Raw genomic sequence first — 121,209 nt, 5'->3', positions numbered from 1 at the left:
GCAGCTCATTCCATAAACCTACCACCCTTTGTTTAAAAAAGTTGCCCCTCAGGTTCCCAGTAAATCTTCCCCCCCACCCCCCCCATCACAAAGAAGGGGCACCAGTACCTTGAGTTTGTTAGAAATGTAGAGATCTGGCATGTGTCAAATACTCTAACAAACTCCCGCAGGTGTACTGCAGCAAGTGTCCTCACCAACCTCTCCCCACACACCTGGGAAGTTTCTCAGTGTCTGCTCTGTCCAAATGCCGCAGCTGTTAGAGGTGTAACGTGGTTGTGGGATGGGTACGGACAGGATCAGCAGTCTGGGAGAAGCTCCTCCCTGGGTCTGGAATATGGGAAGTGGAGCCAGCATTTTGCCATAAATGCTATGCGCCTTTTCTGATGATTTCACCAGGATAACGCTTATTTCATGATTGACTGCCTAAATCAACTAAAAGATTGTGCTATTTACTCTAGTTGCACCGTGATTACAATGACGTTTACAATGTTAACACGTTAATATTAATGTTATTATTAACGTGTTAACATAGTATAACTTACAAGAAAACTTCCAGCACTGGGGGCGCCACTATCGGTCGTTCATTCCTTCGTGCTGCTGCCCGCTGGTTTAGTTTCCCCCAAGATCTATTTAAGAAAGAACTGCAGATGCTGGAAAAATCGAAGGTAGACAAAAATGCTGGAGAAACTCAGCGGGTGAAGCAGCATCTATGGAGAGAAGAAATAGGCGACGTTTCGGGTCGAGACCCTTCTTCAGACTGATGTGGTGGGGGGGGGGCGGGAAAAGAAAAAGACGAGGCGCGGACAGTAGGACTGGAAGGAGAGCTGGGAAGGGGGAGCAGGAGCAGGGAGAATACAAGGGCTATCTAAAATTAGAGGTCAATTTTGATACCGCTGGGGTGTAGACTACCCAAGCGAAATACCCAAGCTTGTCTCCTCACTACATTTACTGCTGGATCCAGTCGCAAATTTGAGTTTGAGTGATTTGTGCATGGCATTCATTGATGCTGTAATTCCACAGTAGAAATTGGAAAACAAATCTCTGAGGTTTTTTAGAGAAATACACAGAGGAACATATACCAAGCAAGTCATCATTATGGAAAAATTATGTTGACAGCAACTTCAACATTGTTATGCAGAAAACTAGAGATGAAGTTGCATGCAACAAAATATGCATCTCAATGTGTGCAGTTGCTTAAGGAAATGGCACACAAGATTCCGCTACCTCCTCAGCCCTTTTTGACTAGGTGGAGTACATGGCTCTCTGCTGTACTATACTATGCTGCAAATTTTGAAAAGATAAAATAAATTGTCAACTGTTTTGAAGAAGAATCTGCTGCAGTCAGGATCGTCAGTGAAATCATGTAGAAAAAGTCCCCCCACCGCGATCTTGTGTTTATTGCTTCTAATTTTGCAAACTTCCTGCAAGCTATCACTTCCCTTGAGAAACGTGGCGAAACATTAGTGAATAACTTGCAGGTTTTCAACAAAGTAACTGAAGATATTTGTAAGGTTTCTGGCAATGAAGGTAACGACATACAAGGAAAACGTGAGAGTGGTTTTAGCTAACAAAGATCTTGAAGATACAAAACATAACTAAAGTTATCAAAGGTAGTTCTAATGCACAAGATATTGATATGAGTAGTCTGTAGCTTGTTTCGGGTATACACCAGTGACCTCAGCTGGGGTAGAAATAAGTTTTTCAGAGCTGAAGCATATTCTGTCTGACAGACGGCATAGTCAGATAATTTGAAAAAAATGATAGTAATTATGTGCAATGAGGTAACGTTGGCCATTTAATGTCGTATACCTTTATATTATCATTTTAAACCATATTTTGGTGCAGGAAATAAATGCCTTTTTTGGCAATAAATGCCTTTTCGTGCCTTTTTTGTAATTTTATTATGCCTTTTTGCCTGCCCACATCAGTTTTTTAGTTCCTAAACATCCTGGCTCTAGTGGAAAGCATTCCCCAATCCTGGGCTCTCACCGCCCCCTGATGGAGGCTCATCACATTGCAGCAGCCCAGAGACTGTGTGTGCGTGTGTGTGTGTGTGTACGTGTGCATGTATATATGTATGTGTGCATGCGTGCAAGTGTGTCTGTGTCCAAGTGCATGCATATCTTGTCTAAATGCATGCGTGTATGTCTGTGTAAATGTGTCTGTATATACGTGTTTGTTGTGTGCGTATACATGTGTGTCTGAGTGTGTGCAAGTATACATGCATGCAGGTGTGTCTGTACGCGCGTTGGTGAGTATCGGTGAGTATAAGACTATGCATTTAAGTCTTGTGTTTATATGAACATTGTGTAAATTGGACAGTTTTGTCCGTGTCTGTGCCACTGTGTCTTCGTACAAGTGTCCGTGTATGTGTGTGTGTAAATGTGAGCATCTAGGTGTCGACATGTGTCTGAGAGTGTGCATGTGTGAGACAATACACGTGTATGTGTTTGGGACAGTGTGTGCCTGAATCTGTGTATTACATGTGTGTGTGTGAGTGCGTGTGTGTGTATGTGTGAGTGTGTGTGCTACATGTGTATGTGTGCGCGCGCAAGTGTGCGCTTTTGAAAATGAAATACCTCACTTATCTACATTGAACTCCATTTGCCATTCCTTTGGCCACTTGCCTTGCTGATAAAGATCCTGTTGTTATTCTTGATAGCCATCTTCACTGTCGACAGTGACGCCTATTTTAGTGCCGAGTCTCTTTAGGAAAGTAGAGGCTCTGTCGCGATGACATCCATGTGCGGGGCCCCGGACAGGTCATCCAAGATGTTAACACTGCTAACTCTGTTATCAGCAAATACCAATGAAAACTGGTGTGAGGTCTCCAGACTTTCTGAAGACAGCCATTAAACACAAAGTGCTGGGTCTGGCATAATCCGTGGAGGAAATAAACAAGCAACGTTGCAGGTCAGGGCCCTTCTTCAGAGTGATGGAGCAGGGGCAGAGAAAGCTTGAAATGCGAGGTGGTTGTAGCTCAGGCCCTCAAGCTCTGGCAACATCCACTTAAATCTTCTTGGCATTCCTTCTAGCTTAATAGCATTACCCTGTAGCATGATGGCTAAAGCTGAACACAATACTCCCAAATGCATCCTCACCAACGTCTTGTGTAACTGTCCTTGATTTAGGACAAGGACCAGGAAGGGCTGTTGGCTGGAGTCAGCAAGATAAAGGAGATAGTGATGGACTTCAGGAAGCAAAGTGGCACACATACCCCAGTAGGCATTGACGGTGCTGGAGTACACATAGTTGAAAGTTTTAAGTTCCTAGGAGTAAATATCACTAGTAACTTAACTGGACGTTACTGGACTTTATCTTGCACTAATCATTATTCCCTTTATCATGCATCTGTACACTGTGGACGGCTCGATTGTAATCATGTATGGTCTTTCCGCTGACTGGATAGCACGCAACAAAAGCTTTCCACCGTACCTCGATAAAGGTGACAATAAACTAAACTATCTCAGCTAGTTAAGCAACTATCTCCACTAGTTAAGGTGGGGGGGGAAAGAAAGCTGGAAAAGAGGGGTGGAGGTGAGACAAAGCCTGGCAAGTGATGGACACAAAATGCCAGAGTAACTCAGCGGGACAGGCAGCAGCAGCTCTGGAGAGAAGGAATGGGTGACGTTTCAGGTCGAGACCCTTCTTCAGACTGGGCAAGGGAAAGGAAAACAAGAGATGTAGAATAAAGGAATGACAGATATGCGAAAAAAGTTATGATGATAAAGGAAACAGGCAGGTGGATACAGGCAGGGAAGGGGAAGAGGGGTTGATTGGCAAATGGGCAGAGTAGGTGACACCGGCTAGAGGTGAAAAGGAGACAAGGGTGTTGGATAAAGAGAGAAGTGGGACAGTGGTGGAAAGGTGCTCTGACTGACCGGGGTGGTGGGGCACAGGAGGGGAAGGGGTGGAGGGGGGCATTACTTAAAATTGGGTTTTAAGCTGCCCAAGCGGATTACGAGCCGCTGTAGATGGGGCATATTGGTCGGTGTGGATAAGTTGGACCAAAGGGCCTGCTTTCACGCTGTATGACCACGACTCGGAAATAGGCCCTTCGGCCCACCGAGACCGTGCCTTGTACACTAGCAATATCCTACACACTGGGGACAATTCACAATTTTTTAACTGAAGTTAACCAACAAATGTGCACATCTTTGGTGTGTGGGAGAAGGCAGGAAGAACATACAAACTCCGTACGTACAGCATCCCCTAGTCACTGTACCACTCAAAAACAAATGTTCGATTAATCAATACAGGGGCTAAATTTTCTCTGGGAGGGCAGCTTTAGATATTCCAAATGGGCCAAGCAACACATGGGCAGGGAGGCAGAGGCCCAGGTTCGAACCAGACTACGGGTGCTGTCTGTACGGAGCTCGTACATTCACTCCAACCACATGGGTTTTCTTCGGCAGCTCCGGTTTCTTTCCACACTCCAAAGTCGTACAGGTTTGTAGGCTAATTGGCTTGGTTTAATTGTAAATTGTCCCGAGTGTGTGTGGGACAGTGTTAGTGTAGGGATCACTGGTCGGCATGGACCCAGTGAGCCGAAGGGCCTGTTTCTGTGCCGCATCGCTAAAATAAACTGAGTACGTTTATGCAGGCTGCACTTGGGTTAAACAAATATTCTTCCTTCAATGTTACCAGGCTGAATCCTTACAATAAAACTCTGCCCTCAGAGACGTTCATGATTTCACAGGGCATTGCTGCTAATCTTGCGTTTAAGAGCCCAAATATTAACAGCCCAGTAAGTCTCTAACTCTCCGAACTCCCCAGAGAATTACTCCAGTGATACCAATCTTATTTGTAGCACCATGCATCAGCAGTCTTTAGGAAAGGTTACCAATAGGCTGCACCTTGTAAATGGGATTGCAACAAATTCAATTTACTTTGAAGTGATCCGGGGGAAGTGTGCGAAAGAGATGGAGAGAGAGAGAGTGCGAGATTGTGAGAGAGAGTGCGCGAGAGATAGGGAGTCAGAGGATGAGAGGGTGTGGGAAAGAGAGTGACAGAGTAGCAGGGAGAGTGTGGGAGAGACTGTGGGAAATAATGAGCAGGAGAGGGCATGGGAAAGAGAGGGAGAGAACATGGGGAAAGAGAGACAGAGTGAGGGGGGGAGAGGGAGAGAGAGGGGTGCAGAGAGAGGGGGAGAGAGAAGGGGAGAGCAAGAGAGAGGGGTATAGGGAGAGTAGATGGGGAGAGAGTGTGGATATGCGAGTTTAGTTTAGTTCAAAGATACAGCACGGAAACAGGCCCTTTGGTTCACCCTGTCTGTTCAAGCCGGCGATCTCCATACACAAACACTATCCTACACCCTACGGACAATTTACATTATTTACTGAAGCCTCACATCTTTGGAGTGGGGGGGGGGGGGCGGAACAGAAGCACCAGAGAAAACCCACGCAGTCACGGGGAGAATGTGCAAACTCCGTACAGACACGGAGTCCTGTAGTCAGGATCGAACCTGGGTCTGTGGTGCTGAGAGGCAGCAACTCTACCGCTGCGCCACTAATCAGCTAAACTTTCCAGTCTCTCTTTGACATGAGAAGCCTCGTGAGGAAGCTGCAAACCGATAAATGTTTACATTCTTCAAACATGCTTGCGAAATAAAACCAATGGCAATAAAAAAAAATTCAAAAAAGTAGCCTTTAATTTACTTCAGGGGGGCAGAGGGAAGATCTCTCTCTCTCTCTCTGGTGCACAGTGAAACACCATCACTTCTCCCTCTTGGTTTCAACAGTTCTCTTTAATCCATCTCTCCCCCTACCCCGTCCTTGCTTTTTGGTACAAATTATGTAAAACGTTTGTGCTAGTTAAGAATTACAAAGGAAAAAAAATGTCATCATTGTCATGGTCTACCAACGGCTCAAATCAATCTCTCCAGAAGCTTCCATACCCCATCGGTACTTGACCCAGAATCTGGGAGAGGAAGAAGGGGAAAGTGGAGTGGGAGGGGAATGGGCTGGGGGGGGGGGGGGGGGGGGGGGGGGGAGGTGGGGTGAGGGTAAACATGCAACAAAAAAAAAATGTCTTGCTCAAATTTTTTTTGTCCTTTTTTGAAATTTTTCTTCCCAAACTTGTTCAGAAGATGTCGTCGACTACAGCTCTTAATATTATGTACATGTTCGTTTTATACAGCGGATTTAACAAAAAAAAGCACAACCAGAACAGAAAGTTCAGTAATCAGTTCGTGGCTTTGGGGGAGGATGGGGTGGCGTTGGTGGGAAAGGGAGGAGGGGGTGGCGTTTTAAGAGCAACCCTTTCCACCCAAGAGTAAATTTCTCCTTCATCGTTTCCCCTCCCCCCCCCTTCCATCTTAGGGAAGATGAGATTAAGGCTGCGGTATCACAAATTCAGAAAGTTATTCCACTGCCCAACTCTGGAAACCAGTGTTTGATGTACGAATAGCTGTGTTTTAAAAAAAAAAGAAAAGAAAAGACAAAAAGTGTATGAAATTTGGTGTCCATGGCATCTTTCTTCATACTGAAAGCAGAGAACAGCTCACCATTTTCTAACGTGTATCGATTTCTAACCGCATTTCCTCCCCACCCAAACCCCTCCGCTTTGCCTGGGGTCGCGGGGAGGAAAAAAATAGAGATAAGCACTTCGAGAAAGAAAAAAAGGGTCAGTTATTGTTAAACTTAAAGATTCAGATCGAGAAGTGTACAAAAAGGCACAAAATCCCAGTGCTTCTGTACGTTGAAGTTCAAACGTGACAAGAGTTCTCATAATCAATTATTTTCTCTCTATAAAACAGCTTCGATTGACCGATCATCCCGCGACGCTCTTTACGCAACTTACACCAAAGCTTTTGACAGGCGGCGGTTAGAATTGACTAGAGAGAGTTAAAGCCTAGGCTTTTGTCCAGTGAGGGTGATGTGCATGTATGGTCTGTCGCACAGATCGGTTTAAAAGAGTCCACGGTCGGCCATGTTTAGTTCCAGGGCAGGGTTGGGGTGGTGGGGTTCGGGGGTTCGTTGGTTGGTTTGCTCATCACTCCTTAGAGATCGCTGCCTCCTCCGTACATGTCTGCCAGCTTCCTAAACCGTGGGCCCCAGTCATTCAGGTAGTCGTAGTCCTGGTCGCCTCCAGAGCTGGTGGAGTTGAGGGAACTCAAGGAGCCTGCCATCGAGCCACTGCCCTCATAGTCGAACACCAGCAGCGAGTCGTAGGGCGGTGCAGTGGGGTCGTTGTCAGCCGCCTTCAGACCCTGCAACGTTTGAACGCAAGGTTAGAACATGGTTCATATATTAGCGACACAACGTTTCGACAGAAGATTGGAACATGGTTCAATAGTTCCCGTATCAGCGCTACAACGTTTGAACAGAAATTCATGTGATAGGAGCCGAATTAGGCCATTCGGCCCGTCAATACTCCGCCATTCAATCACGGCTGTTCTATCCTTCGCTCTCAACCCCATTCTCCTGCCTTCTCCCCATAACCTCTGACACCCGTGCTAATCAAGAATCTATCAATCTCCATCTTAACAATATGCATTGACTGGGCTGGCCCCAACAGCAAATTGTGACAATGAATTCCACAGATTCACCACCATCTGACGAAAGAAATTCCTCCTCATCTCCTTTGTAAAGGATCCCGGGGGTGAGTGGGTTAATATATGAGCAGCGTTTGACGGCGTTGAACTGCTACTCGCTGGAGTTTAGAAGAATGAGGGGGGGGACCACATTGAAACTGAATAGTGAAAGGCCTGGATAGATCGAATGTGGAGAGGCTGTTTCCACTAGTGGGAGAGTCTGCGATCAGAGATCAGAGTCCAGCCTCAGAATTAAAGGACATACCTTTAGAAAGTAGGGACAATTTACAATTTTACCGAAGCCAATTAGCCTACAATCTTGCATGTCTTTTGAGTGTGGGAAGAAACCGGAGAATCGGGAGCAAACCCACGCGGTCACAAGTAGAACATGGAACCCAAAGGCCTAGGGTGGCAAAGTGGCGCAGCGGGTAGAGCTGCTGCCTTACAGTGCTGGAGACCCGGGTTCAATCCTGACTATAGGTGACGTCTGTACAGAGTTTGGACGTTCTCCCATTGACCGTGTGGGCTTTCACTGGGTGCTCCAGTATTCTCCCACACTCAAAAGACGTGTGGGATTGTTTCGGCAAATTGCAAATTGCCCCTAGTGCGTAGGATGGTGTTAATGTACAGGACAATCGCTGGTCAGCACGGACTTGGTGGGCTGAAGGGCATTGTATCTTTAAAGTCCAGAAGTCAGGATCGAACCTGCGTCTCTGGTACTGTGAAGCAGCAGCTCTACCCGCTGCGACACTGTGCCCCCCACCCCCCTGCTAGCTTTATAACAGTATCATTCAATGATTAACACCCACCCTGCACAGACCTCCACTCAATTCTTTCAATCATAATCTCAAAACACACTGCTGACGCGAGGTTACCATCTGTCTAATGTGTTCCCTACAATTTATTTAACTTGACCAAACAAGGAACTGAGTGGATACATCGATATAATATTTGCATTCTTTAAAATAAATCTAATTTTCTCTGGCCTTTGATAATGGGATTAGAGCTGCTGTCTAACGGATCAGACAGCATAATTTATGTGGTTGGCTAATGGATTTAAGAAATAGATATTCATTTGTCTATTAAAAATACATCATGTACATCCCTGCTCGCTCCCCACTCAGTATCCAATATGACTTCCATGAATGAATGAATGCTTTATTATCCCATGTGACAAGTCACAGTGAAATTCTTTGCTTGTGTACCCACGGTATACAAATAGTCGCCACATAAAGGGCGCTGACAATTCACACCAGGATGGATAGGAAAGGTCGAGGAAAAAGTTCATAGGTTCTAGGAGCGGCATTAGGCCATTTGGCCCAAGTGTACTCCGACATTCAACCATAACTGATCTCTTTCCCTTTATACCTCATTCTCCTAACCTTTTCCCCATAACCCCTCTCGCCCTTACTAATCAAGAATCAGCCAATCTCCACCTTAAAAATACCCATTGTCTCGGCCTCCACAACCGTCTGTGGCAATGAATTCCACGGATTCTCCACCCCCTGACTAGAGAAATTCCTCCTTTAAAAAGATAAGTCCTTTTATCCTGAGGCTGTGCCCTCTAGTCCTAGACTCTCCCACTAGTGGAACTCTCCTCTCCACATCCAGTCTATCCAGGCCTCCATATCACTCTTCCAGTGATATTTGTTTCGAGGGAACTGGCCCAATAGTGGGCATTGGAACTAACTTAGATGAGGCATCTTGATCTTATGGATGAGTAGGGCTGAAGGGCCTGTTTCCGTGCTCTATGATTCCATGCTTCACCAAGATTTAACTGAAGCGGTCACAGGGAGAATGTGCAAACACCACCCAGAACAGGCCTCACAGCGCCAGAGACCCAGGTTTGATCCTGACCTCGGTGCTGTCTGTGTGGAGTTTGCACGTTCTCCCTGCGACCGCATGGGTTTCATCCGGATGCTCCGGTTTCTTCACACGTCCCAAAGACGTGCAGGTTTCTGGGTTAATTGGCCCACTGTAAATTGGTCCTAGTGTGCGGGGAGTGGATGAGAAAATTGTATAACAAGGAACTAGTGAGAACAGGTGATCGATGGTCAGCATGGTGGGCCAAAGGGCCCGTTTCCATATTGTATCTCTAATCATAATCTGCTCGTATTACGTCGCCGTTTAGACAATCTTGCTGTCCCAACAGTGTTCAGGGGTGGTGGAGGCAGATACAATAGTGGCATTTAGGAGACTTTTGATTAGGCACATGGATATGCAGGGAATGAATCATGTGCAGGTAGACAGGAATTGGTCTTGACATGATGTTCGGAAGGCTGAAGGGCCTCTTTCCATGCTGTCTCTAGATGCTGCCTGCCTTTTGTGCCTTGCTGAAGATTCCAGCATTTGCTGTTTAGTTTTCATTTTAGTTCAGTTTTAGACATGCAGCATGGAAACATGCCTTTTGGCCCGAGTCCACACCAACTAGCGATCACCCCGTACACTTAGCACTATCCTGTTGAGTTGAGTTTATTGTCATGTGTACCAAGGTACAGTGAAAAGCTTTTGTTGCGTGCTTACCAGTCAGTGGAAAGACAATACATGATTACAATGTGTTGACATCCGCAGTGTCAACACATGATAATGGGAATAATATTTAGTGCACGATAAAGTCCAGTAAAGTCCAATCAAAGATAGTCCAAGGGTCTCCAATGTGTAGATTGGTCTGCACTCTAGTTGTTGGTAGGATGGTTCAGTTGCCTGACAACACTACACACTAGGGACAATTTACAGAGGCCAATTAGCCTACAGGCCTGTACATCTTTGGGATTTGGGAGGAAACTGGAGCACCGGAGAAAGCACACACGGTCACAGTGCCGCCCAGTACCTTGTGTCCCCTGTTGATCCAGTGTTTTGTAACAAAATATAAAATACAGGACCACCACTTATTTTATGCCAACTGGTGGTCCAGCACTTCCTTTAATCCCCCCGGAGGTCCCTGCAAAACCATGGCGCCTAGGCCGGACGACCTGGACCTCATTGGGACTTCCACGGCTGATTGGCCCAGCCCGGCCGGACACTGCAGATCTGTTCCCAGAGCCAACTTTGCATTCCGGTATCTGTTGGTGCGGCAACTCGGATAATCCGGCAAGGCTCCAGAACCAAGAGTGCCGGAAAATCCGTGGTGGACGTGTACTAATACAATAAATTACTGCCCACCTGGGGCCTCTATCACTTGCCCTGCTCCTCCTCTCTGCCCATTAACCTGAAAAAGGGTCCCAACTCTCCACGTTCCCCAGAGATGCTGCCTGACCCGCTGAGTTATCTCGGCACAGTGTCTATCTCCAGTATATTTTGTGCTATTTTATTAACTGCTGAACTCTTTCTCCACGGTTTTACCTGTAATTTACTGGAATTCCAAAGTGAATTGTGTAATTTATATGCGTGATGATTAAATGTAAGCTGTAAAATCAGTAATCAATACCAAATTAATGCAATTAATGACTTCAGTGGCCATGGGAGGTATACGGAGATGTATTACAACACGTTTAGAGATACAGCGGGGAAACAGGCCATTCTGTCCACTGAGTCTGCACCAACCGCCCAGCGATCGATCACCCTGTACACCAGCGCTATCCTACACACGAGGGACAATTTACAGACGCCAATTAACCTACAAACCTATACCTCTTTAGAGTGTGGCAGGAAACCCGGGCACCTGGAGGGAACCCACGCAGGTCACAGGGAGAACGTACAAACTCCACACAGACAGCACCCGTAGTCAGTATAGATCCTGGATCTCTGTCGCTGTGAAGAAGCAGCTCTACCACTGTGCCACCACAAAGTTATTGTCTCCCTCCACCTTGCGCTTGGCATCATGTTCGGCACGGTCACTGCGGGCTGAAAGGCTTGTTGCTGTGCTGTACTGCTCTATGTCTAATCTTCTGGTGCTGTAAGGCAGCAGCTCTCTCATTGCGCCACTGTGTGCCGCCCCACCCCACCCCACAACTCGCCTGTACACTTCCCTCCACAGACGCTGCTCGACCTGCTGACCCCATCCGGCGGTCTGGGTCATTTTTAACACACCGGTGGCAGCGTCTGCGGCCTGTTGTCTCTTCTTGACCTGTACAGGTGTCAGAGGTCAGTGCAGATGTCAGAGGTTACAGGGAGAAGGCAGGAGAATGAGGTTAAGAGGGAGAGATAGATCAGCCACGATTGAATGGCGGAGTAGACTTGATGGGCCGAATGGCCTAATTCTACTCCTATTCCGTATGACCTTCTGAGACGTACCTCGTTGATGAAGTCCCCGATGTCGCCAGGATGGGGGGCAGCCGAGCGTACGGGGTACTGAGGCTCGGCGTGGATGGGTCTCTCGTCCACACGCCTGATGCCCATGGGCTTTATGGAGTCGGGCTCCATCGTGTCGGGCTGCTGGAGTTGGCTGAGGTCGTAATCCTGTGGACACAGAGGTAGGTCGCCATGAGAGGCACATCTTATGCACGGGGTGTGTCAAAAAAAACCCATCTCCATTTAATTTAACAGTACAGGGGACAATTTACACATGAGGGACAATTTACAGAAGCCAATTAACCTACAAACCTGTACCTCCTTGGAATGTGAGTGGAAACTCAGGAGGTCACGGGGAGAAGGTACAAACTCCATACAGACAGCACCCGTAAGCAGGAACAAACCCGGGTGTCTGGCGCTGTGAGGCAGCAACTCTACAGCTATGCCACCATATTCCAATAGCGCTTTTTACAAGAACAGTGTAGATGGGTTCTTATACAGGGCAGCACAATTGCACAGCGTGTGGAGCCGTTGCCTCACAGTGCCAGAGCCCCCGGCTCGATCCAGACAACGCGTGCTCTATGTATGTTTTCCCTGTGACCATGTGGGTTTCCTCCGGGTGCTCCGGTTTCCTCCCACATCCCAAAGACGTGCGGGTTTGTAAGCTAATTATAGGTGTCAGAGGTTATGAAGGCAGGAGAATGGGGTTAGGAGGGAGAGATAGATCAGCCATGATTGAATGGCAGAGCAGATGGTCCGAATGGCCAAATTCTGCTCCCATCACATGATCTTAATTGGCCTTCTGTGAATTGCCCCCAGCGTGTAGGGAGAGGATGAGAATGTGGGATAACAGAACTAGTGTGAACGGGTGACCGATGGTCGACAAACTCCGCACAGGCAGCGGCCGAGGTCGGGATGGAAGCTGGGTCTCTAGCGAGTGGACGGTGCCAGAGTTGATGGCGGGTGTGCATGCTGAGTGGGTGGGACAGTGGGAAGGGTCAACCTCTTGCTCACCTGGTCCTCTTCTCCGCCGCCTTCCTCGTCGTACTTGAGGATGTTATCACGCACGTCGTCCTCTGGGTCGATGAGCAGCTGTTTGGCCTGACGCTCCTTGTCACGGCGCTTCATCCAAATCACAAAGAGCAAGACCAGGACTAGGGAGGAGCAAGGAAGACGAGAGGTTTACCACAATGATCCCAGGAATGAGTGGCTTAACATATGATCAGCGGTTAACGGCACCGGGCCTGTCCTCGCTGGAGTTTAGAAGAATAAGGGGGGGGGGCATCATTAAAACTTACCAAATAGTGAAAGGCTTGGATAGAGTGGACGTGGAGAGGATGTTTCCACTAGTCGGAGAATTTAGGAACAGAGGTCACAGCCTCAGAATAAAAGGACGTTCCTTTAGGAAGGAGATGAATTGGTCAGAGGGTGGTGATTCTATGGAAGTCATTGCCACAGACGGCTGTGGAGGGCAAGTCAGTGGATATTTTTAAGGCAGATAAGATAGATTCTTGATTAGTAAGGGTGTCGGGGATTATGGGGACAAGGCAGGAGAATGGGGTTGAGGGAAAGATCGATCATCCATGATTGAATGGCGGAGTAGTGCTGATCGGCCGAATGGCCTAATTCTGCCCCTAGAACTTATGAACATGAACTCTCTATCATGTGCTCCTATCACCTATGAACTTATGAAGACATTGGCATTAATCAGGAGGTCATGGTGCAGCTTTATAGGTCTTAATTTAGGCCACATTTGGAGTATTGCGTGCAGTTCCGGTCGCCTCATTGCAGGAAGGAAATGGCGGCTTTGGAGTAGGTGCAGAAGAAGTTTACCGGCAAGATAGACATAAAAAGCTGGAGTAATTCAGTGGATCAGGCAGTTTCTCAGGAGAAAAGGAATAGGTGATGTCTCGGGTCACAACCCTTCTTCAGACTGTGTCGGGGAAAGGGAAGCAAGAGACATGAAAAGGTACAAAGAACAAATAAATAAAAGATATGCAAAAGGACAAATCAAAGCCAGCAAGGATGATCAAGGAAAGGTGGAGCCCACAATGGTCCATTGTTGGCTGTGGAGAAGGTGATAACGAGTGGACACAAACAGTGAAACTCAGCAATGACAACAGTTGAGATGAGACAATAGAAGTATATAAAATTAGTAGAGACACAATCAAAGACAAAACTGGGCTAGACATGTCAAACAGCAGAGGGCATAGCTAGAAGGTGAGAGAGGGATGTGCGGGGCAGGTTCCTTTTTTTAATTTATTTTTATAAAGAGGGTGGTGAGGGCGCTGCCAGGGGTTGGTGGTGGAGGCAGATACGATCGTGGCATTAAGAGGCTTTTAGATAGGCACATGGACATGCATGGAATGGAGGGATATGGCAGACGAGACCAGTTTAACGTGGCTCTGTTTTCGACACAAACATTGCCTTCGTTTCAAGATAGTGGTGGTCGGAGGAGAACATCGGTGCGGCCAAGATAACGGGCCTTTAAGGTCAAGATAAGACTGCACTCTTACAAACGCTGAACCTTTGTTGACACCAGAAACGTGACGGCTGTTTGTATGAATTCCACTATTCTTACTCCATAATTGTTGCACTTTTGTACTTATCGTAGAGGGCCCAGGGGGGAACGTAATGAACCCACAGTCCGCCGACCCAGCAATCTTGGTGTGGTCTGCAAACATACCAACCAACCCAATGTTCACGTCCAAGCCATATATATATATAAATATATATATAGTACATCCCTGAGTAACTCCACAGGCCACAGACCACACAGTGAGTGCGTGAACCCAGCAATCTCAGTGCGGGTTGCAAACCTACTATCCTCCCTGTCTATATTTATGTCTAAGTCTTTGGACTTTTACATTAGACTTTAGAGGGAGCGTGGAAACAGGCCCTTCGGGCCCAGCGTGTCCGTGCCGACCAGCGCCGCAAGCACTATCCTACACACTAGGGACAATTTACAATTTTATCAAAAACAATTAACCTACAAACCCGCACGTCATTTGGAGTGTGCGAGGAAACGGGAACACCTGGAGAAAACCCACGCGGTCACGGGAAGAACGTACAAACTCCATTCAGACAGCATCCGTAGTCTGGATTGAACCAGAGTCTGTGGCGCTATTAAGGCAGTAACTCTATTACTGCCTCCCTATAATAGTCATTTTTATAATTTACAAACGGCACAAATCCTCGATGAACTCCACAGGTCACAGACCACACAGTCTGCAACCCAGCAATCTTGGTGCCATCTGCCAATTTACAAACCAGCCAATCTACACTTCATGCTGCCTTGGCAAGGCCACCAGCATAATCAAGGACCAATCTCACCACGGTCACTCCCTCTTCTCCCCTATGCACACTGGGAGAAGAGTGATAAAGCACACCTCCAGATTCAGGGGCAATTTCTTCCCAGCTGTTATCAGGTAACTCAACCCATCCTACCAACAACTAGAGAGCAGTCCTGACCTCCCATCTACCTCATTGGAGACCCTCGGAGTTGCTTTAATCGGAGTTGCTTCACTGGATTTATCTTGCACTAAACGTTATTCCCTTTATCGTGTATCTGTACACTGTGGGTGGCCTAATTGCAATCATGAACAGAAGGCTGTGGAGGCCAAGAGTGGATATTTTTGAGGTGGCGATTGATAGATTCTAGATTAGTATAGGTGTCAGCAGTCATGAGGCAAAGGCAGGAGAATGGGGTTGAGAGGGAAAGATGGATCAGCCATGATTGAGCAGCAAAGTAAACATGATGGGCCGAACGGCCTAATTCTGCTCCTCGACCTTATGAACCTGAAGAAGGTGATCAGAAAATTGCAGCAGGATCCTGATCAGTTGTGCATCTGAGTTGAATGGTTGAAGTTTAATACAGATACGTGCAAGGTGTTGCATTTTGGGAAGTCAAACCAGGGCAGGACTTTCCCAGTGAATGGCAGGGCTCTGGGGAGCATAGTAGACCAGAGGGGTCTATGAAGGCAGGTACATGGTTCCTTGAAAGTGGCGTCACAGATAGATCGGATGGTCAAGAAGGTATTCGGTACGCTGGCCTTCATCAGTCAGAGCATGGAGAATAGAAGTTGGGAGTTCATGAACTTGGTCTTTCCGCTGACTGGATAGCACGCAAGAGAAAAGCGTTTCACTGTACCTCGGTGCACGTGGGGATAATAGACGAATGGGAACTCACTCAGCAAGATAATGATGCACAGCAGGATGGCGATGATGGCTCCAGTACCCAGGCCCGCGGCGATAATCGCCTCCGCTGAAGTGCAGTCCCCGTTTTCGTTGCACGGACAGACTTTGATCAGCAGCACAGAGGTGGCGGAGAGAGGAGGGTTCCCCGAGTCTATTATCGTGATGGGGATGTCATAGATGCCATCGTCCAGCATCCCGATCTTCAGGCTCAGCTGGGCGTAATCTCCTGCATGTTGGAAGAGAGAGCAAGCGTTGAATATAGATTAGTTTAGTTCAGAGATATTGCACGGAAACGATCAAGTCTTTTGCCCAGAGTGGAGGAATCGAGAACCAGAGGACATAGGTTTAAGGTGAGGGGCGAAAGATTTAATAGGGACTCTGCGTGATAACGTTTTTGCACAAAGGGTGGTGGGTGTATGAAACGAGCTGTCGGAGAAGGGAGTTGAGGCAGGTACCATCACAAAGTTTAAGAAACATTTAGACAGGTACATGGATAGGATAGGTTCAGAGGGATATGGGCCAAAAGTAGGCAGATGGGACGGGTGCAGATGGGGCGTGTTGTTTGGTGTGGGCAAGGTGGGCCAAGGGGCCTGTTTCCACGGTACGACTATGAATCGATGAGTTAGGCACCTTCATAACGGTGGGAACTGGTATTCCAGTCAGTGAAATCAGTCAAACAAAGTACAGTCCGGAAAGAACAGGATTAACAGCGGGTCAGGCAGCATCTCTGGAGAACATTGATAGGTGACGTTTCAGGTTGGGACTCTACTTTAGACTTCAGACCATGTTTTTCAGAGATGCTGCCTGACTCGCTGAGTTACTGTACAAACCAGCATCTGCATCCTTGTTTTTGCATAGAACAGCACAAGACAGGAACAGGCACTTCGGCCCACAATGTCTGTGCCCAACATGATGCCAAGACCAACTTTCAGACTTTAGATAAAGCACGGAAACAGGCCCTTCGCCGACCAGCGATCACCCCATCCACTAGCACTATATTACACACTAGGGACAATTTACATGTTTTACCGAAGCCAATTAACCTACAAACCTGTTTGTCTTTGGGGTGTGGGAGGAAACCAGAGCATCCGGAGAAAACCCACCCACAGGGAGAAATTTACTGGACTTTATCTTGCACTAAACGTTATTTCCTTTACCCTGTGTCTGTACACGGTGGACGGCTCGATTGTAATCATGTATAGTCTTTCCGCTGACTGATTAGCTTTTGACTGTACCTCGGTACACGTGACAATAAACCAACTCTGACTAACACTTCTCCGTCTCAAAGAGCTTTGGGACCAGAGTCATTGAGGCGGGAGTTGGACGCGCCGCGCGCCCTCACCGTTGAGACGGGTTATGGTCCAGTTGCGTCGCACGTCCTCGGGCGTGGCGGGCAGCTCGAAGACGAAGGGGCCGGTGTTGGGTTCGATGTCGAGATCGATGGCGGTGATGTTGATGGCGTTGGGCTCGGGCCTCTCGCAGATGGACACCTCCTGTGGAGAGACCTGGGGGGCGTTGTCGTTGTCATCCAGCAGCACAATCTGCAGCGTGCCCGTCCCGCTCGCTGGAGGGATACCTGCGGAGCAGCAGAGAGGGTTAGCTTCATGTTAGAGAGAACTCACCGCAGCGGGGGATGGTCAGAGAGTCATACAGTGCGGAAACAGGCCCTTCAGCCCAACTTGCCCACGCCGAACAACATGTCCCATCTACATCAGTCCCACCTGTCTGCCTTTGGCCCATATCCCTCTAAACCTGTCCCATCCATGTACCCGTCTAAACATTTCTTAAACGTTGTGATAGTCCCTGCCTCAACTACTTCCTTTGGCAGCTCGGTCCACACACCTTTTGCGTGAAAAAGTTACCCCTCAAATCCTATTAAATCTATCCCCCTTCACCTTAAAACTATTGGTTCTCAATTCCCCATCTCCAGGCAAGACTGTGCATCTACCCGATCGATTCCTCTCATTTGTGGGGAGAAACTTTTACGCTGCCATCAAACAAAGGGGAGGTCTAAACGCAAGTGGCTGCAGGTGCTAGTTTATACCAAAAATAGACACAAAGTGCTGGAGTAACTCAGCGGGCCAGGCAGCATCAGTGGAGGAAGTGAAAGGGTGGCGCAGTGGTGCAGCAGCAGAGTTGCTGCCTTACAGCGCCAGAGACCCACATCTCAAAGACATGCGGGTTTGTAAATCAACTAGCCACTGTAAATTGCCCCTAGTGTGTAGGGAGTGGATGTGAAAGTGGGATATCATAGAACTAGTTGTGAACGGGTGATCTCTAGTCTGTGTGGGCTTGTTGGGCTGAAGGACCCGTTTCCATGCTGTATCTTTCTATAACAAAAGTTCACTTAAAAAAAAAATCACTTCAAACAAGTTTGTTATCTCAGGTTAAGTGGTTTTTCGAGCACTCAGCAAGCTAAGGAGGGTTAAGGTATACCAGAAACAAACTGTTCACACAAGCAGCTCACATTGTACAGCAGAGTTGAGAGATACAGTGTGAAAACAGGCCATTTAGCCCACCGTGTCCACACTGACCAGCGATCCCCACACACTAACACAATCCTATACACATTAGGGACAGTTTATAATTATATCAAGCCAAGTAACCTACAAACCAGTACGTCTTTGGGATGTGGGAGGAAACCAGAGATGCCAGAGAAAACCCATGCAGGTCACGGGGAGAAGGTGCGGAATCCGTACAGACAGCAGCCGTAGTCAGGATGTATCACTATCACTCTCTATGTATCTATGTAACCCGGGTCTCTGGCACTGCAAGGCAACAACTCTACCGCTGCGCCATCGTGCCAAAATATTTGAGGGATTATACTTTAGAAGCAAGTCCAGCACAGATCTAGAGGCTGAAGGGCATTAATGGGCAAACTTCCTTTTCAAGGGCGGCAGTGTTGCTGCATCACAGTGCTCGAGATCCGGGTTCGATCCCGACTACGGGTGCTGTCTGTATGGTGTCTGCATGTTCTCCCTGTGACTGTTTTGGTTAATTGGCTTCTGTAAATTGTCCCTAGTGTGTCGGATAGTGCTAGTGTACGGTGTGATCGCTGGTCAGCGTGGACATGGTGGGCCAAAGGGCCTGTTTCTGCGCTGCACCTCTAAACTAAAAACTAAAACTTAAGTGGATTCTTTGGAGAGGAGGTTTACCAGAACGATACTTTGATTAGAGGGTTTCAGCTACGGGGAAAGGTTGGACAGACTTGGATTGTTTTCTCTGGAATGCCAGAGGTTGTGTGGAACCCTGATTGAAGTATATTAAATTATGAGAGGCATTGATATGGTAGACAGTCAGAACCTTTCCCCCCATTATTGAAATATCAAATACTAGAGGGCATAGCTTTAAGATGAGAGGAGCAAAGTTCAAAGGAGATGTGCGGGGCAAGTTTTTTCACACAGAGGGTGGTCAGTGCTGGAACAGGCTGCAGGGGATGGTGGTGGAGGCAGATACGACAGTGGTTTTCAGATAGACGCATGGGTATCCAGGAAATGGAGGGATATGGGTCATGTTCAGCATGGACAGTGTGGGCTGATCGTGTGCCATACATAGTAAAAACACATCCTCGCCCACCCCAGTAAGGCTTTGCTTCCAAGGAGACTGGGTACAGCTCAATAACACAACAAAAGCCACAGCAGAAACTACCCAGCTCTCATTCACACTCACACTGGCGTAAACTGCAACGGAACCAATCTGGAAGGGAATGTAGCCTGTGAATAACCTCTAGTTCATTTCTTCTCAGTTAAACATCACAGCATGGTCTGGGAACAGCTCCATCCAAGAAATTGCAGAGAATTGTGGATGCAGCCCAGACTGTCACGCAAACCAGCCTTCCTTCCATTGACTCCATCTACACCACGCAGCCTCAGCAAGGTCCCCAGCATAAATCAAGGACCAGTCACACCCTCTTCTCCCCTCACCCACCCGGCAAGAGGTACAGAAGTGGGAAAACGCACACCTCCAGATTCAGGGACAGTTTCTTCCCAGCTGTTATCAACTGAACCATCATATCAATAACTAGAGAGTGGTCCTGACCTACCATCTACCTCATTGGAGACCCTCGGACTATTTTTGATCGGACTTTATCTTGCACTGAATGTTATTCATGTTATTTCCTTTATCATGTATCTGTACACTGTGGACGGCTTGATTGTAATCATGTATAATCTTTCCACTGACTGGTTAGCACGCACAAAAAAGCTTTTCACTGTACCTTGGTGCATATGACAATAAACTAAGCTGTATGTTGTCACATGGATTTTAATAATGCATTTGATGACATCACCTATGGCGTGCAGTTCTGGCTGACCCATTACTGCTAAAATTAGGAGGCTTTAGAGAGGGTGCAAAGGAGTTTTACCGGAATGCTGCCTGGATTAGAGGGTTTCAGCTGCAGGGAGAGGATGGAGAGACATGGATTATTGGAGTTTGCACCTTTGCCCTGTGACCACGTGGGTTTTCTCCGGGTGCTCCTGTTTCCTCCCACGCTCTCATGCAAAAACATACTTAATTGTTTTCTGTAAATTGGCCCCAGCGTGTAGGATAGTGCTAGTGTACGGGGTGATCGCTGGTCGGCGCGGACACGGAGGGCCAAAGGACCAGTTTCCCCGCTGTATCTTTAAAGCATATAAAATGATGCAAGGCATCAACAGGGTAGACAGTCAGTATCTTTTTACCAAGGGTGGAAATGTCCAACACTAGAGGATATAGGTTAAGGTGAGGGGAAAAGGTTAAAGGTGGTGTGCAGGGCAAGTTTTTTTTTAACAGAGAGCAGTGGGTGGCTGGAACGCATTGCCAGGGGTTGCGGACGAGGCTGATGTGACAGTAAATACAATATGAATCATGTACAAGCAGGTGATATTAGTTTAACCTGACATCAAGTTCGACATAAACATTGTTGGCCGAAGGGTCTGTTCCTGTGCTATATTGTTCCATGTATGGGATTAACAGTGACTGGGTCTTGTGCATTTGGAATTGGCTTATTGACAGAAGACAGAAGGTTGTGGTGGAAGGACGATATTCAGGCTGGAGGTCTGTGACCAGTGGAGTTCTGCAGGGATCTGTGCTGGGAACTCTGCTGTTGGTGATATACATAAATGACTTGAACGTAAACGTAGGCAGGTTGGTTAGTAAGTTTGCAGATGACACCAAGATTGCTGGGATCGCGGACTGTGAGGAAAGCTGTCAAAGTATACAGTGGGATTCAGGTCAGCTACAGAAATGGGCAGAGGAATGGCAGATGGAGTTTAATCCAAGCAGGTGTGAGGTGTTGCACTTTGGGAGAAAAATATACAATTAATGTCAAGATCCTTAACAGCATTCATGTACAGAGGGATACTGGGGATCATTCCATAATCTAGTCGTTTGACCACAGAGGAAAATCGAAGAAAAATCGATTGATGGATTGAAAGATACAGCATGAAAAGAAGCCGTTCCACCCACTGAGTCCATCCGACCGTGGGACCACCGACCCACTCACACTAGTTCTGTTATCCTAAGTAGACACAAGGAACTGCAGATGTCGGAATCTAAAGCAAAATACTAAGTGTTGGAGTAACTCAGTGGGTCAGCCTGCATTTATGGAAGGAAAGAACATTTGAAGAAGGGTCCTGATCTGAAACATCATCAATTCCTTTTCTCCAGAGATGCTACCAGACCCACTAAATTACTTCAGCTTTTTGTGTGTGTCTTCAGTGTGAACCAGCATCTGCAGTTCCTCCCTACACGTTGAATTAGAGTGGACGGGGTGATCGATGGTCAGCGTGGACTCGGTGGCTGAAGGTCCTGTTTCCAAGCTGCATCTTTAAACACTACACCGGCAGCATTTCGATTACCGCCACACTCATTTCCGAGACGCCATGGAGCGTTAGAATGTACCGTTGTCCGATGCCAGGAAGGTGGCGTTGTACATGTTGTTCCTCACGAACGGCGATTCACGGTCCAGCTCGGCGATTGTCGTGACTTGTCCACGGAGGGGGTCGATTTTGAGCCAGTTGGCTGGATCCGACAGCTTGGAGTATCTGAGGTTCAAGAAAGACGATAGCTTACACCTCAAGGACCAGTCACACCATCGTCCAACCAACCTCCTTTCCATTGATTCCATCTACACTTCATGCTGCCTCGGCAAGGCCACCAACACAATCAAGGACCAGTTTCACCCCGGTCACTCCTTCTTCTCCCTTCTCCCCCCCCCCCCCCCCGGGCCCGATACTGTGCTGTACATTGTTGTGTAAATCTTAGAACATCACAGAACAGCACAGCAAATGGGCCCTTCGGCCCACAATGTCCGTGCCGTACATGATGCCAGAATGATCTCCTCTGCCTGTACATGATCAATATCTCTCTATTCCCTGCACTTCCATGTGCCTATCCAAAAGCCTCTTAAACACCACCATCCCCGGCAGTGCGTTCCACGCCCACACCACTGTCGCCCTCTCACTTAAAGCTATGCCCTCTAGTGTTGGACACTTCCAACCAGTGAGAATGGTTCAGACTGCCTACCCTATCTACGCCTCTCATATATGCTTCTTTATATAGTCCCCTTTATACACTTCTTAACTTATCCCCGTTACATACGTCCCTTTATATATATTTTTATACGACCCCTTTATACACTTCTTTACACACTTCTTTACATGCCCTTTTATTTTTATATATATATATATATATAAAATATATATATATAATATAATAAATATATATATATAATATAATAAATATATATATAAATATATATATATATAAATAAATATATATATATAAATATAATATATTCAATATACTATATATAATCCATATATATAAATATTATATATATAAATATAATATATATAAATATAATATATATATATACCCCTTTATACACCATTATATATGCCCCTTAATGTATATACTTCTTTATACATGCCTGCTTGATACATCTTTACATATGGCCCTTAATATATCTTTATATGCACCCTGTGATATATCTTTATATATACGCCCCGTGATATATCTTTATATATACACCCAGTGATATGTCTTTATATATACGCCCTGTGATATATATGCGCCCCTTGTTACACTTCTATCAAGTCTATCCCTCGACCTCTGACATTGTATGCTGGGCACAATAGTCTCCTGTGGTCCCCACACCACCACACCCCAGAGACGGGGGCTGACGTACCTCATGGTCTGCTGCATGTATCGGTCGGGGTCCTCAGCGGTGAAGAAGGTGACCACCTTGCCCTCGGGCAGACCCTCCTGCTGCCGGATCACCTTGGGGTTGGGCACGAAGCGCGGGCTCTCGTTCACGTCGATGACGGTGATGGAGACGGTGGCGGTGGACTGAGGGGGGAGCTGGATGCCCTTGGTCAGGGACACCTGGTTCTCAGCGATCACCGTCAGTACAAAAGCTCGGTTACTCTCGTAATCTATCGGCTGAGAGAGAGGGAGAGAGAGATAGAGAGAGAGAGAGAGAGAGAGAGAGAGAGAGAGAGAAAGGAGAGAGGGGAGTGAAGAGAGGAGCAAAGGGAGAGGAGGGAAGAGGGATTAAAAAATAGCACGGCCCACAAGAATACAAAAATCAATCAATACAATACACTCCCCAAGCAAAAGAACCAGCACTTGTATCACCACTCCATCACACAGACCAGACTCCCCGCCATCGACCCCATCTGCCTCAGAAAAGCAGCCAACATAATCAAAGACTTGTCCCATCCCCGGTCATTCCTCCTTCTCCCTGCCCCTTCTGGCAGAAGATACAGAAGCTGGAAAGCGGGCACCACTAGACTCAGGAACAGCTTCTTCCCCTCTGTTATCAGGTTTCTGAACGGTCCTTCAATAAGCTAGAGTACTGTCCGATACACCTCTACCCCATTGTGGACATTGGACTTTGTCTCTGGAACTGATGCTGAGACCTATATTCTGCACTCTGTGTCTTTCACTTAGCTTTATCTGTTGTGTTTGAGTTTGACGATTGTATTTATCTCAATTGGAGGGCCCGTTTCCATGTTGTATCTCTACATGGTGGCGCAGCGGTAGATTTGCAGCCTTAAAGTGCCAGAGACCCAGGTTCGATCCTGACTTCAGGTGTTGCCTGTACGGAGTTTGTACGTTCTCCCTGTGACCACATAGGTTTTCTCCCGGTGCTCCGATTTCCTCCTACACTCCAAGGACGTACAGGTTTGTAGGTTAATTGGCTTTGGTAAAATTGTAAATTGTCCCTAGTGTGTAGGATAGTGCTAGTGTACAGAGTGCTATCGTACTGCTAGTCGGCACGGACTCGGTGGGCCGTAGGGGCTGTTTCCACGCTGTAAATCTCTAAAATCTAAACGCTCTGCAGTCTAAACTAAACTATCCAGGTAACTGCCTCAAATATCTTCAAAAAACCCCATCTTAATCGTCACCTATTTCTTCTTTACATAGATACTGCCTGACCTGCTGAGTTACTCCAGTGACCAGCGACCCCCGTACACTAGCACTATGCTACACACTAGGGCCAATTTAACCAAACCTGTACGTCTTTGGAGTGTGTGAAGAAACCGAAGATCCCGGAGAAAACTCACGAGTTCACCGGGCGAACATGCAAACTCCGTACAGACAGCACCCGTACTCAGGATCGAACTCGGGTCTCCGGCGCTGTAAAGCAGCAATGCTACTGCTGCACCACCGTGCCACATTTTTGTATCTACCTTCGGTGTAAACCAGCACCTATAGTTACTTCTTACACAAAGAGAAGCCTCATTTCATTGCATTGTGAAGCAGGTTTGGTAGCCACATGTTTTATTTAACTGGGACTATGGATATGCCTCTGCTCAACTGCTCCCCCTGGTGCTCAATGGCAATATTTATCCATCAACTATCACCATTGACATGTTAAACCAGTTCCCATCACATCAGAGCCTGTGGGGGCTCATTGTGAAATCACCAGCCAATGCATGAGTTCAACCACTATAGCTGCCACATTTCAATGAATATCTCATTTGAGCGGCAGAGTGGCACAGCGGTGGAGTGTCAAAGGTTATGGGGAGAAGGCAGGAAAATGGGATTAGGAGGCAGAGATCAGGCATGATTGAAATGGCTACAAAACCTCTGCTGCCTCAAACGCAAGAAGAAGATTGAATGACGGAGTGGACTCGATGGGCCGAATGGCCTAATTCTACTCCTATAGCTTGTGAATTGCTGCCTCACAGCGCCGGAGACTCGAGTTCGAACTTGACTATGGGTGCTGCCTGTATGGAGTTGTAAATTGTTCCTAGTGTGTAGGATAGTGCTAGTGTACAGGGTGATCGCTGGTTGGTGCGGACTTGGTGGGCCAAAGGGCCTGTTTCCATGCTGTATATCCTGCTATCGAGGTGGTGGTATACTAGCCTAAAATAGGTAATGTTCAGGAACAGTTTCTTCCATACAGCCATCAGGCTATTAAATACTACATTCACCAAATAAGCTCCAAACTACCATCAAAGGGATTTACAGGAGTCGCAGCCTCAAAAAGGCAGCCAGCATCAGAGACCCACACCACCCTGACCATGCCCTCATTTCACTCCTGCCATCGGGAAGAAGGTCCAGGAGCCTGAAAACTGTAACATCCAGGTTCAGGAGATGCTTCTACCCTACAGTCATCAGGCTCTTATACAAAACCTACCTGATCTCCCATTGGCCCAGCACTTTAAGTCCCCCTCTCATTCCAAATCTGTCCTGGGCCTCCTCCATTGTCAGATTGAGGCCCAGCGCAAATTGGAGGAACAGCAACACATATTTTGCTTGGGTAGTTTACAGCCCACCGGTATAAACAGTGACGTCTCTAACTTCAGATAGCCCTTTTGCTTTCTCTCTCCATCCCCTTCCCAGTTCTTCCACTAGTCTTACTGTCTCCGACTATGTTCTATCTTTGTCCCGCCCCCTCCCCTGACATCAGTCTGAAGAAGGGTCTCGACCCGGAAAGTCGCCCATTCTTTCTCTCCACAGATCCTGCCTGTCCCGCTGAGTTACTCCAGCATTTTGTATCTACCAGGCTCTTATACAACCTCCAAATAGCCCCCGAACCACTGGATGGCGCCAGCAATTGCTACCTCGCCAACAGTCTGTCTGTCCCGTCCTGCTTTGTTTTTTTTAATGGACTCTGCTGGAGATCGACTTCGGGAGCTCCAACCGCAGGAGCCTGCAGACTTAACATCGTGGAGCTCGTGGTTCCTGGTTAGAGAACGACTTTGGGAGGGAGCTCCAAGCCGCTGGAGCTTCGACCGCCCCAAATGCGGATGGTTCGGCTGCTCCCACCGCGGGAGAATGGGGAAGAAAATTGGACTTCATTGCCTTCCATCATCGTGAGGTATGTGGGGAATCCGCTGTGGTGGATGCTTATGTTAACTTTTATGAAGTTGTGTGTCTTGTTGCTTTTTTTAGCATGGCTGTATAGTAATTCAAGTTTCACTGTACTTTAATTGGTACGTGACAATTTGACATTTGAAACGTTGAACTATATAACTTGGGGCCATTGCTTTTGTCTTGTATTATTATCATGTGTTTGTTTTTTTATAAACTGAATTTAGTAGATTTTTATTTTGAGTTTTACAGAGTATACTGTGTTTACATATCTGTTGAGCTGCTGCAAGTAAGAATTTCATTGTTCGGTTTCTGACATATGACAATAAAACACCTAAATAACGTACTGAAAAAGTCCACATTGGTCTGTCTGCTTCAGGTTATAAGTTGTAGGAGCAGATTTAGGCCATTCGGCCCATCAAGTCTACTTCACCATTCAATCATGGCTGATCTATCTTTCCCCCTCAACCCCATTGTCCTGCCTTCTCCCCATAACCCTTGACACCCGTACTAATCAAGAACCTATTCAGCTTTAAGTATTTTAAGGATGCAGCATGGACAGGCCCTTCGGCCCACCGAGTCCATGCCGACCATCTATCACCTGTTCACACTAGTTCTATGTTAGAGTTGAGTGATACAAGAGGCTTTCCACACACTTCCACCTGCACTCACCTTGTCCACAGTGACCAGGCCATCGTTATTGATGGGATTAGTGGGGATGATGAAGTGACCCGCCGCATCCCCACCGATGATCCGGTAGGCGGCGTTCCACGCATCCGTCAGGGGCTGGTCTTTGTCCGTCACCGTCAGGTTTGCCACGATGATATCAAACCTGTTCTCCGGCACTTCTCCGTAGAACTACAAGCGAGAGATAAGAAAATGATTGATGAGTTCACATCCTGCAACTACAGATGGATAGGGCCTGGACAGAGTGAATGTGGAGAGGATGTTTCCACTAGAGGGAGTGTCTAGGACCAGAGGGCACAACCGCAGAATAAAAGGACGTATCTTTCGAAAGGAAATGAGGAGGAATTTATTTCGACAGAGGGTGGTGAATCTGTGGAATTCATTGCCACAGACAGCTATGGAGGCCACGTCAATGGATATTTTTATGGCAGAGATTGAGGTTATTGATTAGTACAGGTGTCAGGGGTTATGGGGAGAAGGCAGAAGAATGGGGTTGAGAGGGAAAGATGGATCACCAATGGTAAGGTACTCGATGGACAGAATGGCTAAAATCTGCTCCTATGATATGAATTATGACATAACAGCAGGCCATTTGGCCCTTCAAGGTTGCCCTGCCATTCAGTAACACGTTGACATGTGAAATCCTACACAAGCCTTTCCCCCCATTTGCCCCAAGCGCATACATGCACAGATACACACACTCACACGCAGATGCCCCGTACAAAGCCTCCTTTAGGGTTGCATCACAGATAGACAAAAAGCTGGAGTAACTCAGTGGGACAGGCAGCATTTCTGGAGAGAAGGAATGGGTGATATTTCGGGTCGAGATGTCTGAAGAAGTCTCGACCCGAAACATCACCCATTCCTTCTCTCCAGAGATGCTGCCTGCCCCGCTGAGTTATTCCAGCTTTTTGTGTTTATCTTTGGTTTAAACCAGCATCTGTAGTTCCTTCCTACATATTTCACGTTGCATCACAGCGTGGTTTGGCAAATTTTCTGCTCAAGACCGCAAAGAAATTGCAGAGAGTTGTGGATGTAGCCCAGTCCAGACTCCCCACCACTGACTCCATCTACACTTCACGCTACCTCGGGAAAGCTGGCAACATAATCAAGGACCACTCACACCCTGGTCATTCCCTCTTCTCCCCTATCCCATCGGGCATAAGATAAACAAACTTGAAAACCCGCACTACCAGACTTAGAACCAGCTTCTTGACTATAATAAATCTAAACTATATTCTGTACTCCGTATCTTCCCCTTTGCTCTACTCATTGTACTTTAGTTACTTGATTATATTGATGTACAGTATGATTTAGTTTTAGAGATACAGTGGGGAAACGAGGCCTTCGGCCCTCCGAGTCCGTGCCGACCTGCGATCACCTTATACACTAGCACTATCCTACACACTAGGGACAATCTACAATTTTTACTGAAGCCAATTCACTTAAACCTGCACGTCTTTGTAGTGCGGGAGGAAACCGGAGCACCCTGGTCACAGGGAGAATGTATGAATTCCATACAGACAGCACCCGTGGTCAGGATTGAACCCGGGTCTCTGGTGCTGTAAGGCAGCAACTCTACTGCTGTGCCGTCCCTTGATCTAATTGGATAGCAGCAAAACAAAGCTTATCACTGTACCTCAGTACTAATTTAGGTTTAGTTTTATTAGTCACATGTGCTTGCTATCCTAACATATCTGATATACCTTACTTAGATATAATCAAGTCAAACTCAAGTACAATAGGTAGAGCAAAGGGGAAGATACAGAGTGCAGAATATAGTTCTCAGCATTGTAGCGCAGTAATTCTATTGACAAAGTCCAATGTCCACAATGGGGTGAATCGAACAGTACCCTAGCTTATGGAAGAACCATTCAGAAGCCTGATAACAGAGGGGAAGAAGCTGTTCCCCAGTCTGGCTCGCTTTCAAGCAATAATAAACATGACAATAACTTAAGTAGCCTAAACTTAAACCAGCTGCTTTGTTTTGCTCTCCACCCAAATTTATGTGTAAATTCAGCAGATAGAAACAAGTCAGAAGTGAAATGGTAAAGCCTCTGTAATAACAAAATATGTTTTTTTTTTAAATTTCTCCCCGGAGATGAGCCGTGACAGAGCGAGGAAAATGTGAACCCTGGGTCACGCCAGTGGTGACCAAGATAACAGTGAACGTGAATGTGTTGATGACTACTCTGCTCTGAGCTTTGTCTCAGTTGGACTATGCGGTGTGAATAAAACCAGTGGATCAGCCCATGATTCCCAGTACAAACCAGGAGGCAGCAAAAAGACAGCACGCCATCTTCCAGTCCCCCCCAGTGTACGGAGATTATAAAAAATACCACACAGCTATGACATCTACCATCTGATCCTGCTGTTGAAATCTAAAGCCAGTAAAAGGACATGGACTCAAGATATCCCACTGCACAGTCCGCCTTGGCCTACACAATCTCCCGATTGCTAAACACTTAAGCTCCCCATTCCCACTCTGACCACTCTGTCCTGGGCCGCCTCCACTGTCAGAGTGAGGCCAAACACAAATTGGAGGAACAGCACCTCACATTTTGGTTGGGCAGCTTACAACCCAGCGGCATGAATATTGATTTCTCTAACTTCAAGTAACCCTTGCTTTCCCCCTATCTCTGTCCCTCCCCCACCCTAGTTCTCTAACTAGTTTCGCTGTCCTCCTGAGTAATTTTACTGTTTGTATGCCTCGTTGTCACCTTACCCTCATTCAATAATACACCATTCTACATTTCCTTGAACTTTGTCTGCTTTGATCTGTTCTTTTCAAACCTTACATTCTCTTTGTACCCTTCCATATCTCCAGTTTCCCTCTCCCCTGGCTCCAGAGCTGCCAACTCTCATGCATTGAGCGTGAGACTCACGCATTTTGCCCAATTCTCACGCTCTCACACTGATCACAGAATTTCTCACGCTCTGTCGTGAGAAATTCTGTGACCAACCAGAATTTCAAAACTAATATCAACTGCATGGGCCGCGGGTGTTGGAGAGCCGGGGCGGGGGGAGGGATGGAAGCAGAAGCAGCGCCGGGGCAGATGTGGACGGGGAGTCGGGGCTGGCGAGTGTTTGCCGGGCTGGCGAGTCGCTCGCTGCAGCTCCGGCCATGGAGCAGCCTCAGTGCAAGAGTCCCAGGCCGTCGGAAGCGTTGTGCCGCTGCCATGAGAGTCTCTGTGCCGGATTCGCACTGGTGACCGGCATGGACCAGGCTGCAGCTCGATGCATCCTGGAGGACAACCAGTGGCTGCTGGAAGCAGGTACCAAGCACTGGGTAGAAACGGTGGAAGATAGTGGCCTTCAAATGGGGGTGGTTGGAGAAAGCATCCTGCTTGCCTGCTAGATTTTCACTTTCTGTAACTGCAGGAAAAATGTTCCCGATGTTGGGGGAGTTCAGAACCATGGGTCACAGTTTAAGAATAAAGGGTAGGCCAGTTAGGACTGAGATGAGGACAAACTTTCTTCACCCAGAGAGTTGTGAATCTGTGGAATTCTCTGCCACAGTAGGCAGTGGAAGCCAATTCACTGGATGTTTTCAAGAGAGAGTTACATTTATCTCTTGGGGTTAGTGAAATCAAGGGATATGAGGAAAAAACAGGAAAGAGGTACTGATTTTAGATAAACAGCCATGATCATATTGAATGGCAGTGCTGGCTCCAAGGGCCAAATGGCCTATTCCTGCACCTATTTTCTAGTTTCTTGCGAGTATATGGCAATAAAACTCGACCACTTGATTTTGAAGCATTCAAGCATTGTGGAGGTATAATATAGTCATAGAGTGATACAGTGTGAAAACAGGCCCTTCAGCCCAACTTGCCCACATCCGCCAACATGTCCCAGCTACACTACCTGCTTTTGGTCCATATCCCTCCAAACCTGTCCTATCCATGTATCAGTCTAACTGTTTCTTAAATGTTGGGATAGTTCCTGCCTTGTTCCATACACCCACCACCCTTTGTGTGGAAAAAGATTCCCCATAAAAAGTTATCTCTTAAAAATACTTCAAACAAGAAACATTGAAATCATACTTCTACAATGCACTAAAACATAATTTTAATACATCAAATTTTCATAAAGTCCCAACTGTGGGAGGGGGTCGCCCCCCACGCACACCCTCCCCCCACTCGGTCGTTCCACTGTCTCTTCGGGTATCCCCAAGGCCAGTGATCGCTCAGTCCCCCCACTTTCAAAAACGCTCTGTGGCCCCTGGTTCAGATGGAGAGCACTGCCAGATGTGATCGGGGAACTGAGGCCAGTTGTCCGTGATGTCTGGATCCCAATGCTCAGCGCTTCGTGTTTCGGAGTTGACTAATGTTATTGATTTGTAATTAGCCCGATTTGTAATTAGTTGACAAAATCTTAATTTATTAATCTGGAATATACAGGGGGGTGGGATAAGTGTAATATTGAAATGACATGCAAGGTGTAAGGCTGTCTGTCACAACATACAGCCCTAACCCATTATTTATTTCAGTTAATTATTGGGACGGTAGCACTATTGTCATTTGCTACTCAACTATTGTTTGTTTACCTAACTATTTCTGAATCCCCCCCCCCCCCCCCCAATTCATTTGACAGGTTGAATAGAAATGTCCCCAATATTGTTGTTTTATTAATTGAACACATAGATAAACATCCTCAAGGTGTGTAATCAGATGGAAACTGATTCAGATGCGATGTTTAAGAACTTGTTCAAAGAAGGGACATATTTTAGTGACAGAGATACTTGCAGGGGAATGTGTGAGGAGGTTATTATTTGTCTTTAGTTTTAGCTTGAACCAGGAACCAAAGTTTAATATAGTAATTGTGCTGATACTGACTCCAACCAACCACGTAATGAATATCATCCATTCCGGAGGTTTTATTTTTCTGATGCCATTTAAACTTCACTTGGATTTCAATCACTTCAATGTTAAAGTAATTTGGAATCGGGAGCATTCAAACACAAATTTGCCCTCGGTACATATTAACTGTAATATAATTGTGTAGGCATGTTGGTAGGTGCAATCAAAACAAAGATATTTTTATCATCATTGTGTTATGAATACCAAAGAAAATATTATGTACTCAAGATCACATTAAATAGAATATTATTGCTTAAATATATATTGTTATTCGACATTGCATTTCAGAAAAGTCCTAGCTGAGGGAGACAGCAAAATACTGAAAATATTGGGGGTGAAAATGACTTCAGGACAGCTTATTTGGAAAATGAAGGAAATGGTAACAGAATACTTATACAGCTGAGTGGGTATAATTTTATGGATGAGAAATTGTGTTCAACCAATTGATGACTTCTTTGACAAAGTAACTAGCATGTTAGATAACAAGGAAGCCAATGGATGTAGCAAATTTTGTTATACAAAATTATACAATTATACAAAATTTGTTTCATGAAGTGCCCCATAAAAGATTACCGCATTAGATAAGCACCTGTGGACTTGAACGTAAAAAGGTTAAGTCCAGGGGGTCAGATATGGGGCTTTGTGTGAGGGCCAGATATATTGTCAGTGCAGAGGGCCTAGGAGCAAGGCCAAGTGTGCATCCAGATTCAAGGTCTGGAATAGTACTAGGTGTGCAGTCAAAGCTGGGACAATAGGAGTGTTCAACACTGGGAAACTAAGCAGGTAAGCAGCTATGATCAGGGTAGAATAGGGGGCCAGGTGTAAGGCTGGACTCAGGGTCAGGAATGAGAGAAGGTATGCAACTGGAGTCAGGGTCAGGAATAGTACCAGGTGTGCAGTGAGACCCAGGTTGGTCAACATGGGCCAAGTGTTTGATTATAATCTGATTTCCATACATGAATATACTAAGTTCATGTGCTGCACCTGTTGATCAGAGTCTGACTCTACTGTGGGATGTAATTAGGAATGTAATTTAGCCTAACCTTATTCATAGCTAATCCAATTTAAACGATAAATGTTGCATTCAAGTGTTAGTTAAAAGACTCTCTACAGTATGTACTAGATTGCACAAATTCAAGCTGAAAAATGCAAACGCTTCGTACCGTGGGAGGGGGACCCCCCCCCCCCCCCTCTCGGTCACTACGCTCCCTCGGGCTTGGTCTCTCACAATATCTCACTCCCAACTCTCACCCAATGTTATCAGCCCTGCCTGCCTCTCAGTCTGACGGGCCTCGACTGAAAACGTCACCCATTCATTCTCTCCAGAGATACTGCCTGTCCCGCTGAGTTACTCCAGCATTTTGTCTCTTTGTTGAACTTAACAATTATCTCTGTATTTCAGTAAAGGCTTTGGAGATTAAGAGGACAAGAGGCTATGGTTTTAAGAATGAAACAGTGCTTTGTTATCAAGTTCAGAAATCTTTCCGCTCACAAAGAAAACCTAAGCACTTCTAAATAACAATTTTTTTTAAGATGGTTGCCGTGGAAAAGGATACAATATTCATTGGCTCAGCAAACATGTGCATCTTTAAGCAGCCTGACAGAACTAGAGTATAGTAGAGACGATAGGTGTTTGTCACTGTATTACATCAAACCTACTGAGACTGCAGCCATAGTGATACAGTGCACAAAACAGGCCCTTCAGCCCAACCTGCCCATGCCGACCAACATTTCCCATCTGCACTAGTCTCACCTGCCTGTATTCGGCCCCGTAAAACATTGTAACTTCTCTGAACCCTTTCCAGCTTGACAACATCTTTCCTATAACATGGTACTCAAAACTGAACACAACACTCTAAATGCAGCCTCACCAACGTCTTACACAACTGCAACATGACCGCCCAACTTCTATACTGAATACAGATGGTCGCTGCTCGATAAGCCTTTTTGACCACCCTATTCACCTGTAACACTGCATTCAACGTAGTGTGTACTGAAAAGGCCAAAACCAATTGATTCATGGGCGACATGGTGGGGCAACTGGTAGAGCAGCTGCCTCACACGCCAGAGACCCAGGTTCAATCTGACTTTGGGAGCTCTGTGTGGGGAGTTTGTACGTGCTCCAAGTGAGCGTGGATTTCCTCCGGGTGCTCCGGCTTCCTCCTACGTCCCTTGGACGTTTGGGTCTGTAGGTTAATTGAATAGAATATAGAATAGAATAGAATAGAATAGAATAGAATATAGAATAGAATAGAATAGTTTCTTTATTGTCATTGTAACATGAACCATGTACAACGAAATTTAAAAATGTCAGCCAGTCAGTGCACCATTCAAACATTTCTAAAAGCTAACGATACATACAAGGTAAAATATTTAAAAAAGATAAACTAAAATAAATATCATGAAAATAGCACGCATAAACACCCAGCCCTACATCCTTCTGTCGATTTCACAGTGTACCACAGTCCCTTAGTATGTATCGCCCCTGCGTTCCTTGGCGGCTACATTTAGTGCCTTTATAGCAGTGGGGTAAAAACTGTTTTAAAGTCTGTTTGTCCTTGTCCTTGTAGATCTGTACCGTCTGCCTGACGGCAACAGTTCAAACAGGGAGTGTCCGGGGTGGGAAATGTCCTTTATAATACTCTGGGATTTTTTGATGCAGCGGGAATTGTGTAGGTCCTCCAAGGTAAGGAGAGGGCAGCCGACAATCCTCTGGGCGTTGTCAATGGCCCTCTGGAGCGCTTTCCTCTGAGCCGCTGTGCAGCTGGTGTACCACACGCATACACAGTATGTTAGGATGCTCTCAATGGAGCACCGATAAAAGGACAGCAGCAGTCTCTGATTGATGTTATTCTTCCTGAGCACCCTCAGGAAGTGCAGTCTTTGCTGGACCTTTTTCCAGCAGCGCAGAGGTGTTCACGCTCCACGTCAGGTCTTCCTCATTATGGATTCCCAGGAAGCGGAAACCCGCCACCCTCTCCACACAGTCCCATCTGATGATTAATGGTACTATGTCCGTTTTATTCTTCCTGAAGTCTATTATTATTTCCTTTGTCTTTAAGGTGTTGAGGAGCAGGTTATTTTCTCCACACCACACTGTCCCTAGTGTGTAGGGAGTGGACGAGAAAGTGGAATAACATAGAACTAGTGTGAACGGGTGATCAATGGCCGTCATGGACTCGGTGGGCTGAAGGGCCCCGTTTCCACGCTGTATCTTTCAATCAATCAAAAACATAACAGCAGTCAGAGAAGAGGCCAGAATTTAAAGAGCTCATTCCTCGAGGAGATTAGTTCTTTAGATCAAAGATGCATTTTTAGTATTGTGTTCAGTTTTAGTCACCCTGCGCTAGGAAGGATTTCATTAAGCGGGAAAGGGTGCAGAGAAGATTTACGAGGATGTTGCCATGACTCGAGGACATGAGCTACAGGGAGAGAGAGGATAGACAGACTAGGACTTTATTCCTTGGAGCGCAGGAGGCTGGGGTAATCTTATAGAGGCGTTTTTATGAGGGGATATGTAGGGTAGATTCACAATCTTTTTCCCCCAGAGTATGGGAATCAAGAACCAGAGGACATTAAGGCGAGAGGAAAGATTTAACAGGGATCCGAGCGGCAACCTTTACACAAAGGATGGTGGGTGTATGGAACAAGCTGCCAGAGAAGGCAGTTGAGGCAGGTACTATGACAACATTTAAAATACAGTTGGGCAGGTACCTGGATAGGAAATGTTTAGAGGGATATGGGGTAAATGCAGGTGGATGGGACTAGCCTAGATGGAGCATGGTGGTCGTTATGGATGGAGTTGGGCCGAATGACCGGTTTCCATCAATGGTAGTACAAAAGTATAGAGTAACGCAGCATCTCTGGAGAAAAGGAATAGTGGATGTTTTGGGTCGACCAGCCTGAGAGTTAGGGGAGACAGGGAGTAGAGGTATACTAGAGGCCTGTTTGCATGTCGTATTGCTCTATCATTCTATGTCTGTAGAAGTCTGTACTCAGTCATGCATTGAGTTATTCTGTATGACAAGTAACTAACTCACTGTAGCACTAACACATACTTTAGAAATACAGTGCGAAAACAGGCCCTTCGGCCCAGAGTCCGCTCTGACCAGCGATCACTCTGTACACTAGTACTATACGACACACTAGGGGCAATTTACAAAAGCCAATTAACCTACAAATCTGCACATCTTTGAGGTGGGAGGGAACCGGAGCACCCAGAGAAAATCTATGCGGTCACGGGGAGAACGTACAAACTCCGTACAGATAGCACCAGTGGTCAGGATCGAACCCGGATCTCTGGCGCTGTGAGGCAGCAACTCTACCGAGGCAGATGAAATAGAGGCATATTTGGATTGCAGTAACAGGATTTATGATGGGGGAAATCATGCTTGACTAATCTTCTGGATTTTTTTTGAGGATGTAACTACAGAAATGGACAAGGGAGAGCCAGTGGATGTAGTGTACCTGGACTTTCAGAAAGCCTTTGATAAGGTCCCACATAGGAGATTAGTGGGCAAAATTAGAGCACATGGTATTGGGGGTAGGGTACTGACATGGATAGAAAATTGGTTGGCAGACAGGAAACAAAGAGTAGGGATTAAGAGGTTCCTTTCAGAATGGCAAGCAGTGGGTAGTGGGGTGCCGCAAGGATCGGTGCTGGGACCACAGCTATTTACAAGATACATTAATGATTTAGATGAAGGGATTAAAAGTGGCATTAGCAAATTTGCGATTGACACAAAGCTGGGTGGCAGTGTGAACGGTGAGGAGGGTGCAGGGTGACTTGGACAGGTTGGGTGGATGGGCAGATGCATGGCAGATGTAGTTTAATGCAGATAAATGTGAGGTTATCCACTTTGGTGGCAAGAACAGGAAGGCAGATTATCTGAATGTTGTCAAGTTAGGAAAAGGGGAAGTACAACGAGATCTGGGTGACCATCAGTCACTGAAAGTAAGCATGCGGGAACAGCAGGCAGGGAAGAAAGCAAATGGCATGTTGGCCTACATAACAAGAGGAGTTGAGTAGGAGCAAAGAGGTCCTTCTGCAGTTGTACAGGGCCCTAGTGAGACCACACCTGGAGTATTGTGTGCAGTTTTGGTCTCCAAATTTGAGGAAGGACATTCTTGCTATTGAGGGAGTGCAGCGTAGGTTCACGGGGTTAATTCCCGGGATGGCGGGACTGTCATATGTTGATAGAATGGAGCGGCTGGGCTTGTATACTCTGGAATTTAGGATGAGGGGGGATCTAATTGAAACATAAGATTATTAAGGGATTTGACACGCTAGAGGCAGGAAACGTATTCCCAATGTTGGGGGAGTCCAGAACCAGGGGCCGCAGTTTAAGAATAAGGGGTTGGCCATTTAGAACAGAGATAAGGAAAAACCTTTTCACCCAGAGAGTTATGAATCTGCAGAATTCTCTGCCTCAGAAGGCAGTGGAGGCAATTCTCTGGAGGCTTTCAAGAGAGAGAGTTAGATAGAGCTCTTTAAGATAGCAGAGTCAATGGATATGGGGAGAAGGCAGGAATGGGGTACTGATTGTGGATGATCAGCCATGATCACAGTGAATGGTTCGAAGGGCCGAACGGTCTACTCCTGCACCTATTGTCTACCGCTACACCACCCAGCCTCCCGCAACACATCCTCAATGTATTAATTGCGCTGCTTCGTAGAACCACAATGTGCTGGAAACCACGAGATGTCATCTAGAGGCAGCTTTCTAGATATTACTGCAGTTGGAACTTTCTATTACTCATTTCTGTACACTTACTTACCGCGTTGCTTTTTATAGAGCGGGGCTGGCACCAGTCAGTCTCTTTTCTGCCCACAGGCCCCCCCCCCCGCCATTACCCTAGTGGGAGGCAAGTGTACATCACGTCCAGAGCGCTCCTCGTGAATTTATGAACAAACAGCTCGTTTTCACTTCCCCAAAACCTTGCTTTCATTATCAGACTGAAGCCCGCCGGTGCTTTCCCACAGCGCTCGATAGAATCTGGGTGAAATTCCATAAATGTGGCTCGGTGGTGCATTTGCTGCCTCACAGAGCCAGAAACACGGGTTTGATCTTGACTATGGGCGCTTTCTGTCCGGAGTTTGACGATTTCCCTGTGACCGCGTGGGATTTTTCTGGGAAAAACATATGTTTAGAGATAATTTAATTCAGTTTAGAGAATTTAAATCAAGCCCATCGGACATCTAGTGCATGCCCACCATCAATCACTCTGGTTCTATGTTATCCCCCTTTCTCAACCACTAGGGGCAGTCAACCTACAAACCGGAGGAAACCCACACAGTCAAAGGAAAACATACACACTCCACACACAGCCAGCACCCAAGGACAGGATATGTGGGGAGAGATATCTTGAAGCGGCATGGTGGCGCAGTGGTAGAATTGCAGCCTCACTGCGCCAAAGAACCGCGTTAGATCCCGACTACGGGTGCTGTCTGTACGGAGTTTGCACGTTACCCCTTTGACCGCGTGGGTTTTCTCCGGATGCTCCAGTTTCCTCCCACATTTCAAAGTCGTACAGGTTTGTAGGTTAATTTGCTTTGGTAAAATTGTAAATTGTCCCTAGTATGTAGGATAATGATCGGTCGTCTCGGTGGGCCAAATGGCTTGTTTCTGCGTTGTATCTCTCTGCAAGAATGAGCGGAGGGGCAGTGGCGGGGGAGGGGGTGTAGCGTACGTACCGTTGCAGAGGTGAACTCCGGTGGGTTGTCGTTGATATCGCGGATGGTAATGATGGCCGTGGCGGTGTTGGAGAGTCCGTACATCGGACTGCCCTCCATGTCCGTCGCTTGGATTATCAACGTGTACTGTGGAACTTTCTGCGAGAGAGAACAGGAGCGGAGGGGTTAGAATTGGTTGCATAGAACACATGCCTCACACAGAGTCACAGAATCATACAACATGTAAACAGACCCTTCGGCCCATGTACCTGTCCAAATGTCTTTTAAACCTTGCAATAGTACCTGCCTCCCCTATATCCACTGGCAGCTCGTCCCATATACCTACCACCACTAAACTTAAGACTTAAGTTGCCTTCAGCCTTTATATCCTCTGGTTCTTGATAGTCAGGCTTTCAATCTATATACTTTCAGTTTGAAGAAGAGTTCAGAACCAAAAGTCACCTATTCTTTTTCTCCAGAGATGCTACCTGACCCACTGAGTTACTCCAGCATTCTGTGACTATCTTCTGTATAAATCAGCATCTGCAGTTCCTTCCTACACGTTGTGCCTATCCTCTGGTTCTCAATTTCCCTACTCTGAGTAATAGACTGTGGATTTACCCTACGTATTCTTCACACTTGCTTGGATTAAATTCCATCTGCCACTTATCCACCATATCTGTAGCTGATCGACGCTTTATACTTCCATCACTGTCCACAACTCCACCAATTTTGGTGTTATCTGCAAACTTACTAAACTTCTAGACAAACTTACAGCAGATGGTGCCAGCCCAGTCCCAAACCCAGCAGGTAAGAGTCAAGTTGTATTGTCATGTGTCCCAGATAGAACAATGACATTCTTACTTGCAGCAGCACAACAGAAGACGGAAACATAGTACTAATAACAAAATAAACGATAGAAAAAAATACACACACACACATATTTTATATATATATATATATATATATACCCACACACACATAGATATATATATATATACCCATACACACATACATATATATACATATACACACACAATATATGTATACACACATACATGCACACACACATATTTGTATACACACACAAACAATCAATAATAGTGCAAAAAGACAAGACCAATGCTCCCAAGTGTATGTAGTTCAGAGCTTATTTGGAGATTGTAGTGTTTAATAGCATGATGACTGTAGGGAAGAAGCTGTTCCTGAAGCTGGATGTTACAGTTTTCAGGCTCCTGTACCTTCTTCCCAATGGCAGGGGTGAAATGAGCGTGGTCAGGGTGGTGTGGGTCTCTGATGGTGCTGGCTGCCTGTTTGAGGTAGTGACTCTTGTAGAAAGATCCCTTCGATGTTGGGGAGGCCAGAACCAGTGATGGACTGGGCAGTGTTCACCACTTTTTGTATCAGGTTTTAAACCAAAGCTAGACACAAAAAGCTGGAGTAACTCAGCGGGTCGGGCAGCTTCTCTGGAGAAAAATGAATAGGCGATGTTTCGGGTCAAGACCAGGGGAAAGGGACACAAGAGATATAAACGATGATGTAGAGAAATTGGATGAATGAAAGATAAGCAAAAAAGGAACGATCGAGGAGAGGTGGAGCCCACAATGGTCCATTGTTGGCTGTGGGTAAGACGAAAATTATTTATGCAATGAAACTCAGCAGGACAACAATGAAACTAAGCAGGATGACTGGGTTGGGGGAGGGAGAGAGGGAGGGGGGAGGGGGAGAGGGAGAGGGGGGGGGGGGATGCAAGGGTTACTTGAAATTACTTGAAATCAATATTCATACTGCCAGGCTTGTATCACACAGCTGAGTCCCCATCCAAGCTAGAAGCACTCAGGTGCCAGTTGCTAGGATACGGGGAGATCACCAACTCCGAGATCTGTCCCTGAGAAATTTCCCACAACAAACACGGGTCCCTGGGGAAAGCCAGCTTCCAATAAAAATTCCACCTTGCCGAGAATCACCTCTCCCCTTTCTTTGAAATACGGGCTTTTCTTTAAACCAATAACACTATCAGATTTCCTCCACCAAACAATGAAAAGCCTCCGCTCGCTCTATACTTCAAGGGGACGGGTCACCACGGGGTCACACACACAGCGTAATTATTGCTGGAGGCAACATGGGCATTATCGCTCATTTAGAACATGGAGCAGCACAGCTCAGGAACAGGCACTTCTGCCTGCGAAGGTACACAAAATTGCTGGAGGAACTCAGCGGGTGCAGCAGCATCTATGGAGCGAAGGAAATAGGCGACGTTTCGGGCCGAAACCCTTCTTCAGACTGATAGGGGGTGGGGAAAGAAAGAAGGACCTTCTGCCTGCGATGTCCGTGCCCAACTTGATGCCAAGATAAACTGAAATCGCAGGTGCTGGTTCACAGCAGGGTTTGGGAACAGCTTCATCCAAGAGCACTAGAAATTGGAGAAACTTGTGGACGCAGCCCAGACCATCGCACAAACCAACCTCCCATCCAGCAGCTCCATCTACACTTCAAGCTGCCTCAGCAAGGCCAGCAGCATAATCAAGGATGTCGGACCCTGGCCACCCTCTTCTCCCCTCTCTCATCGGGCAAAAGGTATAGAACAGGGATTCCCAACCTTTTTCATCCCGTTTACCCCAAGCAACTTTAATAACTTCTTCCCGCACCCCCACCTCCACATCTGTCTGAAGGGTCTCGACCCGAAACGTCACCTATTCCTTCGCTCCATAGATGCTGTCTCACCCGCTGAGTTTCTCCAGCATTTTTGTCTACCATAGCGCATAACAATGTTATTTCACTTATTTATGAACAACTGATGATGAACAGATATCGGTATACCAGAACCAAACACAGTCAGTCAATTAGAAAAAAGATGTACAAATCCAGAATGGATAGCACGCAACAAAAGCTTTTCACCATACCTCAGTACACGTGACAATAAACTAAACACAACACACAAAAAAAGACAGTGCTGGTGTAATTCAGTGGGTCAGGCAGCATCTCTGGAAACATAAAAAATAGGTGCAGGAGTAGGCCATTCAGCCCTTCGAGCCAGAACCGGCATTCAATATGATCATGGCTGATCATCAACTATCAATACCCGTTCCTGCTTTTTCCCCCATATCCCTTGATTCCGTTAGCCCCAAGAGCTAAATCTGACTCTCTTGAAAACATCCAGTGAATTGGCCCCCACTGCCTTCTGTGGCAGAGAATTCCAGATTCACAACTCTCTGGGTGAAAAGGTATTCACCCAGAGAGTTGTGAATATTGTTTTTTGTTTAGATCTCAGTCCTAAATGGCCTACCCCTTATTCTTAAACTGTGACCCTGGTTCTGGACCCCCCTCACACATTTTTCCATCATCTAGCCTGTCCAATCACTTATATGTTTCTATAAGATCCCCTCTCATCGGACTAAATTCAAGTGAATACAAGCCCAGTCGATCCATTTTTTCATCATGTCAGTCCCACCACCCCGGGAATTAACCTGGTGAACCTACGCTGCACTCCCTCAATAGCTCCTGCGCTCCTCAAATTAGGAGACCAAAATCCACCAAACCCACATTAGGACCTCCTTGCTCCTAAACTCAAATCCTCTCGCAATGAAGGCCAACATGCCATTAGCTTTCTTCACGGCCTGCAGTACCTGCATGATTACTTACAGTGAGTGATTGGCAAGCACACCCAGGTGTCATTGCACCTCTTCGTTTCCTAATCTGTCACCATTCAGCTGAAGAAGGGCCTCGTGCCGAAATGTCACCCATTCCTTCTCTCCAGAGATGCTGCCTGTCCCGCTGAGTAACTCCAGCATTTTGTGTCCACCATACAGGTAATAATCTGCCTTCCTGTTCTTGCCACCAAAGTGGATAACCTCACATTTATCCACATTACATTGCATCTGCCATGCATCTGCCCACTCACCCAACCTATCCAAGTCACCCTGCACCCTCATAGCATCCTCCTCGCAGCTCACGCTGCCACCCAGCTTTGTGTCATCTGCAAATTTGCAGATGTTACATTTAATTCCCTCGTCTATATCGTTAACATATATTGTAAATATATTACTGAGCCTCCGGCACCCCACTAGTCACGTGAACATGGATAAGTGACATTTCGGGCCAGAACCCTTCTTCATATTCGAAATGTCACCTATCTATGTACTTCAGAGAAGGCGTCACACGAATTGGCGGCGCGACTCACCCGTTGCAGCGGCCCCTACAGCCTGTCTGTCTTTTTTTTATTTTTTGTCTAGTTAAATGTAGTGTTGGTGTTTTTTAATATTGGTTTTAAATGTGTCTATGTGGGGGGCGGGGGGGGGGGGAGGGGGATACGGTTTAAAATCTCTTCCCTGTCCGGGAGACCCGACATTTTCCCTGTCGGGTCTCCGTTGTCGTTGGGGCCTAGCACCGTGGAGCGGCCTCCAACCTGAACGACCCGGGGGCTCGGGAGACTGCGGAGCTGCGGACTACTCACCATCGTGGGGCTGACCGGCCTCGGTGCGTGGGGAGCGGTGGTGACTCGCTGCTGCGACTCGACTCCTGGGGCTCGGAGGCTCCAGCAACGCAGCCGCAGGTCCGGTGTACTGGGACATCGGGAGCTCGCGGGTCCGGGGGGAGAGAGAGACCGCTTCCCGGAGCTCCCGCAACGCGACTTCTCCAGCCCGTGTCGCGGGGTTGGAACGACCCGGAGCGGGGTCGTACATCGCCCAGCACGACTTCATGGCCGTGGGACATTACAGCGCCCGCCGGGGGCTCCAACTTTGTGACATTTGGACCGGGAGCGGGGCCGTAAATCGCCCGGCACGGCCTAAAATGGCCGTGGGACTTATCATCGCCCGCCTGGGGCTTGGACATCGGGAGAGACATGGAGAACAGGGGAGAGAAAAGACTTTGCCTTCCATCACAGTAGGTTCACTGTGATGGATGTTTGTGTGAACTAAATTGTGTGTATGTCTAGGAATTGTCTTTGTTTGTATGGCTGTGGAAACGGAATTGCGTTTGAGCCTCACTGAGGCTCAAATGACAATAAATTGTATTGTATTGTATTGTATTGTATTGTACACAGTGGCACAGCAGTAGAGTTGCTGCCTCGTGGCGCCAGAGACCCGGGTTCGATCCTGACTGCGGGAGCTGTCTGTACGGAGTTTGGACGTTCTCCATGTGACCGTGTATGTTTTCTCCGATTTCTTCCCACATACCAAAGTTTGTAGGTTATTTAGCTTTTGTAAAAAGATTGTAAATTGTGCCTAGTGTGTAGGATAGTGCTAGTGTACAGGGTCGGCGTGGACAAGGTGGGCCGAAGGGCCCATTTCAGCACTATATATCTGAACTATACTAAGATGGTGCCTGACCCAGAGTTACTCCAGCACTATATGTCCTATTCAGTATTTTATTCTGTCTGTACACAATCCATATTCCTCCATTCCCTGCATATCCATGTGCCTATCGAAAAGCCTCTTAAACACTACTATCGTAACTACCTCCACCACTACACCTGGCAGCACGTTCCAGACACCCACCATTGCATAAAAACTTGCCCCACACACCTCCTCTAAACGCTGCCCCTCTCTCCTTCAAGCCCTGTCCTCTAGTATTCTGGGAAATACGTTCTGACTACTTTCACCTCTCATAATTGTATATACAGTTATCAGGTCTCCCCTCTACCTCCGACGCTCCAGTGAAAACAATCCCATTTAATTATTTATTCACCTCTCTCTGATGTAGCTCTGACCATGACTAATCTTTATATCTTAACTTCAGATACCTGCGTTGTTCATTAATCCTTGCCTTAACCTTTTATATTTAGAAATGAAACTCCAGTCTTAGGAATTTCGGGAGAGGAGCTTTACAAACATTCCAGCTTTCGAACATCAAAACTTCGCCTGGTTCCGAATGCCTGCATGAGGGAGTTTGGAGCAACAAGGAGAGGTGGACAAACTGTTCTGTCTGGAGCATCAGGGTTGATGAAAACCTATATAAATTAGGGTGACACAGTGGTAGAGTTGCTGCCTTACAACGCTAGACACCTGGGTTTGATCCCAACTATAGGGGTGATGTCTCATAGGAGTTTGTACGCTTTTCCTGTGACCACGTGGGTTTTCTCTGGGTGCCCCGGTTTCCTCCCACACTCCAAAGACGTACAGATTTATAGGTTAATTGGCTTTAGTAAAAAATTGTAAATTGTCCTAGTATTGTGCTAGTGTGCGGGTGTTTGCTGGTTGGCATGGACTTGGTGGGCCTAAGAGCCAGTTTCTGTGCTGTATCATCAAACAAAATTTGTTTAATTTGGTATTAATTTCGGCACAGACATTGCGGGTCGAAGGGCCTGTTCCTGTGCTGTACTTTTTTTATTTTCTCCATTATAGCCATTGACCCAAGTCAAATTTAAATGGCTCCAATGACAAAAATTTAAATAATTAATACAATTTTTATGTCTAGCTCAGATGGGTCATCTTGGTGGCAGTAGGAGGTAGTTGAGGCAGTTACTATTGCAACGTTTAAGCAGCATAAAAGACAGGAATATGGAAAGGACAGGTTTAGAGGGATATGGGCCAAATGCAGGCAGATGGGACTAGTGTAGATGAGACACGTTGGTGGGTGTGGGCAAGTTGGGCTGAAGGGCCTATTTCTGTGAGCCTCTATGACTGCAAATCTCATACAATGCTACATGTTTAACACAAAGGACCACTTGTTCGATTAATTCCAAGTGTTGAATAGAGATTCTGGTTGTTCCCAGCAACCGAACAATGCGAATTAGCTGCATTAACAGCCTCTCCCAGTCTCACATCAGTATACACCGGGGAAGGGAGATTTGCCAGTTCTTTTCTTACAAAGAATTCAGCAGACCTGCCCTGACTTACTCAAGCAAGAGATAATGTTTCAAGAACAAGAGCACTGAGGGCCAGGGTGTTAATATTTTAAAAGCTTCACACAAATCCCAACCCTCTACCTCCATACGATTTCTCTACTAGAATATTTTAAACACTCTCTCCACTACAACGTTATTGATCGATATTCTGTTCAACACAGACAATATTACAACAAAGAAGTGGAAACCAATTTTACTTAGAGGGTGTAAGAAGAAACCGCAGATGCTGGTTTACACCAAAGATAGTCAGCGGGACAGGCAGCATCTGCGGAAAAAAGGAACAGGTGACGTTTCGGGATGAGATCCTTCATCAGACCTTCATCTGAAGAAGGGTCATGACCCAAAACATCACCTGTTCCTTTGTTCCCCAGACAATCTGCCTGAACTGCTGAGTTACTCCAGTAACTGCTGAGTTACTCCACAAAATGCTGGAATAACTCAGCGGGGCAGGCAGCATTCCTATAACAAGAGGAATCGAATATAGGAGCAAAGAAGTCCTTCTGCAGTTGTACAGAGCCCTAGTGAGACCACACCTGGAGTATTGTGTGCAGTTTTGGTCCCCTAATTAGAGGAAGGACATTCTTGCTATTGAGGGAGTGCAGCGTAGGTTTACAAGGTTAATTCCCGGGATGGCGGGACTGAAATATGCTGAGAGAATGGAGCAGTTGGGCTTGTACACTCTGGAGTTTAGAAGGATGAGAGGATATCTCATTGAAGCATATAAGATTGTTAAGGGTTTGGACCCGCTAGCGGCAGGAAACATGTTCCCAATGTTGGGGGAGTCCAGAACCAGGGGCCACAGTTTAAGAATAAGGAGTAAGCCATTTAGAACGGAGACGAGGAAACACTTTTTCTCACAGAGAGTGGTAAGTCTGTGGAAATCTCTGCCTCAGGTTCTCTGGATGCTTTCAAGAGAGCTAGATAGGGCTTAAAAATAGCGGTCAGGGAATATGGGGAGAAGGCAGGAATGGGGTACTGATTGGGGATGATCAACCATGATCACATTGAATGGCAGTGCTGGCTCGAAGGGCCGAATGGCCTACTCCTACACCTATGGTCTATTGTCTATCATCCCTGGAGAGAAGGAACAGGTTTCGGGTCGAATTAGTCTGAAGAAGGGTCTTGACCCGAAATGTCACCCATTCCTTCACTCCCGAGATGCTGCCTGACCCGCTGAGTTACTCCAGCATTTTGTGTCTTCCCTTTATGATGTATCTGTACACTGTGGACGGCTCGATTGTAATCCACGTATTGTCTTTCCGCTGACTGGTTAGTACGCAAATGCTTTTCATTGTACCTTGGTACACGTGACAATAAACTAAAGAATATTCAAAAGACATTTGTGAACGAAGGAACTGCAGATGCTAGTTTACACCGAAAATAGACACAAAGTGCTGGAGTAACTCAGCGGGTCAGGCAGCATCTCTGGAGAAAATAGGTGACATTTCGGGTCGAGACCTTTCTTCAGAGAAAGTCAGGGAGAGGGAATCTGGAGGTATTTAAGACATTTAGACAGATACTTGGGTAGAAAATGTTTAGAGGGCTATGGGCCAAATGTAGGCAGGTAGTATGTTGGTCAATGTGGGCAGGTTGGGCTGAAGGGCCTGTTTCCACGCTATATGACTTTAAAAAGAGAATTCCAAAAACACCCTGCAGATCAAACCCAGCGTGGTAACACCACTGCATGTATGCGCCTTATGAAAGTTTCATGAAGTGCAAGAGGGTGGGACTCTATTACACTGAGGCAGCACACAAGAGTCACCACATTTCTGGCACCATCTTGTTCCCATCATGTCTAAAGTTGCTGAAATTGTTTATGTCTTAACTTGGCCATAAATGCCAGCAGAAGACACTTGAACACTCGTCAGCACGTTCCAGGCACTCAATCACTAGCGGGTGAGGCTAATAGGGAGAGGACAGAACTGAAGTGAAATTTTTATTTAGTACAGTCATTGTTTTTTCAGATTTGGGAAGGAAGATGCATTGATGGTTTATTGGAAAGAGAGAAGGGCAAGTGGGAAGAATTGGAACAATGTATGAGTGGGAAAGGTTTAAAAGGATACAAGCCAAACGTGGGCAAATGGAACGAGCTTAGATACGGCATCATGCTCGGCGTGGATGAGCTGGACCAATGGAAGTGGTGCGATTAATATATATGTTGTAATTAGAGCGGCACGGCGTTGCGGTGGTAGTGCTGTTGTTTTACTGCGCCAGAGACCCTGGTTCGATCCTGAATAAGGGTGTTGTCTGTACATTATCCCTGTGATCGCGTGGGGTTGCTCCGGATTCCTCCCGCACTCCAAAGACGTGCAGGATTGCAGGTTAATTGGCTTCTGTAAATTGTCCCTAGTGTGCAGGATATTGCTACTGTACAGCGATCGCTGGCTTTGGCGTGAATTTGGTGAGCCGAAGGGCCTATTTCTGCACTGCATCTCTGAAGTTGAAATTATTAGAGATTCTCTAATCTATTTAGTAATCTATTTGACAGTCCAAACTTGTTCCTCTTAAGTGATTAGCTCACCCTTGCTTCTCTAACATTGAGCGCTTTAGTATAGGAGCAGGGAGGTTCTACTGCAGTTGTACAGGGTCTTGGTGAGACCACACCTGGAGTATTGCGTACAGTTTTGGTCTCCTAATCTGAGGAAAGACATTCTTGCCATAGAGGGAGTACAGAGAAGGTTCACCAGACTGATTCCTGGGATGTCAGGACTTTCATATGAAGAAAGACTGGATAGACTCGACTTGTACTCGCTAGAATTTAGAAGATTGAAGGGGGATCTTATAGAAACTTACAAAATTCTTAAGGGGTTGGACAGGCTAGATGCAGGAAGATTGTTCCCGATGTTGGGGAAGTCCAGAACAAGGGGTCACAGTTTAAGGATAAGGGGGAAATCTTTTCGGACCAAGATGAGAAAAACATTTTTCACACAGAGAGTGATGAATCTTTGGAATTCTCTGCCACAGAAGGTAGTTGAGGCCAGTTCATTGGCTATATTTAAGAGGGAGTTGGATGTGGCCCTTGTGGCTAAAGGAATCAGGGGGTATGGAGAGAAGGCAGGTACAGGATACTGAGTTGGGTGATCAGCCATGATCATATTGAATGGCAGTGCAGGATCGAAGGGCCGAATGGCCTACTCCTGCACTAATTTTCTATGTTTCTATGTTTGTCATTGTTCATGAAATGTCCTTCCTTCTGAGGCAAGTTCGTAAGTTACAGATTTGGCCCTTCGAGCCAGCACCGCCATTGAATGTGATCATCCCCAATCAGTACCCCGTTCCTGCCTTCTCCCCATATCCCCTGACTCCGCTATTTTTAAGAGCCCTATCTAGCTCTCTCTTGAAAGCATCCAGAGAACCTGCCTCCACCGCTCTCTTGAGGCAGAGAATTCCAGACTCACCACTCTCTGTGAGAAAAACTGTTTCCTCGTCTCCGTTCTAAATGGCTTACTCCTTATTCTTGAACTGTGGCCCCTGGGTTCTGGACTCCCCCAACATCGGGAACATGCCTCTAGCGTGTCCAAGCCCTTAACAATCTTATATGTTACATGAAGGATGAGATATCCTCTCATCCTTCTAAACTCCAGAGTGTACAAGCCCAGCTGCTCCATTCTCTCAGCATATGACAGTCCCGCCATCCCGGGAATTAACCTTGTAAACCCTCAATAGCAAGATTGTCCTTCATCAAATTAGGGGACCAAAACTGCACACAATAGTCCAGGTGTTGTCTCACTAGGCCTCTGTACAACTGCAGAAGGACCTCTTTGCTCCTATATTTAATTCCTCTTGTTATAAAGGCCAACATGCCATTCACTTTCTTCACTGCCTGCTGTACCTGCATGCTTACTTTCATAGACTGATGTACAAGGACCCCCAGATCCCATTGTACTTCCCCTTTTCCCAACGACGCCATTTAGATAGTAATCTGCCTTCCTGTTTTTGCTACCAAAGTGGGTAACCTCACATTTATCTGCATTAAACTTCATCTGCCATGCATCTGCCCACTCCCCCAACCTGTCCAAGTCACCCTGCATTCTCATAGCATCCTCCTCACAGTTCACACTGCCACCCAGCTTTGTGTCATCTGCAAATTTGCTAATGTTACTTTGAATCCCTTCATCCAAATCATTGATGTATATTGTAAATAGCTGCGGTCCCAGCACCGAGCTTTGCGGTACCCCACTAGTCACTGCCTGCCATTCTGAAAGGGACCCGTTAATCCCTACTCTTTGTTTCCTGTCTGCCAACCACTTCTCTATCCATGTCAGCACTCTACCCCCAATACCATGTGCCCTAATTTTGCCCACTAATCTCCTATGTGGGACCTTATCAAATACTTTCTGAAAGTCCAGGTACACTACATCCACTGGCTCTCCCTTGTCCATTTTACAAGTTACATCTTCAAAAAATTCCAGAAGATTAGTCAAGCATGATTTCCCCTTCGTAAATCCATGCTGACTCGGACCGATCCTGTTACTGCTATCCAAATGTGCGGCTATCTCATCTTTGATAATTGACTCCAGCATCTTCTACACCACCGATGTCAGGCTAACTGGTCTATAAATTCCCCGTTTTCTCTCTCCCGCCTTTCTTATAAAGTGGGATAACATTAGCTACCCTCCAATCCTGAGTCTATAGAACATTGGAAAATTATCAACCTATTTCTAGAGCCACTTCCTTAAGTACCCTGGGATGCAGACCATCAGGCCCTGGGGATTTATCAGCCTTCAGTCCCATCAGTCTATCCAACACCATTTCCTGCCTAATGTGGATTTCCTTCGGTTGCTCTGTCACCCCAGATCCCCAGAGTAGAGATGACGCCACTGCGGACGTACACATTACCTCACGGTCGAGACCTGCAGCCACCGTGAAGATGTCCCCGGTCTGATTGTTGATGGTGAACATGTTCGAGGAGGGACTGCTCGGAGTTTGGGAGAGGATCTTGTATCGCAAAATGCCATTGGAAGTGTTGGGGTCATCGGCGTCAATAGCCGTCACGGTCATCACGAATGTGCCTGTGGAGATGAAGGGGCAGCGTTAAAACGGCAATAAAAGTTCAACATTAGACTTTACAATATGACATGGAAGCAGGCCCTTCGGCCCACCGAGTCCGCACTGGCCAGTGATCAGCACATATACTAACACTATCCTACACACTAGGGATAATTAACAATTTACAGAAGCCAATTAACCTACAAATCCGCATGCCTTGGGATGTAGGAGGAATCCGGAGTACCCGGAGGAAACCCACCTGGTCACAGGGATTACGTGCAAACTCCGCACAGACAGCAGCCGTAGTCAGGATCGAGTCTGGGTCTTTGGCACTCTTAAGGCAAGCCGCTGCGCCACCGTTCCGTTACACTACTCACAGAACATACACTGAGAGAAAAGGCTCGGAGTAGAACTCAAGGAATACAACTATTACTCCCCAGCGTGGAAGTGTCCAACACTAGAGGGCATAGAGGGGAAATGTTTACTAGAGATATGTGGAGCAGGTTTTTCCATAAAGCGGCGGGTGCCTGGAATATGATGGCAGGGGTTGGCATCCAATCTTACCTGGTTTTGACCCTTCAGGGACTGAGCCGTTCCAGGTGGGTTGCAGGAACTCTGGACGATTGTCGTTCATATCGATCACATTTATGACGATGTCGATTGGGTTTTCCACCTGGTTTCCATTCAAGTCCACGGCGTGGGCTCGGAGCTGCAGGAGAGCACGTGCAGGAACACACAGGTCGTAAGCTCATAAGTCACAGGATCAGAATTAGGCTTTTCGGCCCATCAGCCATTCAATCATGGCTGGTCTATCTTTCATTCTCAACCCAATTCTCCTGCCTTCTCCACATAACCCCGCACTAATCATAAATCTGTCAATCTTCACCTTAAACATATCCAATGTGATGGCCTCACTCTACACTGTACCTGTACACTGTGGGTGGCTTGATTGTAATCACGTACAGTCTTTCCGTTGACTGGTTAGCGCGCAACAAATGCTTTTCACTGTACCTCGGTACACGTGACAATAAACTAAACTCAGCTCAACCTGTCAATCTTTGCCTTAAACATATACATTGACTTGGCCTCCACAGCCGTCTGTGGCAATTAATTCCAATCGAAGAGCTACAGTGATCACATTAGACTTTAGAGATTACAGCGCGGACCGAGGTACAGTGGAAAGCTTTGGTTGCATGCTAACCAGTCAGTGGAAAGACAAAACATTGATTCTTCAGACAGGGGAGAGGGAAACTAGAGGTATGAAAATGTACAAAACAAATCAGAGCCCGCAACGATGACCAAGGAGCCCACAATGGTCCATTGTTGGCTGTGGTGGAGGTGATAACAGAGAAACTAGCAGGATAACTAGGGTGGGGGAGAGACGGAGAGAGAGGGAATGCAAGGGTTACTTGAAATTAGTTTAGAGAAACAGCATGGAAACAGGTCCTTCGGCCCACCATGTCCATGCCAACCACTGATCCCGATACACTAACACTATCCTACACACTAGGGGCAGCTTACATTTTTTACGAAAGCTAATTAACCTGTACCTCAGTACTCCTGACAATTAAATAAACTAAAAAAAAAAAGTCTCGACTTGAATCGTCACCCATTCCTTTTCTCCAGAGATGCTGCCTGACCCATTGAGTTACTCCAGCTTTTTGTGTCCGTCTAAATGCACCACCAACAAACCTAAACCAAAGCGGACAGACTTACGTGGTACGAAGGTATCTGTTCCCGATCCAGAGGTCTGGTCACGATGAGTTGTCCGGAGATGGGGTTAATGCTGAACAGCCCATTAGGTGGCTGGTCGGCTCCCGGGCCCGTGACACTGTAGCGCAACGAGCGATTTTTATCCCTGTCCGATCGGATCTGTAAGAAGAAGAGACATCACTTAATATTGTATAAACACTCAATCGGAGGCAATAGAACTGCCCGTCCCACTGTACGAAGTAATTCACGAGTTTGCCCGAGTTTCCCCCCCCGATTTGAACTCGGAGAATGTCCGTAGCGGGTCCGTAGGAGTTCGTGGATGTCTCGTAGCGGCTCGTACGAGTAAAAAGTGACAATTATTTTCATCATGAATATTTTTTTTACTCGTGGACATTTTTTGCCGGGATGAGAAAACGTCACGAGTTTACCTGATGTCCCAAGTACCTACCGTTAGCATTACGAGCTGCTACAAGACAGCCACGGAACTCCTACGGACATTCTCCAAGTTCGAATCAGGTGAAAACTCCGGCGAACTCTTGAATTACCTCGTACAGTGGGACGGGCTTTAGAACTAGGAACTGCATGGGTTACACGAGGAGACGAGGGTCTCTGGGTTTTGCTTTGTACTATATTGGGTTTTTAATTTGTTCCATTTATTTTTGTTTGGCCATTGATGTTACCTGTTGAGTACTGTGGTTACATACCTGTTGTGCTGCTGCAAGTAAGAATTTCATTGTTTCATTTCTGTACTCATGCCAATTAAACGTAAAAGGACAACAAAGTGCTGGAGTAACTCAGAGGGTCACGTAGTCATGTGAGCATGATTTGACTGGATATCATGCAACACTTTTTCACTGTATCTCGGTAAATGAGGCAATAATAAACCAATACTAATATTGAAAGCCCGTGGCCAAAAGCAGAACAAAGAGATCATATTTGGGCAATGGATAAATACTAGGCATATTGATAGTTTTAAAGCTACAGCTCTTCAAAAGTGCTGAGAATTTCACATATGAAACTTGTTTTAATGGCCTATTTGATAGATGGTAACTCAGGTAACGCAGCAATCCATCAGTCCTCTATGCATGGAGTCCTTTACCCAGAGTAGGGGAATCAAGAACCAGAGGACAATGGTTTACGGTGAGAGGGGAAAGATTTAATAGGGACCCGAGAGAGCAACATTTCACACAAATGGCGATGGATAAATGGAATGAGCTGCCAGCGGAGATATTTGAAGAAGGTATAATAATCGATGCAATAAGATACTTGGACAGGTGTGAAAGGTTTAGGGGGAAATGGGCCAAATGGGCCTAACTTAGATGGGAGATCCTTGTCGGCATGAGGGAGCAATGTATTCCACTCAAAGGGTGGTGAGGATGTGGAACGAGCTGCCAGAGGAGGTCGTTGAGACAAGTATGATAACAGCATTTAAAGCATGCTTGGGAAGGTACACAAATAGGAAGGATTTAGAGGAATATAGGCTGAATGCAGGTAAATAAGACTAGCTTAGATAGGTGGTTGAGGCAGCTACAATAACAACTTTTAAAAGACATTTGAACGAGGAAGGTTTAAGAAACGTTTAGACAGGTACATGGATAGGACAGGTTTAGAGGGATATCGGGCAAAGGCAGGCAGGTGGGACTAGTATAGATTGGACATGTTGGTCGGTGTGGGCAAGTTGGGCCATAGGACCCGTTTGACTAAGAGCTACCAACTGAGCAAATATAATCCTTCAGATAGTCAGTCCAAAGACAATTCCCACTGCAGTGTGCCAAAGAGCAGCTGTGCATGGTAGCCAATGGGTTAATAAAGTATGAAGGAATTGTGCGGTTACAATTTACATTTAAAAAAATGAATGCAAGGTTTTAATTTAGTGGAGTCTTAAAGACGCTGCAGGCATTTATAGAATACAGCGCATGCTTCTCTGTAAAAATAACTTCTACATTTTGCTGAGCAATTACTAAAGAGTAAAACCACAGAACCCACAAGAAGCATTTAGTTGAGAGATACAGAACGGAAACAGGCCCTTCGGCCCAGCGTGTCCGCGCCGACCATCGATCACCCGTTCACAATAGTTCTATGTTATCCCACTTTCTCATCCACTCCCCACACACGAGAGACAATTTATAGAGGACCAATTAACCTACAAACCCACACATCTTTGGGATGTGGGAGGAATAGCTGGAGGAATCATGTGCACATTCTCCCCAACCATAGAGTCAGAGTTCTACAGCATGGAATCAGGCCCTTCAGCCCAACTTGCTAAAGCTGAAGGGCTTCCCATTTGGCTGCATTTGGCCCTTATCTCTCTAAACCCTTCCTAGTCATTAATACATCCTAATGTCATAATTATACCCGCTCCTACAGCTTCTTCTAGATATTGATTGCCCCAAGAGAAAAAAGTTGCCCGAGGTTCCTCTTAACCCATTGTTAGTATCTAGACTTAGAATCCTTTACCCTGGGATAAAGACTGAGAATTCTCTTTTATCTCTGCCCCTCTTGATTTTGAGTTTAGTTTATTGTTGCATGTACTGAGGTACAGTGAAGTTTTTTGCTGCGTGCTATCCAGACAAAGACTATATCCAATTAGAATCGAGCCATCCACAATGTACAGATAAGTATAAAGGGAATAACGTTTAGTGTAAGTCCAGAAAAGTCCGATTAAAGATATCCAATGATAGATGGTAGGTCAGCACCGCTCTCTAGTTGGTGATAGGATGGTTCAGTTGCCTGATAACAGCTGGGAAGAAACTGTCCCCGAATCTGGAGGTGTGCGTTTTTACACTTCTGTACCTCTTGCCTGATGGGAGAGGGGTGAAGAGAGAGTGGCCGGGGTGTGACTGGTCCTTGATTATGCTGGTGGCGTTGCTGAGGCTGCGTGAAGTGTAGACGGAGTCAATTGAAGGAAGGTTAATTTGCATGATGGTCTGGGCTGCGTCCACAACTCTCTGCGCTTATGTGAGAAGGTCACCCCTCCTGACGGTCTTAAAAGATCACACGTTCTATGGCCTTGGAGATGATAGAACATCCACTGATGCCCTCATCCAGAACTGGACGTAGAAAAAGCCACTTCTTTATGATTGTGGATTTTGAGCTGGTTTTATCCGGGTCATCTCTTTAAGCTTGTCTTGTTACATTCAACAAACCAGTTTTGGGAGTGGTTTCCATGGTTTACTGAGAATCTGATGAGACTGCACATTGTTACAATTTTAAAATCTACTTTTCCCAACTCCTATTCAATTAACCAGACACCCACATTCCTGGCCGGCCCAACTAATTCATTTTATATTTCCAATAAGCACCAACTGAGAAGAACAATGAGTTCATTCGTTCATGTCTATTTTTACTGTGTGGTGACAACTTCTTGAATCGCTGCAGTCCATAGAGTCATAGAGTGTGGAAACAGGCCCTGCCTGCGGCCCAACTTGCCCATGCAAACAACGATGCCCCATTTATACTAGTCTCACCTGCCTGCGTTTAGTCCATATCCCTCAAAACCTATCCTATCCATGTACCTTGTCCAAATGTTTCTTAAACATTGCGATAGTACGCGCCTCAACTACCTCCTCTGGCAGCTTGTTCCATACACCCACCAGCCATTGTGTAAAAAAAGTTGCCATTCAGGCTCCTTTTAACGCCCCCCCCCCCCCCCCAAACCTGTCCTCTGGTTCTTGATTCCCCCGGCTCTATGTTTCTACCTCATCTATTCCTCTCCTGGTCTTATACACCTCTATAAGATCAGCCCTCATCTTCCTGCGCTTCAGGGAATGAAATCTCTAGCCTGCTCAACCCCTCCCTATAGCTCAGGCTGTCGAGTCCTAACAACATCCTTGTAAATCATCACTGCACCCTTTCCAGCTGAGCTACATCTTTTCTAGAACATGGTGACCAAAACTGAACACAATACTCCAAATGTGGCCTTACCAACGAATTGTACAACTGCAACATGACCTCTCAACTTTTATACTTAATACTCGGACTAATGAAGGCCAATGTGCCGAAAACCTCTTGATCACCCTATCTACCTGTGACGCCACTTTCAAGGTATTATGTACCTGAGCTCCCAGATCCCTCTGCTCGTCCTTACTCTCCAGGGCCCTGTCCTTCACTGTGTAGGACCTGCCCTGGATAGACTTCCTAAAAGGCAGCATCTCACACTTGTATATATTAAACATCATCAACCATTCCTCAGCTCATCAGACTCACCCCTCAGTCTAGACAGACACAAAATGCTGGAGTAACTCAGCAGGACAGGCAGCATCTCTGGAGAGACAGAATGGGTGACGTTTCGGGTCGAGACCCTTCTTCTGAACCCCTTTCTATCCAGAGATGTTGCCTGTCCCGCTGAGTTACTCCAGCATTTAGTGTCTATTTTCGGTGTAAACCAGCATCTGCTCAGTAGTGTTGATTCCTTCAGTTGCTGGTTCCGTAACATATTTGTTTTACGAGACAGGGTTGTTAGCCCTGTGGTCAACTGGAGGACCAGTGGATCGCTCTTCGTCTCACCTCTACCCTTCGACCTGTCCAGCATGGGAGACCTTAACAGGAGACAACTCTCCTGCTGGCATAGCTCTAGGGGTCACTGAGACACACAAGCTCCCCGACCACGACAAGGTTGCAATCCAACGGGGAGCAGTCTCGTGCTCCAAGGAATAAAGGAGCCTGCCCAACCTCTGCCTATCACACTATCTATTCCCCTCCATAATTATTCACCTCCATTATATTTTAAACACCTCTACGTTCACTCCTCAACTTCCTGCGTTCCAACTCACTGCGGTCCAATGGAGTATCTGGTCAGCAGGGACTCCGAGAGGGGGAGGAGAGAGATGATTCATGAGACTTGACGGTGATATGCCATGGCGAGTTAGACAGTTGGACCCTCTGGTTCTTTAGCGCCGGAGACCCGGGTTTGATCCTCTCTGTGTGGAGTTTGCACATTCACCGTGACCACGTGGATTTCCTCCGGGTGCTCCGGTTTCCTCCCCAATTTTGTCGGTTAATTATCCCTCAGTAAATTGCCCATGGTGTGCAGGGAGTGAATGAGAAAATGGTATAACAAGGAACTAGTGTGAATGGATGATCGATGGTTGGTGCGGACTCAGTGGACCGAACGGCCTGTTTCCATGATGTCTCTCTAAAACTACAAACTAAAACTGGTGGCACATTGTTCTTCATCAGTCAGAGTATTGAGTATAGAAGTTGGGAGGTCATGTTGCAGTTATACAAGATGTTGGTGATGCCGCATTTAGAGTATTGCGTTCAGTTCTGGGCACCGTGTTATAGGAAAGTTGTTGTTAAGTTGGAAAGGGTGCTGAGTAGATTTACAAGGACGTTGCCAGGAGTCGAGGGTCTGAGCTACAGGGAGAGGTTGCAGGGACTATTCCCTGGAGCACAGGAGAATGAGGAGTGAGCTTAGAGGTGTATAAATCATGAGAGAAATAGATCGGGTGGACACAGAGTCACTTGTGGGAGAAATTGAGAACCAAAGGATGTAGGTTTATGGTGGGGGTGGGGATTTATTGGAATCTGAGGAATAACTTTTTCACGCAAAAGGTAGTTTTTGTATGGAACGAGCTGCCAGAGGAGGTAGTTGAGGCAGGTACTTTCGCAACGATTAAGAAACATTTAGACAGGTACATGGACAGGTTTAGAGGGACATGGGCCAAACGCAACATAGCCGGGACATGTTGGTGGGACCAATGTAGATGGGACATGTTGGTGGGACTAGTGTAGCTGGGACATGTTGGTGGGACTAGTGTAGATGGGGCATGTTGGTGGGACTAGTGTAGATGGGGCATGTTGGTGGGAGCAGTGTAGATGGGACATGTTGGTGGGACCAGTGTAGATGGGACATGTTGGTGGGACCAGTGTAGATGGGACATGTTGGTGGGACTAGTGTAGATGGAACATGTTGGTGGGACTAGTGTAGATGGGACATGTTGGTGGGACTAGTGTAGATGGGGCATGTTGGTGGGACTAGTGTAGATGGGACATGTTGGTGGGACCAGTGTTGATGGGACATGTTGGTGGGACCAGTGTAGATGGGACATGTTGGTGGGACTAGTGTAGATGGAACATGTTGGTGGGACTAGTGTAGATGGGACATGTTGGTGGGATCAGTGTAGATGGAACATGTTGGTGGGACTAGTGTAGATGGGGCATGTTGGTGGGATCAGTGTAGATGGGGCATGTTGGTGGGACCAGTGTAGATGGGGCATGTTGGTGGGATCAGTGTAGATGGGGCATGTTGGTGGGATCAGTGTAGATGGGGCATGTTGGTGGGATCAGTGTAGATGGGGCATGTTGGTGGGATCAGTGTACATGGGACATGTTGGTGGGACCAGTGTAGATGGGACATGTTGGTGGGATCAGTGTAGATGGGACATATTGGTGGGACCAATGTAGATGGGACATGTTGGTGGGACTAGTGTAGATGGGACATATTGGTGGGATCATTGTAGCTGGGGCATGTTGGTGGGATCAGTGTAGCTGGGGCATGTTGGTGGGACTAGTGTAGATGGGACATGTTGGTGGGACTAGTGTAGATGGGACATGTTGGTGGGACTAGTGTAGCTGGGACATATTGGCCGGTGTGGGCAAGTTGGGCTGAAGGGCGTGTTTCCATGCTGTATCACTCTATGTGTTGCCAGTCAGCAGGGACTAAGCGATGGGGAGAAGACTCAATATTACCACACCATGTCTAATAGACTGTTGTCCCCAGTGCAAACCCAACACCAAACCCCTGGATGGACACATACCATGACCAAATCCTTTGGGAAAGGACTGCGTTCATTCTCGGGCACGTTGATTGGCGGGATGACCCAATCTCTCTTCTGCCGCTTCAGCTGACCAATGCTCGCTGGTCGGATGGCTGGAAACAAGATATCCGGAACATTCCACGGCAGTGAGACGCCACTTGGATTCCAGCTCTGTAGAGGTACAATAATTGGCAAATTTTAATTTAATTAAACACAAACCTACAATTTAATCGATAATCTATCAGACAACCTCTGATTGGGTTTTGCTAGAGTACAAAAGCTCCTTCTGGTAATGGGCCAAGAATTCCAATCCGCATCCAAACAGGTACTGGATACATTGGAAAGTCAAGAGTTTAAAAAGACACAAAACGCTGGAGTAACACAGCAGGTTAGGCAGCATCTCTGGAGAACATACTCAGGACAGGTTTAGAAGGGTATGGGCCAAACGCAGACAAGTGGGACGGGGCATGTTGGCTGGTGTGGGCAAATTGGGCTGAAGGGCCTATATCCACGCTGTATGATGAACATGGATTGGTGGCGTTTTTGGTCGGGACCGTTCTTCAGACTGATGGACATTTCAGGTCAGGACCCTTGTTCAAACTGTAAGAAAAGTGGCCCTAGTTGAGTTGAGTTGAGTTGAGTTGAGTTTATTGTCACGTGTACTGAGGTACAGTGTTGCTTGCTGACCAGTCAGTGGAAAGACAATACATGATAATAATTGAACCATCTACACTGCACTGATACATGATAAAGGGAATAACCTGGATGTTTAGTGCAAGATAAAATTCGAGTTATTTACACAGAGTGGTGGGGGCCTGGAACGCATTGCCACGATTGATGGTAGATACGATAGTGATCGCAGGTCGGCGCATACTCGGTGGGCTGAAGGGCCTGTTTCAGTACTGTATCTCTAAACTAAAAACTAAACATGTCCAAATGCCTCTAATTCACACTCCTGTCTAAATACCTCTTAAATGCTTCTTGACATATAGAAGATATAAAGGTGGATTGGATGGTAAAGACAACTTTTGGTACATTGGTTTTTATCAGTCAGGGTAGAGTAAAGAAGTCGGGACGTTATATAATAAATTGCACTTGATGTTGGTGAGCCTCAGTTTGGGTCACCTTGCTAAAGGAAAGATACAAAGCTATAAAGAGTGCTGAGAAGATTTACAAGGATGCTGCCATTAATCGAGAGCCTGGGCTTTACAGAGAGGTTGAGCAGGCTAGGACTTTATTTCTTGGAGTGCAGGAGGATGAGGGGTGATTTTATAGATCCCAGGGGGATAAGGTGAATGCAATCTTTTATCCAGAGTTGCGGAATCACAAAGAAGAGGACATGGGTTTAGGGTAGGAGGGGAAAGATTTTTCTGGAACCTGAAGGGCAACTTTTTCACACAGGTGGTGGGTGTATGGAACGAGCTGCCAGAGGTAATTGAGGAATTTACAATAACAACATTTAAAAAGGCCGGATGGTGGGGTAGTGGTAGAGTTGCTGTCTTACAGCGCAGAGGCCCAGGTTTCATCCTGACTGCGAGTACTGTCTGTCTGTACCGGGTTTGTATGTTTTTTGAGTTTTCTCTGGGATGGGCTCCAAATTGGCTTGGTAAAATTGTCCTTGGTGTGTACGATAGTTCTAGTGTACGGGATTTGTTGGTCAGGTCGGACTCGGTGGGCCGAAGGGCCTGTTTCAGCTTTATAAGTCTAAATTCTTATAAAAGACATTTAGACAGGTACGTGAATAGGAAAGATTCAGCTGTTTTTGGTTTATTATTGTACCGAGACAGTGTGAAACTTTGTTTGCCTGCTATCCAGTCAAATCATACTATACACAAGTACAATCAAGCTATGCACAAGTAGTGCAGAGAGAAAATTGCAACTTTAAATAACTGGGAAGTTATTGGTGGTGGGAAGTTGAGCGGAGATCAAAAAAGAGCAAAGGTCTGCAACTAAGTGTGAAAAGTACTGGTGACGTGGGAACACTGTGCTTGTCTTTGATGTTTGGCAACAATAGGGGTGAGAATGGGGAGGACTGTTAACATATGATGTGCTTCAACTCCCCCTCCCATTCCCAATCCGACCTCTCTGTCCTGGGTCTCCTCCATTGCCAGAGTGAGCAACAGCGGAAATTGGAGGAACAGCACCTCATATTCCGTCTGGGGTCCTTGCGCCCTTATGGCATCAACATTGAATTCCCCCAATTTGGCTAGCCTGTGCTGTCCCCTCCCCTTCCTTCACCCTCTAGCTGTCTCCTCCCACCCTCCCATCCGCCCGCCCTCGGGCTCCTCCTCCTCCCTTTTTCCTTCTCTCTTTCCCCACCCCCCATCAGTCTGAAGAAGGGTTTCGGCCCGAAACGTCGCCTATTTCCTTCGCTCCATAGATGCTGCTGCACCCGCTGAGTTCCTCCAGCAATTTTGTGTACCCTAACATATGATGTGCGTTTGATGGCTCTGGGGCTGTACTTGCTAGAGTTTCGGATGGGGGATGGGGGGGATCTCATTGGATGTGGAGAGGATGTTTCCACTAGTGGGAGAGTCTAGGACCATGTAGCACAGCCTCAGAATAAACAGAGGTACCTTTAGAATGGCAACGAGTAAGAGTTTATTTAGCCAGAGGATGGTGAATCCGTGGAATTCATTGCCAGACGGCTCTGGAGGCCAAGTCATTTTTTTAAAAACATTTTTTTTAGACTGTTAGTTTCTTGATTAGGAAGGGTACCCAAAGTCATGGGGAGAAGGCAGCAAAATGGGGTTGAAAGGGAAAGATAGATCAGCTGCACAGGTGCAGCAGTGTAGTTGCTGCCTTTCAGCAGCAGAGACCCAGGTTTGATCCCAACTACGGGTGCTGACCGTACGGAGTTTGCACGTTCTCCCTGTGACCGCATGGGTTTCCTCCGGTTCCCTCCCACAGTCCACACATGAGGTATGTAAGTTAATTGGCCTTGGTAAAATTGTAAATTGTCCTTAGTGTGTAGGATAGTGCTCGTGTACGGGGTGATCGCTGGTCGGTACAGACTCGGTGGGCTGAAGGGCCTGTTTCCGTGCTGTATCTCCAAAGTGTAAAGATGAACAGCGGAGATTCCAACAGGTTCTTGATTAGTATAGGTGTCGGGGGTTACGGGAAGAAAGCAGGAGAATGGGGTTGAGGGGGAAAGAGAGAGCAGCCACGATTGAATGGCCAGGCAGACTAGATGGACCCAATGGCCTAATTCTGCTCCTTGGTCTTATGGTCTTGTTGAATGTGCAAGCTTTTGTTATTGTAGCAAACACCAAAAGGGGGAATAAATTTGTAATTATGTCCCTCGACAACAGGAACTTTAAACAGAGGCAACAGATATATCCTATCACGAACTAGAGATAGGTCCTTAGCATCGATCTACGTCATTGGGGGCCCTCGGAATGTCTTTAATCGGACTTTATCTTGCACTAAACGTTATTCCCTTTATCATGTATCTGTACACTGTGGACGGCTCGATTGTAATCATCTATTGTCTTTCCGCTGACTGGTTAGCGCACAACAAAAGCTTTTCACTGTAGCTCTGTACACTTGACAATAACCTAAACCAATTTAACTAACTAACAAACACCAAGGCCACACAGTTGTGGAATATTCGGCAATCACGCCTGCCAAGTTATAACTGCTGGTTTTAACATCCAAACAGGGTTAAAAATAGGACATGACAGATTGAAGAACGACCGGACATTGCAACTGCGTGATCTCTGTCAAGTCGTTCAATCACGATTTTAAATATTTATTACTGAAGACCGGCAAACTGTTCTTCATCTGGGGTGTATGGAATCTGCTAAATGAGGGCGGCACAGTGGTGTATGAGCGCCAGGGTCCACCCTGACTACGGGTGCTGTCTGTACGGAGTTTGTACGTTCCCCCCGTGGGTTTTCACTGGGGCCCCCCACACCCCAAAGATGTACAGGTTTGTAGGTTAATTGGCTTTGGTAAAATTGTAAATTGTCCCTGGTGTGTAGGATAGTGCTAGTGTGCGGGGATCGCTGGTCGGCATGGACTCGGTGGGCCCTCTAAACTAAATAACATTTGGGATCTGTCATTGAATTAAGAAGAAGTTTCAGCCTTGAACAGCTGGACCCTGTACAGTGAATACTAGCTCTGACAGCCTCAACAACAGAACTCAATGGAAAGATAGCTGAAATATGTGAAAACTGTTGGCCTTTACCAACGATGGGAAGCGCTGACTGAAGAGTTTCACATATTTTCTCCCCAAAACAACAACTTTTGGAAACGATCAAACTTAATTGTTGGTGGTGTCATTTTAGAACACTAGTCATAGAGTGGTACAGCATGGGAAAAGGCCATTCGGCCCAAATTGCCCACACCAACCAACGTGTCCCATCTACACTAGTCCCACCTGCCTGCTTTTGGCCCACATCCCTCCAAACATGTCCTATCCATGTACCTGTCTAAATGCTTCTTAAATGTTGCCTCAACTACCTCCTCTGGCAGCTTGTTCCATACACCCACCACCCTTTGTGTGATAAAGTTACCCCTCAGTCTCCTATTAAAATTTTCCCCGCTAGCATACACGCATTCCTGAAACTGGACACGCTGGGTAGGAGCCACACAGCACAGAAATAGGCCCTTCGGCCCAACTCGTTCATGCCGACCAAGATGACCAGTCTGAGGAAAGGTCCCGACCCGGAATATCACCTATGCATGTTCTCCAGAGATGCTACCTGAACAGCCGAGTTACTCCAGCACTGTGTCTTTCCCTGCCTCGTCTACGCTAGTCCCACCTGCCAACGATTGGCCCATATCCCTAGCGGGCCTAGTGTAGATGGGACATGTTGGCTGGCATGGGAAAGTTGGGCTGAGGGGCCTGGTTCCACACTGTAAGCCTATATGACCTGTCCTCCACCGCCATCTGTGGCAATAAATTACTCATCTTTTTTTCTAAAGGTCGGTCATTTTATTTTGAGGCTGTGCTCTCTGGTTCGATCTAACCTTGGGTGTTGTTTGTGTCGTTCCCCCTGTGACCATGTACTTTCTTCTGGGTATTCCCGTTTCCTCACACATCCCAAGGACATGCAGGTTTGTAGGTTACTTGACCTTCTGTAAATTGCCCCTAGTGTTTAATGGGATAACTAGTGTGAAAGGGTGATCAAGTGTTTAAGAAGGAATTGCAGATGCTGGAAAATCGAAGGTAGACAAAAGTGCTGGAGAAACTCAGCGAATGCGGCAGCATCTATGGAGCGAAGGAAATAGGCAACGTTTCGGGCCGAAACCCTCAGGGTGATCAATGGTCGACTTGGACTCAGTGAGCCGTAGAGCCCTTTTCGTGCATTCCCATTTTAATTGGGGTGATGCATCTGGTCGAGATGCTGCCTCACAGCACCAGAGACCCAGGTTCTATCCTGACCTCGGGTGCTGGCTTTGTGGAGTTTGTACGTTCTCCCTGTGACCGTGTGGGTTTCCCCTGGATTATCTGGTTTCCTCCCACATCCTAAAGACGTGCGGGTTTGTAGGTTAATTGGCCCTCTGTAAATTGTCCCCAGTGTGTAGGGAGTGGATGAGAAAGTGGGATAACATGGAGCCAGTGTGAACGAGTGATCGATGGACAGCGTGGACTCCGTGGGCCGAAGGGCCTGTTTCCATATTGTTTCTCCACAACTACAAATTAAACCGTGGCTTCAAGTGACGCCAGGCTGCAGTTACCTTCGGGCCACTTTGCATGGCGCTGCTATCCGATCGGCCGGCCAACTTGACAGCAGCTTGCCACTGTTGCACTGACTGGGTATTGTAAGCCGTTATTACAAACTTCAGCTGCTTTCCAGAGAGACGAAAGCTTTCAGCCGCAAACACAACCCCATCTCGCTGGACTCTGAACCTTGGGTCGCTCAATTCGTAGCGAAAGGAAATGCTTCCAAAACAGTCGTTGAATACCACTGCAAGAGAACAAAGCAGCAGATTTAGCCTGCGAACAAATCCCATCCAAAAAACAATAGCTATGCGGTTATATAATAATCATCTTTATTTATACAGCACTTTTCATACAATTGAAGGGAACGCAAAGTGCTTTCCACAACAAACACAGGTCTAAACAGAAATACAATTTAAAACAGTAAGGACATAGGCAGTTAATAGCATAAAACGCACAGATTTATATAAAAATATCAAATTGAGCATGTAAAAGGACAAAGGAAGTCAGTTAAAAGCTTGATTAGAAAGGTAAGTCTTTAGCTGCCGTTTAAAAATGTCAACTGAGTGGGCGTCCCTCATCGCCCTGGGTAGGGTATTCCACAGCTTGGGGGCGTAATTGAAAAAGGCTGCTTCACCAATTTTCTTATTGCTGCGGCATTGAGTGGCTAACAGGCCGGCATCAGAAGACCTGAGCGCTCGAGTAGGGGCATCGGGAAGGAGGGACTCTGTAAAATATGCTGCTCCTAAGCCACTGAGGGCTTTATAGGCAAGGACGACTTTATAGTCCATCCTGGATCTCACTGGGAGCCAATGAAGGGAGTACAATACTGGGGTGACATGATCCCTTTTCTTGGTATTTATTAAAAGCCGGGCTGCTGCATTTTGAATGAGCTGTAATTTGTTGGTGTATTTTGCAGGCAGACCGGTAAATAAGGCATTATAGTAATCTATACTTCGATCTTCCAGCATCTGCAGTTCCTTCTTGAAAACATTATAGTAATCAAGTCTGCTTGATATGAAAGCATGGATGAGTTGTTTACAGTCACGTTGAGTTAAGAAAGGCCGTACTTTAGCAATATTTCTGAGGAGATAGAAACCTTATAAGCAACTGCAAAGAACTGCACTACTTATAAGGGTTCAAATCCAATCTCCACCGCAGGGGACGTTAATTAAATAATTAAACCTGCAATTTAAAACATCAGTAACATAGAACAGTATCCATCCCTGTAATGAGTGGCTTAACATATGATGAGTGTTTGACGGCACTGGGCCTGTACTCGCTGGAGTTTAGAAGGATGAGGGGCAAACCTCATTGAAACTTACCGAATAAGGAAAGGCCTGGATAGAGTGGATGCAGAGAGGATGTTTCCACTAGTGGGAGAGTCTAGGACAGATTGCCCAGTTTGCACTTGGTCTCTAGAGATGCTGTCTGACCCGCCGAGTGACTCCAGCACTTTGTCTCTCTCTTTTGTAAACGATCTTCTGCAGTTCCTGGTGTCTACTTTAAACTTTTCCCCTTTCACCATGAATGGAATTATTAACCTTGTGGAACATACTGAACTTCCAAGGGAACACCCAGTGTGCTCGGACCTATGTACCACTCCAGCTTGACAAATGGTGTTGATTCATTTCAGCACCTTTAACCCAGGGATGGATACTGGGACCTTTCCAGTGACAGCCACACCCCACAACCAAATAAATGAAAACAGAGCCTGGACAAGTAATGGGGACACATGGAATTGTCCTAAAAAACAGACAACTGCGGGCGGCACAGTGATGGATTCCGCCACTGAGAGATGGCCGTGGCTTTACGGAAAGAGCTGCCACAGGAGGTCGTTGAGGCAGGTTCACTCGCACCTCCTCCAACCTCATCTAATGTATCCACTGTTTCAGGTGTGGACTCCTATATTGTTTTGCTGAACACATATGCTCAGTCCGCGATCTCCTGGTTGCCAAACACTTTAATTCCCATTCCCACACTGACCTTTCAATCCTGGGCCTCCTCCACTGTCAGAGTGAGGCCACATGCAAATTGGAGGAACGGCACCTCAGTCTTTGCTTGGGCAGCTTACAACCCAGCGGTATGAATATTTATTTCTCCAACTTCAAGTAACCCTTGCACCCCCTCTCTCTCCGTCCCTCCCCCACCCTAGTTGTCGTACTAGATTCACTGCCATCCTGTAGAGTTCCACTGTCTGTATACGTTGTCACCTATCCCACAGCCAACAATGGACCACTGTATCCCCCATATTCCTTGATTAGTTTTTGCTTTCCTTCCATTAATTGCTCCTAAATACCATCTACATCTCTCGTCCCCCTTTCCCCCCCCGACTCTCAGTCGGAAGACGGGCCTTGTCCCGAAACGTCATCTATTCCTTTCCTCCAGAGATGCTGCCTGTCCCGCTGAGTTACTCCAGCTTTTTGTGTCTGTCTTCGGTTTAAACCAGTACCTGCAGTTCCTCACCACACACTATGACTATCATCTTGGTCGGCATGGGAAAGTGGGGTCGAATGACTCTATATGACAATGTGCCACAAAGTTGGAAGGAGGGGGCACCTCATTGAACGTTACCTAATGGTGAAAGGTCTGGATAGAGTGAATGTGGAGAAGACTAGTGGGAGAGTCTAGGAAGGCCATGCCCTCAGAATAAAAGGACGTTCCTTTAGGAAGGAGACGAGGAGGAATTTCTTTAGTCAGAGGGTGGTGAATCTGTGGAATTTCCGCCACTGAAAGCTGTGGAAGCCATCAATGGATATCTTTAAGGCAGCGATGGATAGATTCCTGATTAGTATGGGTGTCAGGGGATATGGGGAGATGAGAATGAGCCATGATGGAGTAGCGGAGTAGACTCAATGGGCCGAGTGGCCTAATTCTGCTATCACTTATGAATTTATAAGGGGGTAACCTCACTGAAATGAGCATTCCACTGGCTCCATTGCCAAGTTAACCACGAGGTCTTATAGAAAATCAAAAAAACATGTAATTATTCAAGGCCGACTGTTTACAGTCCGGAACTGTTCTGAATCACCACTGTGCTTTCAGTCAATAATGGGAGAGGTTTAGTTAGGGTGACCAGTGCCCCATTTAACATTGTCGAGCATCTCAACGCGTTCCCATTCTGCCAGCACCGATCCAAATCTGGAAAGGCACTTCCTTATTACATCCGCTCCAACCACGTGGAGAACACACGCGGGTTTGTAGTGGTGCTTCAAGGTGGATGGAGGGAGGGGGGCTGAAAGGGAGGCAGGGAGGGAAGCAGAGACAGAGAGAGAGACAGAGAGAGACAGAGAGAGACAGAGAGAGACAGAGAGAGACAGAGAGACAGAGGCCCGGGTTCGATCATGACTACAGGTGCTGCTGCCTTTACGGAGTTTGTACGTTGGGTTTCACTGGGTGCTACGGTCTCCTTCCACACTCCAAAGACGTGCAGGTTTTTAGGTTAATTGGCTTCGGTAAAAATAGTAAATTGTCCCTGGTGTGCAGGATAGTGCTAGTGTTTGGGGTGATCGTTGGTCGGCGCGGACTCGGTGGGCCGAAGGGCCAATTTCCCCGTTTTTTCTAAAAGTTGAAAGGCTGCCCTAAGCCGAGTGAGGTCAATAATTACGATGGGGCCATGAATGCCCACAACCCGGTGTGGCAGTGAGGGAACACAGTGTACAGACCGACTAGCTTAGTTTAGATTAGAGATACAGCGCGGAAATAGGCCCTTTGGCCCACCAAGTCTACGCCAACCAGCGATCACCCCGTACACACAGAGGAACCCGAATAAAGGGATTTAATGCGTAAGCTTTTACAGCATTTTATGTGGATTAAAACAGAGCTCCATCATACCCCACAGTGACTGGGCTTTATAGGTCAGGCGGGACAATGCTTTGGGAATGCCGGGTGCTACGTAAATGCAAAGCTTTAACCTGCCATTTGATGTGCTTCACTGTACATTGTTAAAGATTGCAATTAAACTCACTGCCCCATGCTTTTACAGCAGAACGGCTTAATTGAAACGTAATCAGGGCCGCTTTTGTTAATTCGATGAGAATTAAGGATCCACGGGTAGTCTGATTTTCCCCAACAGCCCCAGGCCACAACTTAGAAACGATCGGCAGTGCTGAGAACGGCACGGCTGGTCGGCAGTGGTGAGACCGCAGTCAAAGTGGCCAATACATGAGCAGATGGCGGGGCAGGGGCAGGAAAGGGCAAAGGTGGGGGGGGGGGGGGGGGGGAGTAGTGTGCGGGGAAAAGGGAGGAGGGAGAGAGGGGGGGGGGGAGAGAGGAGAGAGGAGAGGGGGGGGGGAGAGGAGAGGGGGGGGGGGGAGAGGAGAGGGGGGGAGAGGAGAGGGGGGGAGAGAGAGGGGGGGAGAGAGAGGGGGGGGAGAGGGGGGGGGAGAGGAGAGGAGGGGAGAGGAGGGGAGAGGAGAGGGGAGGAGGGGAGAGGAGGGGAGAGGAGGGGAGAGGAGGGGAGAGGAGGGGAGAGGAGGGGAGAGGAGGGGAGAGGGGGGGAGAGGAGAGAATGTGCAGCAGAGCAGAGACCAACTAGAAACCCAGAGCCAGAGAGACTGTTATTCAAAGACAATAAAGACCATTGCAGTCTGAGAGCCAGCCCATCACTGCCTCTTTGTTAGGTCTTTGACTTCAACTAGAAACTTGCAAATGCATGCAAAAATTTGCAGCAAGCCCCAAGCTTGCAACTTCTATTTTCTAAAATAATTAAAAAAGATATAAACAGCAAGGAAATATTGCTGGGAATTAGGAGCCAGATCCCGCGGGCTGTATTCCAGGACATTTCATCAACACAAAACCCACTGAGCCACCAGACAGAGCGATTGAGGACAAAGAGCTGTGAGCATCGTTCCGCCAGGCCCTTTGCTGACTCATTCCCTTCCTTTGTTGAACTGGGAACACGCTAATCCCTCAGCCCCAGTCAGGGGAGGATGGGCCGGGGAGAGTGCAGTGCCCAACGAGGGTCATCGATCGTGGGGGAGACTGCGGATTCAACACAAAAACAAGCTCTCCTCTTCCTTTCCCCCCCCCCCCCCCCCCGCCCAACAGGCAGCCCCATGAGCCTGTCCCACCACACAATAGATCGTAGCCAAGATACAGTGTGGAAACATGCCCATCGGCCCACGTCAGCCAGCGATCACCTGCACAAACTCTATCCAACACACTAGGGACAAATCACTTTTTTTTTTTGCCAAAGCCAGTTAACTTGCAAACCCGCACGTCTTTGGAGTGTGGGAGAAAACCGCAGCACCTGGAGAAAATCCACACGGTCACAGGGAGAACGTACAAACTCCGTACAGACGGCGCCTGCGGTCAGGATCAACCCCGGGTCTCTTGCGCTGTGAGGCGGTCACCCAGTCGCTGCGCCACCGTGCCAATGTTGAAAAATACAGCATTGGTGTGGACTCAGCCTCCCGAGTCCACAACGAAGGAAGTTGTTGATGCCGATACAACAACATTTAAAAGAAAGAGACACAAAGTGCTGGAGTAACTCAGCGGGTCACGCAATGTCTCTAGAAAAAAGGGACCCTTCTTCAGACTGAAAGTGGGGGGGGGGGGGGGAAAGAATTGCAGGTAGGGCCCAATTCGAAACCCACTGCCAATGATCTTCTCCATGGCCAGAGTGGCAGCACCTCATATTTCTCTTGGGCAGTTTACACCCCAGCGGTATGAATATTGACTTCTCCAATTTCAGGTAGTCCCTGCTTTCTCCACCCCTTCCCAGCTCTCCCTCAGCTCACTGTCTCTGCCTCTTCCTTTCTTCTTCCCGCCCCCCCCACCCACACACGAGTCTGAAGAAGGGTCTCGACCATAAACGTCGCCTATTTCCTTCGCTCCATAGATGATGTCTCACCCGCTGAGTTTCTCCAGAATTTTTGTCTACCGCCAATGATCACAACCTTATTTTTAAGTGTAGAAACAAGGAACTGCAGATGCTGGTTTATGAAGTTAAGACACCAGGCAGCATCTCTGGAGATCGTGGGGAGCTGATATTTCAGATCAGGGTCCTTCTTCAGTCCACCCAAGTTCTCCAGGGATGCTGCCTGACCCGCTGAGTTACTCCAGCACTTTGTGCCTTACAAACGTTCTAGTCCTACAGGGTGCAGAGAAGATTTACAAGGATGTAAGAACCTACATCACTAGAGTCAAAGAGCCATGGAATCCTACAGGAACGTCAGCATCTGCACTCTCTTGCGACACTTTCAGATTTAACATATGATTTATTTATTTATTTATTTATTTACTGTTGCGTGGATTGTGCTACAGTGAGAAGCTTTTTTGTAACGTGCTATCCAGTTAATGAAAAGACTACACATGATTACAACTGTCTACAGATAAGGGATAAAATCCAGTTTCGTTTATCACATGTAGTTACAGTGAAAATAATTTTGTTGCTTGCTATCCAGTCAGTAGATAGATTATACACAAATACAATCAAGCTGTCCACAGGGTACAGATACAGGATAATGGGAATAACATTCAGTGCAAGATAAAGTCCAGTCTCCAATGAGGTCAATGGTAGCTCAGGACTGCTCTTTAGTTGGTGATAGGATGGCGATAGAATTTTCCTTGATATCCATTCCTGTTGTCCTATTTTCACACCATACACTTCCTTATCTATGCATCTCCCTCTCCCCCGACATCAGTCTGAAGAAGGGTCTCGACCTGAAACATCACCCATTCCTTCTCTCCAGAGATGCTGCCTCACCTGCTGACTTACTCTAGCATTTTGTGTCTAGCCTTAGTTATTCTGGCGACCTTGCAGCCTGGGCAATGCCACCAGTATAGTCAAGGACATGTTTGATGTGCAGTACTGACTTCATTCACCTCCTCCAGCCTCAATCAACTGCAATGTATTGTTGTCACATCGTGAACCGTTAGCTGTGCAAATAATCACTGGAAATGCTGTCAGTAACAACCATTTACAAGGGTCTCGCCTAAATCGTCACCTATTCCTTTTCTCCAGAGATGCTACCTGATCTGCTTAGCTCAGCATCTCAAGGCTGAATCAGTCTGAAGAAGGTTCCCGACTCCAAATGTCACCTATCCACGTCCTGCAGAGATGCTGCCTGACTCGTTGAGTTACTCCAGCACTGTGTCCTTTTGTGTATTAACCAGCATCTGCAGTTCCTTGTTTCTAGCATCTCTAGAGGACATGGATAGAGGACGTTGAGGCAAGACCCTTCATCAGACTGATAAAAGGACGTTCCTTTAGAAAGGAGATGAGGAGGAATAGCTTTAGCCAGAGGGTGGTGAATCTGTAGAATTCATTGCAACAGACAGGGAGGAGGGGAGGATCTGTTTCCACGCTGTATCTCTGAAGTAAGCCTATGGTAAAGTCTACTTTGGGGGCATGTGGAGCACGGTAAAAGGCAGTGAGTGAAAGGGACATCATTTAGCAGCCGCTGACTCATCACTGACCCATTTCCCTTGATACGGACCAGCCAGAAGCCTTCTGGAAGAGGTGACACCAGGCAAGCACGTTTTCTACTCCTTCTGCGGGCTGTGTTTGCCGCTGAGAATATTCAAAGGAAGGCAGGCACAGTAATTACATTTCCAACGCAGTTATGCCCGAACACCTAGCTGAACTGTGCAACTGTATTAAGGAGCTGACAAATTCTACTCACTGTTCAGGCTCGCCTGGAGACACAGGCAATGTCGCCCATTCATAGATGAGAGTGTCTTTAATAAGAAGGCCGCTGGTTTAAACAGTACACATCACATCTGCATACTACATTACAGCCTTTAGTTTAGTTTATTGTCTCGTGTACAGAGGTACAGTGAAAAGCTTTCAAGTGCTAACAAGTCAGCAGAAAGACAATATATGACTACAATCGAGCCATCGACTGTGTACAAATACAGCAGAAAGGGAATAACGTGAATAATTTTTAGTGCAAGTTCAAGTCCAGTAAAGTCCGATTAAAGATAGTCCAAGGGTCTCCAGTGAAGTGGATGATAGCTCAGAGTGCTCTCTAGTTGGTGATAGGATGGTTCAGTTGCCCGACAACAGCTGGGAAGAAACTGTCCCTGAATCTGGAGCTCTGCATCTTCACACTTCTGTACCTCTTGCCTGATTGGAGAGGGAAGAAGAGGGAGTGGTGGGGTGCGACTGGTCCTTGATTGTGCTGGTGGCCTTGCCGAGGCAACGTGAAATGCAAATGTTCAGTATTTTTAGTTTTGTAGTAATCAAATATAAACATTTTGCTGTTGAAAAGATCTATAGTTTACATTACAGCGTGGAAGCAGGCCCACGAGAACGAGCGTCTCTATGTGGCATCTCTAAACTAAACTAGTGTGAACCGGTGGACACAAAAAGCTGGAGAAACTCAGCGGGTGAGGCAGCATCTATGGAGCAAAGGAATAGGTGATGTTTTGGGTCGAGATCCTTCTTCAGGTGTGATCGCTGGTAGGCATGGACTCGGTGGGCCAAAGGGCTAGTTTCCATGTGGCGTCTCTAAATTAGACAAGTGTGAACGGGTGATGATTGATGGTCAGCGCGAACTTCGTAAGATCATAAGTCACAGGGGCAGAAAGAAGTAGGCATTTCAGACCATCGAGTCTACTCCACCACTCAATCATGGCTGATCTATCTTTCCCTCTCAACCATATTCTCCTGCCTTCTCCCCATCACCCCTGGCACTTGGACCAATCAAGAATCTGTCAATCTCCACCTTAAAAATGCTCAATGACTTGGTGGGCGGGGGTATCAGTTTCCATATTGTATCTCTACACGGTGGCGCAGAGGTAGAATTGCAACCTTAAAGTGCCAGAGTTCGATCTTGACTACGGGTGCTGGCTGTAAGGAGTTTGTGCGTTCTCCCCGTGACCAGAGTGGATTTTTTCCAGGTGCCCCGGATTCCCCCAACACTCCAGAGACGTACAGGTTTGTAGGTTAATTGGTAAAAGTGTGAATTGCCTCTAATGTGTGTAAGATAATGTTAGCGTGCGGGGATCACTGGCTGGGGCCTGTTTTCATGTTGTATCTCTAAACCTCCATTAATCTATATCTAACGGCCGGATGGTGCAGCTGAGAAGGAAACTGCTTTCTGTGTTTAGGCTTATCTTCTGTTCGGCTGCCAACTGCCCCCAATTTTCTCATCAATTTCCCCAGCCACCACATTTTATCAGTTTTGGCCATTGAGAATAATTTGTGCAAGTATTTAAGGGGGGGGGGGGGGGGGGGGGGGGGGGGAAGGTTCTAATTAGGAGAGGAAGTGGGAGTCACTTCCAGTAGCTGTGTATGGAACGAAGGAGATATCTTGGCAAAGTGGACTGTACAAATCTCTTGCAGCTGCTACCAGTTATAGGGCCTCTAGTTGAACATCAGTGCTAATCAGAGGTCTGCTGTGATAGGAAAATGCCAAGGAGCAGGGCACTAGAGACGACAAATGAGCATCGAGTCTGTCGGAGTGGAGTTGACTTGGGCAAGTATGTGGGAGATGAAGTTCGAAGCTTGTACGGATCTTGACAGGAGAGGTTGCCATTTGGCCCATCTGCTCCATGTAAGCTCCTGGCTGAACAAATCCATTGGTCGCATTTAGACTTTAGAGATTCAGCACGGAAACAGGCCCTTTGGGTCACTGGGTCCGGGCTGACCAGTAATCACCACGTACACTCGCACTATCCTACACACTAGGGACAATATACAATTTTACAGAAGCCAATTAACCTATAAACCCGCAGCGCCAAAGATCCGGGTTCGATCCTGACTACGAGTGCTGTCTTTGTGGAGTCTGCACATTCTCCCTGCAATTATGTGGGTTTCCTCCAGGTGCTTCGGTTTCCTCTCCATCCCAATGACATGTAGGTTCATAGGTAATTGGTTTCTGTAAATTGTCCCTAGTATGTAGGATAGTGCTGGGGTATGGGTGATCCTTGGTCAGCGTGGACTCGGTTGGCCGAAGGGCCCGTCTCCACGCTGTTTCTCTAAACTAAACAGGTCCATGAATTACAAGACAGAAAGAATTGCAGATACTGGTTTTCAAAAAAGAACATCAAGTGCTGGAGTAACTCAGTGGGTCAGGCAGCATTTCTGGGGAAACATGGATAGGTGACATTTTGGCCCAGGTCGGAATTCTGATTGTATGTGTAGGAAGGAACTGCAGATGCGGGTTTATACCGAAGCTGGACACAAAATGTTGGAATAACTCAGCAGGACAGGCAGCATCTCTGGAGAGAAGGAATGGGTGACTTTGACATTGAAGAAGCGTCTTGATCCAAAACGTCACCTATTCCTTTTCTCCAGAGATGCTGCCTGACCTGCTGAGTCACTCCAGCCTTTTGTGTCCATCTTCTCTGAAGTAGTTATGTAGAAAGGAACTGCAGATGCTGGTTTGAACCGAAGATAGACACAAAAAGCTGGAGTAACTCAGCTGGACAGGTAGCATCTATGGAGGGAAGGAATGGGTGACGTTTCGGGTGGAGACCCGTCTTCAGGTCTCGACCCAAAACGTCACCCATTCCTTCTCTCCAGAGATGCTGCCCGTTTCTGTTTCCGGATCTGTTTCCGCGCTGTATCTCTGAAGTAAGTCTATGGTAAAGTCTACTTCGGGGGCATGTGGAGCACGGTAAAAGGCAGTGAGTGAAAGGGACATCATTTAGCAGCCGCTGACTCATCACTGACCCATTTCCCTTGATACGGACCAGCCAGAAGCCTTCTGGAAGAGGTGACACCAGGCAAGCACGTTTTCTACTCCTTCTGCGGGCTGTGTTTGCCGCTGAGAATATTCAAAGGAAGGCAGGCACAGTAATTACATTTCCAACGCAGTTATGCCCGAACACCTAGCTGAACTGTACAACTGTATTAAGGAGCTGACAAATTCTACTCACTGTTCAGGCTCGCCTGGAGACACAGGCAATGTCGCCCATTCATAGATGAGTGTGTCTTTAATAAGAAGGCCGCTGGTTTAAACAGTACACATCACATCTGCATACTACATTACAGCCTTTAGTTTAGTTTATTGTCTCGTGTACAGAGGTACAGTGAAAAGCTTTCAAGTGCTAACAAGTCAGCAGAAAGACAATATATGACTACAATCGAGCCATCGACTGTGTACAAATACAGCAGAAAGGGAATAACGTGAATAATTTTTAGTGCAAGTTCAAGTCCAGTGAAGTCCGATTAAAGATAGTCCAAGGGTCTCCAGTGAAGTGGGTGATAGCTCAGAGTGCTCTCTAGTTGGTGATAGGATGGTTCAGTTGCCTGACAACAGCTGGGACGAAACTGTCCCTGAATCTGGAGCTCTGCATCTTCACACTTCTGTACGTCTTGCCTGATTGGAGAGGGAAGAAGAGGGAGTGGTGGGGTGCGACTGGTCCTTGATTATGCTGGTGGCCTTGCCGAGGCAACGTGAAATGCAAATGTTCAGTATTTTTAGTTTTGTAGTAATCAAATATAAACATTTTGCTGTTGAAAAGATCTATAGTTTACATTACAGCGTGGAAGCAGGCCCACGAGAATGAGCGTCTCTATGTGGCATCTCTAAACTAAACTAGTGTGAACCGGTGGACACAAAAAGCTGGAGAAACTCAGCGGGTGAGGCAGCATCTATGGAGCAAAGGAATAGGTGATGTTTTGGGTCGAGATCCTTCTTCAGGTGTGATCGCTGGTAGGCATGGACTCGGTGGGCCGAAGGGCTAGTTTCCATGTGGCGTCTCTAAATTAGACAAGTGTGAACGGGTGATGATTAATGGTCAGCGCGAACTTCGTAAGATCATAAGTCACAGGGGCAGAAAGAAGTAGGCATTTCAGACCATCGAGTCTACTCCACCACTCAATCATGGCTGATCTATCTTTCCCTCTCAACCATATTCTCCTGCCTTCTCCCCATCACCCCTGGCACTTGGACCAATCAAGAATCTGTCAATCTCCACCTTAAAAATGCTCAATGACTTGGTGGGCGGGGGTATCAGTTTCCATATTGTATCTCTACACGGTGGCGCAGAGGTAGAATTGCAACCTTAAAGTGCCAGAGTTCGATCTTGACTACGGGTGCTGGCTGTAAGCGCTAGGAGACTGCAAGGTGCAAGCACGATGCTAGGAGACTGCAAGGTGACTTGGATAGGCTGGGTGAGTGGGCAAATGTTTGGCAGATGCAGTATAATGTGGATAAATGTGAGGTTATCCATTTTGGTGGCAAAAACAGGAAAGCAGACTATTATCTAAATGGTGGCCGACTAGGAAAAGGGGAGATGCAGCGAGACCTGGGTGTCATGGTACACCAGTCATTGAAAGTGGGCATGCAGGTGCAGCAGGCAGTGAAGAAAGCAAATGGTATGTTAGCTTTCATAGCAAAAGGATTTGAGTATAGGAGCAGGGAGGTTCTACTGCAGTTGTACAGGGTCTTGGTGAGACCACACCTGGAGTATTGCGTACAGTTTTGGTCTCCAAATCTGAGGAAGGACATTATTGCCATAGAGGGAGTGCAGAGAAGGTTCACCAGACTGATTCCTGGGATGTCAGGACTGTCTTATGAAGAAAGACTGGATAGACTTGGTTTATACTCTCTAGAATTTAGGAGATTGAGAGGGGATCTTATAGAAACTTACAAAATTCTTAAGGGGTTGGACAGGCTAGATGCAGGAAGATTGCTCCCGATGTTGGGGAAGTCCAGGACAAGGGGTCACAGCTTAAGGATAAGGGGGAAATCCTTTAAAACCGAGATGAGAAGAACTTTTTTCACACAGAGAGTGGTGAATCTCTGGAACTCCCTGCCACAGAGGGTAGTCGAGGCCAGTTCATTGGCTATATTTAAGAGGGAGTTAGATGTGGCCCTTGTGGCTAAGGGGATCAGAGGGTATGGAGAGAAGGCAGGTACGGGATACTGAGTTGGATGATCAGCCATGATCATATTGAATGGCGGTGCAGGCTCGAAGGGCCGAATGGCCTACTCCTGCACCTAATTTCTATGTTTCTATGTTTCTAAGGAGTTTGTGCGTTCTCCCCGTGACCAGAGTGGATTTTTTCCAGGTGCCCCGGATTCCCCCAACACTCCAGAGACGTACAGGTTTGTAGGTTAATTGGTAAAAGTGTGAATTGCCTCTAATGTGTGTAGGATAATGTTAGCGTGCGGGGATCACTGGCTGGGGCCTGTTTTCATGTTGTATCTCTAAACCTCCATTAATCTATATCTAACGGCCGGATGGTGCAGCTGAGAAAGAAACTGCTTTCTGTGTGTGGGCTTATCTTCTGTTCGGCTGCCAACTGCCCCCAATTTTCTCATCAATTTCCCCAGCCACCACATTTTATCAGTTTTGGCCATTGAGAATAATTTGTGCAAGTATTTAAGGGGGGGGGGGGGGGGGGAAGGTTCTAATTAGGAGAGGAAGTGGGAGTCACTTCCAGTAGCTGTGTATGGAACGAAGGAGATATCTTGGCAAAGTGGACTGTACAAATCTCTTGCAGCTGCTACCAGTTATAGGGCCTCTAGTTGAACATCAGTGCTAATCAGAGGTCTGCTGTGATAGGAAAATGCCAAGGAGCAGGGCACTAGAGACGACAAATGAGCATCGAGTCTGTCGGAGTGGAGTTGACTTGGGCAAGTATGTGGGAGATGAAGTTCGAATCTTGTACGGATCTTGACAGGAGAGGTTGCCATTTGGCCCATCTGCTCCATGTAAGCTCCTGGCTGAACAAATCCATTGGTCGCATTTAGACTTTAGAGATTCAGCACGGAAACAGGCCCTTTGGGTCCGGGCTGACCAGTAATCACCACGTACACTCGCACTATCCTACACACTAGGGACAATATACAATTTTACAGAAGCCAATTAACCTATAAACCCGCAGCGCCAAAGATCCGGGTTCGATCCTGACTACGAGTGCTGTCTTTGTGGAGTTTGCACATTCTCCCTGCGATTATGTGGGTTTCCTCCAGGTGCTTCGGTTTCCTCTCCATCCCAATGACATGCAGGTTCATAGGTAATTGGTTTCTGTAAATTGGCCCTAGTATGTAGGATAGTGCTGGGGTATGGGTGATCCTTGGTCAGCGTGGACTCGGTTGGCCGAAGGGCCCGTCTCCACGCTGTTTCTCTAAACTAAACAGGTCTATGAATGTGCAAGACAGAAAGAATTGCAGAATTGCAAAAAGAACATCAAGTGCTGGAGTAACTCAGTGGGTCAGGCAGCATTTCTGGGGAAATATGGATAGGTGACATTTTGGCCCAGGTCGGAATTCTGATTGTATGTGTAGGAAGGAACTGCAGATGCGGGTTTATACCGAAGCTGGACACAAAATGTTGGAATAACTCAGCAGGACAGGCAGCATCTCTGGAGGGAAGGAATGGGTGACTTTGACATTGAAGAAGCGTCTTGATCCAAAACGTCACCTATTCCTTTTCTCCAGAGATGCTGCCTGACCCAGATGTAACATACTCATTCCTGGGATCATTCTCGTAAACCTCTTCTGGAGCCACTCCAGCACCAGCACATCCGTCCTCAGATATGGGGCCCAAAACTGCTCACAATACTCCAAATGCTGTATTACCAACCCTTCTTCAGGTCTCAACGCGAAACATCACCCATTCCTTTTCTCCAGAGATGCTGCCGGACCTGCTGAGTCACTCCAGCCTTTTGTGTCCATCTTCTCTGAAGTACTAGTTGGTTGACTTAAATCACGTGCCATTATTCAGCCTAGTTGGTGGCTGCAATCAATTGGAGGATTTTCCGCCAATCGAGGTAGAACGGCGGGTCGACCAAGTGCCCGAGCCAACCAGTGTATAAATGGAATGTGCCGCTTTGTAACTGCAACAAAGAGCCCGGGGGTTATCCATACATCAGCCCTGCAAAGCCAGGAGTGGAAGCCAGCATAGTAGTCATCACTGCTCCCCTTGTAACTAGGTTTCCACTGTAAGAATGTGCAAGCAGACCCCACTGACAAAGGCTGCAACCCTCCCCTTCTCAGCCAGATTTACCAGAGAACACCGGCCTCTGTGTAAAACCATTATTACACAGTGGCTGCACAATGAGCCAGGCACCATGTTATAGGAAAGATGTTGTCAAGCTGCAGCGGATGTTGCCAGGACTCGAGGGCCTGAGGTTGAGCAGGCTCGGACTCTAATCCATAGAGCGCAGAAGGATGGCGGGTGATCTTAGAGGTGCACAAAATCATGGGAGGAATAGATCGAGTCGACACAGAGTGTCATTTTTAGATACATTTAATAAAAAAGAATCTGGGTCCAGGCAGCATCTCTGGAGAACGTGGATAGTCAATGCACGCGCAAACAGATGATAGGCACAAAGTCTTGGAGCAACTGAGCAGGTCAGGTAGCAACTCTGGAGACCATAGATAGGTGACGTTTCGGGTTGGGACCCTGCAGACCTGTCCCATAATGTCACCTATCCATTTTCTCGAGAGGTGCTGTCTGACCTGCGGAGTTACTACAACATTACATGTCCATTTAGTCTTTCGCTTTAGAGATGCAGCGTGGAAACAGGCCCTTCGGCCCACCGAGTGCATGCCGACCAGCGATCACCCCGTACACTAACACTACCCTACACACTAGAGACAATTTACAGAAGCCAATTAACCTACAAACCTGCACGTCTTTGGAGTGTTGGAGGAAACCAGAGCACCCGGAGAAAACCCACGCAGTCACAGGGAGAACATTCAAACTGCTGTACAGACAGCACCTGAGGTCAGGATAGACCCCATGTCCCTGGCACTGTAAGGCAGCGACACTACCACTGCACCACTGTGCCGTAACTTGATATGTCTTAGCTCCAATGTATATTATCCATCACTTACTACATAGAGTCTTGGACTGATTTCTTTTTTACTTTGATAACCCAAAAAAATGCTTTTATTATGTTGATGCAGGGAGAGATATTGGCCAGGACCACTTGGAGAACTCTGCTCCTCCTCAGAATAGTGCCTGATACCTTTTGTAGTCTCCCTTGGAAAGAAATAATCTTCTCTAAACTACACCTGTCTTTAGATTTTATAGATATAGCGCAGAAACAGACCATTTGGCCCACCGAGTCTGTGCCGAACAGCGATCACCCCATACACTAGTTCTATCCTACCCACTAGGGACAAGTTATAATTTTACCGTAAACAATTAAGTACAAACTTGGAGTGTGGGCGGAAACCGGTGTTTGTACCTTCTCCTTATGACTGCGTGGGTTTCCTCCCACACTCCAGACATGCAGGTTAATTGGCCTCTGTAAATTGCCCCATAGTGTGTAGGGAGTGGATGAGAAAGTGGGATAACATAGAACTAGTGTGAATGGGTGATCGATGGTCGGCGTGGACTCGTTGGGCCGAAGGGCCCATTCCACGCTGTATCGCTAAACTAAAACGAAAGCCTCGAGTATATCAGTCACAATGAGCGTCGAGCAGAATTCATGTTCATAAGTTCTAGGAGCAGAATTAGGCCATTCAGCCCATCAAGTCTACTCTGTCATTAAAACATGGTTGATCTATCTCTCCCTCCCAACCCCTTTCTCCTGCCTTCTCCTCATAACCCCTGACAGCCTTACTAATCACAAATCTATTCATCTCCACCGTAAAAATACCCATTGACGGCCTCCACAGCCGTCTATGGCAATGAATTCCACAGATTCATCGCGCTCTGACTAAAGAAATTCCTCCTCGTCTCCTTTCTAAAGATACGTCCTTTTATTGTGAGGCTATGGCCTCTGGTCCTAGACACTCCTACTAGTGGAAACATCCTCTCCACATCCACTCTGTCCAGGCCTTTTAGTATTCGTTAGTTTCAATGAGGTCCCACCTCTCATCCTTGTAAACTCCAGCGAGTACAGGCCCATTGCCGCCAAACGTTCATGATATGTTAACCCAATCATCCCTGGGATCATTCTCATAAACCTCCTCTGGACCCTCTCCAATGTCAGCACAAATCTCCTCAGACCCAAAACTGCTCACAATTCTTGTTGGTGGTACGTGTTTGGATTTGAGGAGATCCTTGCGTAGCAATCTTGTGTACACAGCTGTAAATACACTACACAACATGTTGGTTTAGCAGAGCTTTAACTGTGCTTAAATCTACTGCAGAGCGAAGAGGAATGTCACAATGCCTCAGCAACCACATCTTCTTCCAGAGTGGTCAATGAGGAGTGATTGGTCCTGTACACATTTCCCCACTTTTAGTTTAGTTTAGAGATACAGTGCAGAAACAGGCCATTCGGCTCACCGAGTCCGTGCCGACCAGTGATCCCCACATATTTACACTATCCTACACACCCTAGGGACAATTTACAATTATACCAAACCCAATTAAACTACAAACCTGTATGTCTTTGGAGTGTGGGAGGAAACCGGAGTACCCGGAGAAAACCCACACACACACACACAGGGAATGGGGAGCACCAGAGGAAACCTATGGGGTCACAAGGAGAATGTGCAAACTTCACACAGACAGCACCCGAGATAGCTGCTGACTCACAGCTCCAGAGACCCGGGTTCAATCCTGTCTGCGTTGAAAGGGCCTGTTTCCATGCTGTATCTTATAATCAATGATTTGATCGTCATAAGTCATCGGAGCAGGTGCAGGCCATTCAGCCCAACAAGTCTACTCCGCCATTCATAGAAACATAGAAAATAGGTGCAGGAGGAGGCCATTCGGCCCTTCGAGCCAGCACCGCCATTCATTGTGATCATGGCTGATTGTCCTCTATCAATAACCCGTGTTTGCCTTCTCCCCATATCCCTTGACTCCACTAGCCCCTATAGCTCTATCTAACTCCCACTTAAATCCATCCAGTGACTTGGCCTCCACTGCCCTCTGTGGCAGGGAATTCCATAAATTCACAAATCTCGGGGTGAAAAAGTTTTTTCTCACCTCAGTCGTAAATGACCTCCCCTTTATTCTAAGACTGTGGCCCCTGGTTCTGGACTCGCCCAACATTGGGAACATTGTTCCTGCATCTAGCTTGTCCAGTCCTTTTATAATTCTATATGTTTCTATAAGATTTACCCCTCATCCTTCTAAACTCCAGTGAATACAAGCCTAGTCTTTTCAATCTTTCCTCATACGACAGTCCTGCCATCCCAGGGATCAATCTCGTGAACCTACGCTGCACTGCCTCAATCACAAGGATTTCCTTCCTCAAATTAGGCTGATCTATATTTCCCTCTCAACCCCGTTCTCCTGCCTTCTCGCCGTAACTCCCGACACCCTTACTGATCAAAAATCTAATCTAAGTGTGTAACTGATCTAATTGGTTAGCATGCCCCCACCCCACGTCATCCTACTAGTTTCACTGTTCACATCCTTGTATCCCTGTCGTTTGCACATGTTCTCCAGCCAACAACGAGCCATTATGGACTCCACCCATCCTGAGGTCATGGGTTGCTGACCCTGATGTGTTCTGGCCTTTTCTCACCTCCAGTCGTCCGTACCCCCCCCCCCCCCCCCCCCCCCCCCACCCCACTCGCAAATCATTGTCTCAAAAAAGGATCTCGAGCAGAAACGTCACCTATTCCTTTTTCTCCAGGGATGCTGCCTGACCTGCTATGTGACTCCAGCACGTTGTGTCTATCTTCGTGTGTAAACTAGCATCTGCAGTTGCATCCTCCAGATCAAAATGGCACCAAAACCGAGGGGCTCGCTTGTGGTCTCAGAGCTATTTCCACACACTTTGTACTAATCGGGAATTGTGCTTAGGTATGGCGATACTTGTTTGCAAACTGAAAACTTGTACACACTGAATTGTATGCAAAAAAAGAATGTCACTGTGTGTCTGTACGTATGATAATAATTGACCATTGGAATGGGCTTTGGAACTATGAATCTCTCTCAAGGCTGGCAGCTTAATTCTAGGCTGTTGTTTGAGATACGCCAATTAATACATCGGTGTCCGGTTGCTAAGCTACAGACTCCGCCCCGCTCTAATGCTTTCTTTGTCAGCGTGGTTTAAGATTACAACTAATTAAGCGCAAATGAATAAAACAGTCCAAGACCTGCCCTTTCTCTTTTGGAAAAAAAGCACGGCAAGGAATGCAAGCTGGGCTCTCTCAATAACCGGGCGATCTCGAGGGGCTGTGCACAATGCTGTATTCAGTCCCCCTTCCCTCCGCTCCCAAAGGGAGGGGGTGTTAAGGGGACGAGTCAGAGGTTATGCACATTGTGCAAATCCTTCAGTGCTGTCCACAAAGGGCCACGGCAGTTGGAGATCCTGCTGGGTTTTAGCGTCACAACGGCCTATTCATACCAGGGTTGGCAAATCCTCCTCTCTCCCCCTCACCCCCCTCCTCCCTGTCCTCCCCGTGCGCATTTTAAGCAAGGGCATCGTCTGACAACTCTGTCACCCCCCCCCCCCCCACCTGCGTCTCTCACCTATCCGATTTCCCTCACAACCTAGGCATTCTTTGGAGATTGGATTCCACTTCAGTGGCCAGCTGGAGATGAAAGGGAGGGATGGAGCGAGAGAAAGAGGGGGGAGGGAGAGAAACAGAACTGATAAACGCATCTGTGCGAGATAAAAGGTTGTGTGAAGGCCGACATGCCCATGGGAACAGAAGTCGATGTACAGACCAAGAACTGACAACAAAAATCGAGTTAGAATTTAGAGTGGATGTGGAGAGGATGTTTCCACTAGTGAGAGAGTTTAGGACCAGAGGAAATAGCCTCAGAATAAAAGGATGCACCTTTAGAAAGGAGATGAGGAAGAATTTTTCTTCAGTCAGAGGGTGGTGAATCTGTGGACAGACAGCTGGGCTGTGTTGGCCAAGTCATTGGGTATTTTTTAAGGTGGAGATTGACAAATTCTTGATTAGTACGGATGTCAGGGGTTATGGGGAGAATTCAGGAGAATGGGGTTGAGAGTGTACCGAGCTACAGTGAATAGCTTTTGTTGCGAGCTAACCAATAAGCGGAAATTTAATCTAAAATTACTCCAATCACAAATAATTCCACATGGCCATGAGGCCAGATAATATTGGTCATATCCCCCTTTGCTCTCTCATTGGACTTGAGTTACAATGCAGAAACGGGCCCTTCGGCCCACTGATTCCGCGCCGATCACCGATCCCCACACTAACACCATCCTACAGGCACTAGGGATAATCTACAATTTTATCAAGCTAATTAGCCTACAGACCTGCACGTCTTTGGAGTGTGGGAGGAAACCGAAGTACCTGGATAAAACCCACGGGGCGAACTTACAAACTCCGTACAGACAGCACCTGTTTTATCCGGGTGCTCCAATGTTTAAGGCTATATTTAAGAGGGAGTTAGATGTGGCCCTTGTGGCTAAAGGGATCAGGGGGTATGGAGAGAAGGCAGGGATGGGATACTGAGTTGGATGATCAGCCATGATCATATCGAATGGCGGTGCAGGCTCGAAGGGCCGAATGGCCTACTCCTGCACCTATTTTCTATGTTTCTATGTTCCATAAACGAGCAGGTTTGGCCCTAGTGTGTAGGACAGTGTTAGTGAGCGGGAATCACTGGACAGTGCGGACTGGGGTGGGGGGGCCACAGCACCTGTTTCCACGCTGTACCTCGCTGTAGCTAAACGGAAGTGACTGGGAGTAATTGGTTTTTCTAGAGCTGTGATTTGTTTGAGGAATGGCCATTTTATTAACCCTAGTTCTGTAGATGTATTCTCCTTATACCGACCGATGAGGTGTTGATGGCTGTGTAGGTGGAATAAGATTTCAAGCGCCAGGCCAGACATCAAGAGGTCAGTAGACAGCTGTTTCCCCTCTCCTGGGGCCTTAGTGCAACTGGAGTTTCCGAGCTCACTTTAGTTCCACATCCCTGAAGTTTTCAACCTGATAGTAAGCCAGCAGTGATGTTATCTACAGTCCTGAAATATTTTAGTTTTAGAGATACAGCATGGAAGAAGGCCCTTCTGCCACCTAGTCCCCTCCAACCATGTTTAGAGGGATATGGGCCAAATGCAGGCAAACGGTACTAGTGCAGATGGGACATGTTGGTGGATGTGGGCAAGTTGGCCAAATGGCTTGTTTCCACACTACGACTCTATGACTAGGTGACCATTACACCAGTTCTATGTTACCCCGCTTTCTCATCCACTCTTTACACGCGAGTGAGATGCATTTAGTTATAGTTTAGAGATAAAGTGCAGAAACAGGCAATCTGGCCCACCGAGTCCATGCCAACCAGCGATCCCCATACACTACAATTATACCAAGCCAATTAACCCACAAACTTGTACTACCTTCGGAGTGTGGGCGTAAACCGGAGTTCCCGGAGAAAACCCACGCAGGTCACGGGGAGAACGTATAAACTCGGTACAGAAAGCACCTGTAGTCAGGATCGAACCAGGGTCTCTAGTGCTATCAGGCAGCAACTCTACCGCTACACCACCGTGTCCATGTGGGATTCTCCGGAATGCAACCAGAGAACTTCAAGCCCCCGCCTCACCCCTATCTTATTACCAGTCTGAGCTTCACCATGCAAAATCAATCTGCCTCGGCTCCCAAAGAGAGCCGGCTCCCATTTGATCTGTAAAGAATTATGACACTAGCATGTTTCCACCTAAAAGAAAACATGTGGGATTTACAACTCGCCCACATGAAAGAATCTCAACAACAAGCAGAACCAAATGTCCATCTTTCTCCTCCTCCATAGAGTCACACAGTGTGGAAACAAACAGTCCCTTCAGCTCAACTTGCCCCCATCGGCCAACATGTCCCATCTACACTAGTCCCACCTGCCCGCATTTGTCCCATATCGCTCTAAACCTATCTATGTACCCGTCTAATTCTTTCTTAAATGTTGCGAAAGTACCTTCCTCAACTATCTCCTCCGGCAGCACGTTCCACACGCCAACCATCCTTTACATGAAACCGTTACCACTTAGGTACCGATTAAATCTTCCCACCCCCCCACCTTAAACCCATGTTCTCTGGTTCTTGATTCCCCTACTCTGGGCAAGAGACTGCGTCAACCCAATCTATTCCTCTCGTGATTTTATACACCTTGATACACACCTATATAAGATCTATAATAATCTATAATTATCTGGAATAAGTTAAGTTCCTAACATAGGAGCAGAATTAGGTCATTCAGTCCATCGTAAACTCCGCCATTCAATCATGACTGATCTGTCTTTCCCTCTCAACATTCTCCTGCCTTCTCCCCATAACCCCGACATCTGTACTAATCAAGAATCGGTCAATCTCCGCCTTAAAAATATCCAATGACTTGGCCTCCACAGCCATCTGTGGCAATGTATTCCACAGATTCACCACCTACCGACTAATGAAATTCCTCATCTCCATTCTAAAAGGTACGGTAAAGGAATAAAAAACTAAAGTATCCCCACAGTTAGAGGGGGAGGGGGTTGCAGAGTCAAGGTGGTGTCTGTCTCACCACATGTCCACATCCAGAGCAACATCTGATGATCACCATGTTCACCACTTCCATCCGACACACCAGGGACAATTTACAATTAACCTACAAACCTGCACGTTTTTGGAATGTGGGAGGAAACCGGAGCACCCGGAGGAAACACACCCAGGTCACAGGGAGAGCGTACAAAATCCACATAGGTAACACCTGTAGTCAGGATGGAAGCCGGGTCTCTGGCGCTGTGTGGCAGCAACTCTACTGCTGCACCATGTGCCTTTCTTCCCCCAGAGGAACATGCTCTATATCCAGTTTATGAATCGATTACCCATCTGAACGCTTCCAATTAAGTCTAGCCCGCAGTAATCATAGCAGACCGTGGAGATACATCCAGGCTTATCGTAGTTTGCTGAGCCGGCTGGCCGTCGAATCCGGGTGTGGAAAGAAACGTACAAGAACAGCTTTTATCAACTTCAGTGGAGAGTTGCATCAATCTGGCTTTTGTGTTGGCAGACACAATAGTGGCATTAAAGGGCCTATTATGCAGGTGCATGGATATGCAGGGAATGGATCATGTGCAGACAGAGGAGATTATTTTAACCAGGTATGGTGTTCGGCACGGATGTTGTGGGCCGAAGGGCCTGTTCCCGTGCTGTACTGCTTTAGGATGGACGCAAAGTGCTGGAGTACCTCAGCGGGACAGGCAGCATCTCTGGAGAAAAATGAGTCTAGGACCTCAGAACGTACTAAAAGGACGTACTTTTAGAAGGGGAGGAATTTCTTTAGTCAGAAGGCAGTGAATCTGTGGAATTTGTTGCCACAGAGGCCAAGACATTGATTGGGTATTTTTAAGATGGAGATTGACAGATTCCTGATTAGTTCTCTCCTAGAATTTATGAACTTGATTAGCACGGGTGTCAGGGGTTATGGGGAGACGGCAAGAAAATGAAAAGAGAGGGAAAGATAGATCAGCCATGATTGAATGGTGGAGTACGTAGACTCAATGGGCCGAATGGCCTAATTCTGCTCCTATGACTTATGCAGTTCCTAACATCTACAATGGCCCTCCAGGAGTGACACAGATGTGAATGCTAACACACACTCCGTCCGGGGAGAACAAGTCCCCTGCAGCACAATCAAAGAAAATTGATGGCATTTACTGTGCAAGAGGATGATCTCAATAGTTTATCCACAAAACATCTGATAGCATTAAAGTAAGGGCACATCCCACATGCAACTCATTACGATGAACAATACCAGTCTGAATGCAAAACAGATTTATGCCACAACAAAAGCATGTACACTCATCCATACCTGATGGGCAGGAACACACACACACACACAATGGAATTTCCAGAATTGGAAAGATATTAAAACCATTCCATTTTCAAGATGTTAGGTGGCCCCATTGTTTAGTTTTAGGTTATATGTAAGAAGGAAGTGCAGATGCTGGATTACACCAAAGATAGACACAAAATGTTGGAGTAACTCAGCGGGTCAGGCAGCATCTTTGGAGGTGACGTTTTGGGTCGAGACCTTCATTAGACTGAAACCAGGAGACTGCCCCCAGTGTGTAGGATAATGCCAGTGTATGGGGGTGATCGATGGTTGGCGTGGAAACTCTGTGGCCAAAGAGCCTGTTTCCAAGCTGTATCTCTAAACTAAACTCAGGTTATATGTGAATTAGTAAATGGGAGCAGTTAGAAAACAAGTTTAAAAAAAGAGCATAAAAGAATGGAGGAGCTGTGAAATGCAGAGGAAAACATGAATGACAGCTCAGCATGGGCACTGAACTTTTGTGGTAAACATTATTCTCCTTTTGCATTGGATGTTATTTCCTTCATCCTGTATCTGAACACTGGGGACGGCTTGATTGTAATCATGTATAGTCACTTTAATGACTGGATAACATTCAATAATAAAGCTTTTTGCCTAAACCTTAGTCCATGTGACAATAAATAAAACTAAACTATCTCTACTCTTGTAGAACAAAGAGGATTCCATGTAGAAACAAGGAACTCAGATGCTGGTTTACCAAAGGCAGACAAAATGCTGGAGTAACTCAGGTCAGGCAGCATTTCTGGAGAGAAGGAACGGGTGATGTTTCGGGTCGAGGCCCTTCTTCAGTCCATCAGCCTGAAGAAGGGTCTCGACCCGAAACATCACCCATTCCTTCTCTCCAGAGATGCTGCCTGTCCCGCTGAGTTACCCTCTAATCCACGTAGCATTCTAGTCAATTCTACTTCTGCGCTGCCGAGCCGCCCATTCGCTCCGAGAGGAGAGAACCAGGGCCTCGGTTTAACACCTCCGAATGGCTTGGTTTTGAGCTGGCACACCACATCCAAGAGACAAACCACATCCATCAACACCTCAGCACTTCACACTTCTCTGGACAAAAGGGTAGGTGTAACGGAAGCAATCAGGATATGTGAGAGGAGGTCGGAACGACAGCAAGGTTTCCTGAAGCCATTAACACCAGGCAGCCAGGGAGGGATTATTACTTCCTGCAGGCAGTAAGTGACCATATCAAAACTCATTCACTTTCCTTAAACATTTACACAGCAGATCTGAGAGCCGTCTCAAAAGCCTGGCCCCAGTGTGGATTGAGGGCAAACCTTCACTGACCATCTTAATGTTTTGAGAACCTGCACAAACAGACAAGGGAAGGGATATCATCCCAGGAGGTCACATGAATGGCAAGGGTCCTAGGTACAATGATATATATGTGAACACTACCAAATACAACACTGATGAATGTAGGTACAGCCACTGAGAATGTCAGAAACAATTTTGTGTGTGTGTGTGCGCGGAGTTAGTAATGATTTCTAAAGTCATTAACCTGGAGTGAGGGAGTGTGACAGAGAACAAGAGAGAGGAGAAAAGGGAAGAGAAAGGAGAAAAAGCGAACAAGAGAGAAGAGAATAAAGAGAGGAGAGAGAAAAGGGGGAAGGAGGGTGAGAAAAAGCGGAAGGGGAAAGAGAGGAAAAGACAGTGTAAAGAGAGCAAATGAGACATGCAGAAAATTGAGGTGTGTGAGATATGTGGAACACTGGCCCCATTGTATGGCCATGGGATCAGTGGTGCTAACAGCAGCAGCATCCTGGTTATTCTGATTCCACCTCCAGACACAAGTGTGGGCCACCCTGCCATGCTGCCTCCGAACTTACGTGTGTGTCTGGCATTTAAATCCCACGCCACAGACGCGCCCAGCCGTCTGCCCGCTGGCCTGGAATTTCTGCGAGTGGCCAACCGCGAGTGATGCCAGGGGAGACTGCCAGCAACGGGCTGGCCAACGCTTGCCGACGGCTAGCCCCGGTGGCAGCACAGTCAAGTGTAGACACAGGGCCTGAAGCAGATCACACAGGAGCGGTCCCTCAGACCAGAGCCCCAGTTAACATCTCTCCACTTCTCCTCCCCCCACCCACCTCTCTCCAACATCACTCCTACGCCACCATCCCAGACCAAAGTGACTTCAGCCAGCAAAGGCGGACACTTCAAGGAACCTTCACGCCCCTAATCATTTTATAACCATTATACGTAAACAAGTTAGAACAGCAGCCGACAGACTCTGTGACGGCCTACACGGAACAGGCTCTTCGGCCCACAATGTCCGTGCTGAACATGATGCCAAATTAAACATCTTCTCTGCCTGCACATGATCCATTCCCTCCATATCCATGTACCTATCTCAAAGCCTCTTGAACACCACTGTCATATCTGCCTCCACCGCCACCATGCCTCTTCAACGTACTTAACCTGCACCAGGCCCTGGGCATGTTGTTAGCACCTAGGTTTGCGGGACTCTTGGTTAATCAATACCAAGATTTAAAAGTCAGTGAGAGGTGAACCGAGACAACAGGAACAAAGGCGAACATGAGATCAGTCTCCAGTTATTCATGGTTGAACAAAAATCCTTTACCCATGACTGGCTCTGATTACACACCCATCCCACCTCGCAAATAATATTTATTCACCACCGATTAAAATCAGCCCTGAAAATTGTATCTGAAGCAAAAAGAAAACGTATATAGAGGGAGACTAGTTAATAAGTGACGGGAAGCTTTTCAACAGCAGCACCAGCTGTCGACAAGAGAGATATAGTTAAGCAAACAGGGTACTAACAGAGCAGAACCAGTCCCGAGAGACCACTCACATACAGCTGTCCCCCACTGACTGATGATTCAGGCTTCTATAACAGCGGGCCGAGAGTCTAGCACCTAGAACATATCCGCAGCTCGGTTACCGCACGTGGCTATCAACAAAGCAATCGTTTCTCAATTTGGTTTGTTTTTTTCTAGATTGGTTTATTATCGTCACCTGTACAGAGGTACAGCAAAAAGCTGTTTTGTTGCGTGCTCTCCAGTCAATCCTCACTGGAGAAACTCAGCGGGTGCAGCAGCATCTATGGAGCGAAGGAAATAGGCAACGTGTGGGGCCGAAACCCTTCCTCAGTCTGGAGAAGGGTTTCGGCCCGAAACGTTGCCCATTTCCTTCGCTCCATAGATGCCGCTGCACCCGCTGGGTTTCTCCAGCATTTTTGTCTACCTTCGATTTTCCAGCATCTGCAGTTCCTTCTTAAACGAAAAGTCAATCCAGTCAGTTTGAAGAAGGACCTCGACCCGAAAATTCACCTTTTCATTTTTCTCCAGAGGCGCTGCCTGACCCACTGAGTTCCTCCAGCATTTTGTCTTTCTTCAGTAGACTGTACACGATTACAAAAATGTGAAGAAGGGAACTGCAGATGCTGGTTTATACCAATGGACACATAGATAGGCAACGTTTCGGGTCAGGTCATACAGCAAGGAAACAGGGCCTTGGACCCACCGTGTCCACGCCGACTATCAATCACCCGTTCACACTAGTTCTATGTTATCCCACTTTCTCATCCACTCCCTACACACTAGGGGCAATTTACAGAGGGCCAATTAACCTGCAATCTTTGGGATGTGGGAGGAAACCGGAGTCATGGGGAGAAAGTACAAACCACACACACAGACAGCACCCAAGGTCAGGAGCGAACCTGGGTCTCTGGCGCTGTGAGGCAGCGGCTCTAACTGCTGCACCACTGTGCCTTTAAAGATAGATATCCTCTCAGGATGGGTATCAGTAAATCAAGGGCTAGGGTGTTGGGTCTGTACATTAATCCTGTTTTCATGGCCCCTGTTACTGATACCAATATGACGTGCATATTTTAATCTAAGCTCATATCTCTAGATGCCAGGCTCATAACCACTGTGCCACCACATAATGAAATACAAATTGGCACATTAAACAACTCTACATGTATGCAGTGCTTTTAATGCATTAAAATGCCCCCAAGGTGACTTGGAAGATGCATAATCGAACCACAAAGCAGAGCGGAAGTTGTCTAGATAGCTGATTAACTGCCGACTCAGCGACAGGATTTAATTGGGGTTTTAAACAAAGGAAAGCCATGCTTCCTTTAGAGATACAGCGTGGCAAGGCCCACCATGTCCACGCCGACCAGCAATCACCCATACACTGGTTCTATCCTACACACTAGGGACAATTTACAGAAGCCAATTAACCTGCAAAGCTGCACGGCTTTGGAGTGTGAGAGGAAACTGGAGCACCTGAAAACACATGTAGGTAAGAACATGCAAACTCCACATGGACAGTGCCCGAGGTAGGGATCAACCCCGGGTCACTGGCGCTGTGAGGTAGGAGCTCTACCAGCTGCACCACTGTGCCGCCCCAATAATCCAAAAACAAAGTGCACCCCCCTTGTGTCCTTTAGTTTTATAACCGGCATCGGCAGTTTTTTCCTTCTCTGTGCTCTTCACAGCTTCCACCCAACACAACGTGAAAGGCAAAATGCTAGTGTCTGAAGAAGTGTCCCGACCCAAAATGTCACCTGTCCATGTTCTCCAAAGATGCTGCCTGACCCGCTGAGCTGTTCCAGCACTTGGTGCATGGATCTGTCAGTGCAGCTCCAGAAGATGTGCGTTTGTGGACACAGAGATCTGGGAGACTGGGGCACAGACAGGTCTCGGCGTGTGTCTGTGCACGGTCAGGGCTTGGAACAGCAGACACACCATATGGCAATAAATTACCCGGCAGATTTTACTGTCAGCTGGGAAACTGACCCATTAGATTTGTACATGGCCAAGCTTACACCCGATGTACCGCTTGGAAACCAGTTATTCAGCCCCTCTGTTCTCTGCTGACACATCTTGCTCCATCCCGCTTTACAGATGCAGCACAGAAACAGGCCCTTCTGACCACAAAGTCCGCGCCAACCAGCGACCACCCCGTACACTAGCACTATCCTATACACTAGGGGCAATTTACAATTTACATAAGCCGAGTAACCTACAAACCTGTACATCTTCTGAAACCGGAGCACGAGTTTCGTTCTCCCTGTGACCACGTGGGTTTTCACTGGGTGCGCCCACACTACAAAGGCGTACAGATTTGTAGGTTAATCGGCATTGGTAAAAATTGAAATTGTCCTTGTTGTACAGGATAGTGGTAGTGTGCGGGGTGATCGCTGGTCGGCGCGGACTCGATGGGCCAAAGGGCCTGTTTCCACACTGCATCTCAAAATTAAACTAAACTAATGTGCAGGAAGGAACTGCAGATGCTGGTTTACACCGAAGATAGCCAAAATGCTGGAGTAACTAGGGGGACAGGCAGCATCTGTGGAGAAAAGGGACAGGGTGACGTTTCAGGTCGAGACCCTTCTTCAGACTAAACTATTGGCGAGCACTAATACGGCCTCGTGAGCAAGAAGCAGTGGATTATCACCGTGGGAAGGGTGTGTAATCTTTGTCTCGCTATTCGAGAGACGGCTGCTTGCTTGCTCTTTTGGGGCTGGTGCGTGGAATTTTACAAGAGGCTGATAGCGGGCACTTTACAAAGCTCGGAAATATGCGAGGCATTTTTATTTCTGCACCACAACCTGCTCTCTGTGTCAGAGAGCCGCCGATTGAAATAAAGCAGTGGGGAGCTCAGCATTCCGTTCCTCGAGTGGGTGTGATGTGACATTGTTATCCCAGTGTGATTAGCAAGGCTGTACAAACACACTCAATGCCTGGCTCAATGTTGTTTGTCCAAAACCCCTCAGCTTGCACAAACTAACCGGCAGCATCATGGATAGATAGGGCGGCCAAGAGTGCTCTCGGTACATTGGCCTTCATCAGTCAGGGTACCGAGTGTGGAAACAAAGAGCTGCAAGATTGCATGTAGAAACAAAGAACTGTAGATACTGGCTTATACCAAAGAGGGACACAAATTACTGGAGTAACTCAGGGGGTTATGCAGCATCTCTGGAGAAAAAGGATGAGAGACGTTTCGGGTTGGGACCCTTCTTCGGAGCCAAAGGTCTATAGGTTTGCAGGACTGAAGGGTCCCAACCCGAAACGTCACCCACCATTTTTATTCTGCTGAATTACTCCAGAAATTTGAGTCTAAAGAACTTCAGATGCTGGTTAATACACAAAATGAGAGTGTGAGTAAATCAGCGGGTCAGTCTGGAGAAATAGGACAGGTGACGTTTCAGATAGAGTCTGAGGAAGGGTGCCAAATTGAATAAGTCACAGGAGCAGAATTAGACCATTTGACACATGGAGTCGACTCCCCCATTAAATCATGGCTGATCTCCACTGCCTTCTCTCCATAACCCCCAACACCCTTACTAATCAAGAAACTACCCATCAACCAATCCGCTTTAAAAAATACCTAATGACGGCCTCCATAGCCATTTGTGGCAATGAATTCCAGATTCACCACCGTCTGGCTAAAGAAATTCCTCCTCATCTCCGTTCTAACGCTACGTCCCTTTATTCTGAGGCTATGGCCTCTGGTCCTAAACTCTCCCACTAGTGGCAACATCCTCTCCACATTCACTCCATCCAGGTCTTTCACTATTCGGTAAGTTTCAATTAGGTCCCCCCCGCATCCTTCTAAACTCCAATGAGTACAGGCCCATCATATGTTACCCCACCCATTCCTGGGATAATTCTTGTACACCTCCTCAGGACCCTACAGTAAACCGGAAAGCACAGCAAGTCAAGGGTACTGCACTTCCAGAAATCTCCAGAGGAAAACAGCTGTGGAACTTAATTCCGGTTCAAAACCTTGACACACCTGACCCCAAGCACCAACCTGCTTTAATGCACAAGAACACAGCATAGGCAAGTGATGTTAGCTCAGACACTGGAAATGTCAGAAAGACATTTACTGATTGCAACCCTTTTACTTCTCTTAAATTCCCCGCACAGCACTCTCTGGTGAATACTGTCCTCTGTTCTATCCCTAGAAGATAGATACAAAATGCAGGAGTAACTCAGCAGGTCAGGCAGCATCTCTGGAGATAAAAGGATAGGTGACGATTCGGGTCAGGAACAGTCTTCAGACAATGTTCCCCACCAATGCTCCATGCCTTTGCTTCCCGAGGGAATGGCTCATGTTTTGTCAATAACAACAAGGTCTACCTCACGACATAAGAGGTGGACTTCAGGCAAGAATCCACTTAGGGCAGCAGGGGGGGGGGGGGGGGGGGGGACAGTGGTAGATTTGTTGCCTTACAGCGCCAGAGACTCAGGTTTGATCCTGACTATGCACGCTGTCTGTATGGAGTTTGTACGTTCTCCCTGTGACCGTGTGGGTTTCACCCGGGTGCTCCAGTCACCACCCACACTCGGGGTTGCGGGGTTGTAGGTTAATTGGCCCTGTGTAAATTGCCCCTAGTGTGTAGAGTGGACGAGAAGGTGGGATAACGTAGAACTAGCATGAACGGTGGTCGGAGTGGACTCGGTGGGTCAGCACAGCAACGGTGGGCCGAAGGGCCTGTTTCCACGCTTTATCTCTAAACTGAACTAAATATAACACGGCCCACATTTTGAAGCATCGTTCCAAAGATTGGCAGGGATGGAAGAATTCCAGTGACCTTTCAATACCTGACCAGCAAAGACGTCAGCTGGACAAAATTATCAACATGGTGACCTATTTCCAGGAGTGATGTAAGTAAGTACACGGAAACATGCAAGGAGCTGCCTTGCAGGAATTTTAACCAAATACATCTAACACCTCAGGGAAAAAACAGTCTTTTAAAAAGGCTTTTAGCCAAGTGCAGAAACCATTATCGCAACAGGGGCATGTGGCCAGCCTACACTCAACACGTTCCATTGTTCAGCTCAGGGCAGACACATAGGGGCACGCACAGGGACAACAGGGGCACAGGCGCACGCACGCGGGCACAGAACACACAGGCAGATGGGGAAACTACGGTCCTGGTGGCATTGGCCCACATACACTGACCATGTGAGCACGTGCAAACAGGGGTGTAGGAACACACAGAGATGGGCACACAACACATGGGCCCAGGGGGGTACGCAGACAGGAGGGGAGGCGGAAAAACTGGGGAAGACGTACGGGCACCCAAACGCACATGCACATGAGAATGGGGCGAGGTACACTACACACAGGGGTACACAACGCACATGAGCTCAAGAGAGCACACACAGAAAAACAAGAGGGTCAGACACACACACACACGCGTTTGGGTACACAACAAACACGGGCACAGAGAATAACGGAGGGACAGGCACACGTATGAGCGCACACAGGTGGGGGACACACGCACACAATACACAGGGAATCTTAGTGCCCAGCCATTGTGCATCACAAAGTATGGCAGGGCCGACAAGCTTCAGGTTAGCATCCTGTCAGCGTGGAGCACTCTTGCTTTCCATATGCAACAATACAACCTTCCCTGCGATCCCTACACGCCATGCGAAAAGCTGGGAACCGCAGAGGGCTTACAAAAGCAACATCACAAATACAGCACCTCATATTTTGCGTAGGCGGGCAGCTTACTAACCCAGCGGTATGAATCTTGATTTAACTTCAAGTAACCCTTGCATCTCCTCTCTCTGTCCCTCCCCCACCCTAGTCATTGTTCTAGTTTCACCGAAGATGCTGTCATCGTGAGCGCCACCTTTCCTTGATCATCATTGCTGGCTTTGATTTGTCCTTTTCCATACATTTGAGTCCCTTGTTCTTTGTACCGTTTCATATCTCTAGTTTCCCTCTCCCCTAACTCTCAGTCTGAAGAAGGGTCTCGACCCGAAACATCACTGAGTCCGTGTTCTCTGGAGATGCTGCCTGACCCGCTGAGGTACTCCAGCTTTTTGTGTCTATCTTCAGCACAAATACCACCTCCTCCACCCTTCTGCCAAGCACCTGGGGTCTGTGGTGGAGATTTTCAGTTAATCAGCCTGATGTGAGTCAAGGACAGAGAGAGGCGCCGTTGGAAATACTCCGGTTACCCTGCCCAATCCGGAGAGGAGTAGGACGTGACGTGTTGCCAGGTAGTGCTTTGCACCTCAACAGCAACAAAGCCTGGGATTTATATTTGTCTCACACCATTTAACCTACTTTCCTGTACCCAACCACACCTAGACGCAGCTGCACTCTGCTGTTTCATTCTTCACTCCACCTGTCATCTTGATTACATTTTACTGATGCCTCAGTGTCACCTTCCCCTCAGCTCAGGCGGCACGGTGGCGCAGCGGTAGAGTGCTTGCAGCGCCGGAGACCCGGGTTCAATCCCGACTACGGGTGTTGTCTGCACGGAGTTAGTATGTTCTCCCCGTGACCTGCGTCGGTTTTTTCTTGAGATCTTCGGTTTCCTCCCACACTCAAGACTTGTAGGTATGGAGGTAAATTGGTTTGGTAAAAATTGTCTCTGGTATGCGAGTGTGTGTGTAGGATAGTGTTAATATGCGGGGATCGCAGGTCGGCGCGGACCCGGTGGGCCGAAGGGCCTGTTTCCGCGCTGTATCTCTAAACTAAACTAATCACCTTTTTCCTTGATTGTCTGCTTTGATCTGTCGTTTTCACACCTTACCCCTTCATATCACTCGTCTACCTCTATCCTGACTCGGTCTGAAGAAGGGTCTCGACCTGAAACATCACCCATTCTTTCTCTCCAAAGATGCTGCCTGTCCCGCTGAGTGACTCCAGCATTTTGTGTCTATCTTCAGTGTAAACCAGCATCTGCAGTTCCTTCCTACCACCTTTTGTATTCTGGGTTGGCTTAATAAATTTAGTTTACAGCGTGCAAACAGGTCTTTCAGCCCACCAAGTCTGTGCCGACCAGCGATCACCCCCACACGCCAGAGAAATTTCACAAAAGCCAATTAACCTACAAACCCGCATGTCTTGGGGATTTGGGAGAAAACAAGAGCAGCCGGAAGGTAACCCAGCCAGTTACAAGGAGAACTTACAAACTCCACAGGCCGACAGCACCCGCGGTCAGGATCGAACCCGGGCCTCTGGCACCGCGAGGCAGCAACTCTACTGCTGTGCCACCGTGTCAGTAGTCATCTGTAGTATTATCGGACTAAATTGGATAGCACGCAATCAAAAGCTTCTCACTGTCCCTCGGTACATGTGACTAACAAACATAAACCAGGGAATAAAGGAACCATGGCAGCCATATTAGGAGCACCCAGAGAAAGGAACCAGATATTAAGTCTGAGAAGGTAAACAATTCTCACTTGCTGCAGCTTTAAAGCCACCTTAATGCAGGTAGATATAATCAACAATAATACAATAAATGAATAATCACCAATATTAGGTAACCATAGTAAAACCAAAGTTCATAGTGCCAAAAACAAAGTCTGCAGAAGATCATAGTTGCCGAGGTCTGGTCCACCAAGGCCTTCTGAATTTCCCAGTTGCCAACCATTTCAACTTCTCCATCCCATTCCCACACTGAGCTTTCTGTCTACACCCCCCCCCCCCCCCCCCCCACAAACTCTTACTTTCAGTCTGAAGTAGGTTCCTGACCTGAAACGTCGTCCATCATTTTTCGCCAGCGATGCTGCCTGACCCTCTGAGTTACTCCAGCACTTTGTGTCTACCTTTGGTATAAACCTACAAATGTAACCAGTCAAAACAGTCTCTACTGTACACCTGTAGTCGAATAGAGTATTCACCAACATGGGCGGCACTGCAGTAGAGTTGCTGCCTCACAGCACCAGACCCTGGTTCAATCCTGACTTCGGGTGCTGTCTGTATGGAGTTTATACATTCTCCCAGTGACCTGCCTAGGTTTTCTCTGGGATCTCTGGTTTCTTCCCACACTCCAAAGACATACAGATTTGTAGGTTAATTGGCTTGGTACAATTGTAAAGTGTCCCTGTTGTGTGTAGGGTAGTGTTAGTGTTGAGAGCAAGGTGGTAAAGATACACAGCAGGTAGAACTGCTGCCTCACAGCGCTAGAGGCCTTGGGTGCTGTCTGTACAGAGTCTGTACATTCTCCCTGTGAACACGTCGGTTTTTGCCCACATCTCAAAGATGTAAAGGTTTGTAGGTTAATTGGCCTCTGTGGGGGGGGTGGGGGGGGGAAGCCACCAGTGTGTAGGGAGGGGGTGCTAATGTGTGATAACATAGAACTAGTGTGAACGGGTTATCAATGGTCAGCATGCACTCTGTGGGCCGAAGGACCTGTTTCTATGCTGAGTCTCTCGGTCCGACTAGCATTGAGACACAAGCAACTGCAAATGCTGGAATCTCAAGCAAAAGTGCTGGAGGAACTCTGCGGGTCAGGCAGCATCTGTGGAGGGAATGGACAGGCAACAGTTTGGGACGGGAACCGTCTACAAACCAGATTGTTCTTGTGGCACCATTAAGAATTTCATTGTTCTATCTGGGACATATGACAACACTCTTGACTCTTGCATTCTGTTTAATCCACGGAGGTGGGAGATTGCAACCTTCACGTGGTCCATCCTGTTTCGACAAATGCAATCAACCTGGCATGCACAAACAGAACAAGTTGTCTTACAACTTTAGGCTGTGCACGCCATACGCAAGAAGAAGTGTTTAACCCATCAGTTACAGAAGCAGAATTAGGCCATTCAGACCATCAAGTCTACTCCGCCATTCAATCATGGCTAATCCATTTTTCCCTTTCAACCCCATTCTCCTGCCTTCTCCCCATAACCCCTGACACGCGTACTAATCAAGAATCTATCAATCTCCACCATAAAAATACCCAATGACGGCCTTCACCGCCATCTGTGGCAATGAATTCCAGATTCACCACCCACCGACTAAGGAAATCCCTCCTCATCTCCTTTCTAAAGGTACATCCTTTTATTCTGAGGCTGTGCTCTCTGGACTAGTGGAAACATCCTCTCCACATCCACTCTATCCAGGCCTTTCACCATTCAGTAAGTATCGATCTTCCTCCTCTACTCCGACTCATCATTACCCACTATTTCGTCCAAGAACGTACAGTCTGTGATAAGATTTACTGCAGACTGATCTCCCTCTAAAACCTCCTGCGTGCTGCAATCATTAGGTTTGAGTGGAGCAATGACTTCATTACATTGTATTGATCAGCCCTCAGACAAAGACCCTGGAAATATTGATCACTGAAGAACATACATAAAAAAAAGGAATGCCGGACGATTTTCCAACGCCAGAGCCACATCGTGCACAATCACTTGCAGCCACAACTGATCAAATATATCTCTCTTTTCCTCTACAAACATAACGCATCTTTAGGCAGAAAAGATCAGACACTGAATCGATTCCGTTTCTGGCCAGCACATCAGCAGCCCACGTTAGGAGAATCAATATCCTCCATTTCACCACTGCCTACACACGCACAAGAACACACAGACACTGATGTGAAGGCAGTAGCAGTGGAGAGCACGGCATCACAGCACTGCGAGATCAGAGCCGGAGCCAAAACGGCTCAAGGCTACAGCAAGGATGGGGTAGTCACACTTAGACTGGGTAGACATGGCGGAGAATAGAAACAAGGGACGGTGGCACAGCGCCAGACTTGCTTTCTTACAGTACCACAGACCCAGCGGGTCGGGCAGCATCCGTGGAGGGAATGGGCAACTAAAGAAGAGTCCTAACCCGAAGCGTCACATGTCCATCCATTCCCTTCACGGATGCTGCCTGACATTGCGGCACAGAGGTAGAGCTGCTGCCTTACAGTGCCAGAGAGCCAGATTCGATCCTGACTACGGGTGCTGTCTGTATGGAGTTTGTACGATCTCCCCGTGACCACGTGGGTTTTCTCCGTGTGTTCCAGTTTCCTCCCATGTCCAAAGACATACAGGTTTGTTGGTTAATTGGCTTTGGTAAAATTGTCAATTGTCCCTAGTGTGCAGGATAGTGCTCGTGTACGGGTGATCGATGGTTGGCGCGGACTCGGTGGGTCTGTTTCCGCGCTGTATCTCTGAATTGAATGAAAGCTGGAATCTCAAGCAAATCACACAAAGTTCAGTTTAGTTTAGAGACAAAACGTGGATAGGGGCCCTTTGGCCCACTGAATCCACGCTGTCCAGCGATCACCAGTTCACACTAGTTCTATATTATCTCACTTTCTCATCCACTCCCTACACACTAGGGACAAATTACAAAGGACAAATGAACCTACAAACCCGTCTGAAGAAGGGTTTCGGGCTCGAAACGTTGCCTATTTCCTTCGCTCCATAGATGCTGCTGCACCCACTGAGTTTCTCCAGCATTTTTGTCTACCTACAAACCCGCATGTCTTTGGAGTGTGGGGGGGAAACTGGAGCACCCGACGGAAACCAACACCTTCACAGGGAGAACATACAAAATAAAATCCTTAAATTGTTAATACTTTGGGGGCACGGATCACCAAGGGGCTGAAAGGCCTGTTTCCATGCTACACGAATCAATGACTGGACTTCATCATATACAAAAAGCAGATAGGAGAGAGAACAAAACAAGCAGCTAAAATTAGCACGCAAAACACATCATGATGCATTACTGTCAAAACACGTGGAAAATTAATTAAAATCACAACTCATTATAGCAGGCTATTTGGCCCTGATGTTCGTGCGATATTCTTTCCCCAAAGATGGGTCTCGACCCGAAACCTACCTATTCCTCTTCTCCAGAGATGCTGTCCGCCCGTTGAGTTACTCCAGCTTTTTGTGTCTATCTTTCCCCATTGCCCTTTGTGTTTCTATTATCTAGTTTAGGTTTAGTTCAGAGATACAACGTGGAAATAGACCCTTCAGCCCACCATGTCCGCGCCGACCATTGATCACACTAGTTCTACATTATCCCACTTTCTCATCCACTCCCTGCACAATGGAGGGGGGGGGGGGGGGGGGGGGGAAAGAGATTTACAGAGGGCCAATTAACTTACAAACCTGTACATCCTTTGGGATGTGGGAGGAAACCGGTGCACCCAGAGGAAACCAATTGGTCACAGGGAGTATGTACAAACTCCACACAGACAGCATCTGAGGTCAGGATCGAACCTGGGTCTCTGGTGCTGTGAGGCAGCAGCTCTATCAGCAGTGCCACTGTGCCACCCATTATCGCTCCAGTTTATTGTTTAAATCAAGAATGATCTGCTTCCAATGAGCAACAATTAGAGCAGTCCTGAGCCACTATCTACCTCATTGGAGACCCTCGGACTATCTTTGACCGGTCTTTATCTTGCACTAAATGTTATTCACATTATTCCCTTCATCGTGCATCTGTACACCGTGGATGGCTCGATTGGAAGAATGTAGTCTTTCCACTGGCTGGTTAGCACACAACACGATTTTCGCTGTTCCTCGGTACACGTGACAATAAACTCAACTCAACAGTTGAGTTAACAACAGTTAGAGTTAACTGTGTGGGCAAGATGGGCCGAAGGGCCTGTTTCCACACTGCATCACTCTATAACTGGTTATTATTAGTAAAAGCACAAAGACGCGAGCTAAAGGTTGGGCAGGATAAAACTTTATGGCATGGCAGGAGGGTGAGGGGTGAGCTGCATCAAACCATGAAGGGAATAGACACCGTCTTTTACCCAGGGTAGGAGAATCAAGAACCAGAGGACATGGGTTTAAGGGAAAGGATTTTAGGAACCCAAGAGGCAACTTTTTCCAACTGACAGAGAAGGTGTTTGAGGCAGGTACCAGAACAGCATTTAAAACACATTTGGATAGTACATGGGTACCAATGGTACTTGAAATTGCATTTAAAAGATATTTGGTTTGGGAAGGTTTAAAGGGATATGGACCAAATGTAAACAACCCTCACAGCAACTAGAGAGCGGTCCTGAGCTGCTATTTACCTCATTGGAGACCCTCAAACTATCTTTAATCAGACTTTATTGACATTTATCTTGCACAAATTCCCTATATCCTGTATCTGTACACTGTGGACGGCTTGATTGTAAACTCATTGTCTTTCCGCTGACTGGTTAGCACACCACAAAGAAGTTTTTCACTGTACCTCGGTACATGTGACAATAAACGAAACCAAACCAAACTAAATGCGGGCAAATGGCACTAGCCTAGTTACTTGGTTAGAATGGGAGAGTTGGGCCGAAGGGCCTACTTCCGTGCTGTATGACTCTGTGCCTACGTTCAACTTGGAGGACTCATTGAGATTCCCTTGGGCACAGGCTTGCCACGCCTGTCCAACAGTGGGGTGAAACAACGTCACCGCGGAGTCAGAGATCACCACGAGACGCATCGAAGCATTTGATGATCGGGCATCTGTGGGCGAGCGAGAGATCTCCCCTATATGGCTTTGACACACACAAGCGGAATGGAGATCAAAGAACACTGACAGTTTATTAACAAAACTGAACACTTAGCATGTTACTCTGACAAGCTCCCATGCACAGGCAATGCCATCGGAATGACAACGAGCAGCAAACAACTCCCAGTCTATTCTTCCAAAGGGGGAATTGGCCTCGCTTCCCAGTTTAACCTCGCGTATCACTACAGCCTCACTAATATTTCCCTGCCTGCCTCTTGCTGCTCCAAATTAAGCTCGCTCAGTCTAGTGGCCACAGTGCAAGGAATTGAATATCAAACCTCTGCAGGCAATATCCTCAAGAGGCAACAGTGTTTTACTGCCGGTGCCCCTAGCTTCACCTTGAACTTGGAGGAAGTGGCAGGAGTCAAAGGTGAAGTTGTTGTGGGCGAAGATCAGCTCCACTAGACGGACGAGGAAGAAATATATATATGATACTGGTTCACCGCCGATTTTCTGGCAACTGATGGTCTGGCATCTCCTTTAATCCAGACAAAACTACGAGAGGGCACTTGAAATCTCGCCTCCACCCCCGGAGGTCCGCCCCCACCTGAACATATGGCACCCAGGCCAGGTGAGGCGGCTGATCGACTTCATCAGCACTTCCACGGCCAATTGACGGGTCGGATTTGACCCCTGCGGCCGGGGCTCTGGAACTCGGGCCCACATTATCGGAGGGGGTCTTCCGGGCTAGATTTCAAGCGTGCTCTCATAACTTTGTCCGGACTACCATTTGCCGGAATAAGTGGTGGTGGACCTGTACTTTTTGAAGGCTACAGAAGAGACTTGCCATTACATGCAAGTCAAAGCGAAATAGTTTTTTCGCCTAAGATAAATTCCCCGGACTCATTCTAGCAATTGTATAAGACACCTTATCTGCCGCGATTAAAACTCACTGCCCCAACCAGTCAGTGTTTAAACACAAGGATACGGTTAATGAATGAGTAATCTCGAACACACAAACTTTGGAAACAGTACTTAGGCAACAGATATCTCACATCAGGTATGTGCTAACTGTTACGTACACGAAAGATTATTTATATTAGACCGTAAACATTTGTATTCAATTCATATTTAAAGTAAAGGTGACATACTAGGAAGCATACAGCACAGACACAGGCCATTCAGCCCAATTGGTTCATGCAAACCAATATGACCATCTAAGCAAAAAAGCAGAAATAAAGCACAGAAGATGCTGGTTTACACCAAAGATAGACGCAAAGTGCTGGAGTAACTCAGAGGGTCAGGTAGCATCTCTGGAGAAAAATGTTTTGGGTCAGGACCCTTATTCAGTCTTTTTTTTACCTCCAGAGATGGTGCCATGTGCCGCGTTATGCCAGCACTGTGTATTTATCTTTGCCCATCTAAGCAGTTCCATTTGCCTGCATTTGACCCCTCTCCTTTTAAACTTTTAACCATGTATTTCTCTACATGTTTCTTGAACATGGCGATAGTACCAGCCTCAACTAAGTCCTCTGGCAGCACGTTCCATACAAGCACACCCTTGGTGTGAAAAAGTTACCCCTCAGGTTCCTAATAAATCTTTCCACCCTCACCTTAAACCTATGTCCTCTGATTCGCGATTCCCCAACTCTGCGTAAAAGACTGCGCATTTACTCCGTCTATTCCTCTCTTGGTCTTATACAACTCGATAAAATCACCCCTCAGCCCCTGGGCAAAAAAACTGTACGTTTATCCGATCAAGTCCTGTCATAATCTTGTACACCTCTGTAAGAATCACCCCTCATCCTGCAAGGAATAAAGTCCTCGCCTGCTCAGCCTCTCCGTTATTCGTAAAATCTTCACTGGACATCACACAGAACACCAAAAAATATCAGAGTGATGTAGGTTTCACATACATGGAGCTAGTTCCCATCCAGTGTCCTTTCAGAGTCATCTCCCAAGCCCCTGCTTGTGCAACAGAGCATCACAAGGGCACAGAAAGACGTCAGCACATCGGGCCACCATCGCCCATCTACAGGAGCGAGGGGACTGTCGAAGAGCAAGCAGGGACATCGGGCTGAGTGGCCTCACTTGTGAACTGCCTAGGTATGGTCTACTGTATAATTGTACCGGGTTGTATGAAAAAACAAAGCACTTCACTGTACCTAGGTGACATTAAAGAATCATTGAATCGTCCAGAGAAGCTGTCTGACCTGCTGAATTGCTCCAGCATTGTGTGCCCATTGCAAGATTCTTTCATTCACTCCCACTGCCACTCTTTCTCCCAAGTCCTGCAAATTACCAGGAATGAACCCGACCAACAATCTTCGCAAAACCACAGCAGTCAGCAAACATTTGGAAGACCATCCAAAACATTTTGAATTCCACATCAAGGTCGGGTATAGAGAATGTAGAACGGTACAGAACAGGAACAGACCCACCAGCCCACAGCATCTGTGCCAAACATGATGGCAAGATAACCTAACCTCATCTACCAGTCCAAAGACCCAACGCGAAACATCGCCTAGCCATGCTCGCCAGAGATGCTGCATGACCCACTGAATTACTCCAGCACATTGTGTCTTTTGTTGTAAACCAGCATCTACAGTCCCTTCTATTAATCACATCATCGGACTTTACATTAGGCTTGAGAAATACAGTGTGGAAACAGGCCCATCGAGTCTGCGTCGACCAGTGATCACTCCGTACACTAGCACTATCCTACACACAGAATTGGGACAATTAACTGTTTTACCGAAGCTAATTAACCCTCAAACATGTATGTCGCAGGAGTGTGGAAGGAAACCCACATGGACATGGGGAGAATGTACAAACTCTGTACAGACAGCACCCGTAGCCAGGATCAAATCCAGGTCTCTGGTGCTGTAAAGCAGCAACTCTATCACTGCACCACCGACACATGATCTATATCTCTCCATTCCCAGCATATCCATGTCTTGGGACTCTTGTCTATCTAAAAGCCTCCCAAGCACTACTATGGAACCTGCCTTCATCACCACTGGCACCACATTCCTGGCACCCACCACTCTGTCCTGTGCATCTCCTTCAAACGTTGCCCCACTGTCCTTAAAGCTAAGGAATCTGGTCTTTGAATCTGAAGAAGGGTCTCGGCCCGTAATATCACCATTCCTTTTCTCCAGAGATGCTGCCTGACCCGCCGAATTGCTGCAGCACGTTGCATCTATCTTTGACATTTCCACCCTGGGAAAAAGAATCTGACTGCCGACCTTTTCTATGCTCTCATGGTTATAGATAGAGCACAGGTAGATAGGGTGGTCAAAAAGGCTTTCAGCACATGGGCCTTTATAAGTCAGAGTATTTAGTATTGAAGTTGGGAGGTCTTGTTGCAGTTAGATGTATTGGTGAGGCCACATTTAGACTAATGTGTTCAGTCTTGGACACCTTGTTAAGATGATGTCAAGCTGGAAAGGGTACAGAGAAGATTTACGAGGATGTTGCCAGGACTCGAGGGCCTGAGCTAGAGGGAGAGGTTGGGCAAACTAGGACTCTATTCCTTGGAGCACAGGAAGATAAAGAGTGATCTTATAGAGGTGTACACAATCATGAGAGCAACAGATTGAGTAAAAGTATGGTCTCCTTCCCAGAGAGGTGGAATCGAGAACCAGAGGGCTTGTGTTTACGGTGAGGAGGGAAAGATTTAATAGGAACCCGAGGGAAAACTTTTTTATGTTGCACAAAGTGTGGCGGGTGCATGGAACGAGCTGCCGGAGGAGATTGAGGCAGGTACTATCGCAACATTTAAGAAACATTTAGACAGGTTGTAGAGGGATATGGGCCAAACATAGACAGGCGGGACTAGTGTAGATGGGCCACCTTTGTCGGTGTGGGCAAGTTGGGCCAAAGGTCCCATTTCCACGCTGTATTCTATGACTAGTTTCATATACTTCAATCAAGTCTCTCTTCAACTTACATTTGAGAAAGCAATCTAGGTTTACCTAACCTCCCCCTGTAGCTGGTGCCCTCCAATGCCAGCATTGTGGCAACCCCAGCTATTGTGCTAGCATTTATTTTGAGAGGGTTAGAATACAAAAACAAGGATGTAATGCTGAGGCTTTATATGGCATCGGTGATACAGCATTTGGAGTATTGTGAGCAGTTTTGGGCCCCATATCTGAGGACGGATGTGCTGGCACTGGAGAGGCTCCAGAAAAGGTTTACGAGGATGATCCCAGGAATGAGTATGTTAACACAAAAAGCTGGAGTAACTCAGTGGGACAGGCAGCATCTCTGGTTTTGGGTCGAGACCCTTCTTCAGGTCTCGACCCGAAAAGTCCACCATTCCTTCACTCCAGAGATGCTGCCTGTCCCGATGAGTTACTCCAGCTTTTTGTGTCCATCTTCGGTTTAAACCAGCATTTGCAGTTCCTTTTTGCACATGAGTACGTTAACCTATGATGTGCGTTTGACGGCACTGGGCCTGTACTCACTGGCACTTAGAAGGATGAGGGGAAAACCTCATTGAAAAATACAGAATAACAAACGGGCTGGATAGAGGGAATATTTCCACCAGAGGGAGAGTCTAGGACCAGAGGGCACAGCCTCAGAATACAAGGACGTACCTTTAGAAAGGAGATGAGGAGGAATTTCTTTAGTCAGAGGGTGGTGAATCTGTGGAATTCATTGCCACAGAAGGCTGTGGAGGCCGTCAATGGAGATTTTTATGGTGGAGATGACAGAGTCTTGATTAGTGCGGGTGTCAGGGATTATGGGGAGAAGGCAGGTGAATGGGGCTGAGAGGGAAAGATAGGTCAGCCATGATTGAATGTAGACCTGATGATCCGAAGGGCTCATTCTGCTCCTGGAACTTATGAAACCTCTAAGGCATGCTGTGTGATTTGGAATCTTACCAGAACTGCCCGTTAGTTAATCATGGACCGGCCCTCGGTCAACATTCAGTCACTACACGGTGAGGAATTTCTCCACTCCCCTTGTAGCCGAAGAGTGAGAGTTGTGTGTGAATAGGCCTTCGGTGTGCTACTGACGTTATGTACCACAATAGCATCACTCAGCACAGATAGAGCTTGCTCATTGCATCCCACCTGCATGGGCTCTTCGGATGAGAGCCAATTAGGGCGTCACAGTGACACAGCTGGTAGAGTTGCTGCCTCACAGCATGAGAGACCCAGGATTGATCCAGAATTTGAGTACTTTAAAGCATTTTTTTAGACATACAGCATGGAAACAGGCCCTTCGGCCCACCGTGTCCAGGCTGACCAACGATCACCCACCCGTACACTGGTTCTATCCTACACACTGGGGATTATTTACGGAGGCCAATTAACTACAAGCCTGCACGGAGTGTGGGAAATCACAGGGAGAATGTACAAACTCCATACAGAGAGCACCCAAGGTCAGGATCGAACCCATGACCCTGGCACCATAAGGCAGCAACTCTACTGCAGCGCCACCATGCTTGTTATCAAGGCACTGAAAGACTGAACATGTCAGCTAAAATATACACACACACACACACATCCCGCTTTCTTTCATTAATATTGAATTATTTTTGAGCGACAACAGGAGTCTCACCAATTCAACTCTCTCCGAAATAATCCAAAGACCCAAATCCTAATCTCAGGTCACCAACAAGGTGAAGAACGAGCTAAACACAGCCGCAAAGTACAATCCACCAGCAATGTGGACCCTTCTGGTGAGAAGTCAAGTGCTTCAGTTGCTTAAAATAACATCAATTACTAAAAGATAAACAGCCCTGCAAAATGTGCTTCCTCACATTTAACTGTTCGGGGGAGGACAGAAGGTGGACATTTCAACAGGAACACTTGCTTGTGCACTCGCTCACTTGGCACTCAATGCCACAGTGCTTCAGACCCAGTCCCCACTCAAACAAGATCCAAACCAGGCTTCCCAAAAGAGTAGATACTACAAAGGTGGATTACCATTTAGGAGAGGTTGTCCTTTGTAAATGTCTCTTGACACGACCGCATAGTAGGTATCGTCTGTAAATCCAGCCAAGCATAGTGAGATTCCATTTGCTTCCACTGTTGCCTTGGGAGGGAAATAAAAGATTGATTAATTGATTGAAAGATACAGCATGGATTCAGGCCCTTTGGCCCACTGACTCTATGCCGACCTGCTCGCACTAGTTCTGTTATCCCACTTTCACATCAACCCCATTTACCATAATCCCACTGTACGTTGCTCTCATCAACTCCCTCATACGTTACACATTAGGGACCACTTTCAGAGGGCCAATTAACCCAACTGATTAAAAAGGCCCTTTGGCCCACCAGAGTTTAGAGAGACAGCACGAAAAGGCAGAAACAGGCCCTTCGGCCCACCGAGTCCACACCAACCAGCGATCCCCACACATTATCACTACCCTAGACACACTAGTGACAATTTAACCTACATACCTGTATGTTTTTAAGAGTGTGAGAGGAAACCGAAGATCTCGGAGAAAACCCGCGCGGTCACGGGGAGAATGTACACACAGCACCAATAGTCGGGATCGAACCCAGGTCTCTGGCGCTGTAAGGCAGCAACTCTGCCGCTGCGCCACCGTGAATGTCCCAAAACATCACCTATTCCTTTTCTCCAGAGATGCTGTCTGACCTGCTGAGTTACTCCAACTTTGTGTCAATCTTCGAGTTAAACAAGCATCTGCATTGCCTTCCTGCACACCTTTACCCCACCGTGTCCACACCAACCAACGATCACCCATTCACACTAGTTCTGTGTTATCCCGCTTTCTCATCCAATCCCTACACACTAGGGGGAATTTACATGGACATCGTGGCCTGAATGAACTGTTCCTGTGCTTTACTATTCTTTATAGGTAGAAAAGGAACCGCAGATGCTGGTTCACAAAAAAAGACAAATTGCTGGAGTAACCCAGCAGGTCAGGCAGCATCACTGGATAGGTGACGTTTCGGGTCTGAAGAAGCGACCCAACCCAGAAACGTCACCTATCCATGTTCTCCAGAGATGCTGCCTGACCCGCTGAGTTACTCCAGCATTTTGAGTGTACTAGTCGTTGTTCCATTATGGGGATGAGCACATTGTTACATTGCAAGTGCACCTCCCCAACACTCTAGGCAGCTTCAGAAGTTAAGAACAAACTGAATCTAGGCCAGTAAACTTCAACCAAATAATTCCCAGTTTTAATATTTATGTAAATACTATCTACCTAAATGGAGACCCTCAGACCATCTTTGATCAGACTGTCCTTTTGCATACCTTTCATTTATTTGTTCTTTGTACCATTTCATATCTCTCGGTTCCCTCTCCCCTGCTTCACAGTCAAAACCAAATCTATTCCTTTTCTCCAGAGATGCTGCCTGACCCGCTGAGTTATTCCCGCATTTCTTGCACATCTTCGGTGTAACCCAGCATCGGCAGTTCCCTCCTACACACTTGATCAGACTTTATCTTACACTGAAAGTTAATTCACATTATTCCCTTTATCCTGTATCTGTGCACTGTGGACGGCTCGACTGTAATCATGTACAGTCTTTCCGCCGACTGGTTAACACGCAACAAATGCTTTTCATTGTACCTCGGTACACATAACAATAAACTAAACCAAACCCCCATTTACTATTGCAATTATTCCCCCCTCAACATAATACACATGAAAAAATAGACTCCAGAATCTCCATGACCAAGAGTCAAGAGTGTTATATACATATGCATAAGCACACACACGTTTACATACACACACATAAAAGCAAATAATAATCGTGCAAAAAGACTGGGGGGGAAAACAAGTGCAAAACACTCTAGGGGGGAAATCAAATTGCAGAAGGCAGTAGTAAACAGCGATTTAAATTTGCTTTCAAAATAGGTTTGTGGAGGTCAATTGTAGAGTGAATGATACGCATTAATGAGCAAAGTTCGCCTCCCAATTCCTCCCTCTGCTGTTTTTTTAAATTTTGTTGCATTTTAAACTAGTTTCCATTGTGTTAGTTCTAATCCAAACCCAAATGAAAATAAAGGGCCATTGTGATTCAAATCGACCTAAATGTGCAGCTAACGGGAAAGGCATTTCCAAATGCACGCATTCCTAACACCCCCCCCCCCTCCCCTCTCTCTCTACTCCTCCCCAACCTTCTCATGCATTGTTTCCCAATGTTAAAACTGCCCCTTTCCAAACAAAACGGTGCTGCAATCCCTCCCCCCCCCCCCCAATAAAAACACTGTGCACAAACAGCCTAAAATAAAATAATAAATCTCGCACCAGCCAGCCTTAAGGGTCACCTGCTGGAAAAACGGCGACTTTTTTTTACTGCATTGTAAGGTTTAACGCGGCGAAAGCCCCATCGCTGGGGTTTAATAACGAGCAAGGTGCAGGCAACGGGGACAATGCAGAGCAGTAAATCCCTTCACACCGCGCCGATCCTCCAAGCAATTACATCCACACATGCAAACTGCTAGTAAAAATCACAAGTCGAAGTCTTTTTGCAAATCAGCCCTCCCCGTTCACAGAACACTGAGCATTTTTGCAAACTTTAATTTAGTGCTTTCTTTAGCATAAAATAAAGAAATACAAGATATCGATTTGCAACAGAAGGGAGGGAAGTGGGAGATGTATCCTTTTTAATAATCTCCCGAGAAACAAAACGTGGCTCTGATCTCAATGTACCCGGGATTTCTCTCTCTCCCTCGGTGCTCCAAGTCCCTGTCTCTCCCCCCCCCCCCCCCCCCCCGGGTCACGATGCTGTACCTCTGTGTGCATGGCCCCCGCCTCTCACTAACTTGTCTCTCTCTCTCCACCCCCCGGGTGGTTCCCAGCTCACTTTGTCTCTCTCCCTCATCCACCGCCTCCCCTCATCTATACACACACCCTGCTAACCTCGCCCCCATCCCTTCTCTCCCCATCCATCCGTGTACCCTTCTCACCTCCAACCCATCGTCCTCTCCCCTTCCACTCCTTCACAGCCACCCGATCCCCATCCCCACTCTCTCCCCCCTATTCCCCGGCTTCTCCTGCTCCGCTCCGAAGCACCTGCGCTGCGCGGCCCGGGGATGGAGGGAAGAGAGAGGGAGGGAGAGTAGGAGGAGGATGGAGGGAGGGAGGGAGGGAGGGAGGGGATGGAGGGAGCCACTCACCTGCAGTAACGCAGCCAGCAGCACCGCCGCCGCCTCCAAGCGAACCATGGCCGCGGGGCGGCTCCGGCCTCTCCCGCCCCGGACTCCCGGCCTCCCAACCCCCGGGCTCCGGGTCCCCTCCGCCGCTGCCCGACTCCGGGTGGAGAGAGGGAATGAGAGAGCGAGCGAGCGAGAGGGAGGGAAGAAGGGAATGATGCAGGAGATGGAGCCGGCGATGGATACAAAGTGTCCCTCAGCGGATACAAAGTAGCGGCTCCGCTGCCGCTGTGCTCAGTCAGTCAGTCAGTCAGCGCAATCCCAGCTCCGACCCGCACAGCTCAGCACAGCACCGGCTGCGGCGCAGGAGGCGTCTCCTCTCCCCGCCCCGACCCCTCCCTCTCCATCCCTGCCCCTCCCTCTCCATCCCTGCCCCTCCCTCTCCATCCCTGCCCCTCCCTCCTTCTCCCTCTCCCTCGCCTCCTCTCTCTCTTTCCCAATCCCCTCCCCTCCTCCCCATCACCCCTCCTTCTTCCCCCTCCCCCCTCTCCTTCCTCTAACCTCCCCCTCTACTCCCCCCTCTCTCCCCCCTCCCCTCCCTCCCCTTCCTCTAACCTCCCCCTCTACTCCCCTCTCTCCCCTCCCCTCTCTACCCTCTCTCCCCTCCCCTCTCTCCCCTCCCCTCTCTCCCCTCCCCTCTCTCCCCTCCTCTCTCCCCCCTTCCCTCTCCCCCCCTTCCCTCTCTCCCCCCTCCCCCTCTCCCCTCCCTCTCTCTCCCCTCCCCTTCTCTCTCCCCTCTCCCCTCTCTCCCTCTCCCCCCCTCCCTCCCCTCCCCCCCCTCCCCTCCCCTCTCCCCCCGCAAGTCCCCTCCTCTCTTCCCCTCTCCCCTCTCTCCCCTCTCCCCTCCTCTCCCCCCTCTCCCCCCCTCCCCCCCCCTCTCCATCCTTTCCCGACCATTCCCAGCGCCACTCCTCCTCCCTGTCCCTCCCTCTTCGTCCTCCCTCTCTCCATCCCATGCCTGACCATTCCTCCTGCCTCCATCCCTGACTCTCCCATCTCCATCCCTGTTCCTCCCTCTCCATCCCCCTCTCCCACCCTCTCTCTGTCTTCGTACATTCCCTCCCTCTGTTACCCTCCCTCTCCCCAACTCTCTATCCCTGCCCTTTCTTTCCTCCCTCTGCGGACCACTCCCCTGTCTTGCCCTCCTGTCCCCACCTCTCCCACTCGCCCCCGATCCCCACTCCCTCTTGATCCGTACCTCCCTCTTCCCCCCTGTCCTGGCCATGCCACCCACTGCTCCATCCCTGCCCCTCCCTCTTACCATTCCTCCTACCCCTCGTTATCCCTCCTCTCTCCATTGCTCTCTCTCTTTACCCACGTCTCTCCCACTCCCCAGTCCCTCCCTTGCTCTTCATCTCTCTCCCCGCCTCTCCCTATCCACCTCCCCTGTCTCCATCCCCCTCTGCATCCCTGTGCCTCTCCCCCTCCCTCTCCACTCCCCTGCCTCTCCCTCTCCTCATCCATCCCAACGTCTCCATCAGTGTTCCTCCCTCTACCTCCCCACCCCTGCCCCCTCATTCTCTCCCTATCGATCCCCTTCCTCCTCATCCTTGTCCCACCCTCTATCCCTCAACACCCCCCCTCTTCCTCATCATCCATGTCCTTCCTTTGTCATCCCTAGCCCTACTTCCTCATCCCCACCCTCTCTTCATTCAAACCCCACCCTCATTCACACCCTTTCCTCACCATCCCCATACCTTTCATTCTTCCCCATCCCTCCCATCCTCATCCTCCCCTCCTCATTCTCCACTCCCTCCTCATTCATGCCCTTTGTTCCTCATTCCCATCCCTTCCTCTTCACCCCCTCTCCTTCTCACCCTCCTTCCTGCTATTCATGCCATTCTAAGCCCCAACCTCCCTCCAATTCCCTCCACTCTCTGCCACATCCCAACCTTCCCTCCTCCCAAATCTCCCTATCTATTCCCTCCTCAACTACAAACTCCCTTCTTCAACTCTCCCTTCCCCTCTCTCCTCACCGGCTCTTCATCCCTCCATCTACTGTATGCTTTCTCCCTCTGCTGTCCTCACTTCCACCTCCTCTCTATTTATCCCCTCACCTCTCCCTCCAAACCCATCACCATCCCTACATTCATTCCTTGCATCCTCTTCACTCCCCCACCCATACCTCAGGACATCTTACCCCCACTTCCACCCTTTCCTCCCCCCTTTCCTCCTCCCTTCCCCTCCCCTCCTTCTTTCTCCATCCCACTTTCCTTCTCCCTCCCCCCATTCTTCACACAACCTGCATTATCCTTCCCCTTCCCCCACTCCCTCCATCCCCCACCCCTTCCCCCTCCCTCCTACCCCACCCTCATCTCACTCGACCTGTCCCCTTTGTTTGAAAAAAGCTGCCCCCCAGATTCCTGTTAAAGTTTTCCCTCCTTGCTCTGGGCAAAGTACACTGTGTGCTTGCCTTGTCTAATCCCCTCAGGAGCTTATACACCTCATCTTCCTGCACTCCAAGTAATAAAGTCCTAGCCTGCTCAACCTCTCCCGATAGCTCAGGCCCTCGAATCCTGGCAACATCCTCGTTAATCTTCTCTGCGCCCTTTCCAGCTTAACAACATCTTTCCAATAACCAATTGGGTGACCAAACTGAATACAGTAGCCAAAATGTGGCCTCACCAATGTCTTGTACAACCGTAATATACAGTAACCTTGCAACATCTATACCCAATACTCTGACTGATGCAGGCCAATGGACGGAAAGCTTTCTTGACCACTGTATCTACCTGTGACCACTTTCAAGGAACTATGTACTTGCACTCCTAGATCCCTCTGCTGTGCAACACTCCCCATTCACTTGGAAGGTCCTGCCTGGTTCGACTTACCAAAATGCAACACCTTGCTGTGTTAAACACCATTAACCATTCCTCAGACCACATGATCGATCCCACTGCAATTTTTCACAACCTTCTTCAGAACATCAGACAGCCAACCATGCCATCTCTAGGTGCCTGCTCTACCACCCACCAAATGGAGCTCAGGGCCTGGCAGACATTGACGCAGAGACAACAACCTGGAGCAGAATTATGGACCATGTGCAGGCAGATGGGACTAGTGTAGATGGGACATATTGGTTGGTGTGGGGCAAGTTGGGCCGAAGGGCCTGTGCCCACGCTATGACTCTATGAATTTGATAATGTCCCAGTGAATATTAAATATGACACAGTAAACGGTTGTTGTTTTTTTCCTCAGGTCTAGACAGGTGTTTAATTTAGTTTAGTTTCGAGAAGCAGCGCGGAAACAGACCTTTCTGCCCACCGAGTCCAAGCCGACCAGCAATCCCTGTACACTAGCACTATCCTCAAGAGATCAAGAGAGTTTATTGTCATGTGTCCCTGATACGACAATGAAATTCTTGCTTTGCTTTAGCACACCAGAACATAGTAGGCATGAATACTAAACAGATCAGTGTGTCCATATACCATTATATAAATATATACACACATGAATAAATAAACTGATAAAATGCAAATAAACAGATTATGGGCTATTAATGTTCAGAGTTTTGTCCAAGCCGAGTTTAATAGCCTGATGGCGGTGGGGAAGCAGCTATTCCTGAACCTGGCCGTTGCAGTCTTCAGGCTCCTGTACCTTCTACCTGAAGGTAGTGGGGAGATGAGTGTGTGGCCAGGATGGTGTGGGTCCTTGATGATGCAGCCAGCCTTTTTGAGGCAGTGACTGTGATAGATTCCCTCGATGGACGGGAGGTCAGAGCCGATGATGGACTGGGCACTCAGGGCGCTCAAGTTGCCGAACCAAGCCACAATGCAACCGGTCAGCATGCTCTCTACTGTGCACCTGAGAAGTTAGAGAGAGTCCTCCTTGACAAACCGACTCTCCGTAATCTTCTCAGGAAGTAGAGGCGGTGATGTGCTTTCTTTATAATTGCATCAGTGTTCTCGGACCAGGAAAGATCTTCAGAGATATGCACGCCCAGGAATTTGAAGCTCTTGACCCTTTCCACCATCGACCCGTTGATATAAACGGGACTGTGGGTCCCCATCCTACCCCTTCCAAAGTCCACAATCAGTTCCTTGGTTTTGCTGGTGTTGAGGGCCAGGTTATTGTGCTGGCACCATTTGGTCAGTCGGTCGATCTCACTTCTGTACTCTGACTCATCCTCATCAGTGATACGTCCCACAACAGTGGTGTCGTCAGCGAACTTGAAGATGGAGTTCGTACTATGACCGGCCACGCAGTCATGAGTATATAGTGAGTACAGCAGGGGGCTGAGCACGCAGCCTTGAGGTGCTCCCGTGCTGATTGTTATCGAGGCTGACACATTCCCACCAATATGACAAGAAGGTGTTGCCAGGGACAATTTACAGAAGCCAATTAGCCTACCAACCTGGACATCTTTAGAATATGGGAGGAAACTGGAGAAAACCCACGCGGTCACAGGGAGAACGTGCAAATTCCATTCAGACTGCACCCGTAGTCAGGATCAAACCAGAGTCTCTGGCTCTGTAAGGCAGCAACTCTACCGCTGCGCCACTCACTATGTGTTATAGAAATATGTCTGAAGAAGGGTTTAAGCTGGAAAGGGTGCAGAGAAGATTTAAGAAGATGTTGCCAGGACTAAAGGGCTTGAGCTATAGGGAGAAGTTGAGCAGGCTGGGACTTTATTCATTGGAGTGCTGGAGGATGAGGCGATCTTATGGATGTGTATAAAATCATGAGAGGAATACATCGGGTAAATGCACAGTGTCTTGCCCAGAGTAGGGCAATCAAGAACCCATTAAATCTTTCCTCACTCACAAACCTCTGGTTCTAGATTCCCCTACTCTGGGTACTCCTACCTATTCCCCTCATAATCTTACACATGATTTTATTTTGGTGTTGTAATTTCTAAGTCTAGACTGGTATGGTACTGAATTGTCAATGTTGTTGTTTCTAACTCTAGATTGGTGTTCTATAGAAATATATGTTGTTGTTAGTTCCAAGTCTCGAAAGGTGTGTTATGGAAATGTAAATGGTGTTTATTTCCAAGTCAGAATGAGTGTTCTATAGAAATAGCACTTGTTATGTTCAAGGCTAGACAGCAAATAAATTGATGTTGATATTTCTGTCTAGACTGGTGTGTTATAGAAATGTAATTTGTTTTTATTTCTAAGTCTAGACGGGTGTTCCATAGAAATATGTTGTTATTTTCTAGACAGCAATGTAAGTTGATGTTGTTATTTCAAAGCCTAGACTGGTGTGTTACAGAAAGTAAGTTGTTGTTATCTCAGGCTCAAGTGTGTTATAGAAAGCGGGGCGAGAGGAGGGGGGAGGGGGGGAGAGGAGATAGAGAGGGGGAGAGGGGATAGAGAGAGGGGATGGAGAGGCAGGGAGTGTGAGGAAGAGCGAGGTAGAGCAATGGGGAGAGGGAGAGAGGGAGAAGCAGAGAGAAAGAAGGGAGATGAAGGGGGGAGGGATGGAGACATAGAAGGAGTGAGAGAGGAAAGAGAGGCTGGAGAGAGAGAGGGAGATAGAGAAAGAAAAATAAAACAAACAAAAACAAAAACAGGGCACTGTGGCTCAGCAGTAGAGTTGCTGCCTTCCAGCACCAGAGACCCAGGCTTGATCCTGACTACGGATGCTGCCTGTGTGGAGTTTGCACGTTCTCCCTGTGTCTGCATGGGTTTTCTCCGGATGCTCCTTGTTTAACCATATAACCATATATAACAATTACAGCACGGAAACAGGCCATCTCGGCCCTTCTAGTCCGTGCCGAGCACGTATTCTCCCCTAGTCCCATCTACCTGCACTCAGACCATAACCCTCCATTCCTTTCCCGTCCATATAACTATCCAATTTATTTTTAAATGATAAAATCGAACCTGCCTCCACCACCTTCACTGGAAGCTCATTCCACACAGCTACCACTCTCTGAGTAAAGAAGTTCCCCCTCATGTTACCCCTAAACTTCTGTCCCTTAATTCTCAAGTCATGTCCTCTTGTTTGAATCTTCCCTACTCTCAGTGGGAAAAGCTTATCCACGTCAACTCTGTCTATCCCTCTCATCATTTTAAAGACCTCTATCAAGTCCCCCCTTAACCTTCTGCACTCCAAAGAATAAAGACCTAACTTGTTCAACCTTTCTCTGTAACTTAGTTGCTGAAACCCAGGCAACATTCTAGTTAATCTCCTCTGTACTCTCTCTATTTTGTTGACATCCTTCCTATAATTAGGTGACCAAAATTGTACACCATACTCCAGAATTGGCCTCACCAATGCCTTGTACAATTTTAACATTACATCCCAACTTCTATACTCAATGCTTTAAATCTCTCCCTGCACGGGAGACCCGACCTTTTCTTTGTCGGGTCTCCGTTGTCGTTGGGGCTGCAACGAGGAGCGGCCTCCAACAGGAAGACCGGGGGCTCTGGTGCCGACTACTCACCTCACTGTCGCGGAGCTGGCCGAGTCCAGAGCGGGTGGAGCTGTGGTGGACGCTGCTGCGGCCCGACCCCCGGATATTCGGAGGCTGCAACTGCGGGTCTGGCGGACGGCGGCACCGGGAGCCCGCGGGTCCCTGGAGGGAGACCGCTTTTCAGGGCTCCCGCAACGGCGACTTCTCCCGCCCGAGTTGCGGGGTTGAAGAGCTCCTGGAGCGGGGCCTTACATTATCGCCCCGCGCGGCTTGGAATGGCTGCGGGACTCTGCGAGCGCACGCCGGGGGCTCTAACATCAAGAACCCGGTGTGCGACCTTGCATCACCCGGCGTGGCATTAATGGCCGTGGGACAATTCGCCATCGCCCGCCGGGGGCTTTGACTTTGACTCTGACATCAGGGGGGAGAGTGCAGTGGAGAGATAAGTTTTTTTGGCCTTCCATCACAGCAATGTGATGGATGTTTATGTAAATTATGTTGTGTCTTGGGTCTATTTGTTTGTAATGTATGGCTGCAGAAACGTCATTTCGTTTGGACCTCAAGGGGTCCAAATGACAAATAAATTGTATCGTATCGTTGTATCGTATTTATAAAGGCCAGCACAGCAAAAGCTTTCTTTACCACCCTATCTACATGAGATTCCACCTTCAGGGAACTGTGCAGTTATTCCTAGATCCCTCTATTCAACTGCATTCCTCAATTCCCTACCATTTACCATGTAGGTCCTATTTTGATTTGTCCTGCCAAGATGTAGCACCTCACACTTATCCGCATTAAACTCCATCTGCCATCTTTCAGCCCACTCTTCCAACTGGCATAAATCTCTCTGTAGACTTTGAAAATCTACTTCATTATCCACAACACCACCTATCTTCGTATCATCTGCATACTTACTAATCCAATTTACCACACCATCATCCAGATCATTGATGTACATGACAAACAACAGTGGACCCAACACAGATCCCTGTGGCACCCCACTAGTCACTGGCCTCCAACCTGACAAACAGCCATCCACCATTACTCTCTGGCATCTCCCATTCAGCCACTGTTGAATCCATCTTGCTACTCCACCATTAATACCCAACAATTGAACCTTCTTAACCAACCTTCCATGAGGAACCTTGTCAAAGGCCTTACTGAAGTCCATATATACAACATCAACTGCTTTACCCTCATCAATTTCCCGAGTAACCTCTTCAAAAAATTCAAGAAGATTAGTCAAACATGACCTTCCAGGCACAAATCCATGTTGACTGTTCCTAATCAGACCCTGTTTATCCAGATGCTTATATATATTATCTCTAAGTATCCTTTCCATTAATTTGCCCACCACTGACGTCAAACTAACAGGTCTATAATTGCTAGGTTTACTCTTAGAACCCTTTTTAAACAATGGAACAACATACGCAGTACGCCAATCCTCCGGCACTATTCCCGTTTCTAATGACATTTGAAATATTTCTGTCATAGCCCCTGCTATTTCTACACTAACTTCCCTCAATGTCCTAGGGAATATCCTGTCCGGACCTGGAGACTTATCCACTTTTATATTTTTCAAAAGTGTCAGTATTTCCTCTTCTTTGAATCTCATAGTTTCCATAGCTACGTTACTTGTTCCCCTTACCTCACATAATTCAATATCCTTCTCCTTGGTGAATACCGAAGAAAAGAAATTTTCAATATCTCCCCTACCTCTTTTGGCTCTGCAGATAGCTGTCCACTCTGACTCTCTAATGGACCAATTTTATCCCTCGTTATCCTTTTGCTATTAATATAGCTGTAGAAACCCTTTGGGTTTACTTTCACCTTACTTTCCTCCCACATTCCAAAAACTTGCAGGTTTGTAGGTTAATTGGCTTATGTAAATTGCCCCTACTGTGTAGGATAGAACTAGTGTACGGGTGATCGATGGTCAGTGTTGACCCGGTAGGCCGAAGAGCCAGTTTATACACTGTATCTCTAAACTAAACTAAGAAAGACAAACAATTGCTTACTCTCAGGCTAAGCATGTTTTAGTTTAGTTTAATTTGGAGATACAGCATGGAAACAGGCCCTTCGGCCCACCGAGCCTGCGCTGACCAGCAATCCCTGTACTATCCTACACACTATTATACCAAGCCAATTGACCTACAAACCTGTACGTCTTTGGAATGTGGGAGGAAACCAAAGCACCTGGAGAAAACTCACGCAGGAAGAACGTACAAGCTCCGTACAGACAGCATCCGTAGTCAGGATTGACACAAAAAGCTGGAGTAACTCAGCGGGATAGGCAACATCTCTGGAGAGAAGGAATGGGTGACGTTTCAGGTCGAGACCCTTCTTCAGGATCTCCGGCGCTGTAAGGCAGCAAATTTACTGCTGCGCCACTGTGCCACACCTAGTTGTTATCTCTCAGTTGTCGTTGTTATTTCTTAGATTAAACATGTG

The 121,209-nt window shown here is 47.3% G+C and overlaps 1 protein-coding gene across 1 annotated transcript; it reads right to left on the bottom strand.

The window, feature by feature from the left end:
• Positions 1 to 5,627: 5,627 nt before the first annotated feature.
• On the bottom strand, positions 5,628 to 112,708 carry LOC116972131 (cadherin-2-like). The gene is made up of 16 exons (XM_033019490.1): positions 112,362 to 112,708; positions 109,190 to 109,298; positions 64,478 to 64,707; positions 58,793 to 58,963; positions 52,038 to 52,193; positions 50,886 to 51,030; positions 50,172 to 50,344; positions 38,507 to 38,644; positions 26,939 to 27,124; positions 23,130 to 23,383; positions 21,842 to 21,984; positions 17,304 to 17,537; positions 15,954 to 16,187; positions 12,779 to 12,918; positions 11,768 to 11,932; positions 5,628 to 7,210 (listed from the first exon to the last, which is right to left on the bottom strand). Exons 1-16 carry the CDS (start codon positions 112,407 to 112,409, stop codon positions 7,001 to 7,003), a joined length of 2,736 nt encoding a protein of 911 aa, XP_032875381.1. The 5' UTR covers positions 112,410 to 112,708; the 3' UTR covers positions 5,628 to 7,000.
• Between the last annotated feature and the right edge of the window lie 8,501 nt (positions 112,709 to 121,209).

Source organism: Amblyraja radiata, chromosome 4, assembly GCF_010909765.2.
Source record: "Amblyraja radiata isolate CabotCenter1 chromosome 4, sAmbRad1.1.pri, whole genome shotgun sequence".
In the NCBI taxonomy this organism is placed as follows: domain Eukaryota; kingdom Metazoa; phylum Chordata; class Chondrichthyes; order Rajiformes; family Rajidae; genus Amblyraja; species Amblyraja radiata.
This window is presented reverse-complemented; position numbering and strand designations above follow the sequence as displayed.

Bases quoted from the DNA above. Each gene is read 5' to 3' on its own strand.
- LOC116972131 (XM_033019490.1), bottom strand. From the start codon at position 112,409: ATGGTTCGCTTGGAGGCGGCGGCGGTGCTGCTGGCTGCGTTACTGCAG. The intron at 38,645-50,171 runs GTAATGTGTACG...TCTCTCTCGCAG, and splicing joins CTGCAGGTCTCGACCGTGAG to AAAGTTCCACAGTACACGTT. The intron at 23,384-26,938 runs GTGAGTGCAGGT...CCTCTCTCTCAG, and splicing joins GCCTGGTCACTGTGGACAAG to CCGATAGATTACGAGAGTAA.